This window comes from Saccopteryx bilineata, chromosome 1, assembly GCF_036850765.1.
Source record: "Saccopteryx bilineata isolate mSacBil1 chromosome 1, mSacBil1_pri_phased_curated, whole genome shotgun sequence".
Classification (NCBI taxonomy): domain Eukaryota; kingdom Metazoa; phylum Chordata; class Mammalia; order Chiroptera; family Emballonuridae; genus Saccopteryx; species Saccopteryx bilineata.
Window position 1 is genome coordinate 41708605 of NC_089490.1, and position 144179 is coordinate 41852783.

Consider the following 144179-nt stretch of genomic DNA (forward strand, 5'->3'; position numbering starts at 1 on the left):
CATCCCCACACCACCCTTTTCCTCTGATAATCACCATAATATTGTCTGTGTCTATGAGATATATATTTGTTTGTTTTTTGCTTAATCTCTTCAACTATTTCACCCAGCACTCCCCTTATCCCACACAGCTGTCATTCTGTTCTCTGTATATATGAGACTGTTTCTGTTTTGTTTACTTTATTCATTAGATTCCACATATAAGTGAAATCATATGGTATTTGTCTTTCTCTGACTGGCTTATTTCACTTAGCATGATACCCTCTAGGTCCATCCATGCTGTTATGTTTCCTTCTTTCTTTAGGGCTGAGTAGTATTTTACTATGTAAATGTACAATAGCTTTTTTTATCCACTCACCTATTGTTGGATACAGGGTGTAAGGTCGGAGGATAATGGGGGATGGTCATGTGGGGAACTCAGACCCATGAACTTTGGCTAGGACCACCCACAACCAAGCGCGCCAAAGGAGGCTTCACAGGAACCGTTTGGAAAAAAGCGATCATCTACCAGCCAGTGGGATTTCACCACATCATGTTAGCTCGACTTCCCTAGAGGGATTCCTTTAAATATCTCCCATGCGATTTAATCCATGCAACTTCCCTGGCCTCCATCTGGCCTCCATCTTTCTTTCTTCGGGGCCAGGGAACCTTGCCAGGCGGGATGCGGGCTCTGTACTGAATAAAGCCGTTTACTATTCCACACTTTGTGGCTCTGGCCATTCCTTCCTTCTCTCTCGGCGGGGAAAAATACCTTACACAGGGTGCTTCCAAATCTTGGCTATTGTAAATTGACTTCAATGAACATAAGGGTGCATATAAACTTTGGAATCAGTGTTTCTGATTTCGTCAAACATATTTCAGGAAATGGAATTGCTTGGTCATAAGGTCTATTTTTAATTCTTTAAAAAATTAAAATTTTATACTGTTGTTAACAGTGGCTGCACCAATCTGCATTCTTACCAACACTTGTTGTATCTTAATTGATTGATGATAGCCATTCTGACAGGTGTGAGCTGATATCTCATTGTGGTTTTAACTTGCATTTCTATGAATATTGATGACGTTGAGCATCATTTCATAGGTCTAATGGCCATCTGTATGTCCTCTTTGGAGAAGTGTCTATTCAGATTCTTATCCCATTTTTAATTGGATTATATGATTTTTTGGTGATGATTTGTATAAGTTATTTATAAATTTTGTATATTAACCTCTTGCTGATGTGTCATTGGCAAATATGTTCTCCCATTCAGTGGGTTGTCTTTTTGTTTTGTTAATGGTTTCCTTTGCTATACAAAAGTTTTTTAGTTGATGCAGTTCCATATGCTTATTTTTTCATTTGTTTCCCTTGTCCAAGGCAATATATCAGAAAAAATATTGCTGTGAGAAATGCTGAGAATTTACTATGTTTTCTTATAACTTTTATGGTTTTGAGTTTTATATTTAAATCTTTCATGCATTGTGGGTTTATTCTTCTGTATGGTGTAAAAAGGTGGTCTAATTTCATTTTTTGCATATATCTGACAATTTTCTCAACACCAGTTATTAAATAAACTTTCATTACCTCATTGTATGTTCTTAACACCTTTGTTAAATATTAATTGACCATAAAAGCATGGGTTTATTTCTGGGTTCCATGGATCTATATGTTTGTTATTATGCCAGTACCATGCTGTTTGATTACTATGGTTTTGTAGTTAGTTTGATATATGGTAGCTTGATTACTTCAATTTTTTTTCTTCTCAAGATTTCAGTGTCTGTTCAGGGTCTTTGGTTTCATATAAGTATTTCAAACATTTGTTCTAGTTCTGTGAAATATGTCAATGCTATATTGATAGAAATTGCATGAAATCTATCATTTGAATGGTTAATATGGACATATTACTGATGTTCATTCTTCCTATCCATGAACACAGAACATGCTTCCACTTATTGTATTTTCTTCAATTTCTTTCTTCAATCTAATAATTTTCCTAACAGTTATTTCATATCCTTAGTTAAATGTATTCCTAGGTATTTTATTATTTTTGATGCAGTTGTAAATGGGATTAATTTCTTAATATTCTTTTCTTATAGTTCATTATAGATATATAAAATTAAACTGATTTCTTTTTTTTTTTCTTTTTTAACCAGAGACAGAGAGAGAGTCAGAGAAAGAGGGACAGATAGGGACAGACAGGAAGGAAGAGAGATGAGAAGCATCATTTCTTTGTTGCAGCTCCTTAGTTGTTCATTGATTGCATGCTCATATGTGCCTTCATGGGGCGGGGGGGACGGAAGAGAGGCTATAGCAGAGCAAGTGACCAGCAACCTTAGGCTCAAGCCAGCGACCTTGGGCTTCAAGCCAGTAATCTTAGGGCTCAAGCCAGCGACCATGGGGTCATGTCTATGATCCCACACTCAAGCCAGTGACCCCATTCTTCAGCCAGATGAGCCTGTGCTCAAGCTGGTGACCTCAGGGTTTTTAAACTGGGTCCTCTGTGTCCCAGTCTGATGCTCTATCCACTGTGCCATCACCTGGTCAGGCTGAACTGATACCTTAATATTTATTTTGTTACTTGTCACTTTACTAAATTTGTTTATCAGTTCTGGAAGTTTTTAGTACAATTTTTAGTATTCTCTATGTACAGTATCATGTCATCTGCAAATGACACTTTTGCTTTTTCCTTTCCAATTTAGATGCCTTTTATTTCTTGTTCTTGTCTGATTGATGTGACTAGGACTCTCAGTACCATACTGAACATGAGTGGTAAAGGATGATAACCCTTTCTGTTACTGATCTTAAGGGAAATACTTTTAGATTTCCCTATTGAGTATGATATTGGCTATGGTTTTGTCATATATGGAGTTTATTATGTTAAGGTATCTTCTTTTGGTTCCCATTTTGCTGAGAGTTTTTTTTTTATCAAAAATGGGTGCTGGATTTTTTTTTTAATGTTATTTTTTTAACATATTTTTTAAAATTATTTTTATTTATTTATTCATTTTAGAGGAGAGAGAGAGAGAGAGAGAGACAGAGAGAGAGAGAGAGAAGGGGGGAGGAGCAGGAAGCTTCAATTCCCATATGTGCCTTGACCGGGCAAGCCCAGGGTTTTGAACCGGTGACCTCAGCATTCCAGGTCGATGCTTTATCCACTGCGCCACCACAGGTCAGGCGGGTGCTGAATTTTATCAAATGCTTTTTCTGTATCTATTGATATAATCCTGTGGGGGTTTTTGGTTTTTTATTCATTTTAGAAAAGGAGGGGGAGAGAGAAACAGAGAAAGGGAAAGAGAGAGAGAGAGAGAAGCCTGGGGAGAGGAACAGGAAGTATCAACTCCCATATACGATGCCTTGACCAGGCAAGCCCAGGGTTTTGAACCTGTGACCTTGGCATTCCAGGTCGACCTTTATCCACTGCACAACCACAGATCAGCTGTAAGCATGTGGTTTTAATCTTTATTTTGTTTATGTGGTGTATAACATTTATGGCTTTGCAAGTATTGTACCAACCTTGCATCCCCAGAATAAATTCCACTTGATCATACTGTGTGATCTTTTTAATGTATTGCTGGATTAAATTTGCTAATATTTTGTTGAGGATTTTGCATCTAAGTTTATCAGGAATATTGGCCCCTAGTTTCTTTCTTTGTAGTGTTTTTATCTAGTTTTCAAATTAAGGTAATACTAGCCCCTTAAAATAAACTTGGGAGGCCCTGGTCAGTTGGCTCAGTGGTAGAGCGTCGGCCTGGTGTGCAGGAGTCCCAGGTTCGATTCCCGGCCAGGGCACACAGGCGAGGTGCTCATTTGCTTCTCCACCCCTCCCCCTCTCCTTCTTCTCTGTCTCTCTCTTCCCCTCCCGCAGCGAGGCTCCATTGGAGCAAAGATGGCCCGGGCACTGGGGATGGCTCTGTGGCTTCCGCCTCAGGCGCTAGAATGGCTCTGGACGCAAAAGAGCAATGCCCCAGATGGGCAAAGCATCACCCCTTGGTGGGCATGCCGGGTGGATCTTGGTCGGGCGCATGCGGGAGTCTGTCTGACTATCTTCCCATTTCCAGCTTCGGAAAAATGAAAAAAAAATAAAATAAAATAAAGATGAAAAAAAAAAAAAAGCTTGGGAGTATTCCTTTCTCTTGAAATTTTAAAAAAATTGCTGAGAATGATTGGTGTTAGTGTTTTAATACTTGGTAAAATTATCTGTGAAGTCATCAGTCCAGGATTTTTGTTTTTTGGGTGTTTTTTAATTTTTTTTTATTTTTATTACTGTTTCAATTTCATTAGTTGTAATTGGTCTGTTGAGACTCTGATTCTTCCTGATTCAGTTTTGGAAGATAGTATTTTTTTAGGAATTTATCCATTACGTCCAGATTGTCTAACTGTTGGCATATAGTTGTTTGTAATATTTTCTTATACTTCTTTATATTTCTTTGGTGTCAATGGTTAGTTTTCTTTCATTTCTGATGTTATTTATTTGGGTCCTCTCTCTTTTTTTTCTTGATGAGTCTGGTTAAAGGTTTGTCATTCTTATTTATCTTTTCAAAGGACCAGCTCTTGGTTTTAAAGTATTGATCTTTTGTACTGCTTTTTAGACTCTACTTCCTCTATTTATGTTTTGACCTTTATTATTTTTTTTCTTCTACTGACTTTGGGCTTTGTTGTTCTTTTTCTAGTATCTTTCAGTGTGTAATCTGATTCTTTATTTGAGATTTTTCTAGTTTTTTGAGGAAGGCTTGTAGTGCTATGAACTTCTCTCTTAGGACTGCTTTTGCTGTGTCCTGTAGATTTTGAGTTGCTGTGTGCTCATTTTCATTTGTTTCAAGGTATATTTTTATTTTTTTATGGATTTTATTGTTAACTTATTCGTTGTTTACTTACATGTTATTTAGTCTTTGTGTCTTTGTGTGTTTTTCAGACTTTTTCTTGTGATTGATTTCTAGTTTCACTATGACCATTATGGTCAGAGAAGATGCTTGATATGATTTAAGTCTTCTTAAGTTTATTTAGACTTATTTTGTGTCTTAACACGTAATCTATTCTAAAAAAATACTTCATTTGCACTTGAAAGAATGTATACTCTGCTACTTTGAGGTGAAATACTCTGAAGATATCAATAAATCCATCTGATCCAGTATGTCATTTAAGGCCATTGTTTTATTACTGATATTCTGTCTAGAAGATCAATACATTGATGTCAATGGGGTGTTAAAATCCCCTACCATGACTGTTTTGCTGTCAATCTCTCCCTTTATGTCCATCAAGATTGCTTCATGACCCTAGCTGGCTAGCTTAGTCAGAGTGTCATCCTGAAATGACAAGGTTGTGGGTTTGATCCCCAGTCAGGGCATACACGATAAGCAACTAATGAATGCATGACTGGATGAAATAACAAAGAATGCTTCTTTTACCTCTCTCTTTCTTCCTCTTTCTGTCTCTCTAAAAAAGTCAATCAATAAATAAGAAATTAAGCCCTGGCAAGACAGCTTGATTGGAGCATTATCCCGAAGCACAGAGGCTGCTGGTTTAATTCCTGGTTAGGGCACATACAGGAAGAGCTCAATGTTCCTCTCTCTCTAAAAAAAAAAAAAAAATTTTTTTTTTAAAAAGGAGCTTTATGTATTTAGGTCTCTTATGTTGGGTGCATAAATGTTTACAAGGGTTATATCCTCTTGCTGGATGTATCCCTTTATCACTGTGTAGTATCCTTCTTTGTCTCTTATTACAAACTTTGTTTTAAAGTCTATTTTGTCTGGCATAATTAATCCTACTCCACCCTTTTTTATTTCATTTGCATGAAATATCTTATTTCATCTCTTTAGTTTTAGTCTGAGGTATAGACGGCATATATATGGGTATTGTTTTCTTATTCATTCAGCTGCCTTATGTCTTCTGATTGGAACATTTAACTCATTTATATTTAAAGTGATTATTGATGGGTATGTATTTATTGTCATTTTATTCTTTTACTATGTTTCTCTTTTTTGTTGTTGTTTTTGTTTGTTTGCTTGCTTGTTTTTTTCATAAGAAGACTGTTTAACATTTTTTGTAATACTGGTTTGGTGATGATGAACTACATTAGCTATTTTTTTCTTTTTTTTGTCTAGGAAACTCTATTTTTCTCCAAATTTAAATAAAAGCCATGTTGAGTAAAGTAGTCTTTATTGTAGGCCCTTGCTTTTTATTATTTTGAATATTTCAAGCCAATCTATTGCAGCCTGAAGTGTGTCTGTTGAGAAATCAGCAGGAAATCTTTTGGAAACTCCCTTGTAGGTAACCAACTGTATTTCTCTTATAGTCTTTAAGATTCTTTGTCTTTAACCTTTGGCATTTTAAGTAAGATGTGTCTTGCTGTGGGCCTCTTTGGATTCATCATTTTTGGCACTCTGCACTTTCTTGACTTTTGTGTCTTTTTTCCTCGCAGATTAGGGAAGTTTTTAGTTTTTTATTTTTTCAAATAAGTTCTTGATTTTTTACTCTGGTACACCTATGATGTGGATGTTGTTATACTTCATATTGTCCCACAGTTCCCTTAAACTATTATTTCTTTTATTCCTTTTTTTGTTTTGCTGCTCTTTATAGCTGTTTTCTTATGCCTTGTCTTTCAAATTGTTGATTCAATCTTCTCTTTTATTAACCTACTGTTTATTTCTTCTATTGTATTCTCAATTTTTATATTCTTAACTTTTAATTTTTTTATGGTTTCACTGTCCTTTAAGTGCTATTGAAGTTCTTACTAAATTCCTTGAGCATCCTTATAATCATTTCTTTTTTTTTTTTTTCTTAACTCTATGTCTGGGTTAATTGCTTGCCTCTATTTTATTTTTGATCTTTTTTTTTCTCTGACAGAGACAGAGAGAGAGTAAGAGAGAGAAGGATAGATAGGGACAGACAGGAAGGGAGAGAGATGAGAAGCATCAATTCTTTGTTGCGGCACCTTAGTTGTTCAGTAACTGCATTCTCATATGTCTCCTGATGGGTGGGGGTGGGGGGACTACAGCAGAGCAAGTGACCACTTGCTTAAGCCAGAAAACTTGGGCTCAAGCCAGAGACCTTGGATTTCAAGCCAGCAACCTTTGGGCTCAAGGAAGTGACCATGAGGTAATGTCCATAATCCCACACACAAGCCAGCGACCCTGTGTTTAAGCTGGTAAACCCCTGCTCAAGTCAGTGACCTTGGGGTTTTGAACCTGGGTCCTCCACATCCCATTCTGACTCTCTAAACAGTGCATCACTGCCTGGTCAGGCTATTTTTATTCTTTTTCTGGATATTATTCCCATTCTTTAATTTGGGGCATGTTTCTTTGCCCCCACCCCCCATTTGGCTGCCACTTTGTGCTTTTTTCTACATATTAGGTAGATCTGCTATATCCTCCAGTCTTTGTAGGGTGGCCTATGTTTATGTGTCCTGTGGAACCCTGTGGAGCAGTCTCCTTGATCACTTAAACTGGGTGCTCCAAACATATCCCTTGTGTGGATTGTAGATTATGTGGGTTCTTCTGTTGTGATTGGGGCTTGATTGCTATTGGCACATTCATTTGTGGGGGTAACCCTCAGACTGTCTGATTGTGAGGATTAACCCTGAACCCAGTGTACAGACTGTTATGCAGGTGCTGATTACATAAAGTGGAATTTACCTTCATAGTGTGTTGTTCCTACTGAGACCTTTCTTTGGATTTGCCACTTGTGAGTCTAATTAGATCCTGCTCCAATGTTATCTGAGGCTGGCAACTGGGTGTGTTGGTTCTGGGGCCTCTTAGGAGGGATTTTGATGCAGGTCAATGTCAGATGCTGCCTGTGACTAGCCCTGGGCAACCTTTTTGGAGCTACAAAATTATTCCCAGTTTGGGCTGCTTCTGCTGGTCCTGGGTGTTTATAGGAAGGACCAAGATATGCTATAACCAGCACCAAACCCAATTTGAGGTCAGAAAAAGACCGAAGGCAAACTAGATCTGCCTCTGCCTGCTTCCATCTGCCAGCTTTCTGTTACTGAAAGATCATCTGGATGTACTCATGTTGCCTGAGGTAGGTTCTCATGAGTGACTGGTTTGAGGTGAGTGTTGTTCACCAGATTAATACAGCTTCAAACTCAGTGCCAGTGCTGGGTCTGACATCACTCAGCAAAAGGCCCAGGGTATATTTAGTCTCACTACCTTCTTCTAGATTCCTGCAGACCTTTGTGGTGGGGTAGTATCTCAAGAAGTTGTTAGGGTGAGGCCAGCTGAGTTTCAGGTCCAAACAGACCAAGATTTGGCCGTGTAAGGGGAAGGCTCTTCACTGGCCAGGTTTGAGAAGGAATAGTGGTCCCATCCTAGAGACAACCTATTCAGTTTCTCCCAGGTTCTGCTGGGACGCTATCTCAGCAAGAGTTGGGAGGCTGGGCTAGTGAATCTCCTGTAAAGGGAGGTGCTTTTTAAGCTTGGAGGAAGATGGAGGGAATGGCTCTTGTCCCAGAGCCACATCACTCAGTCACTGACACCCCTTGAATCTGCAAGGACCTCTACACCCTGTTTCAAGCAACTGACTTCTCAGTCAGATAAAAGCTTCACAGGTGGGGCAACAAGGACTCCAGATAGGGTAGCTATTACATTCCCCTAGGCTGATGATATATGGAGGGGAGTTTTCCACCCAAGAAAGATGGTATTGGCTATGTCAAAGAGGGATTATCACAGGATCCTGGTGGCTGTCCCTTCAGCTCTTTCCCTGAAGCCACAAACCCCAGTCTCTCCTTACACAATTCTAATCTACTTCAGCTTCCCTCTACTGGAGTGCTGGGAGAAGGACTGCATGCAAAATGTCATGTGTTGGCCCTTTAAGTGGGTACCTGTGTATCTAGAAGACTACTGTCTCTCTCCCTGGTAGACAGAATCCCTACTGATTTTCATAGCCAGATGTTATGTGGGCACCTCTTCCTGACTCTGGTGCTTTGAGATAGGGAGCCTGGCATGAGGTTGAGACACTATGCTTCTCAGTGAAAATCCCCTCCCCTCCACACAACTGAGATATCTCTCCAGAACCTCATTCACTGCCCATTAGAGTGGGGCCAGAAAATTTTATGTCTCTACTTTTTCTACCAGTCTCAATGTGGCTTCTTCTGTAAATCCTTGTTTCTAAGACTTCTGTTCAGCTAGTCTTCAGTTGATTTTTCAGGTTAATTGTTTTATATTTTAGTTGTAATTCCAGTTTGATCTTGGGAGGAGTTGAGTGTCACTTCCATGTACTCTGCCATAATCTTGTACCCTCCATTCTTAAATTCTTTTATCCTAAGTTTTACTCCACACACACAAAAATAATGCTATATACCTGAAGGATATATAATTAACTCTATTTTAAATCAACTGTTTTGGAAATACTGAAACTAGTCCCTGACACATAGTAAAACTTAATAAGTTATGATTTTGGTAATAGTTTAACTATTATTTAGCTGACAGTTAAGCAGTGGCATAATTTATTTTAGTTAAGTGCAATCTTAAGAAAGAATAACAAAGTTGAAGAAATCACAATACCTGATATCAAACTATATTACAAGGCCATAAAATCAAAACAGAATTGTACTGGCATAAAATCATACACATATCTCCATGGAACAGAATAGATCCCAGAAATAAACCCACAAATTTATAGTCAAATAGTTTTTGACAAAGGAAGCAAAAACATACAATGGGATAAAGAGAGTCTATTCAGTAAATGGTGTTGAGAAAATTGTCAGAGACTTACAAAAAAATGAAACTAGACAACTTTCTTACACCATTCACAAAAATAAACTCAAAATGGATTAAAAATTTAAATATAAGATACTAAATCATAAACTTCTATAAGAAACCATAGTTCGTAAACACTTGGACATTTCTCATAGCAATATTCTTTCTGATATATTGCCTTCAGCAAGGTAAACAAACAAAATATTAAGAAAAATGTGACTATATCAAACTGAAAGTTTTTTCATAGCAAAGGAAAGCATCAACAAAATGAAAAGAAAACCCACTGTTTGAGAGAACATATTTGTCAATACATCTGATAAGGGGTTAATACCCAAAATTATAAAGAACTTATAAAACTCAATACCAGGCCCTGGACAGTTGGCTCAGTGTATAAAGCAGGGGTAGTCAACCTTTTTATACCTACCACCCACTTTTGTATCTCTGTTAGTAGTAAAATTTTCTAACTGCCCACCGGTTCCACAGTAATGGTGATTTATAAAGTAGGGAAGTAACTTTACTTTATAAAATTTATAAAGCAGAGTTACAGCAAATTAAAGCATATAATAATAATTACTTACCAAGTACTTTATGTCGGATTTTCACTAAGTTTGGCAGAATAAATCTTTATAAAACAACTTACTATAGTTAAATCTATCTTTTTATTTATACTTTGGTTGATCCACTACTGCCCACCATGAAAGCTGGAATGCCCACTAGTGGGCAGTAGGGACCAGGTTGACTACCACTGATATAGAGCATTGGCCCATTGTACAGATGTTCTGGGTTCAATCCCTAGTCAAGGCACACATGAGAAAAAACCATCTTCTATTCTTCCCCCCCCTCCTCTCTCTTCTCTTCTTGTAGTCAGTAGCTTGACTTGTTCAAGTTTTGGGCCCAGGCACTAAGGACAGTTCAGTTGAATTGACTGTCGGCCCCGGACAGGGGTTGCCAGGTGGATCCTGGTTAAAGCATATGTGAAAATCTGTCTCACTATCTCCCATCTTCTCACTTAAACAAAACAAAACAAAAATAAAAAACAGAAAAACAAATAAACATAAAAACTCAACAACAAAAAGAAAAATAAATAAATTATTATTTTAAAAAAACAAAAGATCTGAATAGACACTTTACCGAAGAGGACATAAAAATATGCTCAATGTTACTAATCATCAGAGAAATGCAAATTCTCAATGAGATATTGCCTCATCCCTGTCAGAACGGCTACCATCAATAAACCAACAAACAACAAATGTTGGCGTGGATGTAGAGAAAATGGAACCCTCCTGCACTGCTGGTGGGGATGCAGATTGGCGCAGCCACTGTGGAAAGCAGTATGGAGTTACCTCAATAAATTAAAAATGAACTGCCTTACCACCCATCAATTCTACTTCTAGTAATTTATCTGAAAAAACCTGAAATAATAATTCAAAAGAATATACATGCCCCTATGATCACTGCAGCATTACTTACAATAGCCAAGATTTGGAAACAGCCCAAGTGCCTGTCAGTAGATGAATGGATAAAAAAGCTGTGCTACACTTATATGATAGAATACTACTTGAAAGATATTTTACCCCTTGCAACAGCACAGAATGACCTGGAGAGCATTATGCTAAGTGTGATAAGACAGTCAGAGAAAGACAAGTACTGTATGGTTTCACTCATATGGAGAATCTAATGAGCAAAATGACTAACAAGCAAAATAGAGACAGACTCATAGAAAGATAGCAGGCTGACAGCTGTTAAGCTGGCCAGATGGAAGGATTGAGAAAAAAAAAGAAAAAACTTATGGACATGGACACACACAGTGTGGTGATTGCTACGAGGGGTGGGGGAGGGAGGAAGGTAAAGGAGGGTAAGGTTTTATAAATAGTGATGGATGACAACTTGACTTGGGGTGGTGAACACACAGTATGGTGTACAGTTAATGTGTTGTGGAATTGTACAACTGAAGCCTGTATAATTATGTTAATGTTGTAATGTTGTTACCCAAATAAATTCAGTGAAAAGGGGGGGGGAGTTGTAATGGGTTTCAAGCATAATTTGCAGATGTCTAGATGTCATCTTTACAAAGACTTTGTTGAGGCAAAGAAAGCTTAAGTGGAGAGAAGCAGAGTGGACCACCCAAGGGGGGTTGAGATTGCTCAGTGTGGTGGTCTCAGGGACATTCTCCATGAATCATAGAGACAAAACTCCCATCAGCCAGTTTATATTTGTGTTTGCTCTGAGAAACTAGTGGACACTGTACACTATACTTTTCAAACTAAAGAACTGAAAGAAAGGTCACTGTGGGCAATTTTGTGGGTAGGAGAGCATGATAGGCATTTTTGGTAGGCATTATTTACCAAATATATTTTGTTCTCTTCCTGAGTACATGATGGAATTTCAAGTTGATACCCTTTGGGATCTCGCCTTCCCCTTAAGACTTGCTTTGACAAGTGTTAAATAGGAAAGGATGTAGCATGTCCCTTTCTGATAGAAACTTTAAGAGTCAGTGAGGGACTCATGATGCTTTTGTTTCCCTCTGTCATGGTGCCTGGAAACATTCCATTGTCCTGGGTTCCAGAGTGTTCATAATGCGGAGCAGGGCCATCCCGTGGTCCGGAAATAAACATGTAGCATGAGCAAGAAAAAGGTGATAGAGTTTCTGGCGCTTGTTACTATCACATCATAATCTGATCAACAAAATAGTCTTGAGTTTACTGTGAGCAAGGTACTGAATATGAAGAGCATTTGAAGACCAGCTCTTGTCTTCATACTGGGTAGCAGAAAATCTAAGAAATAATAGCATAACTATGGATTAAGGGCCTGGCCCTTCTATTAGATAATTGGTTACCTATGAGACTCTATGGGAGAGGGAGCCCCAGTCATATCTGAGGTTGAAATTTGTATCAGAAGAGGCCTTGATGAAGTTTTAATATGAAATCTATCTCAGGTTTGTGCACTATGACTGCCATCTATTACGTCTGCTTTGTATCTAGAAATCTCGGCAATCCACTGTACTAGGCCTGATTCATCAACTGCAACATTTAATCCTGACTTCTAAAACCAAAGCTTTAGCTAATGCTCCATGTCTTGCTCCCCAAGAAGGCTGTTAGCATTGATTTTGAAAGTTAATATAATATTAGTAATGATAATATCACTAATTTGTTGAATACTTAAAATGTGCCAAGTAATATATTAAGCAGTTTACATGGGTTATCACATTTAGTCTTCAATAACTATGAAGGTATTATTACCCTCATTTACTATTTTAGGAGCTTGAAAATTAGAATGGTTAAAAACTACCCCTGAGTCACACAGCTGGTAGGTAGCAGAGCCAGAATGACAGCACAGGTCTGCTTGATGCCAACGTCATTGCTCCGTAGAGCTCTCATTAATCATTTCCCACCTGGATTATTGGAACCATTGTCTAACTTCTGTCTCTGCTTCTTGTCTGCTCTTCTTCTTTAACCCTTTTAAAATTCTATGTAGATTGTACTGGCTCCTTATTCCTTCTTACATAAAATCTAAACACCTCATTGTGTCCCTCAAGGACAAGGCCTCAGCCTACTTCCCAGCATAATCTTCCACCACTCTTATATTTCAACTTTATGATCTTCTAACACTAGAGTGCTTTTGTTCTATTGATACTACTCATAGCAGAATGACTATGTGCAGTGTCTCCTATGCGCAACATCCTCCAGGGAAAGACACATGGACTCTTTTATCTAAATCCAACTATTACTTTATAAGACAATTTGGGTCTGACCTGTTCCATGAAGACTTTTGCAATACTTTAATCTGTGGTAGGCATTTGTATTCTTCAACAGTATTTTATGTAGCTCATTTTTATTATATAAATAATATGTTTTAAGTACATGAGCCCTGGAATAATGAAGAGGTTTGACTATCAAGTCTGCCACTCTCTAGTTAAATATGTTTTAATTTCTTAAATCTCTCAAAAATTCATTTTTATAGTTGGTAGAAATAACATAAACATAGAACTTTCCTTGGACAGATTTTTTGTCATGCTCTGTTTCATAATTATATCAAGTAATGAGTTTAACACAATGTCTGCCTATAGTCATGGTTCAATACATTATTTATTGATATTCTTATTCATATTCTTATTTTGCTCAATACATTACAAATAACTATCTAAATACCAGTTTGTAAACTCCTTAATGTCAAGACTTTTTTATTTTCTTCTTTAAACACAATGCAAAATATAGTAGGCCATGAGTAAATATTTGCTAATTGAATGGCTGGATAATAAAAAAGAAAATTAGAAGTGTACCATTTAAAATATTTAAAATGAAAGGAATTAGCAAGAATTTAGAGTCCTCATGATGCCAAAATATGGTGTCAAAAATACTATTCTGAATTTTAGACAATTCTACTCCATTCTAATTCATTCAACTGTATAAAACAATAAAGAAAAAGTAAGAAATGCTGAGATAACAAAAGGACTCCTGAATTGTGCCTAAATGTCCAGTAAACTGAGAGATCTGCTCTGAGATTAAGGAGAAAAAATTGGAAGTTTATAAGCTAAAGAGACTTGGAACATTTATAAGAACAATGAGCCAAGGAGTCAATGAGGGAGAAATATCAGCGTGCTGAGAAGTGGTCAGGGCCAGGTTGCAGCTGGTTGGTGTAAACATTGAGAAGCCAGGTCTACTTGGCTATGGTTCTTTCTCCAGCATGAATGCATGCATAAAGAAGGAGTCCCTCCCTCGTGGTCTGTGAAGGAGATCATAAAGGGCAGCAGCACAAAGATTAAATAAGCAGAGTATAGAATTTTACTATAATCTTTTGCAGTGGACCAATCAGATCCAAAATAGTTAGCACATATACTTAGATTAATAGAAATAACTAAACACATGTATAGATAATTTTGAACAACCTTCCCTTGCTTGATAATGTTTAGGGAAGATTAAATTTAGAGGGTAGAGAATGGTCCATGATAAAGTGAGTCATTCTTGAATTTTTCCTTAGACTCACAATAACCACAACAGAGATGATGAATGCAAGTCAATTTAGAGAATTAACCAAAATAAACATAATGTACTTTGATATGATTAAAACTGACAGGTCCTACATTAAATTAATACAGACATATATTGTTTTCCTGACTTCCATTTTACTTTTATACACTTTTAATGGCATAATGGAAAAGAAATATGAAAAAGGAGATGGTAATAAAAAAGAGGGATCAAAGGAGGGAACCAGTGCAAACAAAACTAAATTTAGGGCATTTATTTTTAGAGATCAAAGAAAAAAGTGAACTGTTTCTGTTAGACTATTTATTTTGACTCGTCCAAGCTCATCAGTGCTGTAGTAATCGCCTTTAGCACCATTGGATGTTGTGGGGGAAACAGATCATAGGAAGAAGCAGCAGGGTGAATGCATGGCCAGTCTTGAGGAATTAAACATTTAAAATCATTAACTCTTCCTATACTTGAATTTTCACACACAAAGTAAGTAAATTTAATTTCCATGTGGCCCAAAAATCTAAGGATGTATTAAAAAAATATTACAGAGCTCATTGTTTTTAATAAAAAGGCTGTAAATATAAATGAAATTACACAATAAGTATTTTTGTTTTTGTTTTGTTTAACTTTGGTGCCCATGAAATATATCTCTTGTCATAGCCTTTCAAATATGCATGTGAGATTTTATTTTCTTTTATAATAAAAAAAAAATGTTTCTAGGTAAGGTGACCCACTTTTTTACAGTGAAAAGGAGGACAAAAAAAAATAAAATAAAATAAAAAATAAAAAAGGAAGACAAAAATAAATTGAAGAAAACATTGTAAATAAAAGAAACATTTTATTCATTGCAACAATAATACACTATAATATGATAAATGTATAATAAAAACATTTGTAATCTCTTATATTGTAATTATGCTTACATGTCTATTAATTTTTAATAGTAATTGTAAGGAAAAAAGTATTCCTTTAAATACAAATATGTCACATCACATGTAATAGATCGGTTCTGCATGGATCGAATACGGACATTTACAGATTAGTCTTCCAATGTCAAAAAGGAGGACATGTAGGAGGACATTCTTTGAGGGAGGACGGAACTTACAAAAGAAGAACTGTCCTTCCTAAAGGAGGAATATTGGTAACCTTATTCTAGGGGCAGATCTGTTGCGCCCTCCCCCCCCAATCCTTGATAGCCTCCCAGTGGAGCAAGAAGCAAGCACTACCACTTTCCTAAGTACTATACCTGCTTACCCCAGAGAAGAGATATGTGAGGAATATCACTGGAGGTTTTAGCATTTTTTAGCCAAAAAGTTATCTAGCCTTTCAGAGGAATCAAAAGTAAGAAGTCAAACAATCCCATCCAAATCATTTATTTGTATCAAATAAGGAACGGGTGGATCAAGTTTCTTTTAATACTTCTGTAAAAATATTTCCTATAGATCTGCCCTGCATCTACATATCTGTTCTTCTCTTTTCTTCTTTTCATAGTTCCTTTCATCCTTCCCATTTGGAATGTTTCCATTACCCAGGTGAGAAACTACACTCCACCACTAGTTCAGACTGCAAGTGATTCTTTGTGGTTTGCACTCTGGTACCCATGGACTCAGGCAGACATTAATAGAGGTTTGTTTGTTTGTTTTGTTCCCAGGAAAAGGATTAAGTTGGGCTCTGGCATAAAAACAAAACAAAACAAAAGAAATATTTTAAATTTTCTGAAGACAAGGGAGTTAAATTTAAAATGCACATGGGAGAGACTCATCTATTCTGAAGTGTCAAGAGATATTTTAATGAAGTTTTTTTTCTTTTAGCTGAGATATAAGGATAACGCTACAACTATGGCACAAAATGGGGACAAAAGCGAGAGAAAGAGAATACATTATATAGAGCTTTGCCTTAATGAGAGTTTTTAAATATTATACCTCTTTAAGATATATGGAAGACACAACCAATTAGTGTTGCTATAAATAATGTATATTGAAAGAATAAAAGTTGATGTCCTTAGAATTTTATATTATTACCTTTCAACAAATATTAAATGTCTTCATAATTTATAGTAAAATTTGGCTTTGCCTTTCTTTAAAACAAGTCTGATAACAATTTAGAAAGAATAAGAAGATATTAAAAAATTTGAGATGTTCTAAGGTAAAAATAACAAAAATTTTTCCTTACATATATTCAGAATTAAATAAATAATAATAATAATAAATTGGCATTGAATGATATTTCCCAAACGGCATGATTATAGAGTGAATGTAATTATGTTTGTATTTGGTAATATATGTTATACTTTATGTGGCTGAGAGATGGCAGAATATGTTCTAAAACTTATGTAACTGGTCCACAATTAGAGAAAAGGGTGCTGATGGAGATCCTTTACTATAGCTCTGTTGGCCAGCTGGACTGTGGCACACAATCACATTTGTCAGTTTTCACATTAAAGCTAAGCTGTGCCCATATGCTAGACTAGTAGGAAGTACCCACACGGAGGACTCGTAGCTCCTTCACCTTAAATATTAGACACTTACACACAAAGAATTTTTAATAATCATATTCATTGGAAAAGAACTATTCCTATGTTAATTGCATTATGAGAAGAAAACTAGAAAATTTAATCAGATAATATGCCTCTGCTTTGGGTGGCTATTGTTTTTGGGTTGGTGACAGACTATTGTTTCTGATACTTGTCCCCTGTGCCCTGCTGCACACTCTATCGATTTCCATGTGCATGTACTGGATCATCCAGATTCCACACCAGGCTGCGATGTCTGTTCACGAAGGTCAGTTCTATTTTACTTACGCTGACTACAATCACCGAGCTCTGTATAACATGATCTCTTGTAAAGGCAAGGTACTTTCCAGCCACCAAAACATACATAAATATTACAGGATGTTTTTTATACTATCTACTTCAAGTAATCAATGGATTATAAATGAATGGGAAATACAAAACTTGTGTAATACTCACTTGGCCTTAAAATAAAGCTAAGCAAAAGAGTCAAATGGGAATAGATGGAAAGAGCTTTGTACAGGACATGCGTGCTCAGTTTATCTGGAACATTTTCTGCCTGGCTAATTTGTATGTCTATTTTTTCAGACTGTTGGGTCCCATTTTCCTCATGTTTTTTCACTCTTATCAACTGAAAAATACATATTAATTACCATTAAAAATTAGTGATTTAAATTGTTTTGCAGTAATTTAGAAAAAATAAAATCAGCATCACGTTATCAATAATCTCCATTTTAAAATAAAGATGGTGCTAGAGATGAAAATCAACTGATAGTGTTCCATTAATTCTTAATCATTTTAAATAAACTCATTGTGTGATTATTGTATCAGTCAATTTTCAAATATTCCGGAGAGGGAAAAATTGGTTAATATGATATGAATCTGGTTTTGAAAAAGACCTCATCTGACAGGGCAGACAAGTATGTTAATTACATAAACTTTTTAGGTGCCTTATAAAGACAATGGTAAATTATCAGAAGAGCACAGAGACCAAAACAACTAACTCAGAAGGTCTATCTTCTAGTCTTCCACTAAAAGATACAATTTCATATGCACTGTAACTGACAATGGTAAGGACATAGGGGGAAAATTATTGTGAGGATAAGGGCTGTCCTAGAGCAAGACTTTCTTCCAGAAAATAGGAAACATGTGGAAGCTGAAACATTTTAGACTGGAAATGAATAGGAATTGATCAATTACATGGGGGGAGTCAAAAAGACAAATAAGTCAGTTTGAGGTCTTCTTAAAAATTCTACATTATAAACACTGACATGTAAAAGGTGAAGTTTTTAAAACATCCATGTAATGTTTTTTGGGTTTTTTTTTTTTACTTTTGCTAGTAAATGACTTATGTTCTGGTCCATCATAGATATCTATATTTGAATTTGTTGCTAAAGGGTTGCAACATAAATTACGGTTCAGATTATGCATGCTGGACTCTTTTTAGTGAGAAATTTCCAAATTTCTTTCCAGCTGTATCCAATCTGATAATTTAAATATCTCAGTTAGTGTAACAACTATTGTCATTCTGATAAAATGTTTTGTTTGCTGCTGGATTACTATTGTCTAATTAGGGCATGGAACAGGATAGACATTTAATAATTTTGTTTAACTAAATAAAGGAAGTGACATGAAAAGGAACTGCCAAGGAAAGCCTCCAGCAAGAGGGGACCAGACTTGGTAAGAAAGCCATTTTGACAAACACAAAATGGGTTCCATGAAAGTTTAAGAATACGACATTAATTGTGTCATCAGTGGTCCAATCTTGAAGGTTCTTGCAGAATGTGATTTTTAAAAAAGTTTAATTATATTCTAAAAGGAATAGAATGCTTTTGTAGGCTCTTGTACTGAGTGGCATATGGTGTGTCATATTTTAATTACGCTTTTTAAAATTTCTTCATTCTTTTGGGCAGAAATTATAGTATACATATAAGAGTAAGTAAATAGGTAGATGTAAGGAGAAGAATTAAAGGACATTTAATTATCCAATAAGGAGGCTCTGGTAGAGGTAATAAGCAGTAGTTATTTTTAAAGGTAAAGCAAATAGAAATTGTGGATCAATAGGTTGTGGCATGTCAAGGACAAATGGAATCAAGATTGCTCTTAGGTAATAAATCACCATAAACTTCAGGGATGAAAACAATACACACTCATCATCTCATAGTTGCTGTGGATCAGGAGTCAGGACACAGCCTCCTTGGGTCTTTGCATAGGGTATCTCAAGGCTGTGATGAAAGTGTTAGACTATGTTCTCATCTGGATCCTCTACTGGAGAAGAACTGCCAACATCACTCATGTTGTAAGCAGACATCATTTCTTTGTGGTTTTTGGATTGAGGACAACTGCTTTTTTTCCGCCTGTTGGCTAGAGTTGCCCTCAGCTCCTAGAGGTCACTCTCAGCTTCTTCTTTACATGGGGCCCTTCAAATATGGCTGCGTACATCTTCAGAGCTGCCAAGGAGAGTTTCTGAAATAAGTCCTCTGGCAATATTATACAACATAATTAAAGAAGTGCCATCTTGTGACCATTGCTGTATTCTGTTGGTAGAACTAAGTCACATGTCCTACCCCCAGCCCAGGGAAGAAGATTATAAAATTATACTAGAAGTGATGGATTATGAGGGTTCATGTTTGAATTTCTCTACCACAGATGAAAAGTGGCTGAGTCTCTATAATGATGTTATTATGAAGCTGAACTAACCATGGAATCATTTCAGAGATATTGTTTTTAAGTGAGACAATAAAAGTTCTTATTCTTTAAAGCCACTTTTGATAAGAAGTTGTGCTACTTCCAGCAAAAAAATATCTTGTGCCTGACCTGTGGTGGTGCAGTGGATAAAGCGTCGACCTGGAAATGCTGAGGCTGCCGGTTCGAAACCCTGGGCTTGCCTGGTCAAGGCACATATGGGAGTTGATGCTTCCAGCTCCTCCTCCCTTCTCTCTCTGTCTCTCTTCTCTCTTTCTCTCTGTCTCTCCTTCTCCTCTCTAAAAAAATGAATAAATAAAAATAAAAAAGGTGTTCTCTTTAAAAAAATATCTTGTGTGACATAGGGACAAGAAATATTAAGAACTTTTCTGTTGAAGGACTGTATTTTCTCTTTGAATTTGAGGCAGATGACCTACTTGGGCTTTATCATAAATGAAATCAAACATAGCAGGTGTGATGAGTAGGAAAGGGAGTTGATATAGGATAAGATACAAGGAATTTCAGGTGGTGTTTGAAACAGCCCAGATAAGAGTAGTCACAACAATGAGCAAACTGAATTTTTTCTCACTCTGCTCAACAGCCTAGATATGAGTGGGGAGAGTAGACAGTTAATTGGCTAAATGAGTGCTAGTAAAGAAAGAAGGTTTGGGAGATAAAATTATTGTCAAGAGAATGGATAAATTGATGAGTAACATGATCTAGCTTTATCAAATAAGAAACAAAGAAAGTAAATTGGGAAAAATAAACTAATCAAGGATATGCTCTCTAAATGTTGTTAGAAAACAGATGTAATTGTAATAAAGGAGTGAGCAACTTGATGAAATAGGCCGGGAGTAGAGTAAAAGATTCCAGAAGCGAAAGAGAATATTGTTACAAAAGCACTACTCTAGACTGTGAAAGCTGTGGGAATAACCAATATGGAAAAAGGAAAAGAGTCTTAGAAATTGAAGGCAGAGAAATGAGAAGTCAGAATGCTCTAAGACAGTGATTTTCAAACTTTTTCATCTCATGGCACACACCAATTAATTACAAAAATTTTGCAGCACACCAAAAAAATTTTCTTTTCCAGTCTAACAAAAATATTCAATTTTGATTTATTTACAAAAAAAAATGATAATTGTAATTACCTACCTTTTTTACTCTGAAGAGATTTTTATATAATTAGATGCCTATACTTATATATAAGGATTTCTGGTCTGGAGAATTATCCAATCAGACACAACCCTATTATGTGGCATGGTCAGTAAGATACAACTGTATTATATGACCTAAGTCTTTATGATTCAAGACAGGGCATTCAGAGCAGACGGCTATTGTTATGTTGATGGTTATATTTTTTTCTTTGACAATCTAAGACAGGAGTAGTGAACCTTTTTATACCTACCACCCACTTTTGTATCTCTGTTAGTAGTAAAATTTTCTAACTGCCCACCAGTTCCACAGTAATGGTGATTTATAAAGTAAGGAAGTAACTTTACTTTACAAAATTTATAAATCAGAGTTACAGCAAGTTAAAGCATATAATAATAATTACTTTACCAAGTACTTTATGTTGGATTTTCGCTAAGTTTGGCAGAATAAATCTTTATAAAACAACTTACTATAATTAAATCTATCTTTTTATTTATACTTTGGTTGCTCTGCTACCACCCGCCATGAAAGCTGGAATGCCCACTAGTGGGCAGTAGGAACCAGGTTGACTACCTCTGATCTAAGGGAAAAGAGGTCAGTGCCTCTAACTAAATAGTCAGGTATTACATGTTTTAAAAATTCTTGCAATACACTGGTTGAAACTTACTGTTCTAACGATTTCCAATGTCAGCCCCAGAATAATGGCAAAGCTAAAAGTATAAGGTAAAACTGTTAACCAGGGTTGGACCTTTCAAGGAGTGTGGTTAGAAGACTGAGATATTGTCAAGTGGTGGATAGATGACAGAGATTTAAAAAAAAAAGGATCAAGATGGTAAAGCCAGTTATCATGAGCATCAAAAAGCAGATTATGCCTATTTACATGAGCTTTGTGTCATAATGATTTAGAACACAAGGATGAAGCAAGAGATTGTCAAAGTAGCTTTACCCTGTATTATATGAGTCTTGGGAAACTAAGAAAACTCCCTTTAAAATACTGAAATTTATCCATGCTCTTAGGAAAGAATCAGCTGTTAGTAAAAGCAACAGAGGAGAGAGAGAGCTTTTGGGAGAATGGAAAAGGGTTTAAGTGTATGACATTGGGATTCCTAGATGGAATGTCAGGACCTGAGTGAGGTCAGAGGACAGGTCTGTGTGGGAGAATGCTGAGACATATGGTGGTGGCATTATTAAAGAGAACACATTATCCATCACTATTGATCAGCTTTGTTGCTTTTAGCAAAACAAGACTTCCAGCAGATGTCCAGACATTTAAAGTCCCACATTATTACTATATCTTGCTTCTGTGACAGTTTTATGATCTGTTGTAGGGCAGCACCTGCTGGGATGAATAAGCTGTCATCTACTTCCACAGCTATATCAATTATGATTTTCTTTCCTTTTATCCTCCCCCAAATGTTCTCTGCTGTGATGCATCCTCAGATCCATGGATCCCCATTCAGTTGCACAACTTGTCATCTAGGATGCTCCTCCACCACTTCTATTTTATGTATATATTTTCACTAAGAAAACAATTTAATCCAGTCTGGGCTCCTTCCTTGAAGAATTTCCATGATATGTGTGAAGTGATAGTAGTTGAATGTGGAAGTGTTTCGTTGATATTACAAATTCTTTGTCCTAGTATTTTTGTAGCCATCTCTAAGGCCATAGTATGTTTGTTAAACAGATTTTCAACTTCTTATATGACATACTAAAATTTAACTCTTATACAATTGTCTCCTTCTCTTTTTATATTATACCTTTTATTTTCTATTTTGTTTTGTTTTGTTTTTTTCATCGAGAGAGACAGACAGACAGACAGGAAGGGGGAGAGATGAGAAGCATCAGCTCATAGTTGCAGCATCTTAGTTGTTCATTGATTGCTTTCTCATATGTACCTTGACTGGGGGACTCCAGCCAAGCCAGAGACCTTGGGCTCAAACCTGCAACTTTGGGCTTCAAGCCAGTGACCTTTGGGCTCAAGCTAGTGGCCATGGGGTCATGTCTATAATCCCACACTCAAGCCGGGGATCTTGGGGTTTTGAACCTGAGTCCTCAGCATCCAAGGCTTATGCTCTATCCACTGTACAATCACCTGTTTAGGCTGTAATATTTCACTATTTAAATCCTTTTTAAAAAGTAGTAACCATTCAAAAATTTAAGTGACTTTTGTACAGATAGGTTTAACTCCTAACAAACATCATTGTCCTAGTTCTCAGGAATGCCATTTTTTATGCTTCTCACAATACTTACTAAGTTATTAAGGGTGTTTTAATTCAAATTCTATTTAGCATATCCTGAAAAAGAGTTTATATACAAGATTAAAAAATGTATTTTATCATAAGAACTCTAGTAGTCATCAAGTGTTGTGGGAATTGGATAGCCAACAAATGTTCCTGCTCTGGATACAGCCTCACAATACCTGAACTTACTCGTTGCTTATGACTGAGCCAAACCATTATGGACTAGATTCAAGGTGGGCTAATCAGATGTACCCTTTGCCTGATCAGAAACAGAGAGGTAACAAGCTGGAATCTCAGCAGAGATGAGACAACATGCTGACAGTGCTTTGGTGATATCACCTAGGAAGTCCTTGTCCTGGGATCTGTTCTGGTACCTGCCCTTGCAGAGGCTTTGCTGCTCCACTCTTTCATTGCCTTCTGAGTACCATGCAACCTGATAATACATGTTCTTTGTACTTAAGTAGACCAAGGTTCATTACTTTCTATTGTATGTACTGAGAATAACCTTAACAGATAACAATAAACTTGTTAGTGCTACATAGAGGACTGTTCTATGTCTGAGGACAGCACATATAAACTGAGCCAGACATTAAAAAATGTGTACCATAGAGAAAAGTAGAATCTGAAATCAAAATAATATAAGTGAATTAATGAAAGTCCATTATTACTTCTAAAAAGATCTAAGAAATGCACACAGAACATCCTAAAGGTAGACTATACATAAAAGCCTATTTCTGACATGTTATATGCGTGTTTTGATTATGAAGATTTATTCCTCAGTCCTTAAATGCATCATAGAAGTGATTTCAATGTTAGTTATCGCATATGTTTATCTTGATGAACAAAACTTCTATATATGTTGCGTTTCTGTAGCAATTTCAGTTTTTCTGCAACTTACAAAGAGAAAAATGAAGAGAAATAAGATTAATTCATCTCTTATATGTACTCCAGTTCACTCTATAAAATAAAAGGAAGGTGGCTGAAGAAGGCAATTATAAGATTTAGTTTTCTCTCTGAGAAGCTCAAAGTACTTATCTGTCATTACTCAATTGATTTGTAAAATCCCCTTGAGAGTTGTGGAAAACAGCTCTTTTATAACTAGAGAAATTAATGCAGAAAGGCCACATGCTGTATTCACTATAAGATCAGGATTAAGAATCACAACCTGTGAGTATGAAATGTTAGTCCATTAAATTGTGCAGGTCAGTCCCAGTGTTTATAGTTCCTTCCTCCTAACTGTAAACTCAGTGGCTAAACATTTTATGAACCTTCTGGTTTAAGGTGAAAGAAATCATTCAGTAGTGTCAATTAACTTCATTCATGGATCAAGCCCTGCCTTTATAATTCTCTATGAAAGCATGTGGATCACTGTTAAAATGTCACATGCATAATGATTAGGCAAACCATTTTAGGAGTTAGTCACTTTGTTCAGTCTTCTATTAAATGTTTTAGTCTGGTATTCTCTGATATCTAGCTTGTCTTTTAAAGTAGTCTGCCTGTAATTGTCTACATTTACCATTCACTTCAGCCAAACTGTTTTATTTTCCATGAGGTGAACATTCTTTTATCCACTTCCTTTCTTTGCATTTTATATATATATATATGTCATTCTGTTTGTCCTAACATAATGCCATTTCCTCCCACTGACTTTTCCAATAACCTCCTTATCCTACTTCTTCATAGAGCCTTCCCTGGAACTTCAAATCTAAGCATGCTATCCTTCTCATTTTTAAATTCAGGTCATATTTCTGTTTCTGACTTAGGGATGTTATTACTGTTTACTTCACTACTTCCCTTTCCCTTAAACATTTATTTAACTCTTATTTTGTTACTTGCTGTACTCATATTTTCTCCAAAGAGATTAAGAGCTTCCAAGGACAAGAACGACTTACCTTATTCTAGCTAAGATAACACCTAGCACAGTATTTTGCACTTATTAAGGCGTTTAATAAACAAACAGTGCACAGTGTTGAGTATTGATTAGTTTACAAGCACTCTTAAGTAAATTTGTGGGTACTCTGATAGTCTGGATAGCAGAGGAAATTTAAAAATGCTTAATTTGTACCTATTAATGATGTAATATGGGAGAATTCAAAACTTCTATATTTATGAGTTGAAGAATTATTCACAAATGCATTTTAGTTTTTAATTTTCTAACACTAAATAATATGCCGGTAGTCAATAGTTTAGTTTGCAAATAGTCTGGTAAATAGCACAATCAGGAGAAACCTTTTTAGGTTAACATAATCAAAAGTATGATACCATTTTTTTGTTTACTGTGTATTTTGTTCTGCTATCTATTCAGGTAATCATTGGCTTTTATATAAGCAGCCCTGGGCTATCAATAAACCTATTTAAAACCTTATTCTCTACTTGCTGTTTGACACACTCATTCACAATTGTACAGTCTATTGCACACACACCCACACACTTATTATATAGTCAATATCTTATCAAGTTCATAGTTTCTAATATTTATATATAAATACTTATTACTCCAGAGAGTAACATAAAGTACCCCATTTCTCTGAGCTCCTCTATATCTCACCCTATTCCTTTAAACAAACACCTACACATTTAATTAAACAAATATCTCTTGAGTATTTTTGTTTGTTTGTTTTACAGGGACAGAGAGAGAGGGGAATAGATAGGAACAGTCAGACAGGAATGGAGAGAGATGAGAAGCATCAATCATCAGTTTTTCGTTGCGACATCTTAGTTGTTCATTGATTGTTTTCTTATTTTTATTTTTTATTTTTTGCACTTTTCTGAAGCTGGAAACAGGGAGAGACAGTCAGACAGACTCCCACATGCGCCCGACCGGGATCCACCCGGCACGCCCACCATGGGGCGACGCTCTGCCCACCATGGGGCGACGCTCTGCCCATCCTGGGCATCGCCATGTTGCGACCAGAGCCACTCTAGTGCCTGAGGCAGAGGCCACAGAGCCATCCCCAGCGCCCAGGCCATCTTTGCTCCAATGGGGCCTTGGCTGCGGGAGGGGAAGAGAGAGACAGAGAGGAAGGCACGGCGGACGGGTGAAAAAGCAAATGGGCGCTTCTCCTGTGTGCCCTGGCCAGGAATCGAACCTGGGTCCTCCGCACGCTAGGCCGACGCTCTACTGCTGAGCCAACCGGCCAGGGCCCATTGATTGCTTTCTTATGTGTGCCTTGACCGTGGTCCTTCAGCAGACCGAGTAACCCCTTTCTCAAGCCAGAGACCTTGGGTCCAAGCTAGTGAGCTTTTTTCTCAAGCCAGATGAGCCCGCGCTCAAGCTGGCGACCTTGGGGGTTTGAACCTGGGTCCTCGGCATCCCAGTCTGATGCTCTATCTACTGCACCACCTCCTGGTCAGGCTCTTGAGTTCTTTTTCATAGTAGGTTGTTGAAATAACAATTGCCAATGAATATACTGCTATGTCAAAATATTTAAGAAGTCATACAATGTTAATCATTTGAGCAAATTACTTTGTTTTAGGACTTTATCCTAAGGAGATCATCAGAATTAAACAATAACATTCATAGACAGGAATGTTTATTTTAGTATTATTTGAAATGTCAAAATATTTAAAAATAAAGAAAGAAAAATGTTCATTTTTTCCAAACAGAAAATAACTCATCAACATTAAAGAATGTTGAAAAGGGATATTTTATTATGACAAGCTTAAATGGGTGCCACATATTGCATTATAGCATGGCTTATTAAATCATTTATTCCAACTTATTTATGATCATATGCAATATACACATATAATACAAGGCACGGGCTACATATGTTTGATTTGAATAGCTATGTTAAAAAATGTTAGCCCTTGGCTCTCAGTAAGTAGAGGAGGTATAATAGCAAAATTTTGGATTTAATAGATTTAAAATAGTTTTCAAATTTGGTACAAATTTGTAAAGCTTACCCATGTAAAGCATATATTCTTTTGGTGAAAATAGATATGAAAAAGATAAATAAACATAATGTCTCATAGTGACAAACAGAATAAAGGGGAACCTGATTCACACACTATTTTTAAGGATGGTCAAGGAAGATAAACTGAGTCAAGTGAATATCTGGGAAAGAATCTCAGACGAAACAGATATTAAAGCCTTAATATTGCAATGTCCTTAGCATTAAATGTAAGTGGCATTTAGCCCTGGCTGGTTGGTTCAGTGGTAGAGCGTCGGCCTGGCGTGCAGAAGTCTCAGGTTCGATTCCCGGCCAGGGCACACAGGAGAAGCGCCCATCTGCTTCTCCACCCCTCCCCCTCTCCTTCCTCTCTGTTTCTCGCTTCCCCTCCGGCAGCCAGGGCTCCATTGGAGCAGAGTTGGCCCGGGCACTGAGGATGGCTCTGTGGCTTCTGCCTCAGGCACTGGAATGGCTCTGGTTACAGCAGAGCAAAGCCCCAGGTGGGCAGAGCATTGCCCCCTGGTGGGCATGCTGGGTGGATCCCAGTCGGATGCATGCGGGAGTCTGTCTGACTGCCTCCCTGTTTCCAACTTCAGAAAAGTACAAAAAATTAAAATTAAAAAAAATTAAAAATGTAAGTGGCATTCAAAATGAATAAACGAATGAAGGAATGAATGAATGAATTATGCAATTCTTTTTCTGTGATCTCTAGAATCACCTACATTTTACTGATTAATTTAGAGAGACATGTGCTGTGCATTTCAACTAGCCGTACGCTTTTAAAAATTGAATGCTATCATTTGTCAGGTACTTTTTCCAACTTATTTGAAATTTTTATCAAATTTGAAAATTATTTCAAATCTATCAAATCCAAAAATTTGCTATTGTACCTCCTTCACTTACTGAGAGCCAAGAGGCTAACATTTTTTCACATAGCTATTCAAATCTACCTTAGCCATATGTTGTCCAATATCCAAAACTCTCTCTACTATGTTCTAATGCCATTCATAAGTAATGAATGTGTGAGCATTTGCATGTTTCCATAAAACAAAACATAAAAAGTATCCCAGGTATAAAATCCTAAGGGAAAAATGAAATTTTGTACATGAAATTTGGCTATACACACAAAAATATTATATTTTAATATACTTAAGTAATCCTGTTAGGCTGAACAAAAGACTATAATTTCCAATATGTCTTTTTTTATTTATTTTAATTTATTGTGTTTACATAGATTCTAGTCCAATATGGTTTTTAATGCAATTATATAAGATTTATTTCTTAGAAAATTTTAACAGTAACTGGTTACTGCTCACATTACCCTTGAATTTCTGTGTTTGGAAAATTAAGGTTTAGGAACATGTCAGTCTCAGTTTTAATTATAGTATAAGAAACTATTTCAGAGGTTTAGATATAATACCCAAATTTATCTATTGCCGATCTCCTGTCAAAGGATGACAATTACCTTTTAATTCTGTCACTTCACTTAGAACTGATACTGTTCTCTCCTGATAATCTTGGGGACTGAGGTCCTTTTCTTTGATAGTAGAAAATTACCTATATTTTAAGCATCTCTGAATTCCTTCCAAAATCCTTATTTTTTTACTTATTCATATTATTCGTAAAAGGAAATCTAGAGTTACTTGATTCTTTTTTTTTTTTTTTTCTTTTTTGACAGAGACAGAGTCAGAGAGAGGGATAGATAGTGACAGACAGGAAGGGAAAGAGATGAGAAACATTAATTTTTCTTTGTGGCACTTTAGTTGTTCATTGATTGCTTTCTCATATGTGCCTTGACCAGGGGGGTATAGCAGACCAAGTGGCCCCTTGCTCCAGCCAGCGACTTTGGGTCCAAGCTGGTGAGCTTTGCTCAAACCAGAACCAGATGAACCCACGCTCAACCTGGCAACTTCAGCATCTTGAACCTGGGTCCTCCACATCTCAGTCCAATGCTCTGTCCATTGCATCACCACCTGATCAGGCTAGAGTTACCTAATTCTTAACTGGTGCTTTCACTCTGTCAGGTAGAGCTTACACTGAAAACCGACCATCTACATCATTTCATTATACCCAAGTCCCTCTCATCTCCCACTACTTTCTTGATCAACTAATACATTTTATGTTTAAATAATTTCTTTCATTAACCAATTTGACATTATTATTTTGCAATAAAGATCAGTTAGACATTAGTTGAATAATGCTTTTACCCTTATTACATGTGTTAATTGTCTAAGTCTTCAATTCTTAACTATACAATGGGCATAATCATATTTCATACCATGGATGGTTAAGAATGTAATTGCTTTAAAAGAAAAGTGAAGTGCTTAAGAAAGTATCTTGTACATAGCTAACACAGAAGGAATTGTAATTATTATTATCAACCACTTTCAGATTGCTGGCTCCAGTTTGATTATTTGTAAAGATGCCAGTCTCTTTTTTCCTGAAAATAATTAAATATATATCTCAATAAATTGAAATATAATTCATTAAAAATGGAGTTATAGAAAATATTTAGACATATAAATGTTTCTGTTTTTCTGTATATGTGACCTATATATATAAGAAAGTTTTCCTCTTATTAAGTTATTCTATTCTAACATAATAGAATATAAAATAAAACATTGATAAAACTAAGTTGACACATTAATTATAATCAGAAGGCCCTGTTTAGTTAAGAGAGTTTAAAATTAAAATCATTTCTAGGTTTTATTTTGTTTAGCTGTCTGACCCTGTGGTAAAATGTATTAAATCTCTATGAGCCTCTATCTCTTCTTCATCTCTAAAATGAAAGTAACATATAAATATATCATGAGTGTTTATGATGATTAAAATAATATATTTAAAATAAAGTAATGTGCTAGGCATCGCACACATATTACCCCATACACACACACACCCACACCCACACACACACCCACACACACACAAACACATATGCAAAAATTTACAAAATGAAAGGAGTTAAAAAAATCTTACCAAATTATACACTTACTGGGAAGCAAGGAGACCTAGCCTGCTAAAAGTGAAAAAAAAAAACCACCCACAAAATCAAAAATAAGATATAATGTTGCAGACATCATCAGAATAAATTTAAAAGTCACAAAAGGCTACTTTACTCAGGTATAATTTATGAGAACAATATGATATGGATGATGAACTGATACATGTAGTAATGTCAAACGGAATTGTAACAAATATTTATCCATTCTGAATGAGAGTATGGATTCATATACCTTTAATGGACAGCAATCTGGCAATCTACTAAATTTTATAAATCAAGTATACTTTGACTCAACTAATTCATGTCTTGAAATTTATCCTACATATGCTCTTACATGTTTGGAATGAAATGTGTACGTGCAGAGTAAACAACCTAAATAGATTTGCTATATTAAGTAGGGGCTACACAATTAATTAATATGCCGTTACCAGAAGAAGAATAGAGTGGCTCTATATATGCTGATATAGAGTGCAATATATATTATGTAGTTAAAATATCGAGCAACAGAGCAAGAATATAATATGCTTCCACTTAGAGAAAAAAATCTACAGTTGTATACGTGTGCCCTTGCGTGAGTGCACACACACAGACTCTCTAAAGACAATCGGAAAACATCAGTAATAGTGGAACTGGGTAACTGGAAAACAAGTGCAGTAAGGAGTAAAATTACTTTATACTTTTTAAAGCTCTTTTTATGTTTACTTTTCACTCTTTTTTCCAGTTTTATTAAGATATAATTGACATATATTACTGTATAAGTTTAAGGTATACAGCAAAATGGCTTGAGACATGATTACTGCAGTAAATTTAGTCAGCATTGGGTTTACTCTCTTAACAACTGTCGTAAATATTCATAGAGCAGTGTCAACTACAGTTATGTTATACAATTACACCCCTAGTTCTTATTCATCTTATAACTGGAAATTTACACGTTTTGATCACCTTTCTCTAATTTCTCTTCCCCTAACCACCCAAACTCTGGTAATCACACATTTAATCTATTTTTCCGTGGGTTTTATTTTTTGGTGTTTTATTTGTTCATTTGTTTAGATTCCATACCTAAATTAGAGCATACAGTATTTGTCTTTTCATTGACTTATTTCAATTAGCATAATGTTCTCAAAGTCCATCCACATTATTGCAAAAGGCAGAATGTCCTCATTATTTCCATAGCTGAATAATATTCCATTGTATGTATGTGTTCATGTGTGTGTGTTCGTGTGTGTGTATCACAACATTCTCTCTCTAACTCTCCTCTCTCTCTCTCTCTCTCTCCATATATATATAGAGAGAGATATGTATATATATATATATATATATATTACAATATCTTTATTTGTTCTTCAGTGGACACTCAGGGTGTTTTCTTGTCTTTACTGTTATAACTAATGATGCTATGAAAATGGGAGTACAAATATCTTCTTGAGTTAGTGTTTTCAATTCCTTTGTATATATCTCCAGAAATGTATTGTTGTGTCACATGAGTAGTGTTATTTGTAATCTTTTGAAGATCCTCCATACTGTTTTTCAAAGTGACTGTACAATCTCACCAACAGTATCCAATGATTCCCTTTTCTCCACCTCCTCATCAGCATGTAATGGAGTTCCACTTGCTTATTTTTCAGTTTTACTTGTTGTGCTTTAGGTGTCATATCCAAGAAATAATTACCAAAATCCATATCAATGAGTGTTTTTTTACTATTTTTTTCTAGGTGTTTGATAAGTTCAGGTCTTACATTTAACCCTTTACTCCATTTTGAGTTACTTGTCATGAGTTGTGTAAGATAAGAGCCTAGATTCATTCTTGTATATGTGAATATATAATTTTCCCTGCACATTAATTGAAGAAACTGTCTTTTCTTCATTGAATAATTTTGGTTCTCTTGCCAAATATTAATTAACCATATATTCTTAGATTTATTTCTGTGCTCTAGATTCTGATCCACTGATCTATTTGTTGGTTTTTATGCCAGTACCATACAGTTTTGATAACTATAGCCTTATAATATAGATTGAAATAAAAAAAATGTTATGGCTCCAGCTTTGCATTTCTTTCTCAAGATTGCTTTGAGTATTCGGGGCCCTTTGTAGTTCCATATAAATATTAATAACATTTTTCTACTTCTGAAAAAATGACATTGTAATCTTGTATTGAATCTGTAGATTACTTTGGGCATTATAGACATTTTAACAATATTAATATTTCTAATCCATGAGCATGAAGCATTTTTTCCATTTATTTGTGTTTTCTTCAGTTTATTTCATCAATGTCTTGTAGTTTTCAGAGTAGAGCACTTTTACCTACTTGGTTAAATTTATTTCTAAGTATTTTATTATTTTTGATGTTATTGTAAATGGGATTTTTCTTTATTTCTTCCTCATAAAATTTGTTGTGAGTGTATAGAAACACTACTGAATTATGTATGTTAATTTTGTATCCTGCCATTTTACTAAATTTGTTGATCTAACAAGTTTTTAGATTAAGTCCTCAGAATTTTCTATGTGTAAAATCATGTCAGCTGCAAATATTTTTTTATTTTTTTATTTGCCCTACTGCTCTGTGAGAACGGTCACTCTTGTCTTTTTTCTTATCTCATAGAAAAAGTTTTCAAGCTTTCATCATTTAATGTGATGTTAGCTGTATTTAAAATATGTGATCTTTATTATGTTGTAGTATGCTTATTGTATGCCTGTTAAAAATTTTTATTGATGTTGAATTTTGTCTGTTTCTCTGCATCTATTGATACAGAGTGAGACAAAAGAACATTTTGAGTACATGAAACACAGAGTTTATTCTTGTATTATTAGTTATTATTTATTATATGGTTTTTCATATTAACAGCTATAAACCTACTTTTGCCACACCCTGTATAATCATATGTTTTTTCCCTTTTATTATATTTATGTGGTGTAACATTTTGATTTTGTATTTTAAACCTTCCTTGCATCCCAGGTATGAATCCCACTTGATTGTGGTGAATGATATTTTTAATGTTGTGCTAACTTTGGTTTGCTAATATATAAATTGAGAATTTTAATATCCATATTCATCAAGGATATTGGCCTGTAGTTTTCTTTTCTGGTAGTGTCCTTTTCTGGTTTGGGAATTAGGAAAAGGCTGGCATCGTAAAATGAGCTTGGAGGTGTTACCTATTCTTCTATATTTTTGGAAGAATTTTAGAAAGATTGGTGTTAATTTATATATAAGTATGTATTATATTCACCATTATATTATAAGTATTATATATAAGTATTATTGTATATAAGTATATAATTTGTATATAAGTATTGTATTATATTATGGCTACCTGGTCCTGGACTTTTCTTCCTTAGAGATTTTGTATTACTGATTTAATTTCTTCCAGTTATTTGTCTGTTCAACTTCTTATTTCTTTCTGATTTAGTCCTGGTACTGTGTAAATTTTTAAGAAATTTTTTTTATTCTAGGTTGTCTGATTTGTTGGCATATAATTGATCATAGTATGATCCTTTGCATTTTTGTGGTATCAGTGTAGTGTCTTCTTTTTCATTTATAATTTTGTTTCTTTCCATTGAATTGTCCTGGGACTCTTGTCAAAATTATCTCATAGACCCACTTTCATATCCTTTATCTCACTGGATTGGTCTGCTTGGGTTACCATAACAAAAGAGTATAGACTGAAAGGCTTAAATGACAACAATGTATTTTCTCAGTTTTATTCCTAGGTTAGCCTAGCTAAAGTTTTGTCAAAGAACCAACTTTTAGTTTTGGTTAATCTTTTATACTGTCTTCCTTTTCTCCAAGATATTCTTTCTGGTCAAATATTTATTTCCTTGCCTCTTCTAACTTCGGGCTCATTTTGTTCTTTTTGTTGTTCCTAGTTGGTGTAGAGTTAGGTCATTTACTCTCTTTCTTGCTTTTTAATGCAGTCATTTATTGCTGTGAACTTTAGTCTTAAAACTACTTTTGCTATATATTCCATAAGTTTGATATTACCCAAAGACTCAGAGATTTAACTCGTTAAAAAGTCTTCATATAAATTCTCTGAAAACTAAAATGTTTTGAAAGAAGGTTCAATGGGTGGTTGAAGAAGGATTGTAACATTCTCTTTACTGATTTTTTTGTGACCACTAACTTTGCAATATTCTCAGCTGATTAAGATGTTCTTTAATCGGCCTAGTACCTACTATAACAGAAAAAAAGAGGATATCAAAACATACAATAAATGTATTTTGAATATGGTTAGCTCATAAATTTTCTCCACTATACTTTTATGTTAGAGTTATTCATTCATTAATTCAATAAATATTTACATAATGCTTACTATATACCTGGGGGCACTACAGGGGATGTGTGGGGGCACTACAGGGGATGAAACAAGGAGTCTGCAATTTTTTCGAACACAGAAATAACAACAAAAAAAATGATGACTGTTATGAATTGAATATTTGTGCTCTTCCAAAATTCATATGTTGAATCCTCATCTTCAGTGTTACTGTTTTTTAGTGATAGGACCTTTACGGAGATAATTAAGATTAAATTTAATCATAAAAGTGGGAATCTAATTCAGTAAGATTAATGTTCTTGTAAGAGAAGACAGGAGAGTGAGTATTCTCTCTGTGTTATGTGAGATCAGAGTGAGAAGGCAGCATAAGCTAAAGAAGAGGGGCCTCACTAACCACCTACCCTTATCAACATTGATCTCGGACTTCTAGCCTCCAAAGCTGAGAAAATGCATTGTTGTTCTTTAAGCCATTCAGTCTATACTCTTTGTTATGGTATCCCAAGCAGACCAACCCAGTGAGATAAAGGATATGAAAGAGGGTCTATGAGATAATTTTTGACAGGGTCCCAGGACAATTCAATGGAAAAAAACAGTCTTTGATAGATAATGCTGAGATATCTACATGCAGAGGAACCAAGGTGGACCTTTATTTCACAATATATACAAAATATAACTCAAAAAAAGTTCAAGGAACTAAGTATAAGATAAAGTATAAAGCTCTTAAAATAAAACATACATTTTACAAGTAGATTTTATAAATCTTTATTACCCTGTATAAGACAATGGTTTCTTAGATATAGCATCCAATGCAAAAGCAACAAAAGAAAAATAAATAAGTTGGACTTCATGAAAATTTAAAATATTTGTGCTTCAAAGGACATTACCAAGAAAGTGAATAGATAGCTATAGAATGGGAGAAATCATTTGCCATTGTATATATAATAAGGGCCTTATATCTATAATATGTTAAGATTTCTTACCACTCACCAATATAAAGACAACCCAATTTAAAAATGGATAAAGGATTTCAATACACATTTTTTCCTAGTTATACAATTAACATGTAGCTAATTAGAAGATTATCAATATCATTAATGATTAGAAAATGCAAGTGAAAAATAAAATGATATACCACTTCACACCCACTAGAACATAAACAAAACAGGAATGATCACACATGTTGGCAAGGATGTATAGAAACTGGCAACCTCATACAGTGCTGATAGAATGATAAATGATTAAGCAGTTTTGGAAAATAGTTAAATATCAAAAAGTTAAACATAAAGTTACTATATGATCCAGAAATTCTACTCCTAGTATACAAACAAGAATTGAAAACCTATATCCACATAAAAAATCTATGCACAAATGTTTGTGGTAACATTATTTATATCAGCCAAAAAATGGAAATGCCCTTCAACAGATGAATGGGTAACAAATATGTAAACTGGTAAACAAAATATGGTGATGGCATATATTAGAATATTATTTGGCCATAAAAGGCATTAAAGGAATGAAGTACTAATACATACTACAACATGGACTATTCTTTAAAACATTATTCTAAATAAAGAAAGCTAAATGCACAAGACCACATGTTGTTTGATTTTATTTACAAGAAATGTCCAGGTAACAGAGACAGAAAGTATATTAATGCTAGACAGAAGCCAAAGGATGTGGAGAATGAGGATGTGGCTAATGGGTATGGGAATTTGGGGTTGAGGATATGATAATAATGTACTACAATTAGATAATGGTGATAGTAGCACAATCTTATGCAATATACTAAAATAATATACTAAAAATCATAGAAGTGTACATTTAAAATAGTTAATTTTATGATGTGTATATAATACCTCAATTTTTTATTGCAAAAAATAATAATAAAAAGATGCTGTATGATCACAAATGAGAGTCAGAGTCGCTGACCTGATTTCAGTGGTCCAGGAGAATTTCTTGAAAGTTTATAAGCTAAAATCAGTAGTGTGTGTGTGTGTGTGTGTGTGTGTCTGTGTGTGTGTGTGTGAAAGAGACAGTGAAAGAGAGGGAGGGAAGGAGGGAGGAGTTATTGAGTTTGGTTTAAGATATTTTGTGGGACAGCTAGTGGAAGACTACAGGAAAGGTAAGCAGGCACAGATTTTACAAAGCAAATTATTCTAGACTTTTACAGAGAGGTTAAGCAATAGTGACTTCATTAGATTTGAGAAAGAATAACTCTACTGATAAGAATAATGAAACAATTAGAATGGCACTGCCCAAATTCAGGAGTGAGGGCACAGAAGCTAGTGCTAAAAAACCGGCCATGGTGCTAAGGAAAACACTTCAGAGAGTATTAAGAAAGCAAAGTCTAAAGAATACTGATTAGTAGAGAAAATTTTAGTGTTTACTACAGGTAGCAAAACTGTGCACTGTATTTCCAAACTTCAGATTTAATCATTATTCCCAGAAGGTTCTTGTAATTGTCTAAATTTAGCTTAATTATGAAAATATAATATTATAATCATTCCTTCTTTGCTACCTTCTACAGTCCAAGATGTCTTTAAAACTCCTGAAATTTAGTCTTAAAAGCTTTTAATAATTACTAATGAAACAAAGAATGTGATTTTTTTTTAGAGCAAAATAATACAATCCCATACACACAAATATAAAAAGCATACTGGTAAATGTTATAGCAATTTTATTTTAAAAATAATGCTAATCAATCCAATATATAAATTAATAATTTAATTCTATTGACAATAAAACATGAATGACTTCTAGTGCAATTTTTAAAAATATGTAATAAATTTATTCCAAGGCAGAAATTTTAATATTAGATGATTATGAAATACTATTAATTAATTTTGGAGACTTATCATGTATGCTATAAGCTGATATTTGTCTCTCAAAATTTATATGTTGAAGTCTTTACCCCTAATACCTCAGAATGTGACTATGTTTAAAGATAGGGTCATTAAACTGGTAATTAAATTAAAATGAGGTCATTAGGGTTGGCCCTATTTCAATATGACAGATGTCCTTATAAGAAGAGGAAATTAGGACACAGACACACACATAGGGAAGGACACAGAGAGAAGCTGGCTATCTACAAGTCAAAGAGAGAGGCCACAGACAAAACCCACCATGGATCCCCCTTGATCTCAGACTTCTAACCTCCATAATTGTGAGAAAAGAAATTCTGTTGTTTAAGCCACTCAGTCTATGGTATTTTGTTAGAGTAGTCCTGGATAACTAATAAAGTCTATTTCATGTTTTTATATTTTTTTGTTTTCAAATATTTTCATACTCATATAAAAGTTCATAAATTCCTATATACTATTGATGCAGATTCCTCAATTTTATATATTTTAATGTATTTACTTTGTCACTAATACTTCTGCATATTTTACATATTTTTAATATTTTTCCTAAATGATTTGAGAATAGGTTGCAGACATTATATCTACTTAACTCTAAATACTTCAGTTTATTTACTAAGATAAGATACATTTACTTATATATTGATAGTTATAAAACAGTTACCAAAATCAATAAATTAAAGTTAATAAAACCTATTAGCAAATCTACAAATCCTAATCACATTTGCCTAAATAATACAATTTTGAGGAAAAATTAAAATATTTTAAAAATTATATAAAGTGCCTGACCAGGTGGTGGCACAGTGAATAGAGCATCAGACTGGGATGCAGAGGACCTAGGTTCGAAACCCTGAGGTCGCCAGTTTTAGTGCAGGCTCATCTGGTTTGAGCAAAGCTCACCAACTTAGACCCAAAGTCGCTGGCTTGAGCAAGGGGTTACTCAGTCTGCTGTAGCCCCACGGTCAAGGCAATATGAGAAAGCAATCAATAAACAACTAAGAAGCTGCACCAAAGAATTGGAGCTTCTCATCTCTCTCCTTTCCTGTCTGTCTGTCCCTATATGTCCCTCTCTCTGTCTCTGTCACACACACACACAAAATTATATGTACATAAATAGGTTTGCATTTGTTCCACTGTTTTATGATATTAACTTAGCTTACTTGATTAAGTTGATGTCAGCCAGACTTTTTCATTGTAAAACTAGCAGTTTTCTGTTTTTAATAAATATTTTAGAGGGAAGATACTTTAAGAATATGTAGATACCCTATACTTTATCAATTTTTTTTTTTGTATTTTTCTGAAGTGAGAAGCTGTGGGGCGGGGGGAGGCAGACAGACAGACTCCCGCATGCGCCCCAGCGGGATATACCCATCATCCCCACTAGGGGGCGATGCTTGGCTCCCTGGAGTGTTGCTCTGCTGCAACCTTAGCCATTCTAGCACCTGCAGTGGAGGTCATGGAGCTATCTTCAGCGCTTGGACCAACTTTGCTCCAAAGAAGCCTTGGATGAGGGAGGGGAATAGAGAGATAGAGAGAAAGGAGAGGGGAAGGGGTGGAGAAGCAGATGGGCACTTCTCCTGTGTGTCCTGGCCGGGGATCAAACCTGGGACTTCTACTCGCCAGGCCAACACTCTACCACTGAGCCAACAGGCCAGGGCTATCAAATTTTGACCATTAGTTTTATTTGTCCATTGGTGAATCTTACCTATTCAAGTATTAATATAATGTTTTTCAAATGGTAATTAACTTCATCATTCTTTTTTTTTTCTTCACAACTGACTTTTTATTTCAAGGTACATCTATTTTGTAGCATGTATCATCAGTACAACTTTTTTTATTATTAAATTTACCAGAGTGATATTAGTTAATAAGATAGTATAGGTTTCAAGTGTATGTTTCTATGATACATAATCTGTATATTACATTGTGTGCCCACTATCCGAAGTCAAATTTTTTCTCACATTATCTTTCACCCCTTTTACTAAGCCCCACCTTTTCCTTCTGGTAACCACCATGCTGTTGTCTGTGTCTATGCATTTTTGTTTGTTCATTTGCTGCTTTCAGTTTTATATCCCGACAAGATAAGTGAAATCATTTTTTATTAAATGTTTGGCAATTTACTTTTAAAGCTTGCAGTTATTTATTTACACATAATACTACTAAGTAGTAGATTCTTATTTTTATTTAGTAGGTTATAATCTGTTACTATCATTATATGTTGTAATGCTCAAATTTTCCTTGATTAAACCAATAGGGGTCACTTTAATCTGTTTATACATTGTCTTTTTATGTACCCATCACTCTTTGAATTTCAGGCCCAATGAAATATTAGGCTGACCTTTTACATTCCTGTCCTAGACTTGGAAAGACTCATTTCTCCAGAAACCTAGTTTCTTCTAGAGGATAAAAGGAAAATCTCTACTTAATGATCCTCCTCTTCAGAGTGTGAAAGCAAAAGACACAGCTATAGGGGGATTGCCCTGAATCTAAAGTTACAGAAATATGACACAGATTTCAGGTTTAAGAAATACCCACGATTCGTGCCATTTACACTGGTAGGTTGGTAACAAGAACTCCATCACTTATCAAAATTTTGTTAATATAATTATTTATATTTTAAAGGTCAGGGACTTGAAGGTTTTTAGTCACTGGTAAAATGTTCAGTGAGAAGAAGAGTCCTGATATGGGGAGTTAAACTGCTTTGAAAGTATAAGGCATTCTCCTTAGAAGAGCAAACTCCCCAAACTAGGATGTGAGTTTGATAGTAAATCCTTTAAGAGATAAATGAGGGGGTTTAATATTGAATATTGTTTTTAATTTTACCCTTATTTACTACTCAAGAATATTTTACAAGGATCACCCTTTTTTATTCTTAGAAGGACCATAAAAGAGAAAAAAAATGTATCATTTTAACAAATGATGACTCAATTGTGATTCTATAACTTTGAGAAGATAAAGTATAGGTAGAATATAATGGGACTTGTGAGTCATGCCAAAATGTTGACCAAGAATGGGGATGACTTAAAAAAATTTAAAATTTGAGAAATGTATAAAAGGGTTCAAAAATAGCTAGATAGATAGGGAATAACATAGTGAAAACATCAAAACAATAAACTTAGAAAATTATCCCAATATGATATCCTGTAAATACAAATTAGGTGTATACAGTGCCAATGTTCCTGTCTTTTTCTCATCATTATATGCACATTGAGATCACATACTCTAAATCATAGAAGACTAGCAGAGTTATGAACAGCATAGCTTTGAACTAGGGCAGACCATCATAAGAGAAATGATGATTCTATAACTCAGGGCTTCTGTCTGAGATTGTGAACTATAAATGGCAATGCCTTACCCAGTCATCTGCTATATTATAGATGCTGTTTGATGGCAGCCAAAGCTGATTGAGAGTGAAAAAAAAATCTGCCTGATCAAAACTTCAAATAATATAATGTGCCAGTGAGATGTGCTGTCAGAGGAGATCAAGCAAGCCAAATGCAGCCAATATGGACATGGACAAGTGGATTAGGGCATGAGGCCCTGGCACCAATAGAAGGAAAAGCTGATAAGTCATGCTAGAATTGCAAAAAGAAACAGATGACATATTTATATTAAAATAAACTGAAGACAGTTTGATAGATGAAACATATCAATGTATGGACAGAGTTTTAGGAATTCATAAAGAATGATGCAACATGCACAGCTACGAATAGAGAACTGTTACTACTCCTAGACCTGAAGAGGCAAAGGAAGAAGATAGTTCCCAAAACCTGTAGGCAGAGAATCATGTGGAGGGGGTTACCTTTGGAGAAGATAGGACTAACCTCAAGAAATACAGTCCTACAGTTCTTAGGTTTCTGTAATTTACTTATTTCACTCAGTATAATGTTGTCAAGGTCCATCCATGTTGTCGTAAATGATACTATGTCATTATTTCTTATGGCTCAGTAGTATTCCATTGTATATATGTACCACATCTTCTTTATCCAGTCCTTTATTGAAGGGCACTTTGATTGTTTTCATGTCTTGGCTGCTATGAATAACGCTGCAATAAACATGGGGGTGCATGTGTCTTCACATACCATTTTTTTTTTTTAGTTTTGGGGGTACATACCCAATAGAAGAATTGCTGGGTCATATGGTAGTTCTATTCTTAATTATTTTAGGAATCACCATACTTTCTTCCATGGTTGATATACTAATTTACATTCCCACCAATAGTGAGTGAGGGTTCCTTTATCTCCACAGCCTCACCAGCACTTTTTATTACCTGTCTTGTTGATAATAGCTAATCTAACAGGTGTGAAGTGGTATCTCATTGTAGTTTTTTGGTTTTTGTGTTTTTGTTTTTGTTTCTACAGAACAAAGAGAGAGTCAGAGAGAGGAACAGACAAGGACAGACAGACAGGAACAGAGAGAGATGAGAAACACCTATCATCAGTTTTTTGTTGCAGCATCTTAGTTGTTCATTGATTGCTTTCTCATATGTGCCTTGACCGTGGGCCTTCAGCAGACCAAGTAACCCTTTGCTCAAGCCAGTGACCTTGGGTCCAAGCCAGTGAGCTTTGCTCAAACCAGATGAGCCCGCACTCAAACTGGCGACCTCGCGGTCTCAAACCTGGGTCCTTCGCATCCCAGTCTGACGCTCTATTTACTGTGCCACCACCTAGTCAGGCTCATTGTAGTTTTGATTTGCATTTTTCTAATAGCTAGTGAAGATTTCATACATAGGTGGAACACAAAACTGAAACTCATGGACATAAATAGGGTGCAGTGGTTACCAGGGAAAGGGGGAAAATAGGAAGGGGATAGGGTGGAGAAGGTGGAGGCACATAAAGAAAGACAAATAAAAGGTGACGGAGGATGATCTGACTTTGGGTGATGGATATACAACATAATGAACTGTCCAAATGATGTGGAGATGCTTACCCAAAATCTATGTACTCTAGTTGACCAATGTCACCCTATTAAATTTAATCATCTAAATAAAATTTTTTTAAAAAATAAATACAATCTAACTGACTAGCTATGTAAGGAGGTATCTAAAGAATATAATGTAACCTGACTTTAAACTCCTTTATTCCTGGAATCTCCTGCATCTCTCTCTTAGTTAAAACCAAATGGAAGCCGAAGGGTATGGAGGTCTGTCAGGATAGTCTAAGCAGCTACTAGCCCAAGCAGAGAGTAGGGTGCAGAAGGGTGGAAAACACATCTGAAAGGGGTAATGGATAATGAACACAGCAGATTTTACTACACATCAACTACATTAAATAACCTAGGAAGCATCTACCAATAGGCCAGTGGAGTCCCCACAAGTCTAGGCTCCAGAATATTGCTTTAATGAATCAATATTTTATCAATGTAGTCAGGCTACATTTTTAGATATTAAAAATTTAAAAAGAACTTGTTGCCCTTATTTTTTTCCTTATAACCAAAACTTATTCCAAAATGTATGTAATTTAAATAACTTTCTTTACAAATAATTAGAGGTATCTACTACGGTTTTATCTAACATTTCCACAAGACTATTTTATAATATAAAGGCTAAAGATGTATGTTCACATACTTATAGATATTTATATTAAAGTTAGTCACTTAATATATGCATGTTAGTTATTTCTGTGCTTAGAAAATAAGATGGTGAAGATTAATGAATATGTGTAAGTGCTTTGAGACTCATTAATATTCATAAGGATATACATTTACATAATAATCCCATGTCTAAGTACATGAAACATTTGTTTCTTTTTTATATGCCTGAAATTGCTTTTAATGATACATTCCTGTGGATGGAAGCAAAACCTGTCTACATGTCTTTAATAACTAAAGCTAGAGTATCTGTGTGACCAAGCTAGAGTGATTAATTTTTCCTTATTTATTAAGAATGTATATGCCATATATAGGGGTTGGAAAAAGTAAGTTTACAGTTGTAATGACATTTTTGAGTTAATAAAGCTATCATAATAATTATAACCTGTTGTCTTTTCCATACAAACAACTGTAAACTTACTTTTGCTACCCTTTATTTCAAACATAATAGAACAGAAACTTACAGTAAAGTTAAACCTAATGCAAAGTATGGCTATTTGGGATATACAACAAAATAAAAGTCATGTACATTGAGCAGAGAAAGAAACCTGAGCTATACTTATTGCTCTCTGAATTTAACCCTACACTTGTAAAATCTATAATTAAAATATTAAGATATGCAATAAGTGCATATTTATTTTTCAAAACACACATATACACACACACCAGCCCAAGGAGAAAAAAATATTTTTCATAGAATTTTTACTTAGACAGAAAATTTAACATATGCAGTAGCCCCACTTATTCATGGTATAGATCTCTGTGGTTTGTTACTCTTGGTCAACTGCTTATTAAATGAAAAATTCTACAAATAAACGATTTATGAGGTTTAAATTGTACACCGTTCTGAGTAGAGTGATGAATACTTTCACTTTCCTACCCATTCCTCCTGGGCTGTGAATTATCTCTTTGTCTGGTGTGTCTACTCTGTATACACTACCCATCTATTAGTCACTCAGTCCTCTCAATTAGCAGATCAACTCACAGTATTGCAGTGCCTGAGTTCAAGTAACTCTTATTTTACTTCATAATAACCCAAAAGTGCAAGAGTAATTTAAACTTTATTATAGGTATGTATGATTCAGAAAAAAGGTATGCATGGTTTTAGGCATACTTTCAAGGCATCCACTTTGGGTCTTGGAATATATCCCCCACGGATCAAGAGAGACTACTGTAAGTCTTATTTATGTTGTAATGGTGAAAACTGCAGACAATATCTTCAGCATTCTTTTCTCAACAATGCAAAAGTGATATTCAAATAGGAAACTATACAACAGAGTTTTGTGAGTATTAAATTAGTGCATGCAGAGATCTTTGTTCTGTGCCAGACACATACTGAATATTCTATAACAGTGTATAATTATCATTATGAAAAATAAAGAAATACCTTTAATAAGTTAATTGTAACATTATTCTAATGACTTGAGAAAATGTAATTACTTGATTTCTGGTGATCTATTTCAGTACTGGAATGGGACCTGCAAACATAAGAGGAACAGATAGTTAACACATCTGTTGAATTTTCTTTCTGTTTAAATTTTACAAGTCTTGAGCCAACCCTGGGTAGTTTTTAGATTTTAGTTAATTAGTACTGCAATTTTTAAAAATGAATTCTAATGTAAAAATTCTCTGTTGTTGGTTGAACTGAGACCCATATGCTTTAAAATACTAAATGCTAGAGGGAACAGTTATATCGGTTTAGAAATTATAAGTTGTTTTTGAGTCTCATTCAAATTGTATGCTAACTTATTTCATTGCAGTAAGTACAATAGGGCTGCCTAAAGATATAGTTTGTATTATTCTCAAAATGTTTTATTTTAATTTAATGAGTTTATTTTGGTGTTTTACCACCATAACTGGACTAACAAGCTCCCAATGAAGTAGAATATCAAAATTTTCAAATTAAGAAAGTTTTGGTAAGAGCATATCAATGAATAAAATGACTTGTGAATTAATATTTGGGGGTTTGCACATTTATACTCTTCAAGCAGTGTATGCAATCTCAACTCTCCTCAGAAGACTGACCTTTGGGAATGCCTATAAAGAGATTCCTTTGTCCTTTGACTTTCAGTTGTGTTTAACCCACAGGAACACTAGGACATATGAGAGGAAGGAAGATAAGTGAATTTAGGGTATTCATTTCTCTGCTCCTTCCTTCCTGGTTTGGATTGGCTGGTTGCTTTTCTAGACTGAAGATCAACAGTACTATCAAATTTCAATCTGTAGATAGCTCTTTTATACCACAGGTTTGAATACACTTTCTTCCCTTATTGTAGTCTCATCACACTTACTTCAGTGGCTATCAGACATAGCATGGATTGGAGTAAAAATAGAGAAAGACATTAGAAGTTTGTATAGATTTTGCAATTAGTGATTATGGTGACAAAAGTGACTACAAAGTAATGTGAATAGCTCACTTGCTCCATGTTCCTAGACACCTAGATAAGAAAAAGAATAAACTGAAAAGTTATGTACGTATACCCAAATGAGAGTGAATGAACAATCAGACAGCCTTGATATCAGCTATAGGAGTCTCCATCTCCTGTACTTTCAGTACAGAGGTGTATGCCTCCCAGACAAAAATTTTACATAGTTGCCATGCCAAATAAATATTAAAACTACTTGATCTCTAGCTTAATCAAAGGCACTAGAGATCAGCTGATATTCAAAAGTGTGGTTGAGAGATTTAGAAGAAATACCACAAATCTGACAAATTTGAGTTCAAATGTTATTCAATTTTCCTTGCAACAAGAAGTGGATCTCTCTTTTTTCTTCACATCTGCAGCCAGTAGGAGCTTTTCTCTAAAATAATGATAAAATATTTCACTAAGGGAAGTTGCTTCACAAGTAATTTGTTGTCCCCACAAACACCTGTATTGCTCCAAGTTTCTTAATGAGAATTAGATCCTAACTCAACTTTTTTAGAAAGTAATTATACCATGCAGAAATGGACTATACAATCTGAAATAATTTATTTGTATCAGTAGAATTCTTGGCACCATAAGTAGAAATAGATTCTAAGTTTGTTAGACCAAAAAGAATAAAATATAACTTTGATAATGTTAAATTTATAGATGTGAGTGCATTCCTTTATGATTAAAAATTGAATGTGATATGTTGAGCATACAGGAGAGGCATTAGAAGTGCTTAGTTAGCAATTTCAAGCCTTGAATCAAAGAAGGCTTCTGAAAATCTAATTGAAATGTTTGAATTTTCTTCATATACAGTGGAGGAAGGAGTCTGAAAACTCATAGATGGAAATGTTGAAATGTATATGTTTTGTGCATCCTCTTGACAACCCCCAATGATATCTCCAGAGACTGTCATCAACCTATTCTTAATTCCCTGGCGACAGTACTCTCTTTACAAGGACATTTAAAAAGGCATTGGTGAAGGGGACACCAGCACCCTTGAAACATTCAGAGGTGGCTGTCTTCTTTAGGCCAGTAATGGTGGTGGAATTGCAATGAGAATGAATTCTCTGATATCAATGGGGTGATGATCCAGGAAGGACATCTATCCAGCTGCCACAGTGACAATGCAATCAGCAGCAATTACTGAAATAAGCTACAGGGATGAAGTAGTAGTAGTTAGAATATCTTGACTTGCACATTTATGTGGTGATGACGATATCATTACGGAGTATAAAAATTTTTTTGCCCTGGCCGGTTGGCTCAGCGGTAGAGCATCGGCCTGGCGTGCGGGGGACCCGGGTTCGATTCCCGGCCAGGACACATAGGAGAAGCGCCCATTTGCTTCTCCACCCCCCCTCCTTCCTCTCTGTCTCTCTCTTCCCCTCCCACAGCCAAGGCTCCATTGGAGCAAAGATGGCCCAGGCGCTGGGGATGGCTCCTTGGCCTCTGCCCCAGGCGCTAGAGTGGCTCTGGTCTCGGCAGAGCATCGCACCCTGGTGGGCAGAGCATCGCCCCTGGTGGGCGAGCAGGGTGGATCCCGGTCGGGCGCATGCGGGAGTCTGTCTGACTCTCCCTCCCCGTTTCCAGCTTCAGAAAAGTACAAAAAAAAATTTTTTTTAACCTTTTGAGTAGTACTGATGTTCATGTACGTCCAAGTGCCTCCTGACAATCCAGAGTACCATCATAAAAATTTTTTATTTTAAAAATGTGTAAGGCAACATTAAAAAAAGGCAACTGTAGTTCTTGTTTCCATAAATTGGTTATCAAACAAATATGATTTTAAGTTAATAAAACTGGAACTGGAACTAATTTCATTTTTTGAAAAAAAAAAACCTCACTCCCAGGAGTCAGCAAGCATGAAAAAAACCTCACTACTCAGAAGGTTAAAGAGGCCTATTAAGGTACTCAATTTAAACTCCTAAACTAAAGTGAGTTAGAAGAGAGATACAGATAAAATAAGTGAAAATAGAAATAGAAATATACACACATACACATATTTTTCCTAAGTTTTTGGAGCAAGAACTTAATTCCAGTTACCACCATGGGATTCATGGCCACCTGCCTGGATGTGTTTATAGACCTGGAGTCTTTTGACTAAAGGTGTGATAAAATTAATTTAGAATCTTGAACAAAAATGACTCACATTGGAAATGATGGACAACAGTTAATAAGGATTTGAATATCCACCTTATACCTGATACAACTGAATCAGAAAACGTGGCTTGCTCCTGAAATTGAATTAGACTTCTCCAAACTTCTTTATCCTGAATTAAACGTGCAAACCCAGTTGTAGGCTGAGCAGTTGCAGAATTGTAAACTTTCTTTTACTGACAGAGGGCCAGTTTTGATAAGTTTTTTAGACTAAGTGTAGAACACATTTAAATTATTGTAAATAATACAACCTTCAAAGATAATTGAAATGTGGCTGACCTCTACCTATTCAACACCCTCAGTATCACCAATATCACCAATCAAAGTAAGATAAAATTCTGTTAGAAAAGAGTAAGCCTGACCAGGTGGTGGCACAGTGGATAGAGCTTCAGACTGGCATGCAGAGGATCCAAGTTTGAAACCTCGAGGTCGCCAGCTTCAGTGCAGGCTCATCTGGTTTGATTGAGCAAGGCTCACCAGCTTGAGCCCAAGGTCGCTGGCTTGAGCAAGGGGTCACTTGTTCTGCTATAGCCCCTAGGTTAAGGCACATATGAAAAAGCAATCAATGAACAACTAAGGTGCCACAATGAAGAATTGATGCTTCTCATCTCTATCCCATCCTGTCTGTCTGTCCCTTTCTGTCCCTCTCTCTGTCTCGGTCTGTCCCTTTCTGTCCCTCTCTCTGTCTCTGTCTGTCTGTCTGTCTGTCTCTCTCTCTCTCTCTCACACACACACACACACACACACACATGAGTAAGAGGTAGAAATATAAGTGCTAATTCTTCAGTATTTATAGAATGTATAATTACCTTTATTATAGAATTAAATAAGAACAATGGAAAAATTATAACAACTATCCCCTTTAGTTATGTCTTCTTTTGTACTTACAATATAATGTAATTTATGAATTTTTATTCTTTGTGATCTTATATTAAAGTCTGCCTCTCCTGTTAATTTTTGTAAAGGTTTTTAATTGCTGATATTGGTAATGGCCTATTGTTACTGTATTTAAGAATTTGAAAACTATTGATATTTCTCAGACTACCACATGTTCAACTTTTGTATATGTTCTACAATTTTTGGAAAGAGTGTATTTTCTCTGTTGTTTTCATATTTGTGTATGTTTTTAAATGATCAGAGTTAACAGTTTCAGTCAAGTTTTTCATAGCTCCACTTACATTTTGTTATGGTACCTAGTTTCCAATGATTTAACACAAACTCTTACATTTTGATTACCAACTTATCAACTTTTTGTTCTTTTATCACTTTAATATACATGATTTAAAACATTAAGAGTACAGAGAAAATCAAATTTTGTATCTCCTTGGTAAGGTTTTGTTTTATTTTATTAAAATAAATACTATCCCTCATTATCCATTTGCACACTTTTCACATGATTAAATCATTTCTTAATCTGTTAAAATGATTCTAGGGTATTTTTTAAATCCCGTATTTACTTTTTGTTATGATGGTGAATTATATGAATCAACTTTTAAGTTAAAACTCTCCGTTTCATTCCTAGAATAAACCCAAACTAATCATGGTGTAACTTTTTTTTAAAAAAAAATAACTATATTTGGTTTGTTAATATTTAATTTAGATTATTTATAAACATTTATGAGAGCAATAATGTCCTCTAATTTCTAAACTCATCATAGCCTTTTTGATTAGAATTCTATGATTACTACCCTTACAAAATACCTCTTCTTTTTTTTTTCAGGGCTCAAATTGATTTTTATTTATTTTTTATTTTTTTATTATTTTTTATTTTATTTTTATTTTTTTATTAATTTTACTAAGGTGACATCAATAAAGCAGGGTACATATGTTAAAAGAAAACATGTCCAGGTTATCTTGTCAATCAATTATGTTCCATACCCATCACCCAAAGTCAGATTGTCCTCCGTCACCTTCTATCTAGTTTTCTTTGTGCCCCTCACCTCCCCCTTTTCCACTCTTATCAATGTCTCTTAGTCTCATTTTTATGTCCCATCTCCGTATGGAATTATGCAGTTCTTGGTTTTTTCTGATTTACTTATTTTACTTCATATAATGTTATCAAGATTCCACCATTTTGTTGTAAATAATCCAATGTCATCATTTCTTAAGGCTGAGTAGTATTCTATAGTGTATATGTGTCACATCTTCTTTATTCAGTCTTCTATGGAAGGGCTTTTGGGTTGTTTCCATATCCTGGCCACTGTGAACAATGCTGTAATGAACATGGGGCTGCATGTGTCTTCACGTATCAATGTTTCTGAGTTTTGGGGGTATATACCCAGTAGAGGGATTGCTGGGTCATAAGGTAGTTCTATTTTCAGTTTTTTGAGGAACCACCATACTTTCTTCCATAATGATTGTACTGCTTTACATTCCCACAAACAGTGAATGAGGATTCCTTTTTCTCCACAGCCTCTCCAACATTTGCTATTACCTGTCTTATTAATAATAGCTAATTTAACAGGTGTGAGGTGGTATCTCATTGCAGTTTTGATTTGCGTTTCTCTAATAACTAATGAAGATGAACATCTTTTCATATATCTGTTGGCCATTTATATTTCTTCCTGAGAGAAGTGTCTGTTCATGTCCTCTTCCCATTTTTTTATTGGATTGTTTGTTTGTTATTGAGTTTTATGAGTTCTTTGTATATTTTGGATATTAGGCCCTTATCTGAGCTGTTGTTTGAAAATATCATTTCCCATTTATTTGGCTTTCTGTTTATTTTGTTATCAGTTTCTCTTGCTGAGCAAAAACTTCTTAGTCTGATATAGTCCCATTCATTTATTTTTGCCTTCACTTCCCTTGCCTTTGGAGTCAAATTCATACAATGCTCTTTAAAACCAAAGTCCATGAGTTTAGAACCTATGTCTTCTTCTATGTACTTAATTGTTTCAGGTCTTATATTTAGGTCTTTGATCCATTTTGAATTAATTTTCATACAAGGGGACAAACTGTAGTTGAGTTTCATTCTTTTGCATGTGGCTTTCCAGTTTTCCCAGCACCATTTGTTGAAGAGGCTTTCTTTTCTCCATTGTGTGTTGTTGGCCAGTTTATCAAAAATTATTTGACCATATATATGTGGTTTTATTTCTGAACTTTCTATTCTGTTCCATTGGTCTGAGTGTCTATTTTTCTGCCAATACCATGCTGTTTTGATTGTCATGGCCCTATAATATAGTTTGAAGTCAGGTATTGTAATGTCTCAGCTACGTTCTTTTTTTTAGGATTGCTTTGGCTATTTGGGGTTTTTTTATAGTTCCATATAAATCTGATGATTTTTTGTTACATTTCTTTAAAAAATGTTATTGGAATTTTGATGAGAATTGCATTAAATTGTATATTGCTTTGGGTAATATGGCCATCTTGATTATATTTATTCTTCCTATCCAAGAACAAGGAATATTCTTCCATCTCATTGTATATTTTTTTATTTCCCTTAACAATGGTTTCTAGTTTTCATTATATAAGTCCTTTACATTCTTGGTTATGTTTATTCCTAGGTATTTTATTTTTTTGTTTCAATTATGAAAGGGATTATTTTTTTGAGTTTGTTCTCAAATGTTTCATGGTTTGCATATAGAAAGGCTATGGACTTTTTATGTTAATCTTGTATCCTGCCACCTTACTGTATTGGCTTATTGTTTCTAGTAGTCTTTTTGTGGACTCTTTGGGGTTTTCGATGTATAGGATCATATCATCTGCAAAAAGTGATACCTTTACTTCTTCTTTTCCGATATGGATGCCTTTTATTTCTTTGTCTTGTCTGATTGCTCTGGCTAGAACCTCTAGTACCACATTAAATAAGAGTAGAGAGGGGAGACAACCCTGTCTTATTCCTGATTTAAGGGGAAAAGCCTTCAGTTTTGTGCCATTTAATATGATGTTAGCTGATGGTTTATCATATATGGCCTTTATCATGTTGAGATATTTTCCTTCTATACCCATTTTGTTGAGAGTCTTAAACATAAAATTGTGTTGCATTTCATCGAATGCATCTATTAATAAGATCATTTGGTTTTGTTTTTTGTTTTGTTGATATGGTGTATTACGTTAACCATTTTACATATGTTTAACCGTACTTGAGATTCTGGAATGAATCCCACTTGATTGTGATGTATTATTTTTTTATATGTTGTTGTATTTGATTTGCTAGTATTTTGTTTAGTATTTTAGCATCTGTATTCATTAGAGATATTAGTTTGTAGTTTTCTTTTTTTGTGCTGTCCATACCCGGTTTCGGTATGAGGGTTATGTTGGCCTCATAAAATGTGTTTGAAAGTATTGCTTCTTCTTCAATTTTTTGGAAGACTTTGAGTAGAATAGGCACCAAGTCTTCTTTGAATGTTTGATAAAATTTGCTAGTATAACTGTCTGGGCATGGACTTTTATTTTGGTGGAGGTTTTTAATAGTTTTTTCTATTTCTTCCCTACTAATTGGTCTATTTAGGCTTTCTACTTCTTCTTGACTCAGTCTAGGAAGGTTGTATTGTTCTAGGAATTTATCTATTTTTTCTAGATTGTTGAATTTAGTTGCATAAAGTTTTTCATAGGATTCTACAATAATTCTTTGTATATCTATGATGTCCGTGATGATTTCTCCTCTTTCTTTTTGGATTTTGTTTATATGAGTTCTTTCTCTTTTGTCCTTGGTAAGTCTTGCCAAGGGTTTGTCAATTTTGTTGATCTTTCAAAGAACCAACTTCTTATTCTATTAATTTTTTCTATAGTTTTTCTGTTCTCTATTTCATTTATTTCTGCTCTGATTTTTTTTTGTATTTTTCTGAAGCTGGAAATGGGGAGAGACAGTCAGACAGACTCCTGCATGCGCCTGACTGGGATCCACCCAGCATGCCCACCAGGGGGCGACACTCTGCCCACCAGGGGGCGATGCTCTGCCCCTCCGGGGCATCGCTCTGTTGTGACCAGAGCCACTCCAGCGCCTAGGGCAGAGGCCAAGGAGCCATCCCCAGCGCCCGGGCCATCTTTGCTCCAATGGAGTCTCAGTTGTAGGAGGGGAAGAGAGATACAGAGAGGAAGGAGAGGGGGAGGGGTGGAGAAGCAAATGGGTGCTTCTCCTATGTGCCCTGGCCGGGAATCAAACCCAGGACTTCTGCATGCCAGGCCGACGCTCTACCACTGTATTTCTGCTCTGATTTTCATTATCTCCTTTCATTGGCTGGTTTTGGGTTGTCCTTGTTTTTCTTTTTCTAGTTCCTTAAGGTGTAAAGTTAAGTGGTTCACTTGGCCTCTCTCTGGTATGTTCATATAGGCCTGAAGTGATATGAACTTTCCTCTTATCACTGCTTTTGCTGCATCCCATAGATTCTGATATATAATATTGTCATTTTCATTTGTCTGTATTTATCTTTTGATCTCTGCGCTTATTTCTTCTTTGACCCATTCATTTTTTAAAAGTATGTTGTTTAGTTTCCACATTTTGGTGGGATTTTTTTCCTCTTTTTTGCAGTTAAATTCTAGTTTCAAGGCTTTATGATCAGAAAATATGCTTGGTACAACTTCGATTTTTCTGAATTTCCTGATGTTGTTTTTGTGGCTCAACATAAGTACACTGGAGAAAAATGTATACTCTGTCACTTTGGGATGAAATGTCCTGAAGATGTCTATCATATCCAGGTGCTCTAGTGTTACGTTTAAGGCCATTATATCTTTATTGATTCTCTGTTTGGATGATGATCTAGAGCCGTCAGCGGTGTATTGAGTTCTCCAAGTATGATTGTATTTTTGTCAGTTTTTGTTTTAAGGTCAATAAGTAGCTGTCTTATATATTTTGGTGCTCCTTGGTTTGGTGCATATATATTAAGTATTGTTGCTTGACCTGTGGTGGTGCAGTGGATAAAGTGTCAACCTGGAATGCTGAGGTCGCCGGTTCAAAACCCTGGGCTTGCCTAGTCAAGGCACATATGGGAGTTGATGCTTCCTGTTCCTCCCCTTTTCTCTCTCCCTCTCCCTCTCTCTCTCTCTCTCCTTCTCTAAAAAAAAAAAAGAATTGTTATGTCTTCTTGATTCAGTGTTCCCTTAATCATTATGAAATGACCATTTTGTCTCTGAGTACTTTTGCTGTCTTTTAGTCAGCACTATCAGATATGAGTATTGCTATGCCTGCTTTTTTTTTGGATGTTATTTGCTTGGAGTATTGTTTTCCAGCCTTTCACTTTAAATTTGTTTTTATCCTTGTTGCTTAGATGAGTTTCTTGTAGGCAGCATACAGTTGGATTTTCTTTTTTAATCCATTTTGCTACTCTGTGCCTTTTTATTGGTGAGTTTTATCTGTTTACATTTAGTGTAATTATTGACACTTGTGAGTTCCCTATTGCCATTTTATACATTGCTTGTTGTTAGTTTTGTGTCTTGTTTGATTCTTCTCTTTTGTTTTTCTATCTTTTGTTTTTGTTTGGTTGTATTCCATACATTTTTCCTCTGTTGCCATTTTTCTTAAATCATGTGCTTTGGTTGTGGTTTTTTCAATGGTGATTATCATTAAGTAATGAAAAGGGTTCCTACCCTGTTCATTGTAGTGCACTATCTTGTGAGTACTTTTGCACTCCATCGTCCTTTGCTACTGTTAATCTCCGTCCTCTCCCCCACCCCCTTTTTTTTGTTATTGTCACAGTTTAAATTTGTTTTATTGTGTTTTTGGTGGAGCTTTTACTTGTGGTTTTGGTTTTTTTGTTCTTTGTATCTTGTTGGAAACCCCCTTTAGTAATTCCTAGAGTGGGGGTTTTCTGATGATATATTCCCTCATCTTTTCTGTATCAGTGAATGTTTTTATTTCTCCTTCGTATTTGAAGGATAGCTTTGATGGGTATAGTATTCGTGGCTGAAAGTTCCTCTTTTTCAGGACTTTAAATATTGGGGTCCACTCTCTTCTAGCTTGTAGAGTTTCTGCTGAGAAATCTGATGATAATCTAATGGGCCTTCCTTTATATGTTGTATTCTTCTTTTCCCTGGCTGCCTTGAGAATTTTTTCTTTATCGTTGTTTGTGCCAATTTCATTATGATGTGCCTTGGAGTAGGTTTGTTAGGGTTAAGAAAACTCGGAGTTCTGTTTGCTTCTTGAATTTGAGACTTTAGTTCTTTCCACAGGCTTGGGAAGTTCTCATCTATTATTTGTTTGAATATGTTCTCCATTCCATTTTCTCTCTTCTTTCTCTGATATACCTATTATTCTTATGTTATTCTTTTTGATGGAGTCAGACAATTCTTGTAGGGATTTCTCATTTTTTTTAATTTTTGAGTCTCTTTCTTCTTCTCTCTGTTGTGCCTCAAGTTGCTTGTCTTCTATTTCACTAATTATACCTTCTATCTGGCCTGTTCTATTAGCTAAGCTTGTTACCTCATTTTTCAGCTCGTGAATTGAGTTTTTCATCTCTGTTTGATTTGTTTTTATAGTTTTAATTTCCTTGGTAATATATTCTTTGTGTTCGTTGAGTTGTTTTCTGAGCTCCCTAAATTGCCTTTCTGTGTTTTCTTGTATATATCTGAGTATTTTTAGGATTTCTATGTTGAATTCTCTGTCATTTAGCTCCAAGGTTTCCAATATATTAAATTTTTTCTCCATAGATTTTTTATCATCTATCTGTGCTACCTCTCTGTCTTTTGTATCCATGATATTTGATTTCTTTTTCCTTAATGGTATCTGAGGGTGGTTTTGTGGATAATATTAATGAGAATTAATAAAGAATAAAAAGTTAATGTTGGGCAGATAAAATATATTATGCTTACTTTGTTAAAGATGGTGCTGCCCACATGGAGGCCTGTCACCCAAGTGATGTTAATGTGTGTTGGGGGCAGGCTGTGGGCAGGCAGGATCCTTGTAGCCTGGGGCTTGGTTTTGGGACTAAGCCTTTCCCACCCTTTTTGATGTGGGGTGGTACAATCCCATCATGTCCCAGATAAGTGACTTCTTATTAGAGACATTCCTATTTTGTATATTGGATTAAAGGTTTTGATATCTACACTATAAAATGGGGGCAGAATGGGAGCTTGCTCTCTTGGTTCCTGAGGTTAATATTAGAGGAGAGAGCAGAGAGGAGAGCAGAGAAAGGCCATGTGGAGTAGGCTAGAAGAAGCAGCCAAGATGGTGGAGTGTTGAGTGAGAGGCCAGTTTGTGCAGAGTTTGTGCAGGGAGAAGGAAGGAGATGAGGAACAGAGGTGAATAAGTCTGGTGAGCTAGAAACCTTTGATTCTAGGAAACTCGGATAAGTCAATAGCTTTGTGAGCACTGAATGTGAGTGGGTTTTGGAGACCCATGTGTGTTTTTACTTGCCCGCTGGGTGCAAGCTAGCATTAAAGATGATGGCCCACCAGTTTTTGGCTCCATTGTTTCTTTGCCGACTGTCCGAATCCAATGCAAACCTGCATGGGCCATGCTGCTGTGATGGTGGCCTTCGCCACTGGCTTTCCAGTTAAAAAAAAAAATAAAGAAGAATAAATAAAAAAGAAAATTATTATTCCCCCTTTTTTTATTCTCTCCTCTCCTCTTCCCTCCTTCTTGAGAGAATTTTGTGGTGAACTGTGAATTATATTGTGCTAAATAGAACAAAAACTACCTATAATAGAGGGCCTGAGTTGGAGAGAAGTGATAAAGGAGCAAAAATGGGGGTATGGACCCACAAAATGCAAAAAAGGAAAAAATTTGGGTCAAGAATAAAATGATTTGCTTTTAGGTGATGGTTGACTAAGAGATATGATGAGAAAAATAAGAGGAAAACAGGAAGAAGGGGGAAAAATAAAAAATTACTATTTAGTGGAGCAAGAACTAGATAAATTGGAAAGCCAGGGTTGGAAGCACCACTAGTGAGTTAAAAAAGCAAAGAAAACCCCAAAAGTGCTACAAAGAAAAATTTGAGTCCCAGATAAAGTAATTTGTTCGTGATTGAGGATTGAATGAGAGGAAAAGTAAAGGAGAAAAGAGGAAACTAATAAAGAGGGAGAAAAAAAAAGAAAGAGGAAAACACAAAAAGAAGAAAGAATAAAAGGAGAGAGAGTTAATGGTTTTGGAGTGCAACCTTCATAGAGAGAAAGGAAGAAGAAAGAAAAGATGATGGAAGATGTAACACTTATGGGTAGTGTAGTTCAAGAAGAGGAGAAAGTAAGACCAGCAGAGAATTAAACGACCTAATTGGAAGAGGAATAAAGTAATCAAGACAAGAAGATAAGAGAAACAAACGAACAAATATAATAAAATGGGATAGGTTATAAAGTCTGGATTATTCTTGATTTTGAGAGGTTGCCTTCTTGCTTTTTCTTTTCTCTCCCTCTTTCTGGTCAATGACTCTGTACCCCGGATTCTGCCCCTGTGGCACGCTTAGATAGAGGTTTGCAGTTGATAAGTCTCTATGGTGATTTCATATATTGGGCTTCAGTCTTGTTGGCAGTCGAGGCTCATTAGCATTTGCAGGCTCCGCCAATGAGAGAGTTCGTATTCCCGGAGCCTCTCTCCTAGTCTTTCCTTCCTGAATTAATAGCCTGATGATCCAGCTATGAGGTTGCTGCTGCCTCTGCCTTTGCATTTAGTGTGGAACTTCTGGAGGCTCCAAGGATAGATTTTTCTGTCTCTGGTTGAAGATCTTGTTGAATTTTGGGGGAGATTTATCAGTATCGCTCCTCACGGTGCCATTTCTCTGACATCATTCCTTCTTTTTTCATTTTCTAGAATAGTCTCTATTTAAAAATGCTTTACACCCTGGCCGGTTGGCTCAGTGGTAGAGCGTTGGCCTGGCATGTGGGAGTCCCAGGTTTGATTCCCTGCCAGGGCACACAGGAGAAGCTCCCATCTGCTTCTCCACCCCTCCCCCTCTCCTTCCTCTCTGTCTCTCTCTTCCTCTCCTGCAGCCAAGGCTCCATTGGAGCAAAGTTGGCCTGGGCGCTGAGGATTACTCTGTGGCCTCTGCCTCAGGTGCTAGAATGGCTCTGGTTACAACAGAGCAATGCCCCAGATGGGTAGTTTATCGCCCCCTGGTGGGCATGCTGGGTGGATCCCGGTCGGGCGCATGTGGGAGTCTGTCTGACTGCCTCCCCGTTTCCAGCTTCAGAAAAATAAAAAAAGGAAAATAAATAAATAAAAATGCTTTTCATAATTTTTACAACTTGTTAGTAAATCTCTGGATCTAGTGGCTATTTTGGTTGGTAGATATTTGAAAAGCAATTATCACTAAAAATCTATAAGCCTATACATATTTCCTATTTCTTCTTGATTTTGATTAGATAGCAAACTAGGAAATTGTACATTAATGTTTAAGGTTTTTTATTCAGCACCAGAAACTTTTTATTTTATCATTCTCCTACTTTTTAAGGCCCTTTATATATTTGTATCCATATATATTTATATTTACATCCACATTTTGATAATTTTTCTCAAGTTTTGCCTTCTATAATTTTACTTTATGTCACCTAAATTTTATTTGGTTACACATTTTAATGAAAAAATTTTAGCTTTGTTAATGCTCTCTATTATATCTTTCATTTTTGTTCCCTAATATGTTATATTTTGTCATTTCCTTTATTCTACTTTCTGTTTGTTCTGTAGCTCTAGATCCGACTACCACATATCTAGGTAATGCCTTAGCAGCCACCCAATATACACTTCTATAATTTCAAATAGCATTCTGTTTTCATTTCATTGTGGTAAAAGACTGAGGTCTTCAGGATATAAATTATTTAAAAGGTTTTGAGGTTTTTCTCTAGATTACTTGCAGGCAAAGTTTGTAACTGTTTCACGTGTGTTTCTAAAGGTTAGATATTATTCATTTTGTCCTTTAACTCAAACATACTAATTTTATAACAAATGTTCTCTGCCCTTATTAATTCTTCCATTTTATCTATTAATTTTTGAAAAAGATGTGTGAAAATGTCCTTTTATAATCAAGAATTATCAAGTACTCTCTATACTTTTATTATGAGACTATCAATTTGAGTATTCTAGTTTATAATTTTTGTTTTTTATGTATCCAAAAATTTATGATGTATTACAAGTATAAGATAAGAGACAATAATTTCATCTCTTATTTATTTTTTAAAATTCCATTACAAACTACATATTTTTTGTTTCTTGTTTCATTATATGGTGATCACCATATCCCATAAATTGTCTTTATCCTTAATTACAATTTTATGTAAAAAGTATACAAGGTGGGGCAAAAATAGGTTTACAGTTGTTTGTATGGGAAATAATACAAAACAGTATGTCCTCGAGTTACTACAGTCATTCAGGGTTCCCCAAACTTTTTACACAGGGGGCCAGTACACTGTCCCTTAGACCATTGGAGGGCTGCTACATACAGTGCTCCTCTCACTGACCACCAATGAAAAAGGTGCCCCTTCCAGAAGTGCGGTGGGGGGTGGATAAATGGCCTCAGGAGGCTGCATGCGGCCTGCAGGCCATAGTTTGGGGATGCCTGGTCTTGACATATAACGTTTTGAGTTTATGATGCTCACTCCCATAAAAACTTTTAAAAATTGAGATGTGAGTGTTTTGGCTTTTGCTATTAGTATCCTTACAGACTACATGTGTGCAAGGCAGAAGAATACACAGTACAGTGTACAATACAGTATATTTACATCCTTTTTCTGTTTCTGTGGCTTAGTTGTCTTTTCATGTTCAAAATTGTGATTTTACAACTATTTTAGGTTAGGTAAGTGACTTAGGCTAGTGTATGCTTTGACTTACCCCAAAATTCAGGTTACGTCATGGTCGTAGAAATGTAATTATGTCGTAACCCAAGGACCCCTCTGTACTTAATAAATAATAATACAAAAATAAACTCTATGTTTCAGGTACTCACAACTAGAAACCTACTTTGCAGCACCTTGTAATGTGCCACATTGCTTTAAGGTATGATTGCCTCATCTTTTAATTTTAATATATCTATATTCTTTATTTTAGTTATGACCCTTGTAAATAGCATGTGGTGATTACATTTTTACATCCAATCTGAAAATCTTAAATTCTGCTGATTTAGTACACTTGTATGTATAACATACTAACATATTTATATCTTTTTCTATGATGTTTAGTTTCTACTTTCCAACATCTTACTATGTTTTTGTGTATTCTATTTTATCTGCCTTCTTTTGGAATAATTAAGATTTTTAAAATTCAATTATTTCCCAACTATTGCTCTGAAAAGTGTACATTTTATGTCTATTGCTTTAGTTACAATCCTTAAATTTAAACATAAAATGCCTGACCAGGTGGTGGCGCAGTAGATACAGCATCAGACTGGGATGCAGAGGACCCAGGTTCAAAACTCAAAACCCTGAGGTTATTGGCTTGAGTGTGGGCTCATCAGCTTGAGTGCAGGCTCAACAGCTTGATCACAGGGTCATTGGCTTCAACATGGGATCATATACATGATTTCATGGTCACTTGCTTGAGCAAGGGGTCAATTGCTGTGTTGTAGCCCCTAGGTCAAGACCCATATGAGGAAGCAATTGATGAACAACTAAGGTGCTGCAACAAGGAATTGATGTTTCTCATCTCTCTCCCTTTCTGTGTGTCTGTCCCTGTCCCTCTGACTCTCTGTCTGTCAAAAAAATTTTTTTTTTAATACACAAAATTGTTCAACAGAAGAAATGTTTTAGTAGAATTTGAATTTTTTTCTTAAGTAATACTAGGACCTTAGAATAAATTAATTCTAAAGCAGCGGTTCTCAACCTGTGGGTCACGACCCCCGCCGGGGTCACAACCCACAGGTTGAGAACCGCTGTTCTAAAGAATAAATTCTATTCAATGTCCTTTGTTTAGTGTATGTTACATGTTTTTTATGGTCCTTGTACTATTTCTCTAATAAATAAATTTGTTATTATTAATTGTTTACATTTATCTGAAAATATGTGTCTTTACTTACCTTTTCTTTTTACATTTACTCTTACTTGCTTTTAAATTTTTTTTTGTTTTTTTAAGTTTATTTTTTTACAACTCTTTTTTTTTCAGAGACAGAGAGTCAGAGAGAGGGATAGACAGCGACAGACAGACAGAAATGGAGAGATGAAAAGCATTAATCATTAGTTTTTTGTTGTACATTGCGACACCTTAGTTGTTCATTGATTGCTTTCTCATATGTGCCTTGCGCAGGCCTTCTGCAGACGAGTAACCCCTTGCTCAGCGACCTTGGTTCCATGCTGGTGAGCTTTGCTCAAACCAGATGAGCCCATGCTCAAGCTGGCAACCTCGAGGTCTCAAACCTGGGTCCTCCTCATCCCAGTCCCACACTCTATCTATTGCACCACTGCCTGGTCGGTCAGGCGCCTTTTAAAATTTTAATTTGTAGAATTTCTGTTTGGTACTATTAAATTTTAAGATAATTTTTGTCTCTTTGCTTTGGTTTAATTTTCCTTTATCTTTTTTTCTTTTTACCTAATCATCTTTAACAAATGTGTTACATAATCTCTATTTAATATTTTGTTATATACAATTCTTAGATTCAAATAATGTTCTTTATTATGTCTGGTTGTCATTCATGGTAACTTATTTCTTAGTGTATTTTATAATTTTACAATATAAGAATTTTTTTAGTAATATGTTGTGCAAATCTTTTGCAGGCCTGATTGAACTACTTTTTGTTCCGAAAGGTTTTGCATTTGTTTCTGCCAAGCACTTCAGTGGTATCTCTAACCTAGAAAAATGTTTTTGATAATTTTTTAGTCTGAAACTTAACTGGACGGTGAAGACACTGTAAATCTGTACCATAAATTTAGATGTAACATACTGAAATTTAAATAACCTATATTTTTTCTAAAGCTATTTATTGGTAAGGCCAATAAAAAAAATTATTGACTGCATAATGCTGGCAAATTTTATTTTCTTACTGCATATATTCAAGTGATAGTATAGCCTTTTAAGGAATCTGGACTAAGGTAATTCAGTGTTTTCCAGTTTCTCACTCTAAGTCTAAGACATGATGGCGAACCTTTTTATAAAAACCGCCCACATTTGCAGTGCTGGTCAACCTGGTCCCCCCGCCCACTAGTGGGCATTCCAGCTTTCATGGTGGGCCAATCGCGGTGCCGTTTGGCTACTGCCCATCATGAAATCTGGAACACCCACTAGTGGGCGGGAAGGACCAGGTTGACCAGCACTGCAAAAGTAGGCGGGTTTTTTTTTTTTTTATGTATGTATTTTTTACAGAGACAGAGAGTGAGTCAGAGAGAGGGATAGACAGGGACAGACAGACAGGAACAGAGAGAGATGAGAAGCATCAATCATTAGTTTTTCATTGCGCATTGCAATACCTTAGTTGTTCATTGATTGCTTTCTCATATGTGCCTTGACCACAGGCCTTCAGCAGACCAAGTAACCCCTTGTTGGACCCAGCAACTTTGGGTTCAAGCTGGTAGGCTTTTGCTCAAACCAGATGAGCCTGTGCTCAAGCTGGCGACCTCAGGGTCTTGAACCTGGGTCCTCTGCATCCCAGTCCGATGCTCCATCCACTGTGCCACCACCTGGTCAGGCAGTGTGGGTGGTTTTTATAAAAAGGTTCGCCATGAGGCCTTCACGGGTCTAAGACTTGATCTCCAGTCCCCACATAGTCAGTGCCTACTGGGAATTCTGCCATATCAGTTCATGTGATTGCCACTCTGGTTTTCCTACGATCTTTGTTTGGGGTCCCTGTGTATTTTCCAAATTTTCTTGTCAGTTCAGATACATAGTAGTTAATTACTAGTGTCTTGAAATGAAAATAATTTATAGTGTCTTGAAGTGGAAATTATTTAGGTTATTTAATTCTCCATACTGTTGCAAAAAGAGGTCATTCGATTTTATTTTATTAAACTTAGTTTTAAAGGCTGATATGTGATGGTATGCTGGAATTTCCTCCTTAGAACTCACACTTTCCTAGTCTGGTTTCTGTTGTTTTATGTATTGGACACTTCCACTTTAAAAAAATGTCAAATGTTTTTATACATCTACTAATATGAACATATGACTTTTCTCTCTCTTTTTGTTTATGTGGTATATCACATTAATTGTTTTGCAGAGAGTGACTCAAACTTGCACCCCAGATGGGTAATCATGGTAAATTATTTATTTATTTATTTATTTTACAGAGACAGAGAGAGAGTCAGAGAGAAGGATAGATAGGGACAGACAGACAAGAACAAAGAGAGATGAGAGGCATCAATCATTAGTTTTTTGTTATGACACTGTGGGTGGAGTGCAGAGCGCATTCCTAGCAGCTGTGGCTGATGCAATGCTGTGAGAATACTCCAGCTCCCAGAACCCTCCTGGGCATACTCAGGAAGGGAGCTCACCCGCTATAAGGAAGTGACTTAGCGCTAACCACGAAGCTCCATGATCTTTTCAGCCATTGGCTTTGAGGAACATGCTGTAACACCATATAGGCTGAACCTGTGTATATAAACTAGCTTATTTTCTGAATAAATTGGATCTCTGTCACTGATACTGGTCCCTGGAGTCAGGTCTTTGTGTCTCCATCATCCTCACCCCTGGCAGAACTTGTTCACATTACACCTTAGTTGTTCATTGATTGCTTTCTCATATGTGCCTTTACCATGGGGCTACAGCAGACCAAGTAACACCTTGGGTCCAAGCTGGTGAGCTTTGCTCAAACCAGATGAGCCTGTACTCAAGTTGGCAACCACAGGGTCTCAAACATGGGTCCTCCGCATCCCAATCCGACGCTCTATCCACTGTGCCACCGCCTGGTCAGGCAGTAAATAATTCTTTTAATGTTTTACTTAATTTAGTTTTCTAATATTTTGTTGAGGATTTTTGCACCTATGTTCATCAGGTTTATTGGCCTATAATTTTGTTCCTGTAGTGTCTTTTCTGGTTTTGTATAAGGGTATATTTTCTTAAAATCCTTTTTATTTTTATGGTATTAGTTATGACTCTTTTACTTTCATCTCTGATTTTGTTATTTCAGCCCTCTAAATTTTTTTGGTTTTTTTATTATTTATTTATTTATTTATTTATTTTTATATATTTAATTTTAATGGGGTGAAATTAATAAATCAGGGTACATATGTTCAGAGAAAACATCTCCAGGTTATTTTGACATTTAACTATGTTGCAAACCTGTCATCCAAAGTCAAATTGTCTTCCGTCACCATACATCTGGTTTTCTTTGTACCCATTACCTGCCCCCTCTCCTTCTTTATCCTCTCTCCCCAATCCAGTAACCACCACACTCTTGTCCATGTCTCTTTGTCTCGTTTTTATGTCCCACCTATGTATGGAATCATGCAGTTTTTAGTTTTTTCTGATTTACTTATTTAACTCCATATAATGTTATCAAGTTCCTTCCATGTTGTTGTAAATGATCCAATGTATCATTTCTTATTGCTGATTAGTATTCCATAGTATATATGTACCACATCCTTTTTATCCAGTCATCTATTGAAGGGCTTCGTGGTTGTTTCCATGTCTTGGCCACTGTGAACAATAAAAGGTCATCAGATTTATATGGATTTATAAAATACCCTGAATAGCCAAAGCAATCCTAAGGAAAAAGAATGAAGCTGGGGGCATTTCAATACCTGACTTCAAACTATATTATAGGGCCACAAGAATCAAAACAGCATGATATTGGCAGAAAAACAGACACTCAGACCAATGGAACAGAATAGAAAGCCCAGAAATAAACCACATATATATGGTAAAATAATTTTCAATAAAGGGACCAACAATACACAATGGAGAAAAAAAAAAAAGCCTCTTCAACAAGTGGTGCTGGGAAAACTGGAAAGTCACATGCAAAGAATGAAACTCGACTACAGTTTGTCCCCTTGTACTAAAATTAATTCAAAATGGATCAAAGACCTAATATAAGACATGAAACAATAAAGTACATAGATATAAACATAGGTACTAAACTCATGGACCTTGGTTACAAAGAGCACTTTATGAATTTGATTCCAAATGCAAGGGAAGTGAAGGCAAAGATAAATGAATGGGACCACATCAGACTAAGAAGTTTTTGCTCAGCAAGAGATACTGACAACAAAACAGCCAGCCAACTAAATGGGAGATGATATTTTCAAATAGCTCAGATAAGAGCCTAATATCCAAAATATACAAAGAACTCATAAAACTCAACAACAAACAATCCAATAAAAAAATGAAAGAGGACATGAACAGACACTTCTCCCAGGAAGAAATACAAATGGCCAATAGGTATATAAAGAGATGCTCATCTTCATTAGTTATTAGAGAAATACAAAACAAAACTACAATGAGATACCACCTCACACCTGTTAGATTAGCTATTATCAACAAGACAGGTAATAGCAAGTGTTGGAGAGGCTGTGGAGAAAAAGGAACCCTCATTCACTGTTGGTGGGAATGTAAAGTAATACAACCATTATGTAAGAAAGTATGGTGGTACCTCAAAAAACTAAAAATATAACTACCATATAACCCAGCAATCCCTCTACTGAGTATATACCCCTAAAACTAAAAACATTGGTACATAAAGACACATGCAGCCCCATGTATATTGCAGCATTTTTTTTTGATGAGTGTGGCTCAAGGTTTGTTCATTTTGTTTATCTTAAAAGAAAGCAGCTCCTAGTTTCATTGATCTCATCTATTGTGTTTTAGATTTCATTTAATTTATTTTCATTTTGACCTTTACTATTTTTTTTTTAGTAAGACTAGACTTGGTTTGTTGTTCTTTTTCTAGTTCCTTTATATATAAATTTAGATAGTTTAAGATTTTTCTTGTTTTTGGAGGTAGGCCTATATTGCTATGAATTTACCTCTTAGAACTGCTTCAGCTATGTCCATTGATTTTTGTGTTACTGTTTTTTCACTATCACTTGTTTTAGGGAATATATTTTTATTTATTATTGGATCTCTTTGTTAATTTATTCATTATTTAGTCACATGCCATTAGCCTTCATGTGTGTGGCGGTTTTTTTCATTTTCTTTTTTAAATTAATTTCTAGTTTCATATCATTTGATTGGAGAATTTGCTTGATATAATTTAATCATCTTAAATTAATTAAGAATTGTTTTGAGGCCTAACATATAGTCTATCCTGGAAAATGTTCCATGTGTAAACTAAAACAATATATAATCTGCTGCTTTTGAGTAAAATCTTTTTAAAAAATCAATTAAGACCACTGGTTGAATGTATCATATAAGGTTGCTATTTACTTATTGATTTCTGTCTGGATGATATATCCATTGATGTCAAAGTGGTGTCAATATCTCCTACTATTATGAACTTACTGTCAATTTCTTTTTAAATTTGCATAAATATTTGCTTTGTATATTTAGTTGCTCCTATGCTAGTTGTATAGATGTTTGCAAGAGTTATATCCTTTTATTTGATTGATCTCTTTATCAGTATGAAATACCCTTCTTTGTTTATTCTTACAGCCTTTGTTTTAAAGTCATTTTTGGTTTATAAATATTGCTGCCCCAGTTTTCTTTCCTTTTCATTGCATAAAATATCTTTCTTCACCTCCTTTCAGTCTATATATCCTTTGATCAGAAGTGAGTTTCTTTTAGGCAGCATATGTACAAGTGTTTTTTTATTTGTTTTTAGTGCATTCAACCACTCCATGTCTTTTGTCTGGAATACTTAACCCATTTACCTTTAAAGTAATTAGTTATAGTCATGTACTTATTGCCATTTTATTAATTATTTTCTGATTTTTTTTTTGTTCTTAGTCTCCTGTACTCTTTCCTTGTATGTTGATGACCTTCTATAACATAATGTTTGGAGAATTTCTTTCTCTATTTCTTTTATATCCTCTATAGATTTTTAGTATATGATTACCACGTGCTTCAAACATTCTTAGGTATGTCTATGGCAGCCTATTTTAAGTTGATAGTCATTTAAATTCAAACATTTGAATCACTAAAATTTTCACTAACCCCTTCCATGTTATGTTTTTGTCATTGTTTTACATTTTTGTGTATTTTTATGTGTATCCATTAATTTATTATTGTAATTACACATGATCTTATTACTTTTGTCTTTTAATCTTTATACTAGCTTTATAATTGATTGATACACTGCTTTTAGTGTTTGCCTTTGTCAGTGAAAACTTTTTTCTATATTTTTGTATTTATATTTTTTATCTTCTCTTTTTAAAATCCCTTTAACATTTTTTAAAATACTCTTTTAGTGATGATAAACTCCGTTAGCTTTTTCTTGTCAGAAAAAGTCTTTATCTTTCCTTTGATTCTTTTTTTTTTTTTTTTAACAGGGACAGAGAGAGAGTCAGAGAGAGGGATAGATAGGGACAGACAGACAGGTACAGAGAGAGATGAGAAGCATCAATCATCAGTTACTCGTTGTGACACCTTAGTTGTTCATTGATTGCTTTCTCATATGTGCCTTGACCATGGGCCTTCAGCAGACCGAGTGACACCTTGCTCAGCGACCTTAGGTCCGAGCTGTTGAGCTTTTTTTTTTTGCTCAACCCAGATGAACTCGTGCTCAAGCTGGTGACCTCGGGGTCTCCAACCTGGGTCCTCCGCATCCCAGTTCGACGCTCTATCCCCTGCTCCACCGCCTGGTCAGGCTTTCCTTTGATTCTTAATGATAGCCTTGCTGGATAGAGCAATATGGGTTATAGGTCCTTTATTTTCATCACTTTTAGTATTTCATGCCAATCCTTTCTGGCCTGCAAGGTTTCTGTTGAGAAATTAGCTGACTGTTTTTGGGGAGCTCCCTTTTAAGTAACTAACTGCTTTTCATTCTCTGCTTTTAAGATTCTCTCTTTGACCTTAACTTTGCCACTTTAAATATGATGTGTCTTGGTGTGGACCTCTTTTGGTTCATCTTGTTAGGAACCCTCTGTGCTTGTATGGTTATTTCCTTCACAAGATTAGAGAAGTTTTCTATAATTATTTTTTCAAAACTATTTTTATTCCCTTTATCTCTCTCTTCTATTTCTGGTACCCTTATAATGAGAATGTTGGTATGCATGATGTTGTCCCAGAGATCCCTTAAACTATCCTCATCTTTAACTTTTTTTTTTTTTTCTTTCTGTGCTGATTCGGTGTTTTCTATTGCCTTGATTCAATCCTATTCTCATCTAATATGTTATTAATTCCTTTGTAATGTTTCTACATTTCTTTTTTTCTTCATTTCTGACTGACCTTTATGATTTCTATCTTCTCTTTTCATGTTTTCTATTTCTTTGTTGAAGTTATCACTGAGTTCATCTATTTTTCCCCTAAATTTATTCAGCATTCTTATAACCAGAGTTTTAAATTCTATATCTAGTAAATTGTCTCCATTTCATTTACTTTGTATTCTGTGGTTTTATTCTGTGTTTGTTTTCTTTTCATTTGAGACAAATTTCTCTGTCTCCTAATTTTGGGTAATTCCCTGTGTTTTTTCTGTTTATTAGGTAGATCTTTTATACCACCTGGGCTTGTCAGAGTAGCCTTAATCAGAATGTGTCCTGTGGACCCAGTGATGCATTCTACCTGTTCCCCTGGGAAGGATGGTTAGTGGGTGTCCCTTATCTGGGTTGTGTGTTCCTTTTTATTGTAGTTTAGCCTCAATTCCTTGGCACATTGGTGGGTTGATCTTCAGGCTGACTGGATGTGAGGTCTGCCCGTTACTATAGCAGATGAGTTGTGTGTGGGCTGACCCCCACAGAGCAGTCACTTTAGCAAGGCTCTAGTGCTAGCCAAGTCTGCCCTTTAGATATGTCATTTTTAAAGTTGGTTGGGAGTTGCTCTGGTATGGTCTAAAGCTGAAACTGGGTGTTTTGGTTCTGGACTCTCTTGAGTAATGCTTCAGTATAAGCCATGGTCAGGTGCCACTGTGCTCTATTTGGCACTACCTGGAAGGAGCCACAGAGTGATCTTAGATTGGGTACCACTTGTGCTAGGCTTGGGGGTACCTGGGAGAAGCTACACTATAAACTGAGGCGAGCTGCCACTTATGACAGGTGTGGGCCTCTTTGGTGGATACCACAATGTGAACTGAGGCCAGCCTCTACATGTACCAAGCTTGTGATATCTCAGTTGAAGCTACATTGCAGGCCCAGACTGGCCGCTGCTTTTGCCAGACTTGGAGTCATATGATGGAAGTTATAATGCAAGTAGAGACAGTTTACCATTTGTGCTGGTCTTGGGGCTGTTTTTCTAGAGCTACAAGGCAGGCCAACATTTGCCACTGTTCATTTGGGGATTGTGGACTTTTGAGAGATTGGGGGAAGTCAATAGCAAGGCAGGCCACTTGTGTAGAGAAGGTCCTGGAAGAGGTTTGGGCAAGTGGGCATGTTGCGTGGGTTGGTTGGTGTCTCAGGGACTCACAAGGGTGGGCTGAATGGTGTTAATTAGGTTAATAGTGGCATAGATTTGGTTCCTGCCTGCACAGTGCCAGCTGGGTGGGAGCTACACAGAGAAACAAAGGCACCTGCCAACACTTCTGTCCTTGAAGAAGGTTGCCCCAAGCCCTTGCCCCTGCCCCTCCATCCCTTGCACTGAATTTAGTCAATTAGGTTCCTTCCTATGTACCCCTGGCGCTTTCTGAGCTGCTGACTCCTGCACTGGATCTTAAAGCATATGAGGTTGTTAGCCAGTGATCCCGTAAAGCGATTTGCCTCAGTCTCCAACAGGACACAGTTCCCACAGGTATTCACAGCTGAATGTTATGGGAACTCCTCTTTCTGGGCCCGGTGCCCTAAGTTGATGAGGCCAGTGTGGTGCTGAGGCCTTCTGATCCTCAGGAGGAATCTCCACAGCTGAGATATATCCCTCCTGATTTCTAATTGCCACACCATGAGCATGGGACCTGCTGGGTCGGCATTTCCACCCCTCCTATCAGACTCTACGTGGTTTCTTTTTTACATCCTTAGTTATAGGGCTTCTGTTCAGCTTAGTCTTCAGGTGGATTTTAGTGATTGTTCTATAAGTTAGTGGGAATTTTGATATAATAATGGGAGTAGGCTAACACAGAGTTAACTTACTCTGTCATTTGACCAGATGCTCTCTATACCCATTTATTTTAATAGTATAAAAAATTGCTAATCCTTTCCAAGGTAAAGAAGAGAAACCGTGTGCTTTAGAATTATTTAAACTGCTCAAATTTTCTATTATTTTAACCTATGACCTATAATTTCAGGACTAAAAAAATTAGTATGCCAAAGAACAAAAATTCCTCCAGTACAGTTAAGTAGGTCACATTGTACCTACTATAGAATATATTTTATGGTCAATATTTTAACAACATCACAATATCTATGTCAAGGGATTTAATTGTAGTACCTAGGCTCTAAGACAGGAAGAAAATTAATTTCCACCAGTATTGCATTCAATCCAGTAAATTTGTATGGGAGAGAACAGAAAGTAGTTCAAGGAAATTTAGAAGTTGGAGGCATTAGAGACTAATTTAGCTATTTGTGCCATACTTTTCTAAGGTACTTTATCATCTCTTGATTATGAGGTTATTAATATATTATAAATAAAGGGGAAAAATGAAAAGATGACTATATTTATTTTTAAAAATAGAGAATCAAAGAAGCATTAAAAATACTTATAGCAAATTAATTATAAACAAGACTCATTACATCATAAATGTTTTCTAATTATAATTTATTTTTGTAATTTGTGCAAGAGTTTTATTTTTTAATATATAAATTTCTACATGCAATCATATTTGTTTCCTTTTATCTATTTAGGTGAAAATATTTTAACAGAAAATGACATTATACTTAAAGAAGTATTTATATTAGTGGAGGTACTATATTAAATATTTATCATTTATTTAAATCATCTCGCTGCATGTTGCAGTGCCCCAAATTATATAGTTCCATTCTCTCATTAATCAAGCAGATATTAAGAGCCAACCAGCCTTGGCTGGTTGGTTCAGCGGTCAGCCCAGTGTGTGGAAGACCAGGGTTCGATTCCTGGTCAGGGCATATAGGAGAAGCGCTCATCTGCTTCTCCACCCTTCCCCCTCTCCTTCCTCTCTGTCTCTCTCTTCCCCTCCTGCAGCCAAGGCTCCATTGGAGCAAGGTTGGCCTGGATGCTGAGTACGGCTCCATGGCCTCTGGCTACGACACTGGAATGGCTCTGGCCAAAACGGAGCAACACCCCAGATGGGCAGAGCATCGCCCTCTGGTGGGCATGCCATGTGGATCCCAGTCAGGTGCATGCAGGAGTCTGAGTTCCTCCCTGCTTCTAACTTCAGACAAAAAAATAAAATAAATAATAAAAAATAATAAACATAGGTCATATGCTGTGTTAGACAATACAAATATAACCACAAAGATGGTCATCAGTGTCATTAAGAGTTTCACAAACTAATGGAGACGAAGCTTTCTGATTGATTATACTTACCCCACAATATTATCTGTATTATCTGACTAGCTAGGCTCTCTCAGATGTTGTTCCCTTGGGAGTAACAATGTGGTAATCTTCAGAGAAATTACAAAGTGTTTTCTTAGCTGCCATATTATAAATTAGGTGTTGTTTAATTAAACATAAATAGTTTATGCAGAAATGCTGAGGTCGCCAGTTCGAAACCCTGGGCTTGCCTGGTCTAGGCACATATGGGAGTTGATGCCTCCAGCTCCTCCCCCCTCCCCTCTCTCTCTCTCTCTGTCTCTCCTCTCTCTCCATCTCTGTCTCTCTCTCTCTCCTCTCTAAAAATGAATAAATAAAAAAAATAGTTTATGCAGAAAAGCTATATACTGTAAACATGAATAAGAGGAATGTTCCTTAAATGTGACTCCCAAACTGATTAACATATAATGTTAGATCTGGAAAGCCACATGCAAAAGAATGAAACTCGACTACAGCCTGTCCCCGTGTACTAAAATTAATTCAAAACGGATCAAAGACCTAAATATAAGACCTGAAACAATAAAGTACATAGAAGAAGACATAGGTACTAAAATCATGGACCTGGGTTTTAAAGAACATTTTATGAACTTGACTCCAATGGCAAGAGAAGTGAAGGCAAAGATAAATGAATGGGACTACATCAGAATTAAAAGTTTTTGCTCAGCAAGAGAAACTGATATCAAAATAAACAGAAAGCCAACTATATGGGAACTGATATTTTCAAACGACAGCTCAGATAAGGGCCTAATATCCAACATTTACAAAGAACTCATAAAACTCAACAACAAACAAACAAGCAATCCAATAAAAAAATGGGAAGAGGACATGAACAGACACTTCTCCCAGGAAGAGATACAAATGGCCAACAGATATATGAAAAGATGCTCAGCTTCATTAGTTATTAGAGAAATGCAAATCAAAACTACAATGAGATACCACCTCACTCCTGTTAGATTAGCTATTATCAACAAGACGGGTAATAGCAAATGTTGGAGAGGCTGTGGAGAAAAAGGAACCCTCATTCACTGTTGGTGGGACTGTAAAGTAGTACAACCATTATGGAGGAAAGTTTGGTGGTTCCTCAAAAAACTGCAAATAGAACTACCTTATGACCCAGCAATCCCTCTACTGGGTATATACCCCAAAACCTCAGAAACATTGATACGTGAAGACACATGTAGCCCCATGTTCATTGCAGCACTGTTCACAGTGGCCAAGACATGGAAACAACCAAAAAGCCCTTCAATAGAAGACTGGATAAAGAAGATGTGGCACATATACACTATGGAATACTACTCAGCCATAAGAAATGATGACATCAGATCATTTACAGCAAAATGGTGGGATCTTGATAACATTATAAGGAGTGAAATAAGCAAATCAGAAAAAAACAAGAACTACATGATTCCATACATTGGTGGAACATAAAAATGAGACTAAGAGACATGGACAAGAGTGTGGTGGTTACCAAGGGTGGGGGGGGAGGGAGGACATGGGAGGGAGGGAGGGAGAGAGTTAGGGGGAGGGGGAGGGGCACAGAGAACTAGATAGAGGGTGACGGAGGACAATCTGACTTTGGGCGAGGGGTTTGCAACATAATTTGATGACAAAATAACCTAGACATGTTTTCTTTGAATATATGTACCCTGATTTATTAATGTCATCCCATTACCATTAATAAAAAATTTATTAAATTTAAAAAAAATATATATATATAATGTTAGACTTCTTGTATTTGGGAAGTTCCCCAAAGGTAGCTGTGGTGATTTGACTTATATGTGATAGCAGATAAAAATTTAGGGCAATTAACGATGTGACTATATTAGCAAGAAGCTATGGAGTCATTTGCCTGATTTTATGAAGTAGTATTGAAATAGTTTTTGTTTGTTTTATTATTTTTGTTGGAATATTTCAAATATTATCCAAAAGTTGTATAAATTTTTACTGATAGATTGATTTAGATATTGAACTATTCAGTAAAATCTTTTATTTTGCAAGTAACGGTAAGTGTGTATAAATATACTTCAGTTTTGTAAGCTTAGAGTCTCTACTTTTGGATAACATTACTTTAGAATGAATTTTATAAATAAAACACAGGCAGTCCCAGGTTACAATTGAGATAGGTTCTTTAAGTTTGAAAATATTTAAGTTTCTATATGTACAGAAAGGTAAAAATAAACACTATGTTAGGAGAAACATCTAAGTTGCATTTATAAGTAAATGTACCTGTTCCAATTACATGCAGATTCAACTTAAGAAAAAACCTATAGAACCTATCCTGTCCGTAACCCAGGGACTGCCTGTATTAAACTGCAAATTTAACTGTATATTTGTGAATTAAAAAATGAAATAATGGCATATAATATCAAAGAGAATGATGACTAACTGATAATCAAAATGGCTTTTAAAACTTCTAATGATTTATGTAGTATCTTTACAAACTATGTTATATATTAGAGAAAGCTATATTATATAAAATTTCCCTTATAAAAATCTTTATTTAAAGGTATAATTATTATATTATTTTCATTTTAGAAAAATAAAGACATAAACATGTATATATTTATATGTGCAAAAAATAATAAGAAAATTGAATTATAAAGAAAGAATAAAAAATATCCATATATTAAGTATGAAAAAAGTAATTACCTCACAAATTAAAATTAAAACAGCTTACCTTATACAAGTTATCTTTTACTTTTCTTTAATTACATTTTATTGGGTTGACACTGGTTACCATAATTATACAGGTTTCAGGTGCCCAATTCTACAACAGATCCCTGTATAGCATATTGTGTGTTCACCCCACACAGGTCAAGTCCTCACCCATCTTTTATACCCCCATCCCCTCCTCCACCTCTGTTCCCTTCAATCACCACATTGTCGTCCATGTTCATGAGATGATTTTTCTTTTTTTGCTTTATCCCTATACCTCTATCACTGCCCCCCACACACACACATACACACCACAGCTGTCAGTTTGCTCTCTGTGCATGAGTGTTTCTGTTTTGCTAGAAGTTATCTTAAGTCTTTCACTTCATGGGTAAGAATCACACTGAATTCTCACCATTTAACAAAAAGGTTATAGGTTGATTCTCAGCTGTTTAAGCAACTGTTAATTACATAAGGTTACCAATCTACCTGTATGAAACAATTAGCTTTGCATAAAAAATAAATCAACAACAAGAAAAGCCATTCTACCAACACAGTTTGTACCATTAAACATGGTCAGCCATCCCAGAAAAGCCAGGCAATGATCCCAATGGGATGGGTGCAACATATTTTCTCTCCTGGATGAACAATTAAATTCACATTTCCAGCTGTTGGCAGTTCAGCGGTGGCATCTTAATTTAGAGAGACATCTTTGAAAGAGAGGTAGCTAAGGGGGCAGAGAAGCCAAATTGAACATAACTCAAAGGTACAGGGTTATAACTGAACACCTCATAGCTATCCAAGAGCTCAAGCCCTGTGAAATTTTTGAACTTCCAGTCAATCTGACAGTTTTGTTGACTCTCAACAGCCTTTTGGAATTTAGAAAGCATTGGGTCAGTTTGGTCCTGCAGCTTATAGCAAGCAAACGAAGTAAGCATAGCAAGAAATGTCACTGCATTTATTTGTAATAGGAGATATACCAATAGCCTTAGCAACAAGGGTATTTCACTGGTTTTCTAATTCCCCTCTATGATTTTTTTTTTCATTTGTCCATCCAGATCTATTCTCTGTCCTTGCTTTATACCTGAAAGGCAGAATTTCACTGGTTTTCTAATTCCCCTCTGTGATTTTTGTTCATTTGTCCACCCAGATCTATCCTCTGCCCTTGCTCTGTACCTGAAAGGCAGCCTCCCAGGCACTACATCACTCAAGCTCCTTTTCCAACTCTCTTCATACTGTGTATGGCAAACGAGAGGCACAGAGATCAGAGGGCAGAAAGAGGGCCAGGTTTTAGAATTTCTACTCCTCCCTCTGGGCTGTGAGCCACAAAATATGTATGAATAATATTTCTCCCTTTCTGGATAACTACTGCAAAAAAAGAATTGCTGCGGTGATCAGCATTAAAAAACTATCAGTAGAATACAGCTCTGGCTTTCGTATTGAACTATCCACTCTTAGACTACATTACCCAGAGACTCTGGTGCTATTACAGTGTTAACCCTCTCTTCATCTCTCTCCACCATTACTTCTTATGTGAATTTCAGGACCATTTCTCTCCACCAATTTAAATGCCACACTGGCGTTTTTCTTGTTAAGAATAACAATTTCTATTGACAAAGGCAGATATGAGACTGCAGTTAAAAATCCCCACCCTGAACTCTCCTCTCCTCATGCAATGCCTTAGTTTTGCTTTTGAATCCTAGGGAAGTATAAAAGTATAATTCCTTTTAAGAAAGCAACATTTGTCTTATGAAGATCAGCAATACCGAGTGTCATGACAGCCCAAAATATTTAACATAAAGTCAATTACTAATCCATTTGAAATCCACCTTAAACCAGTATTTATAGTCTCCCCTGTTTCTTCAGTAGTCCCTCTTATTTTCCATTTTCTCTTATCCCTAATATAACCCCTGTATCGGGTATCTGTTCTTACCTTCAGTATTTATTTCACAGGCCAAGATTTAACTTTTATTTCACAGGCCAAGATTTAACTTGAATACTTAGATTTGCAATCAGTTTCTTCAGTTTCCATTTTCTTTCCAAGGTCCATCCATCACAAGATTTATCAATTTTCTAGTTTGAATTCTGAATATGTTCCCTTAGAATCTTCAGATAGAAAGATATAAAACCAAAAAAAAAAATCTCCTTTTTACTAATTACAGCTGTCTCTCATGTCATACACTGTTGATTTATTATGCTAACAATGTTTCTGTTTCTTTACTGGATTTAACCAAAAATAGGAAGAAGTGAAGTAGACCTAAAGTGACATCCTGCCATGTCAGGTGAAAAGCTTTAAAAAATATGACATTAATAATCAAAATACTGTATGAAAAAAAAATTTTATAGTGAGAATAGAGGAGATAGACTACAGCATATACCCTGACTGAGATCCCACAACCCTGTCTAGGTGGATGCTTGAATCAACCAAGCTACTTTTAGCACCTGAGGCTGATGCACTCTGACCAACTGAGCTATCTTCAGCACCCAGGACTGATGCTCAAACCAATAAAGGCACTGGCTGTGGGAGGAGAACAGGAAAAGAAAGGGAAAAAGGAGCGGGAGAGAAGCAGACTGTTGCTTCACTTGTGTGCCCTGACTGGGAATCAAACCTGGGACATCCATATGGTGGACCAATGCTCTACCACTGAGTCAACTGGCCAAGGCCTACAAACCAAATTTTCATCATAAAAATTTTAAGGTTATTTTTATTTAATATTTTCCATTTGCCAAATTGGCAGACTAGTTATGAAATAACAGATGGTAAAATTAGACAAATCACATAAGAGCTGATATGAGGAGAATAAGTATATTTAAGTCAACTATTAAAAATGATCAGCAAGCAAAAAGAGTTAGAAACAATACACTCTTATTCAGTAGTATTCTCAAAGATAATTTTGCTTTCCACACAGAGTAAATAATGGAATTAAGAATACCACCATAGAAGGTAAATTAAAATGTTACAAATAAGGTTATATAATATTTGTATTATCTAATTCTTGAAGGAATTGTGGTCAAATAGTGAGGAGTCATGAGGAGCACTTTACAGTCCTGTACAGGGAAGCATAAGGACTAACACATAGAGTGAGTGGAAAAAAGATATAGAAACAGTAGTAATAAAAATAACAGTTAAGTTCATTGTTGTGTTTGAAAGGTGTTAACAGTTTACTTACCTTTTGTTGAATTCATTGGAGTGGCATTGGTTCACAAAACCATGCAGGTTTCAAGTGTACAACTTCAATAAAACATCTACATACTGCATTGTGTGTCTACTGCCCATTTGCCTACCTCCACCTAGCCCCCAACTCCCTTTCCTTTTAGCTGTCACTACACTGTTGTTTGTGTCTATGTATGTATGTGTCTTTTTGCTTCAAACCTTCACCGTCTTCCATTTAGTCCCCCAACCTCCCATCCTCTGACAGCTGTCAGTCTGTTCCATCTAGTCATGTCTCTGTTTGTTTCTGTTTTGTTCACCAGTTCATCTTATTCGTTATATTTTACATTAAGGTGAGATCATATGGTATTTGTCTTTCCCTGACTGGCTTATTTCACTTAACATAATACTCTACAGGTCCATTCATAGTGTTGCAAAAGGTATTTGTGTTTATTTTAATGCCTTGTCTCTAAACATATATAAATACATATGAACAATAATTTTCTAAAAATAATATAAAAATAGATCTGATATATTTTATAAGATATTTGCCTACAACAAGCACATTTATTATGAAACATTTTTTAAGATAAAATAAACCTGTGTATAATGAAGATACTGTTAGGTGATTTGAAAATCCACCTAATAATTGCTAGGAAATATTTAAATATTTTCCATTTTCTCTCAAATAACAGTCTTTTATTCTTTTAAAAGCTATTTCCCAAAATATGTTAAAATATTATGCAAGTTTGAAAACTACTCATGGAAACACAAGATTTCTAAAGAAATCTGACAATGTAAATTCCAAAAATGTTTTTCTTCTACTTCAATAAGGTAGTTGGAAGATGTTCAGACATCAAGATAAAGGGATATCTGGAGGGTAATTTTCCTATTCACACACAAAAAATTAAGCTATGACAACAGAGAATATACGGAATTAAAAATTGTATTAATTTTGGGCCCTGGCCGGTTGGCTCAGCGGTAGAGCATCGGCCTGGCGTGCGGGGACCCGGGTTCGATTCCCGGCCAGGGCACATAGGAAAAGCGCCCATTTGCCTCTCCACCCCCACCTCCTTCCTCGCTGTCTCTCTCTTCCCCTCCCGCAGCCAAGGCTCCATTGGAGCAAAGATGGCCAGGGCGCTGGGGATGGCTCCTTGGCCTCTGCCCCAGGCACTAGAGTGGCTCTGGTCGCGGCAGAGCGATGCCCGGAGGGGCAGAGCATCGCCCCCTGGTGGGCAGAGCGTCGCCCCTGGTGGGCGTGCCAGGTGGATCCCAGTCGGGCGCATGCGGGAGTCTGTCTGACTGTCTCTCCCCGTTTCCAGCTTCAGAAAAATACAAAAAAAAAATTGTATTAATTTTGGTTAGCCAGTGTAATATTTTAGTCAGCCAAAAACTTCCATTTGAATCCCATTATTACCTTCAACGTTATGTTCATATGCAACAGTAGTCTAAAAATATACATTTCCCGAAATACTATTGAAAGAAAAAAACAGAAAAAAGTTCATCCTTTTTAAGATAAAAGGTACTGAACACTAAAAGCAGTTTTTACTTTTCAAAATCCAGTAAACAGAACTAAAAATCAGGAAATGTTAGGGCATTAATAAGACCACAAAATGAGGCTATGTGACCAACATATGAGGAAGCCCCTAGGGAAGAGAGTAGAGGACAATTATATTATTGTCATTTACAAAAAGAGAGAAAAGCCATTTTACAGGACTCTAGAAAAGCAAATTCTAAGGCTGTGGCCAAAATAGAATGCATATTCAGGGATCAGTCAGAGGCAGATTTTGCTTCACACCCATAACTGGGGAATTGCGGTGCACATTTGTAACTGGCCCTACCTGTAGGCATCTAGGACATTACTTGGATTCTAGTAGTGATCAACAGAAGTAGTGACCACAAATACTATACAATTTTAAAGCTGGGACCTAAATTTTTCTCTAACTACAGAGGGAAAAGTAACCACTTTCTCCCAAAACATAAGAAGTTAAGAGTTGTATGATTTTACTGAAAACAATAAATGAAAAAAACAAGACCAAAAAAAAAAACAACAACTCATAGTTACCAGGGGAGAAAGAGGGTGGAGAGGATGTATTAAAGGGCAAAGAGGTCAAACATATGGTGATGAGAAAACACTTGACTTTGGATGGCAAACACAGTGTGCAATTTACAAAAGATGTATTATACAGTTGTCCACTTGAAATCTATATAATCTTATTAATTGATGTAACCTCAATATTTATTAAAACATACACTTTTATTATATCTAGGTAGTCCTGACCTTTTTAATATTACAATTCTTATATTTCATGTTCTGTTTTCTTTAATTCCTTTAGTCATCTATAAAAATCATGACTGCAAACCTAATCTCAAAATGTATAGAAATAGCAGATAAACTTTTCATTAGTCCAATGTTAATTTCAATAAGCTCAAAGGTATTACAAAATAGAAGTTCATATTTTATGACTATTCAATTCTCTCATATGTCACACTCTTTGTTTTCACATTTCAACAACCACCAAAATATTTTTAAAAAATTATTAAGAAAACATCTCAGCTTGGCCAGTTGGCTCAGTGGTAGAGCATCAACCTGGTGTGTGGATGTCCCAGATTCCATTCTTGGTCAGGGCACACAGAAGAAGTGATCATCTGCTTCTCTACCCCTCCACTTCCTTTTTCTTTCTCTCTTTCCTTTCTGCAGCCATGGCTCAACTGCTTCCAGCAAGTGGGCCTCGGGCTTTGAGGTTGGTTCTGTTGCCTCTGCTTCAGGCACTCCATTGCTGAGCAATAGAGTAACAGCTCCACATGGACAGAGCATCACCCCCTTGTGGATTTGCCAGGTGGACCCTGGTCAGAGTGCATGCAGGAGACTGTCTTTCTGCCTCCACCCCTCACTAAAAGTAAAAAATAAAAATCTCTTTCAATCTTATAAAAATAAAAAGGCTCATAAAAGAATACCATAAACAAGTTAGTATCAATAAATTAGATAACTTAGAAGAAATGGAAATTTTCCCAGCAAGACAAACTATACCAAAACTAACTCAAGTCATTAGTTTGGCACAGTGGATAGATTGTCAGCCTGGGTTGCTGAAGGCCCAGGCTTAAAACCCTGAGGTCTCCAACTTGAGCATGGGCATATCAACATGATCTCAAGGTCCCTGGCTTGAGCAAGGGGTCACTGGTTCAGATGTGCCACCTCCTTGCCCATCACATCAAGGCACATAAGAGAAACAACCAATGACCAAGTATAAGTTGATACTTCTCATCTCTCTCTCTCTCTTTCTTTGTCTCATAAACAAACAAACACAAACCTCCATTAAGGAAAAACTCATGGTCAGATGGCTTTACTGATGAATCATATCAAAATTTTAAAAAGAATTATACCAATTGTTTATAAACTCTCCCAAAAAATAGAATAAGAAAGAACATATTTTTACTCAGTCTATGAAGGTATTATTATTATAATACTAGAATCAGAAGTAAACAAAGAAACAACCAAAAATAAAAGAAAAAAACTACTACAGCCTGATCAGTGGTGGTGCAGCAGATAGATCGTCAAACTGCAACATGTAAGACCCAGGTTTGAAACCCAGAGGTCACTGGCTTGAGAGAAGGCTCATTGGGCTTGAGCATGGGCTCACCAGCTTGAGCATAGGATCATAGAAATAACCCCATGTTCGCTGGCTTGAGTCCAAAGGTCACTGGCTTGAGACCAAGGTTGCTGCCATGAGCAAGGGGTCACTTCCTCTGCTGTGGCCACCCTGTCAAGGCACAAATGAGAAAGAAAGCAATGAACAACTACGGTGTCACAAGAAAGCTTCTCATCTCTCTTCCTTTCTGTCTGTCCCTATCTGTCTCTTTCTCTGTCTCTGTCAAAAATTAATAAAAGAAAACAAAATACAGACTGATAGCCCCTTTAGATATAGATACAAAATTTCTCAATAAAATACTAGCAAACTGATCCAGCAACATATAAAAATGATTACTCAGCATGATGAAATGCAGTTTATTCTAGATATATAAGGTTGCCTTAACATCAATATCAATTAATATAATAAGCCATAGCAGAATAATGGCCAATAACATTCTGAATCTAGAACCACCTAGATTCTAACAACTAGAACCAGTCAGATCATCTGAATGTAGACATAAAAATATGTTGGATAGTTAATAACCCATTCAGGATGAAAGTACTCAACAAACTAGAAATTGAAAGGAACTTCCTCAGCTTGAAAAGACATCTATTAAAAACCTATAGCTAATACTATACATATTGTATGTAATACTGAATGTTTCCCCTCATGAAATCAGGAAAAAGACAAACATATATACTCATGCCATTTCTATTTATTATTGTGCTGAAGGCTCTCATCATAGTATTTAGAAAATAAAATGAAAGAAAATCATCCAAATTAGAAGAAAGAAGTAAAGCTATCTCTATTCACAGATGATAGGAGATTATACATAGAAAACTATAAGGAATTCACAAAAAACTCTTAGAACTAATAAGTTAACTTATTAAGATTATAGAGCACAATTTTAGTATACACCATCAATTGTTTCTACAAAATATGCATGAATCTGGAAATAAAATTTAAAAAGCAATTCCACTAATAACACCATAAAAATAAATAAATATTCAGCAATAAATTTAACAAAATACAACAATTATGATCTGAAAACTATAAAATATTGTTAAAGAAATTAAAAAAATAATTAAATGAATGAAAATATATCTCATGAATCAGAAGACTTGATATTATTAATGATGGTAATATTCCTGAAATTGGTCTGCAGAGTAAATAAAATTTTCATTTTTGCATAAATTGGCAATTTTGCTTTTTTGCATAAGTTGATAAGCTGTAGTAAAATTCATATGGAAATATAAAAGGTCTATAAATGGCAAGACAATCTTGAAAAGAAAAAAAAAACATGCAGAATAAGGCAAAAGTAGGTTTACAGTTGTCAGTATATGAAATACAGAGTTTATTCTTGTATCATTATATATTAAATATTATATTATTTTCTATATGAAAAACTGTAAACCTAACTTGCCCCACTCTGTACTTGGAAGATTTATACTACTTGATATAAATATTTACTGTAAAGCTATAGTAGTCAGGATAGTGTAATAAACATATAGATCAGTGGAATAAAATTGAAGTTCCAGACATCTATCTTTGCATTTATGGCCAATGAATTTTTAATAAGGTGGCAAGAAAATTAAATGATGCTGGGACATTAGAAATACTAGAATAGGCCCTGGCCGGTTGGCTCAGCGGTAGAGCGTCGGCCTGGCGTGCGGGGGACCTGGGTTCGATTCCTGGCCAGGGCACATAGGAGAGGCGCCCATTTGCTTCTCCACCCTCCCCTCTCCTTCCTCTCTGTCTCTTTCTTCCCCTCCCGCAGCCGAGGCTCCATTGGAGCAAGGATGGTCCGGGCGCTGGGGATGGCTCCTTGGCCTCTGCCCCAGGCGCTAGAGTGGCTCTGGTCGCGGCAGAGCGACGCCCCGGAGGGGCAGAGCATCGCCCCCTGGTGGGCAGAGCAGCGCCCCTGGTGGGTGTGCCGGGTGGATCCCGGTCGGGCGCATGCGGGAGTCTGTCTGACTGTCTCTCCCCGTTTCCAGCTTCAGAAAAAAAATTTAAAAAAAAAAATAAAAAAAAAAAAAAGAAGTACTAGAATAAGTGTGAAAGCAGGAAGGAAGTTAATATGCTTAAGTTAGGATTTTGAAGTCACTATAGTTGCTAGTGATGAAAAGGTATAGGTATTAGAAAGTAGTGGGTGAGAAATGTAGGATGAAGACAAAGGTTGTTACGACTCAAAAGGTAAAGAAGCAAGAGATCAAGAGTCAGTCACACATTTGAGTGTTGAAGACACAGGGTTAGGTGTGGAGAGAAAAGCAGTGATCCAGAAACCACTCTGTTCAGTGAATAAGTGGGAGTGACTGGCAGGCTACTTGGTAGAAGCAACAAGCAAAATTTCAAGGTAAATTTAGAAAAAGATAATATAGTAGCCATAGGGAGCAAATATCATATAAAAGTTAAGAACTTGAATTTAAATCACTGTTTTGTCATTATTTCATTCTATAGTCTATGACAAATTATTTAATGTCACTAAATCTCCCTCCATTTCTACTCAGGGGTAAAACTGGGAGGAATAACACATTTCATAAAGTTATTGTGGGAGTTAAAAGAAATAATGAATATAAAGTTCCTGGCATATATTAGGTTCTTAAGACATATAAGCTACTTATTGATTAATATATGATTAATGTATTGTTCTAAATCATGTTGCCGTAGGAATTCCTGAAACTAACTGAGGCAGAAAAATAAATTAATGTAAAGACTAAGTATTGGTCATTCATTTTATTTGCTAGCCTCAGAACTGACTTTATATTTTGGGAGTTTGCCATCAAGTGACTCATCATGAGAGGCAGGATTCACCTATGACATCAGAAATCTGCTTTCTTCAAGTCTTGGCAACCAAAGTACATTTGCTGTTTTGGGAAATCAGACACTCTCACCTGAGACTTTAACCTGGATAAATGAGACAAAAAAAATTGACAGCTGAGAATCTATTCTAGTGGGAACAGCAGTGCTATCAGTGGTAGAGGTGTTAGAGATGGCATCTAACATCTAGAAGAATTTTCCTGAGACTCATTCTGGGGTTTGGCTGGGCTTTTTGTGATAGACTTTTCATTTTCAAGAACAAAGAACTTCAATGCTACTGGGTCTCTCATTTTCTATTTTCTGTTTTACTCTCTTGGCATCATTCTTTAACATAGTCTTCACATAAGTGGCAGAAAATACAAGCATCATTAAACATAGCTTCTTATTCCTCACTGGGGAGGGTTTCGATAAACTTGTAACCAAGTTTCTCTCTGGTTACAAGTAAACAACCAGGAGAAAATTGTAATTTTTCTCATCTGTGGCACTATTTTTTTTTTAAATAATTTTATTTTTTTAATGGGGTGACATCAATAAATCAGGATACATATATTCAAAGATAACAAGTCCAGGGTATCTTGTCGTTCAATCATGTTGCATACCCATCACCCAAAGTCAGATTGTCCTCCGTCACCTTCTATCTTGTTCTCTCTGTGCTCCTCCCCCTCCCCCTTTTCCTCTCCCATTCCCCCCTCCCCCCCCCCGTAACCACCACACCCTTATCAATGTCTCTCAGTTTCACTTTTATGTCCCACCTACGTATGGAATAATGCAGTTCCTGGTTTTTTCTGATTTACTTATTTCACTTCGTATCATGTTATCAAGATCCCACCATTTTGCTGTAAATGTTCCGATGTCATCATTTCTTATGGCTGAGTAGTATTCCATAGTGTATATGTGCCACATCTTCTTTATCCAGTCATCTATTGACGGGCTTTTTGGTTGGTTCCATGTCCTGGCCACTGTGAACAATGCTGCAATAAACATGGGGCTGCATGTGTCTTTACATATCAATGTTTCTGAGTTTTGGGGGTATATACCCAGTAGAGGGATTGCTGGGTCATAAGGTAGTTCTATTTTCAGTTTTTTGAGGAACCACCATACTTTCTTCCATAATGGTTGTACTACTTTACATTCCCACCAACAGTGGATGAGGGTTCCTTTTTCTCCACAGCCTCTCCAACATTTGCTATTACCTGTCTTGCTAATAATAGCTAATTGAACAGGTGTGAGGTGGTATCTCATTGCCGTTTTGATTTGCATTTCTCTAATAGCTAAAGAAGATGAGCATCTTTTCATATATCTGTTGGCCATTTGTATTTCTTCCTGGGAGAAGTGTCTGTTCATATCCTCTTCCCATTTTTTTACTGGATTGTTTGTTTGTTTGTTGTTGAGTTTTATGAGTTCTTTGTATATTTTGGATATTAGGCCCTTATCTGAGCTGTTGTTTGAAAATATCATTTCCCATTTAGTTGGCTTTCTGTTTATTTTGTTATCAGTTTCTCTTGCTGAGCAAAAACTTCTTAGTCTGATGTAGTCCCATTCATTAATTTTTGCCTTCACTTCTCTTGCCTGTGGAGTCAAATTCATAAAATGCTCTTTAAAACCCAGGTCCATGAGTTGAGTACCTATGTCTTCTTCTATGTACTTAATTGTTTCAGGTCTTATGTTTAGATCTTTGATCCATTTTGAGTTAATTTTTGTACAGGGGGAGAGACTGTAGTCCAGTTTCATTCTTTTGCATGTGGCTTTCCAGTGTTCCCAGCACCATTTATTGAAGAGGCTTTCTTTTCTCCATTGTGTGTTGTTGGCCCCTTTATCAAAAATTATTTGACTATATATATGTGGTTTTATTTCTGGACTTTCTATTCTGTTCCATTGGTCTGAGTGTCTATTTTTCTGCCAATACCATGCTGTTTTGATTGTCGTGGCCCTATAATAGAGTTTGAAGTCAGGTATTGTAATGCTCCCAGCTTCATTCTTTTTCTTTAGGATTGCTTTGGCTATTCGGGGTTTTTTATAGTTCCGTATAAATCTGATGATTTTTTGCTCTATTTCTTTAAAAAACGTCATTGGAAGTTTGATGGGAATTGCATTAAATTTGTATATTGCTTTGGGTAATATAGCCATCTTGATTATATTTATTCTTCCTAGCCAAGAACAAGGTATATTCTTCCATCTCATTATATCTTTTTCAATTTCCCTTAACAATGGTTTATAGTTTTCATTATATAAGTCCTTTACATTCTTTGTTATGTTTATTCCTAAGTATTTTATTTTTTGTTGTTGCAATCGTGAAGGGGATTATTCTTTTGAGTTCGTTCTCAATTGTTTCATTGTTGGCATATAGAAACGCTATTGACTTCTGTATGTTAATTTTGTATCCTGCGACCTTACTGTATTGGCTTATTGTTTCTACTAGTCTTTTTGTGGATTCTTTGGGGTTTTCGATGTATAGGATCATATCATCTGCAAAAAGTGATACCTTTACTTCTTCTTTTCCGATATGGATGCCTTTTATTTCTTTGTCTTGTCTGATTGCTGTGGCGAGAACCTCTAGTATCACATTAAATAAGAGTGGAGAGAGTGGACAACCCTGTCTTGTTCCTGATTTAAGGGGGAAAGACTTCAGTTTAGTGCCATTTAATATGATGTTAGCTGATGGTTTATCATATATGGCCTTTATCATGTTGAGATATTTTCCTTCTATACCCATTTTGTTGAGAGTCTTAAACATAAAATTGTGTTGTATTTTATCAAAAGCCTTTTCTGTGTCTATTGATAAGATCATGTGGTTTTTGTTCTTTGTTTTGTTGATATGGTGTATTACGTTAACCGTTTTACGTATGTTGAACCATCCTTGAGATTCTGGGATGAATCCCACTTGATCATGATGTATTATTTTTTTAATATGTTGTTGTATTCGATTTGCTAGTATTTTGTTTAGTATTTTAGCATCTGTATTCATTAGAGATATTGGTCTGTAGTTTTCTTTTTTTGTGCCATCCTTGCCTGGTTTTGGTATGAGGGTTATGTTGGCCTCATAAAATGTATTTGGAAGTATTGCTTCTTCTTCAATTTTTTGGAAGACTTTGAGTAGAATAGGAACCAAGTCTTCTTTGAATGTTTGATAAAATTCGCTGGTATAGCCGTCAGGGCCTGGACTTTTATTTTTGGGGAGGTTTTTAATGGTTTTTTCTATTTCTTCTCTACTGATAGGTCTGTTTAGGCTTTCTGCTTCTTCTTGACTCAGTCTAGGAAGGTTGTATTGTTCTAGGAATTTATCCATTTCTTCTAGGTTGTTGAATTTAGTGGCATAAAGTTTTTCATAGTATTCTACAATAATTCTTTTTATACCTACGGTGTCCGTGGTGATTTCCCCTCTTTCATTTTGGATTTTGTTTATATGAGTTCTTTCTCTTTTTTCCTTGGTAAGTCTTGCCAAGGGTTTGTCAATTTTGTTGATCTTTTCAAAGAACCAGCTCCTTGTTCTATTAATTTTTTCTATAGTTTTTCTGTTCTCTAATTCATTTATTTCTGCTCTGATTTTTATTATCTCCTTTCTTCGGCTAGTTTTGGGTTGTCTTTGTTCTTCTTTTACTAATTCCTTAAGGTGGGAAGTTAAGTGGTTCACTTGGGCTCTCTCTTGTTTGTTCATATAGGCCTGAAGTGATATGAACTTCCCTCTTATCACTGCTTTTGCTGCATCCCATAGATTCTGATATGTCGTATTGTCATTTTCATTAGTCTGTATATATCTTTTGATCTCTGCACTTATTTCTTCTTTGACCCATTCATTTTTTTAAAGTATGTTGTTTAGTTTCCACATTTTTGTGAGATTTTTTTCCTCTTTTTTGCAGTTGAATTCTAGTTTCAAGGCTTTATGATCTGAAAATATGCTTGGTACAACTTCAATTTTTCTGAATTTGCTGATGTTGTTTTTGTGGCCCAACATATGGTCAATTCTTGAGAATGATCCATGTACACTGGAGAAAAATGTATACTCAGTCACTTTGGGATGAAATGTCCTGTAGATGTCTATCATATCCAGGTGTTCTAGTGTTTTGTTTAAGGCCACTATGTCTTTGTTGATTCTCTGTTTGGATGACCGATCTAGAGCCGTCAGCGGTGTATTGAGGTCTCCAAGTATGGTTGTATTTTTGTCAGTTTTTGTTTTAAGATCAATAAGTAGCTGTCTTATATATTTTGGTGCTCCTTGGTTTGGTGCATATATATTAAGAATTGTTATGTCTTCTTGATTCAGTGTCCCCTTAGCCATTATGAAATGGCCATTTTTATCTCTGAGTACTTTTCCTGTCTTGTAGTCAGCATTATCCAATATGAGTATTGCTATACCTGCTTTTTTTTGAATGTTATTTGCTTGGAGTATTGTTTTCCAGCCTTTCACTTTGAATTTGTTTTTATCCTTGTTACTTAGATGAGTTTCCTGTAGGCAGCATACAGTTGGATTTTCTTTTTTAATCCATTCTGCTACTCTGTGCCTTTTTATTGGTGAGTTTAATCCGTGTACATTTAGTATAATTATTGATACTTGTGAGTTCCCTATTGCCATTTTATATCTTGCTTTCTGTTAGTTTTGTGTCTTGTTTGATCCTTCTCTTTCATTTTTCTATCTCTTGCTTTTATTTGGTTGTATTCCATACATCTTTCCTCTGTTGCTATCTTTTTTATCTCATGTGCTTCTGTGGTGGTTTTTTCAATGGTGGTTACCTTTGAGTAATGAAAAGGGTCCCTACCCTGTTCATTGTAGCGAACTATTTTGTGAGTACTTTTGCACTCCATCGTCCTCTGCTACTGTTAATCTCCATCTTCTCCCCCTCTTTCTTTTTGTTTTTGTCACAGTTCAAATTTGGTTTTATTGTGTTCTTCTTGGAGCTTTTACTTTTGGCTCTGTTTTTTTTTGTTCTTTGTATCTGATTGGAGAACCCCCTTTAGTAATTCCTGGAGTGGGGGTTTTCTGATGATAAATTCCCTCATCTTTTCTGTATCTTTGAATGTTTTTATTTCTCCTTCATATTTGAAGGATAGCTTTGATGGGTATAGTATTTGTGGCTGAAAGTTCCTCTCTTTCAGGACTTTAAATATTGGGGTCCACTCTCTTCTAGCTTGTAGAGTTTCTGCTGAGAAATCTGATGATAATCTAATGGGCCTTCCTTTATATGTTGTATTCTTCTTTTCCCTGGCTGCCTTGAGAATTTTTTCTTTGCTGCTGGTTTGTGTCAATTTCATTATGATATGCCTTGAAGTAGGTTTGTTGGGGTTAAGAAAACTCAGTGTTCTGTTTGCTTCTTGAATTTGGGGCTTTAGTTCTTTCCAGAGGCTTGGGAAGTTCTCATCTATTATTTGTTTGAGTATGTTCTCCATTCCATTTTCTCTCTCTTCTCCCTCTGATATACCTATTATTCTTATGTTATTCTTTTTGATGGAGTCAGATAATTCTTGTAGGGCTATCTCATTTTTTTTAATTTTTGAGTCTCTTTCTTCTTCTCTCTGTTGTGCCTCAAGTTGCTTGTCTTCTATTTCACTAATCCTCTCTTCTATCTGACCTGTTCTATTAGCTAAGCTTGTTACTTCGTTTTTCAGCTCATGAATTGAGTTTTTCATCTCTGTTTGATTTGTTTTTATAGTTTCAATTTCTTTGGACATATATTCTTTGTGTTCTTTGAGTTGTTTTCTGAGCTCCCTAAATTGCCTTTCTGTGTTTTCTTGTATATCTCGGAGGATTTTTAGGATTTCTATCTTTAATTCTCTGTCATTTAGCTCCAAGGTTTCCAATATATTAAAATTTTTCTCCATAGATTTTTCCTCATCTAGCTGTGTTACCTCTCTTTCTTTTGTATCCATGATATTCGATTTTCTCTTCCTTAATGGCATCTGAGGGTGGTTTTGTTGATAGTGTTAATGAGATTTAATAAAGAATAAAAAGTTAAAAAAATAAAAAATCAAAAAGAGTTGTTTTTTTTTTAAAAAAAGTAATAATGAAATAAAAATAAAATAAAATAATAATTTTTAAAAAAAGGAAATTATTCCCCCCTTCCTTTTTTCCTCCCCTCTCCCCTTTTTCTTGAGAAAATCTTGTGGTGAACTGTGAATTATAACACACAATGCCTGTGATGGAGGGCCTTAATTGGGGAAAAGTAATAAAGGGGCAAAAAAAGGGGGGGGGATATGGACCCACAAAAAGCAAATAAGGAAAAAATTTGGGTCAAGAATAAAATGATTTACTTTTAGGTGTTGGTTGTCTATGAGTTATGATGAGAGGAATAAGAGGAAAACAGAAAAATGGGGGGACAAATTAAAAAAATACTATTGTATTTAGTGGAACAAGAACTAGATAAAATGGAGAGCCAGGGATGGGAGCACTGCTAGTGAGTTAAAAAGGTGAAGTAAAAACCCCCCAAAATGCCACAAACATAAGTTTGAGTCCCAGATAAGAGAATTTGTTTGTTATTAAGGTTTGAATGAGAGGAGATGTAAAGGAGAAAGGAAGAAACTAATATAGAGGGAGAAAAGAAAGAGAGAGAGAGAGAGAAAAAAGAAGGAACCACTAAAAGAAGAAAAAAGAAAGGAGAGAGAGAGAGTTAAGGGTTTTGGAGTGCAACCCTCATAGAGAGAAAGGAAGAGGAGAGAAAAGATAATGGGGGATGTAACACTTATGGGTAGTGTAGTTCAAGGAGAGGAGAGAGTAAGACCGGCAGAGAGTTAATCGGCCAAATTGGAGGAGGAAAAAAAGTATCAAGAATGAAGATAAGAGAAACAAACGAACAAATATAATAAAATGGGATAGGTTATAAAGTCTGCAGATTATTCTTGATTTTGAGAGGTTATCTTCTTGCTTTTTCTTTTCTCTCCCTCTTCCTGGTCGGTGACTCTGTACCCCGGGTTCTGCCCCTTTGGCACGCTCAGGTCGAGGTTTGCTTTTGATAAGTCTCTATGGCAATGTCATGTATTGTGCTTTAGTCTGGTTGGGAGTCAAGGCACATTAGCATTTATAGGCTCCGACAGTGAGAGAGTCCGTGTTCCTGGAGCCTTTCTCCTAGTCTTTCCTTCCTCAATTAGTAGCCTGATAATCCAGCTATGGGGTTGCTGCTGCCTCTGCCTAGATAGTAAAAGGTTCAAAGAGCTGGCAACTCCCCACTCTATTCCCACTCAGCACAGGGCTCTGGGTAAGGCTCAGTCAGTCAGAGCTGCTAGCATAATCAGGCGGGCTTTCCACCCACTCAAAGACCTCTGGCTCTGCCACTCTGTCCGATAACATAGGCGGGCGCCCACTTACGGGGCGCTTGGAGGAAACTCTCATTCACTATCTGCGCGCAGACCAGGATATCCAGCCAGTAGTCTCACGCTCTGAGTGAAACCCCCAACTGCATGGAAAAGTTGCAGCGTTGGAATTCGCTCTCGCTCCGTCCCCGTGCGCGGCTTTTGCAAGGCGCTGGGGCGACCCGAGATTCCGCTTTTGCCCACACAAAGGCCCCTGACTCTGCCCCTCTGTGCGATAACACGGGCGCACACTGCCGAGGCACTCGGAGGAATCACTCACTTCCTATCTGCGCGTGCACACCAGGATATGAGGCCGGCCGCGTTTCCCTCTGAGTGAAACCCTCACCAGCACGGAAAATTTCCACTGTTGGAATTAGTTCTTGCTCCCTCCCGTGCGCGGCTTTCCCAGGGCGCTGGGGCTGCCCAGAGACTCTGCCCTCGGCCCACAGAAAGGCCTCTGACCCTGCCTCTCTGTGGGGCAACACGGACACCCACTTCCGGGGCTTAGGAAGAGATCTCTCGCCCACTAACTGCGCACCAACCAGGAAACGGGTAAAATGGCTGCCCCGCTTGTCTTTCTTTGTTTGGGTTTGGTGCGAGTGTTAGCTTGTATTGCCCAGCTTGCCATAGGATCAGTTTTTCCTCGGCTAGTATCTCCGTGCCACAGCCTGGTTCGGCCCTTTGTGCCACAGCCTGGATGTATTCACCCCCTTTGCCCACCTCAGTTTCTATATTCACAGTTACCAGAGAAAGCCGCCCTGTTTAGGTTAGTGAGGAAGGCGGAGCATTTCTTACTCCCTATTTCCTTCGGGGTTTGGTTATATATTTAGCCAATTTTTCACTCGACCATACCTTCGGGTGTATTGCGAAGCATCTGGAGGCTCCAAGTATAGGTTTTTCTGTTTCTGGTTGAAGATCTTGTTGAGTTTTGGGGGAGATTTATTGGTATCGCTTCCTACTCCGCCATTACTCTCTGTGGCACTATTTTTTGAGCTATTAACTGTGGCTATAGTGATGAAGAAACACAATTGATATATACCAGAAGCTAAACTCCAGACCTATTAACACAAAGCCAAGGACACAAAATATCTCTAAAAAAAGATTTGGTTATACTAGAATAACATGCTTAGGATAGAGGAGAGAAGCATTTCTAAGAAGACTAGGCGTGCATAGTAAGAGAAATAAGAGACACTTAGCAATATCTATTGTAGTATTTATACACAGGAACAAGACAATAACATATCTGAGATATTCTTTTGTAAATACAGAGGAGCCATTAAATAAATTTTAGCAAAAAGTTATATATTCCATAGAATGTTTGAGAATATCCTGCGATGAGAGGGTATTAATGGTAGAGAAGAAGAGACCTAAGGGAAATGTATTAAAAAAGATGATGATATTTTGATGGTTCCCCAATGAGGGCCTAAACTAAGGTAAAGGCAATAAGATTATAAAGAAAAGGTTAAATTAAAGATTTTGAAAAAAAGAAAGAGTAAACCTTGATGGATGGTTGACTCTAGTTGGTGAAGGTGATTTCAAAGCTGACATCAAATATGTTTGTAATAATGATCAGGAACCTCCAATAGAAATAGAAAATTTGTTTGTGTGCATGTATTTAGTAGGTCCATCTCATAAGAGTGAGGGAAAAAATAAAAATATTTTTAATGAATTTTTCATGAATTTCTACCGTACCAGTACAAAGATTTCTCTTTATTTTTGTATTCGATTATACTTCTTCAAAAATATATAATAGTGAATAAATACATGGCAAGATTTATATTTTACTAAGAGGCTTTAATACATCAAATTAATATAATTCATAATTTGCAAAGTGTTGTTTTAATGCAACAAAAATGTATTTGAACTAAGACTCACTTATTCTTTTCATGAGCAAGCTGTTACCTGCAAGCAAATCATTTACTTTTGATGTTGCATCAAACAGTAATTTAAGGCCATGGGAGTAATGCTTCTGATACTAAATGTATTCTCACATTCTGTAAGAACAGATTCAGTTTTCAAAACTATCTGACACATTGAAAATGGTTTGTTTACTGTAAAAATTAAGTTCTGAGTATATCTCCAAGCTTTTGGCGTTCTATTCAAGGTTTCTAACTTCTTGATGTTCGTATTAGCACTGTTTAGAAATCAGAGCTTTGTTGGGTAACTCTCTTTCCCTACTGAAACACAAATACAGAAATTACTTCATCTGGTCATTTCCATTTAGAAAAACATATCTGACTCCATTCATAATCTCAAATAGAAGGCTTTAACTCCATATATATATAAAGCCTTTGGAGTTATCTGCTTTTAGAATAATTTAACAGAAATAAATTTGTCATATTTGTTGGAAGTGTGTTCAGTGAGCTGGAGTCAGTGACTTGTTTCCAAGAAGTAAAGTATAGATAGTGAAAAATAATAACTGTGCAGTGAAGAAACCTCGCAAACCAAGTCAAACAAAACCAGTAATAAGTTAATTTTTAAATATATTTTAAAAGTATTTAGTACATCCTAATATAATTTGATGAGAATGCACTCAACAGTGGCTTTCTTTCTCAAAATCTATTTTCCCAATCTAATCATAAGAAAAGATAAAAGCCAAATTGAGGTACATTGTACGAAATACTGGACCATTATTTTTCAAAATTGCAAAGGTCTTGAGAAATGAGAGAAAACTTAAAAATTAATCATAGACTGGAAAAAATTAAGGAAAATCATCCCCCAATGTAATATACCATTCTGGATTGGATCCTGGAAATAAAAAGAATATTAGAGGGAAAAGTTCACAAATCTGAATGATATGTATAGTGAACAGTATTTTGCCCATGTTAATTTCTTAGTTTTGACAAGTAGAAAATGGTTATGTAATATGCTAGCTTTGGGGAAGACATCCAGGAACTCTCTTTATCTTTGCATTATTCTGTTAAATTTAAAATAATCTAGAAATAAATTGTCTTTTTATCCCTGACTGGGTAGCTCAGTTGATTGTCCTGACATGCCAAAGTTGCAGGTTCAATCCCCAGTCAGAGCACATACAAGACTCAACAAATGATGGCATGAATGAGTGGAACAAAGAATCTGATGCATCTCTCTCTTTTTCTCTCTAAAACTCAATTAATAGAACAAATAAATAAATTATCTTTTTAAATATCAAAATAATTAAAATATATTTTTATATCCTAATTATGTCAGATGAATAAATAATTATATTTGTGTCTATAGCATCCTTTAAACCAATTTCTAAAATATGGAGTAAATACTTTATTTGAGGTAGAAGTTCATATACTTATTCACATTAACGTTCTGGTTTGTAACTCCAAGCATGCTATTATTTTATAAGAAGTATATTTACACATTAAATGAGCAATATGTCAATATAATGTAATTATTGCTTATTTTACTGGGTTAGTATTAGTTTGCCTCAGGGAAACAGGCATAAAGAGTCTGAGTATTTAAGCAAAGGTAAACAGTATGTCCAATACATTTGATAATGTGTGTGTATATCATATTTTGTTTATCCATTCAGCTGTCAATGGACATTTAGGTAATATCTATTTTTTGTCTCTTGTAAATAATGCTGTACTGCACATAGAGGTGAATATATCTTTGGAAATTAGTGTTTCCATGTTCTTCAAATAAATACCTGGAATTAGAATAGTTGCATCATATAGTAGTTCTGTTTTTAATATTTTGAGGAATTCCATACTCTTTTTTTTTTTATAGTGGCTGCACTAACTCATGTTCCCACCAGCAGTGTACAAGGGTTTCCGTTTCTCTGCATTCTCTCTAACACTTGTGGTTTCTTGCCTTTTGGTGATAGCCATTCTAACAAGTGTTTTCTCATTATAGTTTGATTTGCATTTTTCTATTGATGTTAAATATTTTTTCATGTGCCTGTTGGAGCTTTGTATGTCTTCTTTGAAAAATTTATCTTCTTTGGAAAAATGTATTTTTAATTCCTGTGCCCATTTTTTAATTGGGTTGTATGTTCTTTGTTGTTAAGATGTATGTATACTTTATATATTTAGGATATTAAATACTTATCAGATGTTTGACTTGCAAATATCTTTTCTCATTTAATACCTTACATTTTCATTTTTGTCGATAGCTTACTTTACTCTGCAGAGCTTTTTTGGTTTCATGTAGTTCCATTTGTTTATATTTGTTCTCTTTTTCCTTGTTGGTAGAGTCGAATCCACAAAAACATTATTAGGACTGATGTCAAGGAGTTTACCAACAATAATTTCTTCTGTGTAGTTTTTGGTCTCAGGTCTTGTATTCAAGTCTTTAATTTATTTTGAATTAATTTCTGTGTATGGAGTAAAATAGTGATCTAGTTTTATTCCTTTGCATGTGGTTGTCTAGTTTTCTCAGCACCAGTTTTTTTTGTTTTGTTTTGTTTTGTTTTTTGTGACAGAGACAGAGAGAGGGACTGATAGGGACAGACAGATAGGAAGGGAGAGGAATGAGAAGCATCAGTTCTTTGTTGCGACACCTTAGTTGTTCATTGATTGCTTTCTCATATGTGCCTTGACCAGGGGTCTACAGCAGACGGAGTGACTCCTTGCTCAAGCCAGCGACTTTGGGCTCAAGCTGGTGAGCCTTATTCAAACTAGATAAGCCAGCACTCAAGCTGGTGACTTCAGAGTTTTGAACCTGGGTCCTCCACGTCCCAGTCCGATGCTCTAACTGCGCCACCACCTTGTCAGGTATGCACCAGTTTTTAAAGATAATTTCTCATCTCCCTTGTATGTTCTTGCTTCCTTTGTCATAATAGCTGCTCATATGCATGTATGTTTATTTCTGGACTCTCTGTCCTGTTTCATTGATCAGTGTGTCTGTTTTGTGCCAGCATCATACTGTTACTATAGGTTTGTAGTTAGTGTGAAATCAGAAAGTGTGATACCACTGGGTTTTCTTCCCTTCAGGATTGCTTTGACTACTGGGGTTCTTGTGGTTCCATACAAATTTTACATTTTTTGGTTCTATGTCTTTGAAATACAACATTGGGATTTTGATGGAGATTGCATCGATGATATAGACATTTTTTTTTTTTTCCAAAGCTGGAAACGGGGAGAGACAGTCAGACAGACTCCCGCATGCGCCCGACCGGGATCCACCCGGCACGCCCACCAGGGGCAATGCTCTGCCCACCAGGGGTCGATGCTCTGCCCCTCCGGAGCATCGCTCTGCCGCGACCAGAGCCACTCCAGCGCCTGAGGCAGAGGCCAAGGAGCCATCCCCAGCGCCCGGGCCATCTTTGCTCCAATGGAGCCTCGGCTGCAGGAGGGGAAGAGAGAGACAGAGAGGAAGGAGGGGGGCGTGAGAAGCAAATGGGCGCCTCTCCTATGTGCTCTGGCCGGGAATTGAACCTGGGTCCCCCGCACGCCAGGCTGATGCTCTACCACTGAGCCAACCGGCCAGGGCCTGGACATTTTTATAATATAATTTTTTTCAATCCATGAGCATTTGTATTGTATTCAATTGTTTTCAACATCGTATAGTTTTCAGTGCACAGGTCTTCTACCTTCTTTGTTAAATTTATTCCTAGGTACTTTCTTTCAGTTGTGATTGTAAATGGAATTATTTTCTTAAGTCCTCTTTCTAATTTTTCACTCTTAATGGGTAAAATGCCACAGATTTCTGTATATTGGTTTTCTAGACTACAACTTTACTATATTTATTATTTCTTTTAGTTTTTGGTGGAGTCTTTAGGGTTTTATGTAATCTGCAAATAGTGACAGCTGACTTCTTTCTTTCCAATTTAGATGACTTTTCTTTTTCTTGCCTGGTGGCTCTAGCTATGATTTGCAGTATTATGTTGAATAATAGTGGTGAGAGTGGGTATCCTTGCCTAGTTTCTGATCTTAGAGGAAAAGATTTCAGTTTTCTACCACTGAATATGATACTAGCTGTGGATTTATCATATATGACCCATGTTGATGTACTTTCTCTTTATACTCACTTTATTGGGCTTTTTTTTTTTATCATAAATAGAAGATAGATCCTGTCAAATGCTTTTATTTTGCATATATTGAGATGGTCATATGATTTTTATCCTTCAGTTTGTTAACGTGGTATATCATGTTGATTGATTGTGAATGTTGTTCATCCTTGCATCCCTGGAATAAATTTCTTTTAATCATAGTTTATAATCCTTTAAAATTATTGTTGTATTTAGTATTCTAGTGTTCTGTTAAGATTATTTGCATCTATGTTCATCAGAGATATTGACATATAATTTTCTTTTATTTTATTTTTTTGTCTGGTTTTGGTACCAGGGTAATGTTGGCCTTGTAAAATATACTAGTAGGCATTCCCCCTCTTTATTATTTTGGAAGAGTTCGGGAAGAACAGATATTAAATATTCTTTGAATGCTTGACATCTGGTCCTATATGTTTTGTTTTGTTTAGGAAGTTTTTTATTTCTGTTTATGTCTTCTTACTAGTGAACAGTCTATGCAGATATTCTATTAATTTATAATTCAGTAATGGAAGTCTGTGTAAGAATTTATTGCTTTCCTATATATTTTCATATTTGTTGGTATATAGCTGTTTACAGTAATTTCTTATGTTAATTTATATTTTTTGTATCTTCTAACTTCTCTTTCATTTCTAATTTTAATTATTTGAGCTTTCTTTTTTCCTTAGTGAGTTTACATATAGTTTTGCCAATTTTCTTTAACTTTTCAAAAACTAATCCTTAATTTTATTGATCTTGTCCTTTTTGTCTCTATTTCACTTATTTCTGCTCAGATTTTTATTATTACCTTTTTTCTGCTGATTTTAAGTTTCATTTATTTTTTTTTAGTTCTGTTAAGTATAAGTTTAGATTCTTTTTTTTCATTTTTTATTTTTTAAGTGAGAGGAGGGGAGACAGAGAGGACTCCCACATGCACCCCACCAGGATTTACCTGGCAAGCTCCTAAAGGGAATGCTCTGAAGATCTGGGGCCCTCTGTTGCTCACTGCTTGGCAACTGATCTATTTTTTGCACCTGGGGTGGAGGCTTCAGAGAGCCATCTTCAGCACCGGGGGTCAACTCTCTCAAAACAATCAAGCCATGGCTTCTGGAGGGGAAGAGAGAGCGATAAAGAGGAGAGAGGGACAGGTGAAGAAGCAAATGATCACTTCTCTGTGTGCCTTGATAGGAAATCAAACCCAGGACTTTCACATGCCAGGTGCCACTATAACACTCAGTGAACCAGCCAGGGCCAAGTTTATCTGAGATTTTCTTTTCTTGAGGTAGGTCTGTATTACTATAAACTTCTTTCTTAATAGCATTTTTGCTGCACCTCAAAAATTTTAGTGCGTCTTATTGTCGTTTTCATTTGTCTCTGTATTTTATCTCTATTCTTTGGCCAAATAGTTGTGCAGTAGCATGTTATTTAATATTCACCTATTTGTAAATTTTCTAGTTTTCTTATTGTAATTAGTTTTTAGTTTCATGCTCTTGTTGTTGCAGAATAAGGTTAATATAGTTTTAGTCATCTTAAATATATTGAAACTTGTTTTATTTCTAACATGATTGATCAATCCTTGGAAATGCTTTATGTGAAAGAAAAGTGATGAAAACTGTATATTCTGCTTCTTTTAAATGGAAAATTTTAAATTAATCTATTAATTTTATCTAATCAAATATGTTGTTTCAAGCCATTATTTCCTTGTTGACTTTCTGTGTGGATTGTCTAACCACTTATGTAAGTAGGGCATTACATTTTTTTACTTGTGTTGCTGCCAATTTTTTTTCTTTCTTTGTTTCCTTCTTTTCTGGTGAATGAGAGAGAAGGAGAAAGAGAGAGGGACATTGAGGGACAGACAGACAGGAAGGGAGAGAGATGGGAAGCATCGATTCTTCTTTGCTACACCTTGATTGTTTTTTTTTTTTTTTTTCATTTTTCTGAAGCTGGAAATAGGGAGAGACAGTCAGACAGACTCCCGCATGCGCCCGACCGGGATCCACCCGGCACGCCCACCAGGGGCGACGCTCTGCCCACCAGGGGGCGGTGCTCTGCCCATCCTGGGTGTCGCCATGTTGCGAACAGAACCACTCTAGCGCCTGAGGCAGAGGCCACAGAGCCATCCCCAGCGCCCGGGCCATCTTTGCTCCAATGGAGCCTTGGCTGCAGGAGGGGAAGAGAGAGACAGAGAGGAAAGCGCGGTGGAGGGGTGGAGAAGCAAATGGGCGCTTCTCCTGTGTGTCCTGGCCAGGAATCGAACCCGGGTCCTCCGCACGCTAGGCCGACGCTCTACCGCTGAGCCAACCGGCCAGGGCATTGATTGTTCATTAATTGCTTTCTCATATGTGCCTTGATATGAGGGATGCAGCACAGTGACTGACTCCTTGCTCAAGCTAGTGACTTTGGACTCAAGCCAGCGACCATCTAGTCATGTCTATGATCCCATGCTGAAGTAGGCAATTCTGCATTCAAACTGGTTAGCCTGCGCTCAACCCAGTGGCCTCAGGGCTTTAAACCTGGGTCCTCAGGCTCTTAGGTCGACACTCTATCCATTTTACCACCTCATTGTCAAGCTGTCAGTTTCTTTAATTAAGACTGCTAATAGTTCTTTCATGTATTTTGGTGTTCTTATGTTGGGTGCATATATGCTGATAAAGGCTATGTTTTTTTAATTAATTGTTCCCTTTATCATTAAATAATGTCCATCCTTGTTTCTTGTTACCATTTTTGGATTGAAGTCTGTTTTGTGTGATGAAAGTGTGACTACACATACTTTCTTTGGGTTACATTTGCTTGGCATATCATTTCCACCCCTTTTTTATTTCAAGCCTATGACTTTCTTTAGAGCTGAAATAAATATCCTGTAGGCAAAGTATACTTAGGTCTCCTTTTAAATCAAGCCAGCCACTCTCCATCTTTTGAATAAGAAATTTATTCTATTTACATTTAGGGTAATTGTTTATTTACATTTAGGGTAATTCCCACTGCCATATTGTCTTTTGATTCTGTTTGATTCATATCTCCATTGTTTCTCCTTACTTGTGTTTTTGCCTGCCAGTTCAGTTTGATGGATTCTATGGAATTTTTCTTAGTTTCCTCTTCTTTATGTTTCATGGCTCTGCTCTAGATTTTTGTTTTATGGTTACCATGACGTTTGTATAAAACTACACATATGTAATTTTTTTCTATTCATCGTATCTTATCTCCATATTCAAAGTATTGAAAGAAAAGACCTGCTAGCCAAGAGTAATTTGTTCTAATTGAATATGCTTCTGTACTATACAGATATATTATAGAAATATTTGTCTTTGAAAATATATAACTCCAAACAGTAAAAGCATATTTACTAGAGCTCTAGGACTTCAGACCCATTCCCAGTGGGATTCTAGTTGAATAATGATGACCTGCGCTGTAAAACAATCTGTCCACACACATAATAAACAAGAAATTTGTAACAGAAATAAGGTTACACTAACCTGACTTTCAAAAGAATCTTTTAAAATAACCCTGCTAAACAAATTAAATATACTTTATTATATGTTTATAAATTAGGAAATCATCAGTATATATATACTTTTATTTTATTGTAAAAGTACAATTATAAATTTGCTTTAGTTGCGTACTTTCAGTTAGTATAGAAAATGTTGATTTCCAAGAAATAATCAGACAGAAAATGATACATGACTTTGACATAAAGTGGTTAAGTAAGCATCAACATTTACTGATTTTTCTTCCCATAATATCATTAAAGAGAAAAAGATACTAGAAAAATGACTTCATAGATATTCCAAAGAGCCCCAATTCCTCCCAAAAAAACATTATTACTCTTAAAATTATTAAAATTTCATAAGATATAAACTATACAGTATCATAGTGAGGGTGAAATGAAATAGAGCTAAAGAATTCACAACCCTCTTTATCAAAGTAAAAAAAATCTTCAAAATGCAAGTCTTCCTTTAAAAATTGTTGTTAGCCAAATGTTATAGGTATTAATGGATGGAAGGAGGTCTAAGGCCGGTGGCCAGGTAATTAGAATATAATTTAAAGGGTTACAGAAACTGGTATTTGCCTTCAGGATAAAACAACAAATAAAGCTGTTAAGCCACAGTTAAATGAATGTTACACTACATAGAGCTGAGTGCAATATAAACTGATAAAGCTAGGTGTTTGCACATCTACTTCTATTTTTCTCTCCCCATAAAATTATTTGAATCAGGGTGCCTGAAATTAGAAGTGTCACAATCAGAAAAAACTTCAACAGTGGTTGCAGGAAGGTAAAATTAACATCCTCAGGCCAGGTAGAAATGAAAAACAAATCAGCATTCACTATGACCATATAGATAAATTACATTGGAGAAGAAACCCTGAAATATAAGCTATAAAATTAAAGAAATTAAATTTACACTAGGATTTAAAAATAAGCCACCACCACCAATAACAACATATTATTTGAAACCAGAGGGAGTTACATTTCCCTATATATCCTTGCTTAGGAGAAAATTGAGAGGTATTGTATGGGGAGATATTGTTTGCCATTGAACATAAATACCCTTTTTTAAAATTTGTACATTTTTAGTGGACATTGCTGATGCCCTGCCCATCTCTTTACCTGATTAATAATCAGATCTCCCAGCTATTCTCTTGACTACTAATAGCTTATAGTTTATATTAGCCCTCACCTGCTTCCATCACTCTCCTTCTCTTCAAAACACTTTTTCAGTAAAAACATAGATACATATCCTTCACTTGAATTCTGCTTAATAAGAAACCCAACTTGCCTGAAGAGGTAGTGGTGCAGTGGATAGAGCATTGGACTGAGACATGGAGGACCCAGGTTTGAGTCCCCAAGGTCACCAGCTTGAGCGTGGGCTCATCTGGTTTGAGTAAGGCTCACCAGCATGAGCCCAAGGTCACTGGCTTGAGCAAGGGGTCACTCGGTCTGCTGTAGCACCCTGGTCAAGGCACATATAAGAAAGCAGTCAATGAGAAACTAAGGTGCCACAATGAAGAATTGATACTTCTCATCTCTGTCCCTTCTGGTCTGTCTGTCCCTGTCCCTGTCTGCCCCTCTCTCTGTTTCTCTCTCTGTGTCACACACACACACACACACACACACACACACACCCTAAGAGAATGTCAAAGTTTATGTGTATCTTTTTTACTCCTCTGAAATTATATTCAGTCATGTTTTTAGAGATTAAGTTTAAAGCAAACAGTGTTTACTTGATATAAAATTATGTATTTGCAGGCAACATAATATGGTTTTATGACTAATAATTCTAATAATCATAGATACTAAGTGTTAGAGTTTTAGACACTAAAAAGTACAGGGAGCAATTAACTATGTAAAGAAACAGACTAATTTTATCCAGATATCCAAGTCTTTCTAACTAACCTCTAAGTTCAAACAGAAACAATGCCATACTTGTGTAAAATAATATTTTTGAAATAAAAATGATAACTAAAATTTGTATGACTCTGCATGGAGTTCACAATAAATTAAGTCAGTTCCTGTCATCACACCATTACTTCCATTGGTTTTTCTCCCAGCCTTAATTACATATCCCATGGAAAACCAACATTTCTATTAAAAAATTTAGAATTACGCAAGCTTATATAAGAATTCAATCTTTATTATGGAAAGGTAAAAAGAGTTGCTATATCTCTTATTTGCATTACTGAAAAATAATACTGCATTCCCTGCACTCTAGCCTATGACCTGATAATGTTGGACCTCTCAGCTAAAATAGGACATAATTTTTGCTTGAGTCTTCCTTGACATACATGTTACAGATGTGTATCTCCCTGCTCTAATTCTTGAAAAAGTCTATTTTAAAAAGTATAAGTCTATTAAAAATGTAAAGTGCTTAAGTTATTCAAATATATAATGAAACAGTTTAAAAGTCAAAAGGTCTCATGTTTTTTGGCTATTTTTTAAGTTAAATCTTATAATCAGTGTGCAAAGGAGAAAATTCATATTCATTTTATATAGAACACTATTTACTGAGTGAAAGCAGAAGGAAAAATATGTTTTCTGTGTACAAAGGCCTGTTGTGGAAAGGCAGACATAAAAGGTTGAGCACAGGACATTAACACAGGAAGCAGCCAGATATTGAAGATAAATGAATGACAGAAATGCCTAAACATCCAGAAGTAGAAAACACGTAATCAGCAATAGAATATTGGCAAAAGCCAATGGAGAAAAGGAAATGCCTTTACAAGATCAAAGTGATAGTATTTTAAGTAATAGTGGACTGGGAAGAAAGCTAAAGACTCTATTTTTAATTATTCTATGTGTTTATTACAATTTCCTACTTTAAAACATAATCTGTAGTATTCTAGTACACTTTTTATACTGCCTTAGAAAACACTAATTTGGAGTAATTATGTAAAGAAAACCATATTTAAAGACATAATAGTTAAGTCTGGTATTTTAATGCTGTATAACCTCAAAATTACATATGCACTTTTATATATTAATATTGATCTTTATTAATGATGTTAATAATACTTGAAAATGTGCTTCTTCTCCTAGATGGAAACAATTTTGTTAAAGTACATAAGTGGTGTTTGTACGCTCTTAATTTACTAACCTTAGAAAAAAGGTTAAAAATTATTAGATATACTCTTTTTAAAATTCAACGATTATTTTTGCAAGAGGCAAAATTTTGCTAGAGAAGTTACAGAGGATTTTACATGTCCAAGGAATAAAAAAAACATGAAAAAAGAGAAAAATTATGACTAAATAGAGTATTTAAAATGAGAATTTAAATAAATCAGATTAGACAGGTAAATTGTTTGTTATTAAGATTAGGAAATGATGCCTGACAAGGCGGTGGCACAATGGATAATGCATTGGACTGGGATGTGGAGGACCCAGGTTTGAGACCCTGAGGTTGCCAGATTGAGTGAGGGCTCACCAGCTTGAGCATAAGGTCACTGGCTTGAGCAAGAGGTCACTCGGTCTGCTTTAGCCCCACAGTCAGGGCACATATGAGAAAGCAATCAATGAACAACTAAGGTGCCACAGTGAAGAATTGATGCTTCTCATCTCTCTCTCTCTTCCTGTCTGTCCCTATCTGTCCCTTTCTCTGACTCTGCTCTGTCACAAAAAAAAAAAAAAAAAAAAAAAGATTAGTAAATGGAAAGCTTGAACTAGAAAGGTAAGAGAAATAACACTGAACTGAAGTACAAAATACTATGCTGTTCCAACTGAAAAAAAATATCTGAAATCAACAGCTTGTATTGTCTAGTAGGAGAGGATGGAGTTAGTGCCAATGCAAATGGTCATTACACTGTAGCTTTGCGGTGATGGGCTCTGTAAAGTGAAACCCACAGTGTGGCTTAACTAAGTAAAAAACAAAAACAAAACAAAAAACCTTTTAGACTATCATTTTAAGAGCAAATCATTGGATGAAATTATAAGGTCATAAAACTAGTGGAATACAAGTGAGGTCACAAAATTAGAGTGCAATTTAAGAACAGTACCGAATAGAAACGATGGCAAGTATCTGTGCATTATCCTAATAATTAAGGTCAGCTAGAGTATTCTGTTAATAATGCTCTAAAAATTAGAGCATTGGAGAGAAAGTATATTTTCAGTGAACATTTTTATCATTAAACTGTTTTCTGGCCAAGCTGCAATTTTTCTAAATGTATAGAGTAAGAGGAATTTCATTTCCGATGACGTTTCCAAAGTTTCTGCATTATTATAAAAATATAGTTATTGGATTTGATATATTATATATACTTCTACATATATATTTCATATATATATACTTCTAGGATAATTTTAGTCTGATGTCTTAAATTTAAAGAAATTAACAATTCTAAAATACAATGAAATTAAACGATAGAAATGTATAAGTACTTCTCTTACAACTTTTCACAAGGGAACTTCATTAAGTATTAAAAACCCATTGTTCTAGCAGTTATTCTTTTCTTAATTTGAGGTTTCCAAAGACAGGCAGTCACTGCACAGACCCTGGTCATGGAACTGTAGCCCCAGAAATCATGTAGGACTTCGAAGTAATTGCTCATTAAAATTTGAATAGCACAGTCTATCTAGAGGAGACAAGCAGAGATAATAATGTGACGTGTTTTTGTACTTCTGCTCCTACCATTGAATTCTCCCCACTGAATGCTTCTCTCCAACCTCTCATCAGTTTCCCAAGAAAGTTAAAAAAGTGGTAACTAGATAGGAACCCTGACTCATTTTATGAGCTTGGAAATTGACTCAGGGTATAAAGTTTGGCAGCCTGTAAGTTTCAAAAGGGACTAACTATTCACTACATAGTTGAAATGGTTTATTGCTTTTCCCACATAACTTTAGTAAATTAATTCATTTTTTTAAAAAGTTTATTGACTATTTAATTGATCCAGGCTTCCTTATAGAAATTGAGGTACTGTGAGGGTAAAGACAATGCCTACTATTATAGAACCTAATAGTCTGGCAGGAAATTTGAGGTTTTAACAAATAATCCACCATATAATTTCAGAGAGTAGTAAGTGATGAAGAAAAGGAAACAAGAATAAGTGAAATAGAGAGAAGTATAATAGAAGTAGTTTCAGTTGGCTGGTGGGCAGTCTTTGCCATGGGGCTGACCCCGAAGACAAGGCCTGGAGCGGCTAGCCATATGACGCAACATGGAACTCCAGGGAGAGAGTCAGGCAAAGACCCAAATGCATGAACAAAGTAAGAGTGTTTTCGTAAAAGAGAGAAGGTGGCCAATACTTTTGCACTGGCTTGTCTAATGGCATATTGGTACCAAATAAAAATAGAAAAGCCACCCTAGAACATGTTTTTCTGCTTTAAAATCATCTTTTCATGCCTAGTTGTGTACTAGTGTATCTTGTAACTGTTTTTACAATCTATATTCCTGTGACTATCAGTAGTTTAAATCTTGGGCCCACTAAGTCATTTTTAAAGAAAACTTCCTTCCATTCTCTTTCCATAAAACAAGAAAGCCATATTCTGTCAAGAGACTTTCAACTCCTTAGAAGGCTCTGCATGGGCTAAGGACATTTTACCACAATAATAAGCCAAGGTAAAGGGAATTAGCATTGCTAAAATAATATAGATACTATTCAGGTAAATAGTTTTTATAATCTTTATACATTTTGAAAACAATTTTTAAGGTTGTATGAGTTTGTGTCATTTAGAATATGTATAATATATGGGGTTTTTTTCCTTTTCTGTGACAGAGACAGAAAGAGACAGAGAGATGGACAGATAGGAACAGACAGACAGGAAGGGAGAGAGATGAGAAACATCAATTCTTTGTTGCGGCACCTTAGTTGTTCATTAATTGCTTTCTTATATGTGCATTGACTAGGGGGCTACAGCAGACAGAGTGACCCCTTGCTCAAGCCAGCAGCCTTGGGCTCAAACTGGTGAGCTTGCTTTAACCAGACTTGCCCACGCTTAAGCTGGTGACCTCGGGTTTTAACCTCAGTCCTCCACATCTCAGTCCAATGCTTTATCTACTGTGATACCGCCTAGTCAGGCTATATGTGGTTTTCAATGTAAATATAGCTAATATAGATTCAGTAGATAAAAATAAACACATTAAATTATAGTGAATATGTACATATATTTTCCACTTGTGTTATAACATGAATAACATATTCCATGCATTAGGAGATAGATATATGAAAATCCTTAAACTTCAGTCTAAACATATCTATCAATCTATAAGTTACATAAGCTTGTGTTTGCCTTGAAATTTTTACAATATTTTAAAGTAATTTAAATGATTCTAAACCCTGTATTTAATGTTTTCAATTTAATTGTATGCTAATTCAAATAAAACACCTTAAATCAGCAAATACTATAGAGATAACTGATAAACACTAAATGCTATGTTTCTAAACATATGTACAGTTCTTGATACTGCGTAATTTTTCATAGGTTCTTACTAAACCGTGAAGCTGAGAAACAAATCAGGAGGAAGGGCAAGTGATCCTGCAGCTGTGGAGGCAAATCCCTGGTGGCTTTCAGGGGGAACCTAATTTTTTTGCATTTTTCTAGAGAAAAGAACAAGAAGTACTTTAAAATCAATAGAAATCCTGCCTAGTGGCCTAGTCTCCTGGGAATTTACTGAATTTTTTTCTATTGAGCTAAAGAAACCTAAAAAGAAATTCAAAAAGGCAGGTCTAGATTTAAGAGTTCACCACAAAGCAACTAAATATATGCTATTAGAACTTACAACATACAGAATCAAAGCTACTTTGACACAAAAGCAGCTTATGTGGACAACTTTCATTTTGAAAATGGGTTTTCTTTCACTTCTCATATTGAGAGTTGTTATAATTTATAAATTTCTATATTTAATGTGATTAGACATATTAACCAGGAATACAAAGAATGATTAGAAGAAAGCATTATATAAGCTCTCCTTTGGAATAAAAGAATTGCATTATTTATAGGTAATTTCATAAGGTCATTCCACATTTGAATGTAACTAATAACCTGACCTAAAATGTATGTCAAATTGTTCAGGGTACTTTGATCCCATGATTATTAAACTATGAAAATGGATGTTATAATAGAGGAAGCATTCTAATTTTTTTATTGTAATTCTTGTGGTATAATATTATGTTAAAATGAAAATTCTATAGATCTTAGGCCCTTATGCTAAGATCCATAATAAGGTTAGGTAATAAAATATGGTTGTTCAGCAATCATTTTGCCATTAAATTCAAATTTCTGGGTGCTAAAAACTTTAAGTGATTTTTTGTTTATTATAATAAAAGCCCACCCATAAATAGCACTTTTATACACCTTAGATAAGAATTTAAAAAAAAAAGATTTAGCCAGATTGGAAAACAATTTTTTTCAAGTACAAATAAATAATCCTTAGTGCTTAATGCCTACATATATCATTTATTTCCACAAATTTATTGTTTTGTAGGTAACTAGTATGAAATAAGGGAGGTTCTTTTACCTTTACAAAAATTCCAGAAACTAGCTAGACACAACTTTAGGGGACATTTATATAAAAAATTATTCTACTAGGGTTTCAAGTGGAATATTTTTCTTTCTATTTATTATTGTAATTAATAAATAACACTTGAAGTTTTTAGGAAGTATTTCTTCAGAGAAATTCAAAACCATGTTAGTATTTTTCATGATGATTTCATAAAGCAAATATATTTTCTTAATAACTTAAAATATTAAGTATACACAATTTAGACTTTATTCAAGGTTGCTGGGATAAACCAGTGTTAAAAACAAGGATTATAATCAGGATTTATCATGAATGTCTATTTACTATGCACACAGCTGCACCATGTTTTCCTCTAATGAGCCCTCTAAAAAAAGGTAGAGAATTATTTGAATGGAAAAACAGGCATTATAATTGTGTGTCCTTGAAAGTTTTTTATTCTGTTGGAAATAGAAAGTAAAATCAAACACTTGTCATATATAGTGGGATTATTATTAAGTGTAGAAGTAAAATGAATTAAAAACCCTAAGTGTATTTATTGAAAACATTTACCTTAGTTCATCAATACCTATTGCCATTCAGGCTTTGCCTGGATAATCAGTTAGGTTTGAATTGGAATCAGTTTAGCAAGAAGGCTGGATGCAGACACAGAACACTATTTTCTTTCCATAAATTCTAGTTAAGTCTGGCAACTCTGCTAAAATGAAAGGAACAAGAACAGTCAATACAGAGATTTTTCTCTGTTACCCCTGTTACTTTATTACTGAAAAGAATACTGAAGATGTATTTGTGGGAAGGCAAAGAAAATGTTGGTTGTTTTTTATTCTTTTCAAAATGGTTTAAACCGTACAGAAAATTTATTTTGTTTCATTGAACAGGAAGTTGAAAGTAGAGAACTCTGGAGTAATTCAGTGGTTTCCATTCTTTCCATCTCCCAGCTTTTCTTTTTTGTTGTTGTTGTTTTTTAAAGAGAGTCAGAGAGAGGGATAAATAGGGACAGACTGACAGGAACGGAGAGATGAGAAGCATCAATCAACAGTTTCTTGTTGCAACACCTTAGTTGTTCATTGATTACTTTCTCATATGTGCCTTGACCATGGCCTTCAGCAGACCGAGTGACCCCTTGCTCGAGCCAGTGACCTTGGGTCCAAGCTGGTGAGCTTTTTGCTCAAACCAGATGAGCCCACGCTCAAGCTGGTGACCTCGGGGTCTCAAACCTGGGTCCTCTGCATCCCAGTCTGACTCTCTATCCACTGCGCCACCGCCTGGTCAGGCTCCATCTCCCAGCTTTTCTATCTTGTGTGCTCACCTTGTTTTGGGAGCTCCCCCTTCCATACAAGGTGGATGCTGCAAGTCCTGTGTCTCATGCGTGTATGCACCACACGCCGTTGTAGGCTGCCACCCTACCACAAAGTGGCCCACAAACCTGCAACAGGGAAAAATCCATGCAGATGTTCTGACCAACAGCCCGGTGAGTTCCCAGGCAAAATCCAGTCCTAATCATCCTCAGATAAAAAGAAGCTAGAGGCCAGATCCTGAGCTTAGGTTGATAGATCCAATCTGAGAAGCATGAACAGTGGTTTGTAGATTACCATTCAGGATCATCAGCACAATCCACAAATACTATGTTCAAATCATTTATATCTGATTTTTGCCTTTAGCCATTTGAAATGTCCTTATAAAATTTTTAGTGAAATTTCTCAAGCTACTTGATCACACAGTCTAGGTTATTATAGAAATGGATTCTTTCAGATAAGTTTGATTTGTCTATGATCCCATGCTCAAGCCAGGGACCCAGCACTCAAGCTGGTGAGCCCGTGCTCAAGCTGGCAAATTTGGGGTTTTGAAACTGGGTCCTCTGCATCCCAATCCATTATTCTATCCATTGTTCCACCACCTGGTCATGCTGAAACAGTTTTAGTTAGAATAATTTTATATTAATTTCACATGTAAAAAATACAATATTTAAATAACAAATAAATAAAAAATACAGAGTTCTATTAAACCAAAGCAGCTGTTACTATCACAAGTCAAGCAAAGATATAGTTCTCAGAAATACATTTTATAGTTAAAACTCAAAGGGATAATTATATTTTTATATTCACCCTCATCTACAAGAGTTTACACAAATAAGTTTAGTAAGGGAATGGAGTGCAATGGAGAAGTGAAATACATCACCCATACAACTTAGACAACAACAAATAAAAGTAAATTTGAGTGTTCCTCTGGCAATCACAGTTTTTAAATCACCAAAGCTTTTGTCAACTGAATAATATGCTTACTTTTTATTGTTGAATTGAAATATCCATGCTGCCCCTTTGTCTCTTATCCCATTCTTATGTTCTCAGAGATAAGAATGATGTGGAATTTGGGTGGTAATGTCAGAATGAAATAGGCTTTTACATTTCTAAACTTGCACTCCCAGAGTTCAAACAGCTGATTACCATTTTAAAAGCATGCACCATTTTTTTACTTATGTTTCATACTGACAGCTGGGAAGAGGGGTGGATAAAGAGGTGGAGGGATTAAGCCAAAAAATGAAGAAGAAGAAGAAGAAGGAGGAGGAGGAGGAGGAGGAGGAGGAGGAGGAGGAGAAAGAAGGAGAAGGAAAAGAGGAAGAGGAAGAAAGAGGAGGAAGAGGAGGAGGAGGAAGAATAAAAGAATGTCTGGCCAGTGGCACAGTGGATAGAGTGTGGGCCTGGGACACAGAGGACCCAGGTTGGAAACCCTGAGGTCACCAGCTTGAGCATGGGATCATAGACATTACCCCATTATCGCTAGCTTGAGCAAAGGGTCACTGGGTCGGCTGTAGCCCCCCTCCCTGATTAAGGCAATCAATAAACAACTAAGGTGCAGCTATGAAGAATTGATGCTTCTCATCTCTTTCCCTTCCTGTCTCTTTGTCCCTATCTGTCCCTCTCTCTATCTTACTCTTTCTCTGTCTCTGTGTCTCCTGCTTAAAAAAAATAAAAGAACTTATGGACGTAGACAGTAGGATTGCCAAGAAGGGAGGAGGTGGATGTGAGTGTATGAATTTATCAATGGCGATGGATGAGGACTTGACTTGGGGGCGATGAACACAGAGTATGGTATATAGAAATGTGTTATAGAATTAGGCACCTGAAACCTATATAATTATGTTAACAAGTGTCACCTTAATAAATTAAATTAAAAAATAAACATATGTACAGAAAAGTGCATCAATAAAATAAAACAAGTAAAATAAAATACTAATGCGTTATATTAGATTGAAACTGAAAATTTACAGTCTGGATAGATAGCAATATCTATATCCATAACTGTTTCTTTTTTAATCCTTTTTACTTTTTTCCATTTATTTTTTATATTCAATATTATTTTATATTAATTTCAGATGTATAGCATCATGGTTAGACAATCATATACTTTACATTGTGTTCCCCTGATATTTCCAGTACCTCACTGGCACCATACATAGTTATTACAGTATTATTGATTTTTTTCTATCCTGTATTTTTATCCTCATGACTATTTTGTCTTCTCAATCCCTTCCAATTTTTCCCTTTAGTCCCCAACCCCCTTCAGGCATCATTTTTTATTTTTCATCATAAACATAATGCCAGACAAACAGATGTATGAGGATAAATTAGGCTGCCTTGTCACTTAACCAAACATTCTTTCTTCATAGGGCTACATGCATTGTTATAGCAGATGACTCACATACAATAGTTTGCTTTATATTTAGGACTGAGCTAAACAGTGGCATTTGCAATATTTGGTACAAAATTAAATCACCAAAAAATACAATATGTAAAAGAAGGTTACCTAATAAATTGATTGATTATGCTTAAACATGTGATATGTGAAATTTTCTTCTAAAATATCTCCAAATAATTAATTGTCTCAGTCCAATAATAAAATAAAGAAATAATAAATAAGAGCAATGGCATTACCTAAATTCTTATAATACTTCAAAGCTGTTTTTAAAATAAATCCACCTGTAAATGCCTTTCTCAATACAGTTTTAAGGGAAGGTATGCACATTACCTTCATTCAGTGTGTATTTGTCGAATAGTGACTAAATTCTATTTATTCCTATTTTGTGTTTTAGTCTCTGTTTTCTACCTCCCAACTCAACTTTTCAACAAGAAACTTCAAGTTGGTCATCTACTTATTTATATTTACTGTAAGTAATGAACATTTATAAATCAACCCATACATAACCCTCATGGTTCAAAGAAAAACGGTTTAAGTTAATGGCTGAAAACAAAGATCAAGTTATTTTCCAAGATAAATAATGATCTATTATATAATATATACTGAGATATTAAATCTCTATATCTCAGAAGACTAAAGGCAATTAGATTGCATTATAACACACGATATTATATGAAAATTTGTGTTGTCACTGTAATGAGGTTAGACAAAAATGAGAGTTTTTGTGAATTCCTAATTGTAAAGCCAGTAGCTGCAGCCACCATCACAGCTGCCTGATTTGTGCAGGTTCCCACTGGATTTACACAGATGGTAAAGAAAAAGCAGAGTCAGAGAAGGGTGGGCTATTACCTTTATTTTAGACTCCTGACCCCAACGAGTAAAAAACAAACACAAGGGGACCAAAACCATTCACATGTTCCCTGGTTCCATAACCAGCAGAATTTTTCCGATTTTTCCTAGAATCACAGGCCCTCACCAGTTCAGTGGAGCTTACAAAGCCCCTCACCTCTGTTCCCCTTCAGCAGCCTCCATCTTGGCTGCCTCCTCTGCAACCACGTGGCCTCTCTCTTTCCTGCAACAACTGATCTCTCCCAAAATGGCCTCCTAGTTCCTCCTTTTAAAACTTTTCTGCAAGAAAATCCCTCCTCTAGCACACATTAGCATAACCAAGCCCCTACCTAAGCAGAAAGGTAATTAGCCATATCACCTGGGCAACACTCATTCACATGGGCAGCGCCATTTTTAACAATAAAAATGAGCAAGCCAGAAAATACAAATTGTATAAACTTAATTGCCCAACACTAATAAAATTTGGAATGATGGGTTTTTTCAACTGTTAATTCCACTGTTTTATTACAATGATATAAAATAACTATACCATACACTTTATAATTGAACTCTAGTAGTATGCATTGTAATAGACCTAAGGTTAATAGGCTTGTAGAACTACAATGGCCTTCTAAAATAACCCCGGATTAAATCATTCTCATTATTTTATGATTCTATACAATGACTGATACAAAATTTATTGGTATGCTCATTAAAAATTAAATATTATATATAAATATATAGTTGCATATAACTCTAGTGCCAACAAATTAGGAGATTGTATGTTATTTAATAACATTTTTTCTGTGTTTTTTATAAGAACTCTATTCATATACAGCTCTTCTCCAAATCAGGAATAAACTTGGGTGACTTTGACTTTCAAGTGTCTTCTATAACAAGCCAAATGGAGGAGTCATAATAGCTTTGTGCTAATGTTCTATATAACACATTTTTCAAGTTTCACTTCAGGATAAATTCTGCACTCAATGTCCTCCTTGAAATCCAATGTTAATTAGTTAGGATTTGCTATTGTACAAGTTGGTGATTTACATCCCTTGCATTCTTAATATGTTTAATTTAAATGTTCAGCCTTTGTGGCCCTTGTAGAGTCTTTAATCTTGTATCTTCTATTTTATTTTATTTATTTATTTTATTTTATTTTATTTTATTTTACCTGATCTTTTTTGTCTTTTTGCTTGGGTTAGTTTATTTTTAACTACTCTTAGGCAGCAATAGATAAAAAATAGTATATAGTAATGCTCTAATTATGCATGCTTGGCAATTTTTCTTATATTTAGAACATCATAAGTCCTGCAAACAAGGCTGAAAATCCCATACCTAAGCACAAAGGTCTTGGTTTTCTGCCTAATTTTAAGTTAAAATTATTTACTTTAACTACAATATCCCCATCTCTAAAGATAACTCAGAAGTACTAAAGAAGATTATTATCTGCATATTCGGAACTATTATTTTAATATTTTAAGCAGGAAATAACAATATTAGTTTATACAATCATTTTATGCTGCTAAATCTATCTACCCGGTCACCACAGCCTCCATGACTTAAATGGATAACCATACTAGAGAAATCTAGGTAAATGCATCTATTCCCTTTGACCTGGTATTCTTAAACCTGTTTTCTAATAACTAAAAACCTTAATTGATATGTCTGAAGATGCAAAAGCAAATTTAAAGCTATAAATCTTATAATTATGTTTTTATATGGAATATTTACCATCAAAAAAGGACCTGACTTGCTATTTTGACACTTATAAAACTATCGGTTTCTAGTGATTTAAGGAGAAAAAAAGATTCTAAAGGATAGAATTTTATCTGCTAAGGATCTTAATATATAGCAAGTTTCATAATAAATAAAGGTGGCCAATGGTGAAATGTTCTTCATAATTTGTGGAAAAATATTTTATTTGTAGGAGAGGATTTAGATATATTTTATTGCTGCCTGGTTTTGCTTATGGTGGGTTGGGAAAAAGTCATGGATATCCCAATACATTTTCTAAATTTCCACATGAAAATTCTCTACTGTGTTATTTAAGAAATTTGACATTTTTAGCATCAAATTTTCTATTGCAAAAATTGATTATATAATTTCTCAAGTTGTAAACATATTTTAATTTAGATGTTCTGCTTTCCTTGGCCCACATTAAATGTTTTTATGTTGATCTCTATCATGTTAATTTTATCTTATTTATTCTTAATTAAAAGTTTTTTTTAATGTTTATATTTTTATATAAAATGCATACCCAAATGAACCAATCAAAAGATCCCAATTGTATGATTCTTAACAAATATATTAACCACTGTGATCACTATTAATCATAAGAGAAATATAAATGAAAACCACAATGAGATATTGCCTCACACCTGCCACAATGGCTACCTCAATAAGACAACAAACAAGTGCTGGCTAGAATATGAAGAAAAGGGAACCCTCCTGCACTGCTGGTGGAAATGCAGACTCATACAGCCACTGAGGAAAACTGTATAGAACTTTCTCAAAAAATTAAAAATGGACCTGCCTTTTGACACAGCTATCCCACTTCTAGGAGTATATTCTAAGAATTTCAAAACACTTATTTAAAATAACATATGCACCCAATGTTCACTGCAACATTATTTTTAATAGCTAAGTGAAATAAGCCAAGCAGAGAGACAGCTACCACATGATTTAATTCACATGTGGAATGTAATGAACACAATAAACTGAGGAACAAAATAGAAACAGAGGTAGGGTCTCAGGGAACAGATGGACAGCTGCCAGAGGGAAGGGGGAAGAGAGGACTTCATCAAAGAAGATGAAAGGATTAGCTAAATATATATATACACACACACATAACCCATGTATACAGACAACAGGGGAACAGTAGCTAGAGGGCAAGCTGGAATGAAGGTGGGGAGAGAGGTAAAAGAGATGAAACGGGGGTGGGAAGAGACTCTGCATGGAGGGGCATGATGCAGTGTATAGAGAGTGTTTTATTGAGTGGGACACTTGAGAACACTAAATCAAAAAATATATATTTTTTAAAAAGGCAATGGCATTTCCCCAGGAGAATAACAATAAAAACAAAACAAATGAAGTCTAGTAAAAATGAATAAATGAACCAGAACGATCACTGCCTCAACCAAGATATTAAACAGTAACAACACTCTTTTTTTTTTTAATTTTTTTTATTTATTCATTTTTTAGAGAGGAGAGGGAGAGAGAGAGAGAGAGAGAGAGAGAGAGAGAGAGAATGAGAGAAGGGGGGAAGAGCTGGAAGCATCAACTCACATATGTGCCTTGACTAGGCAAGCCCAGGGTTTCGAACCGGCAACCTCAGCATTTCCAGGTCGACGCTTTATCCACTGCGCCACCACAGGTCAGGCACAACACTCTTAAAAGTTTTCTTTTGCAGTCAATCTCACCCAAAAAAGGCAACCAACCATTGTATTTCCGTGGATACAATCTTGCTAACTTTAGAACTTCATATTAATAGAATTATACAGTGTGTATTCTTTTGTTTCTGACTCCTTTCTCTTGATATAGTGTATTTGAGGTCTATCAATATTGGGGAGTGTATCAGTAATTCATATTTTTACATTGTTGTGTAGAATTCCATTGTATGAATATGCTGTAATTTGTTTGTTCATTCTCCTGTTCATAGACTTTGAGTTGTTTTCAATTTTGGTCATGGGAGAAATGTCTGTTCAGGCCCTGTGCCCATTTTTTAAACTACAATATTTATTTTTCTTTGTTGAGTTGTATGAGTTCTTTATATATTTTGAAATATCTTGTCAAAGCTGTTGTTTGAAATATCTTCTCCCACTTGATAAGTTGATTTTTTTGTGTTTTTTTGATGGTATCTTTTTCTGTGTAGAAGCTTTTTAGTTTGATATACTCCCATTTATTTATTTTTACTGTTACTTTCTGAAGGAATTTGCTATGAAGACATGCAGAGATAGGAAAACAATTAGAGACAGCAAGGCACCCTAGGACAAAAGCCCTGAGTGGATGAGAGTCCAGGGGCCTCTCTGACCCCACACTAGAAGCAGTGTGTGCTGGTAACAGCAAAACAGCAGGATAAAATTCAACAACACAGAAATATTTAGATTCTCAAAGCAGAGATTAGGAGTCAGCATGTTTCTTTTCTTCCTCTTGTCCTTTACTTCACCCCCTGAAAATTTCTGCTGTCTACTTCCTTGAGTTATTTGTACTAGATAATAAATATCTGAGGAAGGCTGAGAACAGGGCTTTAGTCCTTCCGTCTGCTGACTGGGGCTGTTGCCTCCCCTCTGAGCATGTCTTCTGGTCTCTGGGCAGTTCACTATTGCTGCAACAACTTCCCGTGATTTGAGGTCAAATTCATAAAATACTATCTAGGTTTATAAGTTGAGCGTCTATGTTTTCTTCTATGTAATTTATTATTTCAGTTCTTATATTTAGGTCTTTTAACCATTTTGAGTTAATTTTTATATATGGTGACAAATAGCAGGCTAGTTTCATATTTTTTTTGCATGTGGCTTTCCAATTTTTCCAGCATCATTTATTTTTTATACTTTTAATTGAACTTATTAAGATGACATTGGTCAATAAAATTATATAGGTTTTGAATACATAAAAAACCTATGTATAGCATTACATAATACATCTGTATACTGCACCACACATTCATTAATTCAAAAGAATATATGAACCCCATTGTTCACTGCAGCATTCATTACAATTGGGGTGGTGAATGTGCAGTCTGGCATTGTTTATTGAAGGGGCTTTCTTTTATGAATTGTATGTTTTTGACTCCTTGCTGAAAATTATTTGCCCTTATACATGTTGGTTTCTGGGCTCTCAGTTCTTTTCCTTTTGTTTGTGTATATGTTGTTTTTTTTTTTTCTGCCAAAACCATGATATTTTTATTATTGTCAGTCTGTAGTATCATTTGATGTCAGGGAGTGTGATACAACCAGCTCTATTCTTTCTTAAAAATTTTTATTGAATTTTTGAGGTGACATTGGTTAATAAAGTTATACAGATTCCAGTTGTACATTTCTATAATACATCATCTGTATGCTGTATTGTATGTTCTCCATCCCAAGTCAAATCTCTGCTCATTACATCTATCGCCCCTCGATCCTCCTCCATTTCCACACCCTGCTTTTCTTTTGGCCTTGTTCTTTATTCTCAGGATTACTTTGGCTATTTGGGATCTTTTGTGGTTCCATACAAATCTGATAATTATTTGTTCTGGGTTTTTTTTTAAATACCATTGAAATTCTGAAATGGATTACATTAACATTGTATATTGCTTTGGGTAATAGGGCCATTATAATTCTGCCAGTTCATTCCATTTTTTAATATCTCAATCTCTATATGAATGTCTTGTAGTTTTCAGTTACTAGGTCCTTCACATCATTTGTTAAATTTATTTCTAGGTAGTTTATTCTTTTTGATGCAAGTGCAAAATAAATATATTTTTTAAATTTCTTTTTCTGAGATTTTATTGTTAGTATATAGGATTACAGTAGATTCTCCTACATTGATTTTGTCTCCTGCAACTTTACTGTATCTGTTTATTATTTCTAATAGTTATTTTTTTGTGTGTGGGTGTGTGGAGTCTTTAGGGTTTCCTATATAAAGAATCATGTTATCTGCAACAATTGACAGTTTTGCTTCCTTCTTGCCAATTTGGATGCCTTTTATTTCTTCCTCTTGCCTAATTGCTCTGGCTAGGACTCCAGTACTATATTGAATAACAGGTGGGCGTCCTTGTCTTGTTCCTGATTTTAGAGAAAAAACTTTTAGTTTTTCTATTGAGTGTGATACTAGCTGAGGGTTTGCCATATATGGCCTTTATTATGTTGAAGTACTGTGATTAAAGTTTTTACAAATATTTCTAGAAAGTAATTTTGAGAATTTTATTTTCTCTTGAGTAAATAACACAGCTAAAATTGGGTTAATAATACCCAAGAGTAGGTCAGAGGATTGGTGTATGATTGCCTTTATAAGAGACTGCCGAATTGTTCCCAAGTGGTTTTATCATCTTACCTTCCTCTAGCAATGCAGAAGAGCGCCCAGTGCTGCTCCTATTCACCCACATTTGGTCCTGCAGTCTTCTTAACTTGACTCATTTCAGTAAATCTATAATTTTAACTTTTCATGGTTTTAATTTGCATATCCTTGATGATTAATAGTATCAAGCCTCTTTTTATATGCTTATGGACCACTTGAATATCTTCTCTTGTAAAGGGATGTTTAATTGTTTGCCCATTATGCTATGTAAGAGTTATTTACAACTTTAGGATACAAGTTCTTGTAATTACATATACTAGAAATGTATATATACTGACTTTTCATTTTTTTATCAATGTCTTTCAAAAATCAAATGATGTTTAGCATGAATAAATTGATTATATCACTTTAATTTTCTATTTTGTCATTGTGGTAAATTTATTTAGTTTCTTTTCAAATGTTGCATAAACTGCATTTCTGGGATAAACTGCACTTGACCAATACAAAATTTGCAATAACTTGATTAATGTATCTATTTGTCTAGAACCTATTTCCAATTTTTTAATCTGACAATAATCTAAGTATTGTTATAAATGCATTTTACAAATAAAATTAGTTATCAGTTGACATTAAACATAAGGAGGACTATGTTGGAAACAATGTTTCCTTGGTGATCCTGACTGAATCTGTCAGAAAGCCTTAAAATCAAAATTGAGTTTTTCTCTGGTAAGAAAAGCAATTCTGTGGATGCAGCTTCACCTATGCCCATGGAGCTCTATCTTGCTCATGAACTTCTCTTCCTGATTGCTGTTGAATTTCATCTTTACTTAGCCAGCTCCCACAAAACACATAAGCCAGTTCCTTTTAACTATAATAATAGTATCATCTATCTATCATCTATCTATCTATCTATCTATCTATCTATCTATCTATCTATCTATCTATTATCTATCTATCTATCTATCTATCTATCTATCTATCTATCATCTATCTATATTTATTTGTCCATATATCATCTACCTAATCTCCTATTTATCCCTAGTCTCTGGTTCAGCTCTAATTGTTACAAATATATAGTTTATATTTTGCTAATTGAAAGTGCTGACCAACATCTTGTACAGGATTTTTGCATTTATGTTTATGAGAGATTGATATTTAATTTGCTTTTTTTATTAACTTTGTCAAGATTTAGTATAAAAGTTATGCTGTCCTCATAATTTATACAAGAGGTTGTATAGTTGGGTCCAATTTATCACTTAAACATTTCATAGTATTCACCAGTAAAACCATTTTGTTCTGGTTGTTGTTTTGTTTTGTTTTATTTTTATAGAAAATGGTTACAATTAATTTAAGGGCTTTATTGACTTAGGTAAGGATTTTCTGATTTTTCTATTTACCTTTGTATAACTTTTGATAAGTTGTATGTTGCAAAGATTTTGTCCATTTTACACAAATTGTTGCAGATATTGGCATAAAATGGCTCATTTAAACCTTATTACTACTACTGTAATGACTGTATGATCTATAGTGATGTATATCTATCTTTTCTTGATTCAACTCAGTAAGAAATATATCAACTATTATCATTTTCAAGAAGTTCAGTTTGGGCTTTTATAATTTTCTAGGTTATTTTTTTTTAACTTGATTTCTTCTCTTTACCTGTATTATGTCATTTCTTTAATTATTTGTACTTTTCTAAATTCCATTGGTGGACTTTTATATCACTTTACATAGAACAATATTTTTGTTACATTTAAAGCTACAGTTTTTTTTCTTAAGCACTGCTCTAGCTACTATCACAAATTGTGATACATGTTTTCAATATAATTCAGTTTAAAATATTTTTATAATTTCCATTGTGATTTTTTTCTTTAATCCACAAATTATGAATAAGTATATTTGAAAAGAAAATGTATCCACAATTGTTGGATGGAGTGGTCAATAAATATTAACTAGGTAAAATTTGAGGATATTGTTTAAATTTGTTCTATTATTACTGATTTTTTTCTCTTGTTGAATTCTGAATTGCTCAGGGAGATATTTGAAACTTTCCTACTATATTTATAAATTTCAAAATGTCTCTCTTTATTTCTGTTGATATCTTTTTTATTAGTTAGGAAATTCTGTTATTCTGTACAAATTTAAAATTTATAATTTTATATCTTTATTTTAAACTACCTCTTCTATTATCTCTATAAATATCCCTCTTTATATTTGCTAGTACTCTTTGTCTTGAAGGATAACTTATTTGATATGAACATAGCTATCTTGCTATCTTATCCTTACTTATCTTTGCATAGTATATCTTGTTTACATTTTATTTGTTTTACCTATATCTCTGCCTTTATATTCAATGTAGGTTTCTTATAGATAGCATATAGTTTGGTATTGTTTTTCTATCCTATCTAATAAAACAATTAAAGTTTTAGTCCATTTACTTTAACCAATTTATTAACATTCTGGTACAGATACAATACTATACAATAATATATTTAATTTCCTCAGTTCGCTATTTAACTATATTTATTTATATTCCCTTTTTTAGTTAGGTTTTTCAAACACAGGTCTGTATTCATTTTAATAATGGGCATTAAAGAACTTTACAATCATTTTTGTTAGACTTATATACGTCTTATTCTACAAAGTCAAATATATAAAGAGAATATTTTTCAGTTACAGTTTTTCTTCAACTATGTACAAAGATATAAGAACACAGAAGAAATAGAAACAAAATATAAAATATAAAGGCAAAGCAATCAGGAGTTTCATAGGCAGTTCCACATGTCTAGTGTCCAGCAGAAAACAAAAAGTGCTGCTTCTAACTTATACATGATTAAACAATTTAACAATTGCTAAATTAATCAAGATTTTATGTTGGCTTTATTCAAAATTAAATAATTATTCCACGATTTTTGTTATTTTTGTGTTGTCTCTGTGGCTAAATCTGGATTCTTATAAAGAATGTGGATATATTTTCCCCTTTATCTCCCCACAATAGGATACACAAAGCACCTTGTTCATGCTCAACATATTATTTGTCAAATTAATAAAGTGGTGGATTCAGTTTTTTATGAGCTAGGATAGGATAATGAAAACAATTTTATTTTGCAGATTTCCTCCTCTGCATAGTAAAGAATTTGTTGTTCCTCTTATCTTTTGTGCATAAAGTGTCCCAGTTGACATAAATTCATTACCATCTTGCATTGGGGCACCAATATCTTCATTTTAGGATCTCAGAAAAAAATATACAGATAGTCTAACTCTGCCTTACTTCCTTTATGTTTAGCTTGCCTTTGGAATATCATCTAATTATAGTAATAACCTATAAAAATTTTTACATTTTATGAGGCTTTATGGCATTTTGCACATATTATCGTATTTAATCTTAGAGCATCAGAGAGTCATTTCTATTAAGAAATATGAAAACGTTAAAATAAAAAAATTACTAGATATATTTTCTATGTCACACTAGAGATTGTTAACTAGTCTCACCTAGAATTATTGATATCTCTAGTGTAATGAATCTTTTTTGATATTCTCATTATTACTAATCAGAGCCTGAACTCTCTAATGTTACATGTTGCTTTGGAGATTTTGTCTGACAGAGATTATAGCAATTTTTGTCTATTTGAAATTATAACCAAAGATTATGGTATTATTGCCCTTTAGGATGTTATCCAAGGTTATATGTAATCTATAAATCCAAGATATTATTTATTCCATGCATATCAATGCCCAGTTCCTCAAATGCCCTTTGAATCAGTTTACCATCCTACTTCCCTAATTCATATTTAATAAATCTATGGCATACACTTATTATTTATTTGTGCAATACCCCTGATTTGACTGTTCTTGAAATATTCTTAAAGAATAACTACTCAGAGGTCATAGTGTTCTCTAAAAATTAAAATTTAACTATCTAGCACTTCCGCATGGAAAAATACGTAAACAGTACCGGACTATACTAACAGTAAGGGTGATAAGGGGAGATGTACACTGCCAATCATACAGAGCTATAATAACTCCTCTTTAAGTTATCTTTTCTCTACAAATTTAAAATGAAACATATATGATTCCTGGATTCATCTAGATAAAGATGAAGAAATATGGAAGACAGAGATGTGTTGTACAATTGGGTACCTGAAACCTGCATAATTATGTTAACCAGTGTCAACTTAATAAATGCAATTTAAAAAACAGCCACCTGACCAGGCGGTGGCACAGTGGATGGAGCATCAGCCTGGGATGCTGAGTACACATTTGAAATCCCAAGGTCACCAGTTTGAGCGCTGGCTCATCCAGCTTGAGCATGGGGTCACTGGTTTGAGTGTGGAATCATAAATAGGACTCCATGGTTGCTGGCTTTAGCTCAAAAGTCACTGGCTTGAAGCCCAAGGTTGCCAGCTTGAGCCCAAGGTCAATGGCTTGAGCAAGGGGTCACTGGGTGGACTGGAGCACCCAGGTCAAGTCACATATGAGAAAGCAGTCAATGAACAACTAAAGTGCCACACCAACAAGTTGATGCTTCTCATCTCTCTCCCTTCCTGTTTATCTAACTGTCTATCTGTCTCTCTCTCTCTCTCTCTCTCTAAAAAAAAAAAAGACTATACATTTATAAAATAAAGAAATGAACAATTTAATAGTCATCAAATTGAAAACAAAACCTAACTACAGTGATTTCCCAAGTGGAAACTTCTTTCTGTTTTCAGCTATTGCTTTTTTTTTATTGAGGTATAATTTACATATAATATTAGATGACATTTGGATATACAGCATAATGATTACAGATCTGTCTGTATTGTGAAATGACCACCATCATAAATCTAATTAACACCCACCATCACACATAGTTACAAAATATTTTTCTTGTGATGAGAACTTCTAAAATCCGCTTCCTTAGCAACTTTCAAATATCCAATACCCTATTATTAATTATAGTCACTGTATCATATATTACATCTCCATAACTAATTTATTTTGTAGCTAGAAGTTTGTACTTTTTGAGCCCCTTTATCCATTTCACCCACCATCAAACTCCCACGGCTGGAAATCACCAATCTGTTATTTGTGTCTGGACTCCTTTTTTTTTTCAGGCTATAGATATAGCTGGGATCATACTGTATTTGTCTTTATCTGAATTTTGTTACTTAGAATAATGCCCTCAAGATTCATTCATTTTGTCACAAATGGAAAAATTACCTTCTTTTCAATAGTAGAAAAATATTCTTATATAGGTTTACTTTAATCTGTTCATTCATTAATGGATGTTTAGTTTATCATATCTTGGCTACTGCAGACAGTGCTGCAGTGGCGGACATTGGGGTGTATATCTCTTTTGGGGTCAGTATTTTTATATTCTTTGAGTAAACATCCAGAAATAAAACTACTAAATTATGTGATAGTTCTACCTTTACTCCTACAGAAAACTTCATATTATTTTCCGTAATGGCTGCACCAATTTACTTTCCCACAAACAGTGTGAAAAAGTTTCCTTTCCTTCACATTCTCAACAGCACTTTTTACTTTAGGTTTTTCATAACAGCTCTTCTAAGAAATATGAGGTGATAGCTCATTTTGGTTCTGATTTGCAATTCACTGATGAATAGTGATGTTGAGCTTCTTTACATGTACGTGTTATACATCTGTTTGTAAACTTTGAGATTAAAATATACTATGGAATACTACCGAGCCATAAGAAATGATGACATCGGATAATTTACAACAACATGGATGAAACTTGATAACATTATACTGAGCGAAATAAATAAATCAGAAAAAACTAAGAACTATATGATTTCATACATAGGTGGGACATAAAAATAAGACTCAGAGACACTGCACAAGAGTGTGGTGGTTACGGGATTGGGGGGAGGAGAGGGATGGGGTTGGGGGAGAGGAAGGACACAAAGAGAACCAGTTAGAAGGTGACAGAAGACAATTTGACTTTGGGTGATGGGAATGCAGCATAATCAAATGTCAAAATAACCTGGAGATGTTTTCTCTGAACATATGTCCCCTGATTTATCAATGTCACCCCATTAAAATTAATTAAAAAAAAGATTTTGTACTAATTTTTAAAATCAAATTGTATCTTTACTATTGACTTTTATGAGTTCTATATGTGTTTTGGATATAATCATTATCAAATATGTGATTTGTAAACATTTTCTCCTATTTAATACATTGCTATTTCATTTTTGTTTGTTTTTTCTGTGTATTTAGCCATAAAGAAGCTTTTTAGTTTGATGTTGTTGCACTTATTTATTTTTGGATTTGTTGCCTTTGCTTTTGGTGCCAAATAAAAAAATCATCATTAAGTCTAATGCCGAGGAACTTATCAGACTTCATTATTACTTATGAGAAGTCCATAGAAGCCTGTGTCATTCTTCTGTATGCAATAAACCATCCTTCCAAGATTCACTCTTTACTTTTAGTTTTCTTTATTAAGTACTCTTTACTTTTAGTTTTATGTTTTAGTTTTTTTACTTTTTACTTATCCTTTCAATTGTTCAGATTCTAGAAAATGTAAATTTGTGTTTTTATCAAGTTTGGAAAAATATTAATATTTCTTCAAATAAATTTTCTCTTTTTCTTCTATTTTTTGAATTCAAATTATATACATATTATACCACCTAATAGCATTCTACTTTTTATAAAGGCTACATTTAGTTTTGTCCATTCTTTTCTTTTTTTTTTTTTTTTTGGTTGGATAGTTTCAATTGGCCTTCTTCAATTTCACTAACTCTTTTCTGTCATTTTTAATCTGAAGTTAAACCCATGCCACAGATTTTTTATTTTCCTTTTTCCATTTAGTTCTACATCATAGTTTCTATCTCTTCATTGAAGTAATCACCTACTTAAAAATAATGACCATGATTCTCTATAAATCCTGAAATAAATGTATTATATCTGGTTATCTGCTTATCCTAACATTATGTTATTCCTTATTCTATTTTCTTAACTATTTTGTTTTTGTTTTGATTTGACAGTGGATCATATTTTTTAGCTTCTTTATTTGGCCAGTAACTTTTTATTTATATTGGAAATTGACCATTGGGGATTATACATTGTAGGAATCTGAGAGAAGTGTCTTGTTTTGTCTTTTTAGAGGGAGTTCAGCTTTAAGGTTTTCATTTTATAGTTTGTTTTTTTTAATGTAGTTCTGTAGAAATTGCTCATAAGTCTTTCTTACTCAACAGGATTCAAACATCCAATTCTGTTTTCCTTATAATGGGCAGCAGCAAAAATCTCTGTCCCATTTTTAAGCCTTCCAGGTACTATATTGTACAGGGTACTTCTGGATTAGAGCATAGTTTATATGCAGATATTGGCACTCTCCAAACTCTGAATGTTTCCTTTTAATTTCCTTTCCTTTTCCTTTTTTAATATGTAGATCCCTGACACTCCTGTACTTCATCTTAATAATCTAACAGTAGTTTTGATTTCTATTTGTGTTCTATTATACCCTTACTTTTCAGGTAGGTATGAATATGTTCTCTAGAAAAAGCCAATTAAAATAATTCCTCACTTGGTGTGCATCTCTTCTTTCAAGTGTTGAATCTGCTCCAGTTTCTACCTGCTTTTGTTTATTCATCAGTGCCTTTGAACAATTAAAGGTTTTCTGTATTTTCTCTAGTGTTTATAGCTATTGTATGCAATATGTACCTGTATGCAATATAACCTTTCTCTTAGGTTTGGTTCATTTTAAATTAAATTTATGTAGTGATGGAGGAAAGTAAGTAATGGAATGGGTAGAGTAAATAAAATGATCTTGCAGAACAATTATAATTAATTCTTGGCTGTGACATATAGGATAAGATCCTTTATTTTCAACTCTACTTTTATTGATAAGGGGTCCTTGGTTTGCAACAGTCTCAGCATACGACATTTTGAGTTTATGATGCTCAATTCCATAAAAACTTTAAAAAATTTAAGATGGTGAACAAACTTAAATGGTGTGTGAAAAAAACTGTGTTGCCAGTTTGTGTGTGACTTCCATGGCTTTGAGGAGTCAGTAGAGGCTGTTCATTCTCTGGAATGATGTTACCATGGGTAAACAGCTTAATTTGGAGGTGGAGGCTGAGGAGTCATGGAGCTACTGGCATCACATGGAGAGGAGCTGTCTGCTGAGGACCTCATTCAGCTGGAGAAGCAGCTGATTGAAGAGGAAGAGACAGAAACTCCAGAACCCAAGAGTTTTACTACCAAGGGTTTGGCAGAAGGTTTTTCTATGATAGAGGATGGGTTGGCAAAATTTCGGGCTGAGCACCTCAGTGATGACAGATTCAGGAAGGTCTACAGAGCTATAATGGATGCCTTGCAATGCTATAGGCAGATTTTGGAAGAGAAGAAGTTATGAACCTTCTAGACTAGTCTGTAACAATTCTTTAAGAAGGTAGAGAGGCCTGCAACAGATCTTGTACCCTCTTCAACAGCTGCTTGTCAAGAACACCTGTAGTACAGGTAGAATCATCTCCAGCGTCTCCTGCATGTTCCTGAGGCAATCCTGATTCACCTGACTCAGTTTCTCCAACACCTTCTGCAGGTTCTTCTGCCTCTCCAGCTTCCTCCTCCCAATAGTTTACTCTCTTCCACCTTGAAATGTTCTTTTCAGTGTGCAAGCCAAGCACAGGAATAAAGGTAAGGACGGACTTCTTTTAACACTCATTTTTTGTCAATTTTGTTACTACAGCACAGTATATTTATATCCTTTTCCTTTTGCTGTGCCTTTGTTGTGTATCCATTTTCTAGATTATGATTTTACAACTGTGTTAGGATAGGTAAGTGACTTAGGCTATGGTGTGTTTTGACTTACACCAAAATTCAGGTTACATCACTATTGTAGGAAAGGAACTATGTCATAACACGTAGACCCCATGTATAGTATATTATACCTTTTAAGAATTCACACATGTGGCTCTGGCCCATTGGCTTAGTGTTAGAGTATCGGTCTAGCATGTGGAAGTTCTGGGTTTGATTCCCTGTCAGGGCACACAGGAGAAGTGACCATCTGTTTCTCTACCCCTCCCCCTCTTCCTTCTCTCTCTCTCTTTCATTCTCTCTCTTCCTCTCTGCAGCCATGGCTTGGTTGGAGCAAGCTGGCCTCAGGTGCTGAAAATAACTCCATGTCCTTCTTTATTTTAGCATGAAAATAGCTCAGTTGCCAAGCAATGGAGCAACGGTCCCAGATGGGCAGACCTCCCCTCCATAGGGGGCTTGCCGGGTAGGTCCTGGTCAGGGAACATGCAGGAGTCTGTCTTTCAGACTCCCCACTTCTCAATTAAGAAAAATGAAGGAGAAAAAGAATTTACACATGTATAAATGATGGTTTTGTTTATTTTGAACACATGAAGCTCTGTGCTTGGATCAATGCCGTGCAGGGACAAGCCTACAGAGATGTGAGATACACCTCCCACCTGAGTTTTTCCTGAAATTATTGGAAAGGATTTGGACTTGTATAAATGTTAGAAGTGGAGATTTAATGCAATTTTATAAAATATTGTAAGCCTGAGGGTGCAAAATGACTTTTTTCATGCTCCATTTTTCTTTTATTTAAAAAATATGTATTACATATATTTTGCTAATGTATAATTTATATACAATAAAATTCATACATTAAAAATGTACAGTTAGATGTGTTTTGATAATTGTACACACCCATGTAACCACCATCCATAACAAGAGATGGAACCTTATCAGCACACTAGAAGATTCTTCATGCCCCTTTTTGGAAATCTGTCTTCTCCCACCACTAAGATATTACTTTCTGATATCTATCACTCTGGAATATTTTCAATATTCTCCAACTTAATGTAAACAGAATCATGCAGCATATATATTTTAGTATTTTGTTTCTTTTTTTCTTTTTTTGTATTTTTTCTGAAGCTGGAAACGGGGAGAGACAGTCAGACAGACTCCCGCATGCGCCTGCCCAGGATCCACCTGGCAGGCCCACCAGGGGGTGTGACGCTCTGCCCACCAGGGGGCGTCGCTATGCTGCGACCAGGGCCACTCTAGCGCCTGGGGTGGAGGCCAAGGAGCCATCCCCAGCGCCGGAGCCATCTTTGCTCCAATGGAGCCTTGGCTGCGGGAGGGGAAGAGAGAGACAGAGAGGAAGGAGAGGGGAGGGGGGTGGAGAGGCAAATGGGCGCTTCTCCTATGTGCCCTGGCCGGGAATCGATCCCGGGTCCCCCGCACGCCAGCCCGACGCTCTACCGCTGAGCCAACCTGCAAGGGCCTATTTTGTTTCTTTTGCTCCATATTTAGGAGCCTCTGTTGAACCAGTATTTACATCCCCCTGGGGAAAGAAATTCAAATTTTTTATGATACTATATACAACTCACACATGTAGAATAAATCTAGATTTAGGGTTTAAATACAAGGATTAATGTAATGTACCTCAAAATATTAAAAATAATAGGGCTATTAAGAAAAGCTTCTTTATTGAATGAGTAATTTTTTGCTTAAAGTTATCAATACAGTTATTATCATTGGGATTGATAGGTAAATACAACTAGATGGAATTTATCTAAAATTAGATGACTTGTCAGAAGTGAATTAAATTTCTGTGCTTTTCTTGTTGAAGCTTCCTAGAGGAAGTGACTTTTGAGTGGAGTCTTAATGATAAAGAGAGAGATCTAGATGATAGTAAAAGTTCTTTCCATGGAGAAAGTAAGGCATGTATGATGATAATAAGCCTTACATGTATATTAGCTCCTACTTCTTTCTTAAAAAGGGAAAAGCTGAACAAAAACTGGAAGAAGAGTCAAGGATAGAGTGAGTTTACAAGAAGAAGAAAGAAACAGTGGATATAGTTTCACTGATATAATTAAAATACCATTGTGAATTTTTAAATTGTTTCACAATGCTAAAATACCATACATGTATAACACTTGTCATGCATTTTTATTTCAATATGAAGTCACAATTTTACTAAGTTCTTTAGGACTCACAGTGAAATGATGTGTTTACAGCACTAAGTTATATGCTTTGCAAACAGTAATGTTCAAATGTGCCATACCACAAAAGTGTTCTTTTTTCAAAGTTATCCCATCACTAAATAAACTCAGTATAAGTGATTGTTGGTTATCTTTGAGAGTTCTGTATCAGCAGCTGTAATATATTGCACCTGTAATTTCTATATTTAAAACATTTAAGAGCCTCCATAAGTGGGCATGATTGCCTAATATATACAAATGGACTTAAATAAGAAAATATTTCAAGATTAGACTCTTTTTTCTCCCAAAGGTGGATTAGTAAATAGTTAAAATATATAATCCAAAATCAACTGAATTTATATCCTTATACGACATAAAATGCTGGTTCTTATCTAACAAGTCTCAATTTCTTCTCAAGATTCAATACTAGACTTGGGGTGAACACACAGTATGGTACACAGAGATGTGTTGTAGAATTGGGCATCAACAACCTATGAAATTATTATAAATAGTGTCACCCTAATAAATTCAATTTTAAAAAGTTTGATATATTATATTTATACTATAGATGTCCCCTCTTATCTATAAGATTAAGACTAACTAAGTTATTCAAAAATATAGATATGCTCATTGGAATAACATGTAGTGTTGCATTCATAAACCATTGGTATGGTTTATAGCCTATGATATCCAGTTTTAGTTGAAGTAAGACCTTAAAGATTCACAAAGTAATGTGTATTCATAAAGCATCCTGAAATTTTAAAATGTATTTCCTAACCTATTACCTTTGCTTCATACACACCTCTTTGACAGCTAATAATTGACAGGTTTTTCTTGCTTTTTATGAAAAGAATAGCTATCTTCTTTCTCATACTGTTTTTTCACCAGTTATGTAATATTTGATTAATTATAATAACTTGTCATAATAACAAGTTAAACTGACATAATTGAGCTTTAAGATAAGCACAATATCCTCTAAACACAATACTAAACACAATGCCCACTTGAGACAGTCTAATTAATAGTCAAGGAAAAAGTGAGTGCTGTGCTCTACAATGTAGCTTATTAACCCTGAGTGTCTGTGCATAAAAGACATCAGTTAGTATGTACCATATTGGTTAATCTTGTCAGTTTATGGTGGTAGATTAAGAGAACTCTTCCGTATTTATAAAATGATAGTAGTATTGCAAAGTAGCCATTTGATTTAATGTTTATATATGTTTCTATTTATAGAGATGCCAGCTTTTTACAATATATACAGATACTATTAACTATCATCTAATCAGGAAATATTAATTATTTTTCCACATGTGACATTATTTTTTGAATCAATAATAGATCAAAGAGATAGAAACAGTCTAATTTTGGTGCAAACTCAGTATCTGTATTATTGCTGATTTAGTAAAAATTGTAAATATTTTGTTTCTGCTTTGGTTTCAAGTCTTTCAGGAAACTGTCTGTAGATAACTATATACCTCAGCAGCAGCAGTAGCAATGAGTCTTTCAAAATTGCTTGGGCTCAAAAGTTCTCTTAAGAACTGCAGTTGGTAATGGGGTCAGATCTAGGATGTGATAATAACTTGTAAACCCAGAAGAACTTTCTAAATGCTGAATTCCTATATCCCATCACTAGATCATTTTTTTCCAGCACTACTCAGACAAAAACTTTTTCCAGAATGGCCTATGCAAGCAGAATTCTGAAGACTAGGCCAGATCACAGTTTCAAGAAATTAAGCTTTTTGTACATGTGTGTGATATAGACAGAGAGAAAGACAGAGAGAGGGACAGATAGGTACAGACAGACAGGAAGGGATAGAGATGAAAAACATCAATTCTTCATTGCAGCACCTTAGTTATTCAGTGATTGATTTCTCATATGTGCCTTGACTGGGGGGGTACAGCAGAGTGAGTTACCCCTTGAACAACCCAGCAACCTTGGGGTCAAGCCAGCAACTATGGGGTCATGTCTATGATCCTATACTCAAGCCAGCGACCCCGAGCTCAATCTGGTGAACCTGTGCTCAAGCCAGATGAGCTTGCACTTAAGCCAGCGACCTCAGGGATTTGAACCTGGGCCCTCTGCATCCCAGTCTGATGCTCTATCCACTGCATCACCGCCTGGTCAGCCAAGATTTGGCATTATTATAGTAAGTCAGAGACAGGTTAGAGATCACATTCATATTTTGTAATTCTAGTGTTCCTTAGTTGATGTTCTCTACACTTTTTTGTTATTCTATACTTTAAAATGCTTATATTGAAAAATAACAATCTATTTACCTCTTATGATGGATATATTGAACACATTATAACATAGAAGCTTATAACAAAAAATATTTGAATTATATTTTTTTTAATTTTTTTATTTTATTTATTCATTTTTAGAGAGGAGAGAGAGACAGAGAGGGAGAGAGAGGAGAGAGAGACAGAGAGAGAGAAGGGGGGAGGAGCTGGAAGCATCACTCCCATATGTGCCTTGACCAGGCAAGCCCAGGGTTTCAAACCGGTGACCTCAGCATTTCCAGGTCGACACTCCATCCACTGCGCCACCACAGGTTAGGCCATGAATTATATATTTTTAAATATTGCATAAACATGCTGTTAGAAAATGCTTGGTACATAGGACATGTTTTTATTTATAATAGTAATACAAATGCTCTCTGGTCATTTTTGACAATGAAAAAAAAGAAAAATCTGCAATAGACTATTAAAAAATAAATGATAAAGTGGCATCCATTTCTCCTCAATCTTTTAAGTCCATAGGTAGAATTTCAGGATAAAATTTTTATTTTATATATTATACAATACCTAGGTCAGCAATAAGCCAGGTCACCCAGGTTAACAATTTCTAGTTGTCATCATGACAACATGATAGGTGTACAACTTTAATCTCTCAAACAAACCAACATAAGCCCTCAGAATTATAGGAACTAACAAACTACAACTTATGTAGTTGGATGGTATGTGCCAATATTTATATTAATGATCACAAACCACCTGTCTAAAAGATTAATTTGTTAGATGCATGGCTGTGTTCTTTGCAACTAAATTATTCTAAAAAGACCTTGTGGATGTAACTCAGGTTTTCATAAATAAGACAATGCAAGCAACTGTGTAATGGTATTATAGACAAAACAATAAATTAATACTTGCTCTAAAAATTAGAGTCATAGAAGTTAACCTTTCCTAACTATTTGCTAAATAATTATAGAAACTTACCCAAGTACTTTTAAATTATTCATTTATTTTATTTAACAGCCCCAAACACTTTAAAAATAATAACTTTTTCAGTTCTTATAACCGCACAGTTATGTATTCTCATTTTATAGATGAAGAAACCGAGGCACAAAAAATTTATCTAGTTCCAGGTGACAAGACTAATAAATGATAAGAAAACTTTGTTAGTAAAATTTTTTAACCTGTTTGTCATTTTGTATGGTTAAGAGAAAAAGACAACCACCACCACCCCTTCTTGGTAGGCCAGTTAGGAAAAGACCACATTCTTCCTGCTGACATAGTCCTGTGCCAGGGCATAGAATTTGATGAATGGAATTTAAATGGAATTTTATTTTTTTATTTTAATTTATTAATTTTAATGCGGTGACATTGATAAATCAAGGTACATATGTTCAGAGAAAACATCTCCAGATTATTTTGACATTTGATTATGTTGCATACCCCTCACCCAAAGTCAAATTGTCTTCCGTCACCTTCTATCTGGTTTTCTTTGTGCCCCTCCCCTCCCCCACCCCCTTTCTCTCCTTCCTCCCCACCGCCCCCCCATGTTACCATCACATTCTTGTCCATGTCTCTGAGTCTCATTTCTATGTCCCATCTATGTATGGATTCAAATAGTTCTTAGTTTTTTTTTTTGATTTACTTATTTCACTCAGTATAATGTTATCAAGGTCCATCCATGTTATTGTGAATGATCCAATGTGATCATTTCTTATGGCTGAGTAGTATTCCATAGTATATTATGTATCAAAGCTTTTTTTTATAACAGTTTTTTATTCATTTTTAGAGGGGAGAGAGAGAGGGAGAAAGAGAGAAACAGAGAGAGAAGGGGGGAGGAGCTGGAAGCATCAACTCCCATATGTGCCTTGACCAGGCAAGCACAGGGTTTCGAACCAGTGACCTCAGCATTTCCATGTCGATGCTTTATCCACTGCACCACCACAGGTCAGGCTGTATCAAAGCTTTTTAATTTACTCATCCACTGATGGACACTTGGGCTGTTTCCAGATCTTCACTATTGTGAACAATGCTGCCATAAATATGGAGGTGCATTTCTCCTTTTGGAACAGTTCTATGGTGTTCTTAGGGTATATTCCTAAAATGGAATTTTAGTACCCAGTCAAGTTCCTCTTGCTTTGTGTATTCCATTGATCTATCTGCATAAAAAACATCCAATCATATAGAAACTCTTTATGAGTTATTTTGAGCCAAACTGATGACATAGGCTGGGGAGTGAGATCTCAAATGCTCTGAAGAATGGCATATTTTGCAGTTTTGTTTTGTTTTTGTTTTTGTTATTCAGTGAGAGGAGGAGAGGCAGAGAGACAGGCTCCCACATGCTCCTGGACAGGGATCCACCCAGCAACCCCACTAAGGGACAATGCCCGCCCACCTGGGGCATTGCTCTATTGGTCAGCAACTGAGCTCATCTTAAGTCCTGAGGCAGAGGCCATGGAGCCATCCTCAGAGTCTGGGGTAAACTCGTTCCAACTGAGCAATGACTGCAGGAGGGGAACAGAAAGAGAGAAAAGCGAGAGAGGAAAAGGTGGAGAAGCAGATGGGTACTTCTACTGTGTTCCCTGAACAGGATTTGAACCAAGGATATCCACATGCCAGGCTGACGCTCTACCACTGAGCCAACCTGCCAGGGCCATGCAGCTTATTTTACAACCAAAGCAGAAGACATAAGAAATTTCCATGAGATACATTGGTGGTAGATTAAGGAGGTAGGAGAAATCAAAGTGGGAAAATATCTAGAATTAGATAAAAGGCAAAATGGAAAAACATATTTTTTTGCATTGATGGATACAAGATAGTTAATAATTAACACTTACAGTACATAGAGGTAGTATTAGGGAACAAGATACTAAAGAGAGGTTCGGTGGTCTTGTGCTCTAGTGGGCTCTTGCTCTGGTGCTGCAATCATGCCTTCAAAGGGTCTGGAAAAAAATTACTCTGATATTTTAAAGATATGTTGTTCTAGATAAGCAAGAATAAAGAGAAGGGCTCACTAAATGTAGAGATTGACTTTGCTAAGGAAGCTATATGCCTGGGACGTGATTATTTACCATGGCCTTTCCAGTTAGGAATTGTGATGAGACCATCCTGTGCGATACTTTTGATCACTGAGCTTGTCAAGGCTGCCATGTCGCCCATCTGAATTTGTCAGTTTTATTGAATAGTCCCTTTTTTGTTCACAGATCCTTAAGAAAATTTTACATGGTCCTAAGTGACCCTTCGCAATCATCTGCCATATAATGAACTTTATTTCTTGTGAGATACATGAATAATACACTCGATCCTAAATAAAGTATGCCAAATATCAGTGCATATTGTGATTTTTGTCATTCCTTCTTTGAAACAAGAGCTATATTTGCATTTAAGGGAGAATGAATAATGAATGCAAATTATTTTTGAAGTGTCTTGTGTTTAAGTATTTTGCAGGTTTATTCTTTTGAACAAATATCTCCTCTGTTTAGAAGCGGCTTACTCTTGTACTTCAGGTCAAATAGTATCAATGAGGTGTATGTTTTTGCCTAATCAGTGTCTATTGGGGATAGGCCCTGGGGAGCTTGAGCGAAGAATTGAACACCAGATACTCTGCCTTATCTACCAAGGAGAAAGTTTAGAAAAGGTCTTACTGCCCCTCATAAGCCAATAGCTCTGAGCTAGCCTGCAAATTAAAGTATTATGGGATACTATATTTCCCCATGTATAAGATACACCCTTTCTCAAAAAATTTGTGGTTTAAAAACTGGCTGCGTCTTATACAGGGGTTGTGGCATTTCAAATGCCATAGATGGAACTGAGGAGCAGGCGATATATGAAGACAGTGATTTGTTATCAGACACAGATGAAGATGGGAGTTTTGACAGTGATGAGGAATTGTATGAATTTTATGATGGATAAAAATTAAGTTCAATAACTTTATGTAATAAATGTTTTATCAAATTTCAGGCCCCAAAATTAAGGTGCATCTTATACATGGAAGCATCTTATACATGGGGAAATATGGTACTTTTCTGCCATGGCAAACACCAGACAATTTAAGTAGACAATCTGGGAATAGGGCCTGAGCATGAGTGTCTTTTAAAAGTTTCCCATGTAATTTTTTCGTTCAGTCAGAGTTGACTGAGTCACTGATGGAGAACGAAAGTGCTAGAATCCTTGTCACCAACCCTAGACTGGGGCCCTCATTAAGTAAATCCTCTTACCTTTAGTCATATAACTATAAAAAGTCCAGGGAATATCAACATATTAGTTGAGGATTGCTTATTAAGGAGTAAAATATTTGCTGATACCCTTTGACCAGTCTCTCCCTCGGTGCTCCAAGATTCCAGTCTGTAGTATTTAAAAGGATCAAAGGGCCATCTGGTCTAGTTAGAAAAACCACCTTTAATTTCCTAAAACAAAGTTAGTGCAATGCTTGGGACATAATGTGCCTGTAGTAAATGATAGTAGTTATTAGGAGTTTCATAGAAAATATCTCTCAGATTTGTATACTCTCTGTTACTAAATAATCATGACCATGTACACTATTTATAATCCTTTATGTGATATTTGCCAACTAAGCCAGAGGGAAATTTATAGGAAGCAGTTACAACTATGCTTTTTGCTCATTGCAGGATGTTCTGTTTTTTGTAAATAATGTTTGTTTATATCATGATTGATTTTGAAATCAGATTATACAGCCTGATATATGAGTACATAAGTAACACCTTAAAATCATGTCATTAAATATTTATTAAAGTTAAAATCATGTAGGGCCAAAGGTTATATAAGGATGAAATTTAGAAAGTGGTTTTCTATGAGTGTGTGTGTGTGTGTGTATATATATATATATATATATATATATATATATATATATATATATATATATTTGTATTTTTCTTAAGCTGGAAACGAGGAGAGACAGTCAGACAGACTCCCGCATGCGCCCGACCGGGATCCACCCGGCACGCCCACCAGGGGCGACGCTCTGCCCACCAGGGGGCGATGCTCTGCCCCTCCGGGGTGTCGCTCTGCCCCGACCAGAGCCACTCTAGCGCCTGGGGCATAAGCCAAGGAGCCATCCCAGCGCCCGGGCCATCCTTGCTCCAATGGAGCCTTGGCTGTGAGAGGGGAAGAGAGAGACAGAGAGGAAGAAGGGGGGGGGGTGGTAGAGAAGCAAATGGGCGCTTCTCCTATGTGCCCTGGCAGGGAATCGAACCTGGGTCCCCCGCACGCCAGGCCGACGCTCTACCGCTGAGCCAACCGGTCGGGGCCTATGAGTATATTTTTTTTAGAGAGGGGAGTCTTTTGCTTCAGGAAGAGTTTTTGTAATCTTTTCTACTTTTTTAAAACTTAAACTTGTATAAACAAAGGCTTCATTATGTAAGTCATAATAGTTAATAATCATATCTAATAGTTTAGAAGATAGCATAGATCACAAAGGCCAAAATAAATAAAAACATATCACATTTGACTTCTCATTTTATAATACAGCTTACAACACAAAAATTGTATATGTTATGTATGTTACCATTATCATATCTAACTTGAATTAATTTGAAAATAGACTATTCCCCCAAATCAGAGTAATAAAGGAAATAAAAGTTTACATACTAAAAATAGGAAAATAAATTTAAAATCATATGTGTATTAGTCAGTGTTCTTCAGAGAAACAGAATCAAGAGACTATAAATACATATTTAGAAATAGATGCAGACATTTATGCACACAAACATGCAAGTCCCAAGGTTGCCAGCTGAGGGTGGTGGGCTGGAAACTCAGAAGAACTGCATATCTAGGCACAGCTTGATGTTCCTGTCTCTCTCTCTCTCTCCCTGCCTCTTGAAAGGAAGAAAGAAAGAAAAGAAAGAAATAAAGAAGAAAGAAAGAAAGAAAGAAAGAAAGAAAGAAAGAAAGAAAGAAAGAAAGAAAGAAAGAAAGAAAGGAGAGAGAAAGAAAAAAGAAAGAAAGAAAGAAAGAAAGAGAAAAAGAGAGAAAGAGGGAAAGAAAAAGAGAGAAAGGAGAAACAGAAGAGATGATGGTTTAATTTAAGTCTGAGTCTGAAGGCCTATAAAGCAGCAGAGCCAATGGTGCAAATCAGTGTTTTTCAACCACAGGTCTGTAGACCCATCCACTGAATATTAGTACCAGTCCACAAAAAAGTTAACCACCCTGATATTGTATGAAGATTACAGACCAAATTTTCTTAGTTGAATTCACTTATGCTTAGGGTGATTTCTACTTTAGTGGTCATGGAAATAATTCTTCTATTTTCACTGGTCCCCAATTGTAAAAGCATTGAAAACCACTGGTGTAAATTTTAGTCCAAAGGCTGGCAAGCTTAAGACCCAGGAAGGGCCAATGCTTAAGTTCCAAGGCAGGAAAAGGCTAATGTCTCAGAGGGAAAGCAGTCAGGTATAAGGAACCCTCTATTCAAACTTTCAACTGATTGGTTGAAATACACAAAGACTAGGGAGAGCAATCTTCACTCAGTCTACCAATTTAAAGGTCAAGCTTATCCAGAAAGACCCTCAACAGGGTTTTGAATCTCTTGACTTTTTGTAAAAACAGATATTAAATCTGTCATTAGTCTCAAAACCAAGTAAGTAAGCCTTTGGTCCCATGTGTAATGGGACAAATTCCAGACCTCTCCCAGAATAATTCTTATTTGTAGTCCAGAGACATAAGGTTACTATAGGTAGATGTCAATAAAAGATGTATCTTTTTGATGGAAATAAATGATGGAAGCTACAATTTTACAACAGACGAACACTTTTTGAATTAATTACACTGAAATAAGTTTTTACTGAATTTATTTAGAAAATTAAATTTAATGAGTGATATTAATCAATGAGTACATAGGTTTCAGGTAAACATCTTTATAGCATTTGAACTGTAGATTGAATTGTGTGCTCATCACTCAAAGTCAAATCATTTTCCATCACCATATATTTGTCAAGAATTTAGAGTAACACTTGAATCTATGTAAACACAATAAATTAAAATCAATTTTAAAAAGATCTTTATGTAGCATATTAAAGAACATGAGGAGCAAATCTTGGTGTAGAAACCAAATGAGCTAGCTAGTTATTGTCTGGCAGCAGAAAATAGAATGATAAAGCATAGTTACTTGTAGACTAAAAAAAATATTATCATATTTTTCATGGGATATTAAGAAAACCTCAAAATTATAGTTATAAAGTATAAATAATATAAAAAAATGTTTTTAATGTAATTTAAGAATTTAGTAAAAAAATAATAAAAAAAAAATTTAGGCCCTTGCTGGTTGGCTCAGTGATAGAGCACCAGCCTGGCATGTGAACATCCTGGATTCAATTCCTGGTCAGAGCAACACAGGAGATGTGCCCATCTTCTTCTCCACCCTTCTCCTCTCTCTTCTCTCTCTCTCTATCTTCTCGTCCTGCAACCATGGCTCAATTAAAGCAAGTTGGCCTTGGGTGCTGAGCATGGCTCCATGGCCTCCACCTCAGGCACTAAGAATAGCTTGGTTGTGAACATGGCCCCAGGTGGGCAGAGCATTGTCCCCTATTGGGTTTGCTGGGTGGATCCAAGTTGGGGCACATGCAGGAGTCTGTCTGTGCCTCCCTTCCTCTCACTGAAAAAAAAAAAGAATTTAGAGTAAATAGGAACAAATATATGGTGATGGAAAATGATTTGACTTTGGGTGATGAGCACACAATACAATCTACAGTTCAAATGCTATAAAGATGTTTACCTGAAACCTAGGTACTCTTATTGATTAATATCACTCATTAAATTTAATTTTCTAAATAAATTTAGTAAAAACTTATTTCAATGTAATTAATTCAAAAAGTGTTCATCTGTTATAAAATTGTAGCTTCCATCATTTATTTCCATCAAAAAATAGGTTGATCTAATTATATCAACACATGGTTTAGAATTTGTCTCTTATTTAAATCCTTATTTTATATGATTACTGAAGCCAGGTGTATGTTGATATAAGCAATACCATGTAGAAAATAATGAGCATCATTACTTGAACTAATTTCTCTAGAGTGTTTTATTTACGACTACATGGCCAAAGCAATGTTTATGATTGGTTGCTGTCATTAAATCAATGAAATTAAGTTTTCTATTTTGAACAATTTTATTCAGAATTAAAATTTAAAAACACTTTTACTATTGGATTAATCTGTTGTATCGTGAAAATATAGATAAAATATCAACTTTCATTAACATAAAAATGAAATGCTAACCAGGAATCTCCAAGTATATGTGTACTAACTTAAGATATATTTATTCATTCTATTTCTATAATAAGTTATGTATAAATGCATCATCCAAACTTGTATCTTCCAAAGCAGAGTTCTGTTAAGATGTTAATTAAATAATACAAGAGAATTTTCTTGAAATCATAATAATAATCACTATATTCTCTATAATGCTTGACTATTTGTAGGTGGCTAGAACTGGTACTCACTCTTTTGCAACAGTATGGGTCATTGTGGAAGTCAGTCACACCCAAGCACTCCACACCAACATATTAAACTTAAATAGCAATAAAATGAAATAACACTTATAGAAAGCATAGAATATATGAAGGAATTTGGTGTCAAAAAGGCAAATATTTTGTAAATGGAAAACAAACATTCGTGCAAACAGAACTAGAATCAGAATTTAATTTTTATTTAAAATCTAGAGCATCATCTATATTAATAAACATTAAACATAAACAAATCTTAATCATATGTATAAGATGAGAATATTTTCTACATGAGTGACATCATGAAAAATGACATATTAGAGCAGTAAAAATTCTAGTACATCCACTGAAACCATTAAAATTTGGCAACAAATTACAGAATTAATTTTTTTGGAACTCCAACCTGGAAAGCATTGTGCTAAGTGAAATAAGCCAATGTGAGAAAGATAATTACCATATGATTTTATTCATATGTGGTATCCAATGAACAAAATGAACTAACAAGTAAGATGGAGATATATTCAGAGAACAGGCTGACAGCTGCTGGGGAGGGAGGTGGAGGCATTGGGCAAAAAAGAAAAGCAAAAATATCATGAACAGACAACAGTGTGGCGATTGCCGGGGTTTGGGCAGCAGGAGGAGATGATGGAGGACACAGAATAGATAAATGGTGAAGAAAGAGACTTAACTTGTGGTGGTAAACATACAATATACTAGATGAAATGTTGTGGAGGTCTGGGCCTGAAACCTGTATAATTCTGTTATCCTGTGTCACCCCAATAAACTCAATAAAAAGGAAAAAAATTTTGGAACCTCAGAATCTAATTCAAAACTTTAAGTAACTAGAGGACTACTAAAGAGAAGTACAGCTTAATGATAGTAAGAGCCTGCTGTGGCATTTTTACTTACATGCCTACAGCCTCCCATTCACCAACAGCTAATGGAGAACACGAGATGGTAGCTCGTGTTCCTGGTGCAGATTACTGGCTCCGGAGGGCGACCTTACTCTTAAAATGTTGTGGTTGAGCATTCTGATATGTTTATAGTACCCTCAGGAACTAGCACAGAGGCTGGCCTTTGTTTTGCCCTTTCCGCTCTACCCTCCTCAGGCTGGAGCAGTTTTCTTGGCAGCCAACTCTGTTGAAAGATTTAAAGGAATATACTCTTTGCACCCACCTAGGATAAGAACAGCAGACAAGGAAATTAGCAGAAAGACACAAAACCCAGATAACAAGAAAACAGAGGAGGAAATCTCTTGAGAAAAAAAACAAAACAAAAAACAAACAAACAAAAAAAAAAAAAACAAGAGCTCAAAGGTCTTCACTTATATTGGGGAAAAAGGGAGTAAAATTCTCATGCCCCGGTCAAAAAACATGCTCAGAAAAAACTCAAGAGAACTTTTAAATTGCACCCTCGGTGGATTTTTAGTCTTTATGAAAAGAGGAGGCAAAAACAAAACTGGGTCCAACTGAGCTTTAAAAACAGAGCTGTGGGTGGCCTGACTTGGCATTGAAAGAGTGACCAGCTCACAGCCAAGCTATGAAGACCCCACTCAGTTTTTAGGCTCAATACATTTAGAAAAATCCCTATCAAGTTACCGGCTCACCCTTGAGATAATGAACAGAGACTTCAGTGACCACAGATGACAAGGAATACAAGTTTTGCAAAAACCTAAGAGAAATTATGGACAAAGAACTAAAGGAAATTAGGAAAACAATTTGTAAATAAAATGAGAATATCAATAAAAATATACCCTATGAAAAAACAAATATAACTTCTGAAGCTGAAAAATACAATAACTGAAATAAAAAATTCACTAGAAAGTGTCAACAAATTGCAGCAGGCAGAAAATAAATCAGTAAACTTGAAGATCAGACCACTGAGATAAGAAGAGAGTAAACAGAATCAAAGGACCTGTGGAAAACCATTAAATGTACTCTATGTATAACAGAAGTTCCGAAAGGATCAAATAGCAAGCAGACATTGTTCATTTTAAAATGTGTAATTTTATGTTATGTGAATTTTCCCTCAATAAAGATAAGAATATTTTATAGCTGTTATTTTTCAGGACACCTGCCCAATAGCATCTAAATTTGAGGAAAATAAAGACAAACCAAAATTGAATTTTCTCCAAAATAATTGGCATGAAATCTTCAAAAATGGAAAGCTTAGGCAAGTCAAGGGGAAATGAAGCAAGTCATCTAAACCGAGGAAGAATAAAGAGACATGAGATATGACAAATAAATACAGTGCATCATCTTGTACTGGAATCTGTGCTATAAATGAAATTACTGGAATGATAGATTTTTTTCTGAATGGAATCTGTAGATTATAATTTTTTTGTATTAATATTAGTATCTTGATCTTGATTGTGGCATTGTGCTTATGTATATTTTCTTTTAAAGGCATACTAAAGTCTCCAAAAATGATGGCGCGTAATGTCAGCAACTGAGAGAGAAAAGAGAATGTTTTAAAATGCTAACAATGAATTCTGAATGAAGAAAATAATGTGTGTTATTTGTGCTATTCTTTTCCTACCCTCTTAAAGCATGTATTCCTGAGTTCCAGCAATCTAACTCTACTAATCTCTACAAACATGATTGCCTTTCCAAGTGTGAGTTCACATTCTTGGCTTTAAGTACTAACTTGATATTAATGGCTTACAAATCTATAGTCTCTTTAGGATTTGTTCTTTAGCATCTCACTTATCTAATTCTTTGAATTCAGAATTACTTCATATTTAACACTATTCATTGATTGAACAAATATTTATTGAATTTTTATATGGCAGGTATAACATCAGATACACAGACTAGGTGACTGAACTAGATGGTTGGTGAGCTGAACTTTCACAAAGCTAACAGTCTTGTTATATTATTTTCAAGGCTTTTTTTTCGTTAAAATCTGTACTTGTAATGTCATCAAGAAATATAGGAGTTACCCTGGCTTTCATGCTTTATCATCCTCTACATGCATTTTATTGCAGAGTTGTGCCGATTTTATTTCTATAAGATTCCTGCATCTGCCTTGCGTTTCTTGCCACTGTTCTTCTCTCATCCCTGTGATTTCTGCCATAATTTGTCATTAATCTACATGTAAATTTTTCTCTGCAACCAATGAAAGGCTTCTGTTACCTAGAATCTTGTCTAACTTAAATCATTTTTACATGCTTTAGCCAGACTGATCTATTTTAGCTAAGAATTTAGTCATATTTATTTTTTAAAGTATGCATCAGGTTCATTTTATATAAAGTAACATTTATAATATTAGTTTAAGCAGAGAATGTTTTATGTTAACCTTTTATATATTTCCATAAATATCACTTTTTAAATTATAACTTTTCTGACCACCCTTTCTAAATTGGCACAGCTCACATACATTCCCTATGTTCTCGATCACTTCATTGCTGATCTTAGTTCTAATTGCCTTACTAAATTCTTTATGGTTTTCTCATCTCTTTATTAAAGAGTCTTCCTCTCCATACAATATAAGCTCTATGAAGACAGAGATTTTTCTGTGCTTTTTTAAATATTGATTTTATAGAGAGAGAGGGGAAGGAGAGAGAAAGATGTCAATTTGTGGTTCAACTTATTTATACATTAACTGGTTGATTCTTGTATGTGCCCTGATTGGAAATAATTTTTCTATATTTTGATCATTGTTGAATCACCACTGTTTGCAACAGTGCCTGGTAAATAATAAACACTTAATAAATATTTTTTAATTAAATGAATGAGTAAATTTCAAAAGAACTTTAAATATAAAGTACTTGAAAGATTGTTTTGAGAAAAGAATGGGGAGGAAACAGGAGCAGTGACTATTCTGTCCCCAAATCCATAAATTCATATAATTCTTTGTTTTTTCCCAGGAGCCTTAAAGCCACTCTCAGAGCTTATTAGTATAAGACTTAAATCCCTAGTCTGCATCTCAAAAGCCATCCCTTTTTTCTCCCTAGCCTATACTCCAATGTCTATGAGTGTAGACCTTCTGATATTTCTCTCTACCAGACAGAATGCTCCATCTATTAGCCCATTCCCAGCCTGTACTCCCTTCACAAATATAGTATTTTTATTCATTTTTTTTCAAGTTTCACCCCTGGGTTATTCCAAACCTCTCTCTATTTCACACTACACTATGTAATCCAGATCTATGATAATACCACTGATATATTCATATGATAATGTGATCCAGATCTATGATAATACCACTGATAATACCACTGATATGATTGATGTCATAACAGTTAAAATATTATATTGAAATTTTTGTTTTAAATACAGACATAGTATCATAGTCAAAGTGAGGCCTAATCCATGACTTGACATCTGGTAGGTGTTAGGAAAATATTTTTCGAACACATCTGAAACTGTTGGCTTTTATAAAATACCATGTTGATTATAAGTGAAGCATCAATATTAGAGTGTAGTTTCTCAAAAGTTTAAAGGCTTATACTAGAAGTTTTATTAAGCATCTTTTGATGGGAAGATCTACTATGTGTATGTTTTTCTAACTTCGCCAGGTTAAGAGATGGTGATAAGGAAACACTTAAATTACTGAAACTACTCTGTGGCAAGCACCTAGCAGTGCTTGGCAATATAGAATTGCATCTAACTTGCCTTTCAAAGCAAATCTGCTGCCAAAGATCACTGCTCTTAGGACTTGATGTCACACAAAGCCCTGTGCCATTTTATATGACATTGTCAGATCTAGTCTGCAGGGGGACAGCCACCCCTATGTTTATAGAGATTAGTAGAGTTAGATTGCTGGAACTCAGGAGTACATGCTTTAAGAGGTAGGAAAAGAATAGCTCTCTCTTCCCCACTTGCAGCCATGGCTTAGTAGGAGCAACTTGGCCCCAGGTACCCAGGATGGCTCCCTGGCAACACTTAAGGCAC